We start from the raw sequence: 140646 nt of genomic DNA on the forward strand, positions 1-140646 counted from the left end.
ATCGATACACAAGTCTCTCTCTCTCTCTCTCTCTCTCTCTATATATATATATATATATACACACACACACACACACATATATATGTATATATATATGTCTTCCTCAGGTACCTGGCTTCAAAAGCTCGGGGGGTCGGGGGGGGTCTCCTGCGGGGCAGGGGGTACTTGCCCCACTCTAGTGCTTCAGAAAATACCTGTCTCCATCCTAACCTCAAAAGGGCCTGAATATACATATATATGTATATATATGTATATATATACACATATATATGTATATATATACATATATGTATATATGTATATATATACACATATATATGTATATATATACATATATGTATATATGTATATATACACACATATATATGTATATATGTGTATATATATGTGTGTGTATATATACATATATGTATATATATACATATATGTGTATATATATACATATATATGTGTGTGTATATATATATATTATATATATATATTTTTTGTTTGTTTTTGAGACAGAGTCTAGCTCTATTGCCAGGCTGCAGTGCAGTGGCACGATCTCGGCTCACTGCAAACTCCGCCTCCCAGGTTCAAGCAATTCTCCTGCCTCAGCCTCCGGACTAGCTGAGATTACAGGCATGCACTGCCACATCCAGATAATTTTTGTATTTTTAGTAGAGACGGGGTTTCACCATGTTGGCCAGGATAGTTTCATTCTCCTGACCTCGTGATCTGCCCACCTTGGCCTCCCAAGGTGCTGGGATTACAGGTGTGAGCCACCGTGCCTGACCACAAGTCTATAGTTTAATGGTGAAGTCCAGACTGGAGATAGAAATTTGGGAGTAATCAGTGACACTGGATGAGATCCCCTAAGGAGTGAAATCTGATAGAAAGTGAAGGTGGCCAGGCGCGGTGGCTCACGCCTGTAATCCCAGCACTTTGGGAGGCTGAAGTGGGAGGATCACTTGAGCCCAGGACTTTGAGACCAGTCTGTGCAACAGTGAGACCCCTGTCTCTACAAAAAATAAAAAGCTGAGTGTAATGGCACGCACCTGTAGTCCCAGCTACTCAGGAGGCTGAGGTGGGAGGATTGCTTGTGCCTGGGAGGTTGAGGCTGCAGTGAACCATGATTGTGTCACTGCACACCAGCCTGAGTGACAGAGTGAGATTGTCTCACAAAAAAAACAAAAAACAAAAAAAGCTGTGGAGGTACAAAAAAAAAAAAATGCTGAGACATCTCAGGGAGGAGGATTTAGGGAAGAGGTGCGGGGCTCTTGGCTTAATCATTCTTTTTCATTCCCAGCTGCCCTGGTGGCCAGGCCCTGATTGGCCCATATCTAGATGGTCCCAGTCCACTCTCTGGGCCACTGCTTCATTCTCCCTCCAAACACCACATAACAGCCACACTGACCACCTCATGCCACGCTTGCTCAAGAACCTACAGGGACTCCTGAAGCTCAGCACTGTGGTCCCAGAGCCAAGGAAAGAGAGCCGCAGCTAGATGGGACCTGAAACTGTTAGTTCACCTTTACTGCTTTGCCACTAGGGAAACTGGCGCGATCTCGCCGGACCGCAACCTCCGCCTCCCGGGTTCAAGGGATTCTCCTGCCCCAGCCTCCTGAGTAGCTGGGATTACAGGCATGCACCACCATGCTCGGCTAATTTTGTATTTTTAGTAGAGACAGGGTTTCTCCATGTTGGTCAGGCTGGTCTCGAACTCCCAACCCCAGGTTATCTGCCTGCCTTGGCCTCCCAGAGTGCTGGGATTACAGGCATGAGCCATTGTGCCCAGCCCAACAGTGAGCTTCTCTAATGTCACCCTGCCATTAGGTGGCCAGGGCTCCTAAACATAGCTGAGTGCTGTTTATACCAGCCCACCCTGCCTTTTGAATCACTTCTCAACAAGCCACAGATGTACTATTACCTGATTTTACCGAGTACCTGATTTTACTCACAGCATGCAGAATAGCAGTGGAGGACTCTAAGGTGCCCAGTGGAAACAGAAGATGCAATTTTTGCCCTCAAAAAACTTGAACTAAGGATTCTTGAATGATTTTCTCATCATTTTCCTCTATCTCTGCTTTCCTATGACTTCCCAATATGGACTCTCCTCTTTCCCATTCTCTGCCCTAGGTTTTTCATTACCCTGCCTCATTCTTCCAGAACCCCTCCCCAGATCACCTTTTTTTTTTTTTTAAGCCTGACCCACTGCTGACAGACAGATCACCTTTTATTGCCCTAACCTACCAAGTAGCTCAGGCCCCAAACCTGAGAGTCAGTATCCTCTTTTCCTCTCTTCCCTATCCCTGATTCATATGCAAGTTCTACTGGCCTTATCATCCAAATATATCCCAACTCTGACACATCATCTCACAATCTCCACTGGTACCGTCCTAGCCATGCACTGTTTATCTTGCCTCTGCTGCTGACCATGACAGCCCCCTAACTGGTCTCCCCTGCGTGTCCCCCTACAGTCCATTCTCCACACAGCAGTCATGTTCCTCTGAAGCCCCCAGCAGTCTCTTGGGCCTGTGTATTTCTTGCTATTCCTGTGTCCTTCAAACCAATCTCTCTGCCTTTTGGGCATTTCCCCCCAGATGTGACCTGTCTTCTCCCTTCTCAGACCCTGGGGTGGGGGGTGCTCCCCTCTCATGGGAGGCAATCTGACTGGGAGTTGGGGTGGGGGCCGTTGTGCTAGCCTAGAGGAAGTCAGTGAGCTGAGCATGGTTGAGTATACTTCTGAAATGGCAGGAAGTATTTTTGGGGACTGTCTTAAACTCACTTTTTCTCATTTCCATCATCCCTGGTTCCTTCTGTTCAGCATTCTTCCTTGCTCTCACTGTTCCTTCCCTTCTGTCTCTCACTGACTGATTCTCTGTCTTTGGATTGGGGAGAGGAAAGCATCCCTCATCAGCTTCGGGGTCTTGAGAGATTCTTCAGTCAAATGTACCCCTGTTCCCAACTCAAGCCTCCCCCCAACTCTGGGAGGTGGGCTGAAACAGGCCAGGTGGGAAACATTCATCTCGTCCTCTGCAGTCTGCACACCTAATCTGAGCATTCACCATTTTATCCCCAATGCCTAGCACAACTCTGTGCACCCAGTAGATGCTTATTAAGTATTTATTAAATGGGTAAATGAATGAATGAATGTCTTAGGCATTCAGTTTCCCTGTTGGACCCCTGGTCTGGCATTTCTGGTACTTTATTGCTTTCAAACTTTAATGTGGATAAAAATCACCTGGGGATCTTGCTAAACTGGAGAGTTGGATTGAATAGGTCTGAGCTGAGGCCCAAGAATGCATTGGTAACACGCTTCCAGGGATGCTGATGCTGCTGGCTCCTAAGTCACATTTTGAGGAGCAAGATTCCAAGAGGAGGGGTCTCTCAGGCAGATGGTATCCTCAGCCTAAATCTGAAAAAGAGAATGATGAAGATTGAGGGAGACTCAGAAATAGGGAGAGAGGAACCAAAGAAAGAAGAGGTCCGAGGTCACTAGTTTAAAGGCCTTTAAAGCCCCTGAGAGGTACCCAGGTCAGTGGTCTCAGGAAGCCTAGAAGCACCTGCAGCATCTCTCACAACAGCATCTCTCTCAAAGACCTCACCCCTGACTTGGGGAGGTGGGGCTCTGGAGATAACTGCCATCTCCATGTCCCTGATTGGCCTCCTTACTCCTGGTGAACCCCATGGGTCACAGAAAAGAAAACTTGGCAGAGAACAGGTTTGGAGTTTTCATTCAATTCCATGAACATTATCCAGACTACTTGTCAGCACACAGGTGAACAGGAGGCCTGTCTAGTGCAGGCAGGCATCTTGCATGAATAAAAGAAGTTGGGATTTAAATCTGGCTTTGGAGGAGGATGGAGAGAGCTTTGATAAGCATATGGGGGCCTTAGAAAGTGGTTGAGAGGTCATTCCAGGCAAAATGGGCTGGAAGCAGGATAGGTCAGGGCATATTCCTTGAAAAGGGACCAGTAGCTGGGGTGAGGAGGAAGGATGTAGGAGGAAAAGCTGTAGGAGCTCAGTGTGGTTCTGCATTAAGGAGGGCTTTGCACGCCTATTTGAGGAATCAGTACTTTGGTGTGAACGCAGTTTGTTCTGAATGCATTACGGCGCCATGGACGGGAGTTCCATGAGGAGAGACGTGTATCTGGGAGAGGTTCTTCTGGGGAAGGCTTTGCCATCTACTGATTTACCTGCTTATCGGGTGGGACCCTTCTTGTCCGTCTGTCTGTACTCTCTGGAGGCTTGGTCAGGCTTTGAAATTGAAAGAGTGGTCCCTGGGTTGTGGGGGAGCTGTAGTGAGGTTTTCCTGTTTGTTTGTTTTTTTGTTTTCCCTCTGGGAAAGAGCTAGAGTAATTTTGTTCAGTGGAGAATTTTATGAGCTTCTGCCCTAACTCCAGGGTTTTCTTTTGTTTTGTTTTAGCCTAGAAGCCCCTGATAACAAACTATGCCTCAGGCAAGGGAGAGGAAGGGGAAAATAAGGAGGCCATTTTTCATGGTGGGTGGGCTAGTAACATCATCACTGGTCCATGCTGGTGAACACTGGGACCCACCTGCCCAGGAATGTCCTTCAGTCTGATTTCCACCAACCACTCAATCCCCCACCCTCCAGCCAATTCCAGTGTCTCCTGACCTTGCAGCAGGGGCCCTAGGACATATTGCCAATGCCAGATGCTTGGAGGCTTTTCCTGCTTAGATATCTCCAGCGCTTGCCAGACTGGGTGTCAGCCTTCCTAAGAACTAACTTAAGTTTAATACCTATGCGTTTCACACACAGGCATGTGAGGGTGGAGACTATTTTTTGGCTGGCTGCTGGGAAGGGGCAGCATTTTGTGATTATTTGTGAGAGGAGCCTGGCTTGCAAGTCTGGGGTTTTCCCTGACAAGGATCCATCTCTTTCCTCCCTGTGTGTCTCCTGTCCCCTGTGCCTGAGGTCACTCTCTTGTACTCATTCCTCCAGCAGGCCAGAAATTGTGTCAACAGAGAGGGCAGATTTTGTTTCTGTGGGAGAGTGTGGGAGATTATTTTCATTTGATTTATTACAGTGCCTGATGATCCTCATGCTGATGTGCTAACGAGCAGGAGAAGCCAGGAGCAGCCCTCACAGCATCACATGGAGGGCTAGACTGAGACTGGCTGGCAGGGACTTAGTATCAAATCGCAATTTAGGAGTGGGAAGGGGGCTGAAAGGGCTTGGGGGCAGGGCTATCACTGACACCTCAGACTCAGTTTCTCAGTCCTCTTCTGGGAGGGGGACTAGCATTGGGACAATTTTGTGTGGGCCGTTCTTCTTCCTGGGTCCTATGGCCTCTGACATTATTTATTTATTTATGCGACAGAGTCTCGCTCTGTTGCACAGGCTGGAGTGCAATGGCGTGATCTAGGCTCACTGCAACCTCTGCCTCCCAGGTTCAAGCAATTCTCCTGCCTCAGCCTCCCGAGTAGCTGGGATCACAGGCTCCCGCCACCACGTCCAGATAATTTTTGTATTTTTAGTATAGACGGAGTTTCACCATGTTGGCCAGGCTGGTCTTGAACTCCTGACCTCGTGATCCACCCACCTCAGCCTCCCAAAGGGCTGGGATTACAGGCATGAGCCACTGCGCTCCACTGGGCTCCAACTTTTATATTCCTCACTGCTCTTAAGCTCTTTTAGCCCAGAGTCCTTTCAAATGTTCTGTGGCAAATGTGACCAGGACATTTCAGGCAAAATCTTCTCACACTTGTAGAGTGAATAGAAAATTCCAGATCCTGTGTTGATCACGTCTTTGATGCATGACTAATAGTAGGTGCTCAGTTTACTTCTGGTGTAGGTGAGGAGGCTTTTAAGCTACTATCTGGTTTCATTTAGGAAGCTGAGGGCTAAGTTTTGGGTTCCTCTGCAGTAACTGTCCATTCTTGGGTTTCTTTTCCCAGGACATTTTAAAATCCTCACTTCTTTATCTGTTCTTGTTCTTTCATGGGCGTTTCGATGGTTCTGTTATATCTGTCTTTTTAATTTTATTTATTTATTTATTTACAGACAGTGTCTCACTCTGTTGCCCAGGCTACAGTGTAGTGGCATGATCATAGCTCATTGCAGCCTCAAACTCCTGGGTTCAAGGGGTCTTCCCACTTTAGTTTCCCTAGTAGCTATGATTACAGTCCCGTGTCAGTATGCCTGGCTAATTTTTAAACTTTTTGTAAAGATGGTGTCTCACTATATTGCCTAGGCTGTTCTGGAACTCCTGGGCTGAAGCTATCCTCTTGCCTTGGCCTCCCAAAATGTTGGAATTACAGGTATGGGCCACTACACCTGGCGATCTGTATCTTATATGGTAGGCCATCTCAGATCTTTTTGGAAGGAATGTGGGTAAAAGCGCTCTGAAGACATTGTTGTATTTCACTTCAGCTGCCGTATGAATTTTTCGGGGGTTACTACCTGACAACTGGCCCCAAAACAAAGGGTCTGCTGATCATGTGCAGTCACACCAGGTCCTGCCGGTGGTTGGAGGGTTTGCCATGAGAGTGAACAGAAAGCCAACTTGAAGTTTAGTGAAGTAGCATGATTGGAAGGGGAATTAACGGAGGACATGAGAAGATGAGAGAATAGAAAGAGCTTGACAAGGGAAGACAGGAGGAGAGATCAGAGGAGCAAAGAGGGAGGGGTGTAGGATGGAAGGTACTTACCATTCTAGGCCTCAGCTTGTCATCTGTAAAATGGGAATAATAGGGTTGTTGTCAGGAGTAAGACAGTTAATACATGTGACATTGTTAGCAGAATGGTATAATTGTTTGATAATAATAAATAGGGTAATACCGCCTCCGTCACAAGGGTTGTTATGACACTGGGGCATGTAAAACACTTTGCAGGCTGCAAAATGCTCATGTTTTCACTGCTACTATTATTATTCCACTCTTGCACTTCTTTCAGCCACTGTCCTGTCTTCATGCAGATGAAGGGGGAGCTGCCAGAAGGAGGTGTGGACCCCTGGGTTCTGTTCTGCTTTGGGGACTGTTTCCTTCCTCCCCTCCTCACCCCCTGGTGAACAGAGTCCAAGCCCCTCACCCTCCCCGCTGGCTTGTATGCCCTCAGGCTCAGTGGAGAGAAAGTAGAGGCTGGCAGGAGGGGCGCAGGAGGGAGGCTGGGGGGAAGCCAAGCTGAAAATGAAAGCTGGGGAGGGGGCAGCGGAGCGCGCCTGGAATCATGTTTGCATAACGAGCTGTGCTGGCTCTGGCTTGCTGTTTTTCCAGACAGGGCTCTCCCTCCTTTGTCTCTCAGCTGGTGCTCCAGTCTCTTTCCTTCTTTTTTGTCTCCTGGCCACTGCCCCTCATTTCCTTTGCCCCTCAGTACTCCCTGCAGCCACCTGGACTCCAGTCTTCCCCTTCCATTTCCTTGACTTCTGCTCTGAGGCTCTGCTCATTTATACGTTTGTTCACCCATCCCCATCTCCCTCGTGTGCCCACCTTCTCTGTCATCCATTTCTGCCCCAGTGGGTTCCCCTCTGTCTCTCTCCCCAGTTCTCCCATCTCCATCTCTGTGCCATCCCCTTTACTCTCTTTCTGGCTGGAAATCCCCCATCTTTTCTCTTCCTGCCTGCTTCTGTCTTGCTCTTGCATTCCTGGGTCTCTTTCTTCTTACTAACCCCTTCTGCCTCCCGGGTCAGGCTTCACCTCCTGCCTTCCTCCCCTTCTCTTGCCTTCCCTCTCTGGCAATAGCACTTTCCTGTCAGTTATACTGCTTGGATTCAGGGCACTTAGCACCTAGATTCAGGGCCCACTGTGAAGCCCTCCTTTGTTCACTTGAAATAATTGCAGTAACAAGACTAAAATTTAATGAGCACTTACTAAACGCCTTATCTGTGTATGATCTCATGTAATTCTCTCAATAATGCTACTATGAGATGAATATTATTATCCCCATTTTACAGATGAGGAAAGTTGAGAGATTAAATAACTTGCCAAAGGTCTCACATTTAATCAGAATTGGGGCTTGAATGCAGGCCTGCTTGCCTAAGGAGCCTGTGCTCTTAACCACAGGGGTCAATTCCAGCCCTGGAAGAAGCTGGTCTCACTTTCTCTCCCAGTGAGACTAACATAGCCTTCCTCCTTTCTTTAAACATCATCTTGGCGCCCCCAGCTTCCTCCAACAGTCATTTGGTCCCTTCTCTTTTCTCTGCACAATTCCAGATTCAACCTAGCCTCAAGACCTTATTTTATATGACAGTGCTACTAACGATACATTGCCTGGCACTGATCTAAGCACTTTATGCATATTATTTTATTTAATCACCTTAGTAACTGTGGGAAGTAGCTACCATTCTCACCCCCATTTTACAGACGAAGAAACTGAGGCATAGGGAAGTCAAATAACGTGTCAGTGGTCACATAGTTAATAAGTGGCAGAGCCAGGATTGAGCCCAGGCACTTTGGCTTCAGGGAACCTGGCCTAACAGCCACACCGCTTCACACAGTTCCTGGGAAAACAGGTTTTGGTCCCTCACCTCTTGTTACTAGTCCAGGTGCTTTGAGAAGTTCTTGTGGTCCATCCTCAAGCCCATTTCTGTGGGCACTGCCTGCTGCGGTGTAAAGTCTGCCACCAGCACTGACAGCCCTCAAGATCTGGTAGGCCACTCGCCCTAATTGGTGCCTGAGGGGATTTATTCGTGGCTGCCCCCAGGGAGCGGGGACAAGTGTTTTCCTCTCCAGCTCTGCTGTGCAGCCTCCTAGCCCGACAGCTCCCTCGTTCCGGCCCATCGCAGCAGCTGATTTACCTCTATGGCTGGGGGATTTAGCTGCTGGCCTGGCTCCTACTATAAATCCCTGGGCAAATAACCGAGCTCTGCATCAAAGCTGCCAACAGGGGAGTGAGCAGGAGCAGATGGTCACTTTGGCCATGGGGTGGGGAGGGCAGGGGCAGTGGTTCCAGGGCTTTCTTGTCCACCCCTGTCCACAGAGCCAGGCTGCACCTTGTTCATGCCCATGGGGTTGCCATTCAACTTTCAGAGGATTTGACAGCCCCATCCTGGCATCTCCCAATGCTGAGTGCCGGCAGGTTCTGGTTGATGTTCTGTCTTATCCCTGCTACTCCATTTGAAGTCTCTTTGCCTGACATCACTAGAGAAGGAGAGAACTGACTACCATACTGGGTTTTATCACCCTTCCAAGAGCCGAGCTTTGGGTGGTTTTCTGGGAACCCGTCCCACACATGTGGGATGTAGGTAGGTTCTGTCCTCCTGAGAGAGGTTCAGACTGAAGCAGGAATTAAGAACTTCTCAGTGGAAAGGAACGAAAGACCTAGAATGTAGGTGACCTAGAGTGGAGGCTGAGTGAAACCTCCAAAAAGTAGGACAAAGTCAGGGTGGAAGAACCCTGAAGGATAAAGGTACTCCCTAAGAGTGAGATGTGTGGAAGCTGTGGTTGGAACCCTCAAACTTTCCATGTGTGGCCGTGGCTCAGGAATATGATGTGACTGCGGGGGTCCACACTGGATCTGGGGGTGCAGTGGGACTGGAGGGGTCATTGTTCTATCAGTGTTCCTTGCTTCTCTGGCTTCCTCCCCTCTTTCTCTAACTCCTTTAGTGGCTTCTCCCCGCCACTCCCTGCCTGTCCCCTGCTCCCTTCTCTTTGCCATGTTCTCCCCTGTGGTACTCTCGCTTGCTGGTAGCCAGAAAGCACTTCCTGCACTCAACTGACCAGCCTGCGGTGGTGGGATTGGGCTGTAGCTCAGGGCTCTGGTTCTGCTCCCCAGAACCTTGCTCAGCCTGGAACCTGTCCCCAGTGTCTGTGCCATTTTGTTCTTACGCTCCTCATTTATCTTTCCTGTCCCCCTCCCCCTACCACTGCCACCTCTGCCTGGGAGATTACAGTCACTGAATCAGCAGCCAGCTCCAGAGTTCTGCTGACGGGGGACTTTCTGCCTCTGAGGGCTCCTTGGTGGGAACAGGGTCCCTCCTGAGGCCCAGGGATTTGGGATAGGGGAAAAGAAGGGCTGGAAAGAAGAACAGGTAGATGTAGAGGGACAGATGAAGGCAAAAGGTAAAGGAGAGAGGCGGGAATATGGAGAGAGAAAGGGAGAGATGAACAGAATTAGAAGAAAATATAGGCAAAGATGGAAGAACAGTGGGAGAAGTGGAGAGAGAAGCAGAGGCTGGGGAGATGGGAAAGAGTACAAGAGGAGGGGTGTGGGAATTAGGTGGGGCAAGCTCTGTTTACCAGCCTGCAAGTCCAGGCCCAGCCCTGCCCTCTCTCCTCCCCTGGTGCCTGGGGAAGGCCCCTTGGAGGCCCAAGTTCACTGGGACCCAGCTGAGGGGTGCAGGCTGGGGCCTGCTGGCCCTGGGTCTAGGGCTCTGCCTTGCACCTCCCTCTTTCCTCCTCACGTGGTGGTTTGTACTTCATCTTGTTTGCAGGGCGGCTGGGCCTGCTCTCGGGGTTTAATGATCTGTGCCATTATTTATAGCTTTGCGCGCCGAGAAACATACTGAATTTATCGCTTGCTTCTATAAATAACCCTGGCAAACGGGTGCCCAGGGAGGAGGGCGGGACGGGGAGGGAGAAGTGAAGAAAGGAGAGGTTGGGGGTAGGGCAGGGGAGGACTCTGTGGACTGTGTCCCCAAAATGGGGTGGCGATGTGCACAAGGATAATGGAGGCTGGGGGACTATTTCAGCGTGGGTGTGTGTCTAAGGACACGTTAATATAACAGGACAGTGTGTGCCCTGTGAGGGGAGAGGGAGTGTTTGCATGTTTCTGAGGGCGTGCATGAGTTGACTGTGTGTTACTGTTTGTGTTTGTCTCTGGTGCCATGCTGGTGGCGGTGAGGTTGAAAAAGCACAAGGCAGCCTCCAGCGATGGCTGGTCTCGAAATGGATGTCCAGAAGGCTGAGAGCAAGGGTTGCGGGTGGGGCTTGACTAGAGTTGGGATTCTTTCTCTAAGGTTGAGGTAACAGAAAAGGTCACAGTGAGACTACTTTTCTGGGTGTTCGATGGCAGAGATGATAAAAGGAAGAAATGAGGCCTGAGGGGGCAGGGGCCAGGGCCACCTATTCCAGGATACAGAGAGAACTTCACTTTTGGGCTTTGTGGAGGGAGAGGTGGTGGATGGAGAGAGGGGTGGGGTGTGTGGTTGGCCGCAGCACTCCTCCTAGGACCCTCCTGGCAAGTCCTGTCCCAGAATGGGAGTGGGGGCTCCATGCAGGCCAGCCTGCCCAGGCAGAGCCAAGGGCCTGGTGCTGTGGCCTGCAGATTGCACCATGCCTGCCTATAGCAGGCCTTACCCCTGGCCAGGGCTCTTCCCTACCCCTCCTCAGGACTGCCCAGGGTAGGCAGGTCTTGAGGAATGGAAACCCTGGCACGGCCCAGCCACAGGGCTGTGGTCCTGCCTCCTCTCTCTCCCTTAGCCCACCACACAGAACCCGCTGCAGCAGCACCGATTAGCTCTGGGAAGTGCTGTGCATCTCTAATGAGGGCATTTGCATATATAACGAAGAACCTTCACAGGTGTTGGCAGAGCCACCCCTCCTCTTTTCCCTTTCTTCTTTCCTGCCAGCTGCCATCTTTGACCTGTGGCTCTTGGGGTGGGGGGTCCCTGCCCATTCAGCTGGGAGATGTGCTGTGCTGAAGGATCCCAGGCACAGGTGAGTTTCAGGGGCTCCCCTCTCTGGGTCAGAAACAGTCAAGGTAAAAGCCCGTTGTGTCAGTGTGCATGGACAGGCCCAGCAACCTGTGTACACGTGGGAACATGAGCTTTTGCACACACAAAGAAGGCACAAGGTCAACACGCCCATCTGTGCCCAAGTACACTGCAGCGTGGTAATGTACCCTGGTCAGTGCAAGTATGCAAAACACGTCCCAGGCTGCGCCCTGGCTGATGCTCCGATGCGCAGTGCACACGGCTGCCAGCACATGCTCCTTCACACTCACATCCTGGCACTAGTGCAGACAATTAGACAAAAATGCACCTGCACCGACACTTCCTCCATCCACACAGGGCCCCCTCCCTCCCTCCTTTCCTTTCTCCCTCATGGAGTCATCAGCCCTTATTCAGGCCAGGAAACTGCTTCCCCCATCCCATTTAGACCTATGAAGTACACAAGAGACCATTTTCCTTTTAAAAAAAGAATATGAGGGGCCCTTACACCTAGATAAATGACACTGAAGGGGAAGAGAAAATGCCAGGGCCAGGGTGGCAGGTAGGACCTCAGGTTGGGAACTGGGGGCAGGTGGAGAGATTTCTGGGGAGGAGAAGCGCCAGGGGTGCTGAAGTCCCCACAAGGTCATTCTCAGGTTATCCCCGACAGCCCTGACTCTCCTGCTGCAGACTAGCCAATCCCTGGCCCGAAACCTCCTCACACTCTCCTGTTGGTCCGGCCGAGCCACGTGACCCTCCCGCTCTGTGGCAGCTGCCTGGATGATGGATGCAGCTGCTCAGCTCTACCTGTTGGGGGACAGGGACTGCACAGCTCCTAATTACCTCCTTCTTCAGTGAGGGCTGAGGGCTGGGGGCTCGACGCCGGGCTGTATGAGACCCCCTCTCCTCCGCTGGGGCTGGGGCTGGGGCTGGGCTGACAATCTGAACTACAGCCAGGCCTGGAGGCAGGCAGGCAGGCATTCCCTGAACTGCCCTAGGGTGAGGAGGGTGTGGGGGCACTAACCTGGGGTGTGGAGTGCGGGGAGTGCTTCTGGAAGGTCGACAGAGGGGAGAAAGTGCATCGTAAGTGACATGGGAAGCTGGGGTAGGATATTAAATGAATGACCTTTCTCCAAGGCCATCCCACAGAGGGCAAGATTCAGGTTAAATATCAAGGCAAACTTCCTGGCAGTCAGGGATAAGTGCACTTGAGCAAAAGACAGAAAGGTGGAGATAGAGGTTTGGAAAGCTTTTTAGAAGATGAATCAGATCATCATTTTCCTGTCTGGTGGATGGCTTGTGGCAAATAGCCGCAGAAGTAGGCTGGAGTTAGAGTAGGAGGGCTGGAGGTAGAACTCAGAATGATTTGTTGGAGCGGTGGGTTGGGTGACACTGAACCGGATGCTTGAGGAAGTTGTGACACATCAGTGTGGGAGGCTCCAGCTCTGGCCTGGCTTGGGGAAGGATGAGGAAGACCGCAGGATTGTAAAGATGATGGAACTCCTCCAGACTTCTCCCCGGGGGCACCGAAGTCTTAGGGGGCAGAGGCATGTATTCAACAACACCCCAGTGCAGTGGGATGCCTGGTGGGTGTGAGTGCCCCTGGCTGGAGGCAGGCAAACAGGTGGTTTGGGAATGGGACCACTACAAGATTTCTTCTGATTGTGAGATCCTAGGAATCCCAAAATTAGGATTCTGCAGGTTTCAAGAAGGGAAAGTGGGGAAGGGTTGGGCACAGAGCTGGTGAGTAGCACCAGGCATCTTGGCTGCCAGTCCCCTTCTCCTGGTGGTAGTGGCTATGATGATGTAGCTATGATAATTGCTATCCTTATTAAATGATATTGCAACTCACAGTAATGACAACTCCACCAGGATTCATTGCTCATAGTCCTCCCATTTTGGGGGGTCTCTTGGCTGAGGAAGAGGGGGAAGGGGAACTTGAGTCCCTTTGCAACCCCGGTCCCAAAAGAAGGACAAAATAAACCAGTTGTCCAGGTAAGCAGACCTTGAGGTCAGTCAGTGTGGATAGCGAGGAAGGGAGTTGGGGGGAAGGCAGCAGGTAGGCTCCTCATGTTCCAGTGAGTCCTTTTTTTTTTTTTTTGAGATGGACTCTCACTCTGTTGCTCAGGCTGGAGTGCAGTGGCCCAATCTTGGCTCCCTGCAGCTTCTGCCTCCTGGGTTCAAGTGATTCTCCTGCCTCAGCTTCCTGAGTAGCTGAGATTACAGCCCGCCACCACGTCCGGCTAATTTTCTTATTTTTAGTAGAGTCAGGATTTCACCATGTTGGCCAGGACGGTCTCGAACTCCCGACCTCAGGTGATCCGCTCACCTCAGCCTCCCAAAGTACTGGGATTACAGGCGTGAGCCACTGCACCCAGCCCCAGTAAGTCTTTTTCTGAATAGTCCCCTGCCAATCTTTATTTGTCTCCCAGGGCATTTTTCCCAATCACCCCCACCCCTGGGTTTACGTGGATTGCAAATGGTTGGGCTGTCCTCAGCAGCAGTGCACACCGCATTCCCCCCCCCACCTGACTCCTCACTGTCCTCCTAAGCTCATCAGGCTGTGGGGTGGACCCTCCCTTGCCCTTGTCCTTTATAGTGTCCTGGGTGCCCTTCTCTATTGGCATGAGTCTTGAGGGAAAAGTTTAGGTAGGAGGTTGCTCACAGTGTTCCCTGGTGTGTGTGCACATGTCTCTGCTTCTAGGACAGTTTCTTCATGTGTGCGCTGGGGTGCAGGGTACACAGACTGTCTGGGGAGGCAGCTATGCTCTTGCCCATTCAGGGTGGTTATGAAAGGGAGACAGAAGGGGTGGGGATCTGGTGATCCATCATCTCCCCACCAGGGCAGACTGGAGCAGTTTTGTGAAACCAGGCTTTCCTGGTCTTAGCACCACACTTGTGTGTGTGCATACACACACACACACACACTCTCACACCACAGTCACCCCAAGAGACAATGCACAGACGCATCAACATGCTTGATACCTCAGGTTTTTTCCCAGGAAGTCTCCCCTGTAAGCTGCTCCCTAATTTATTAGAGTAAATTTCCTAGTAAGTCCCTTTGCATGGATCCCCCCTGTCACCCCAGAGAGAAACCTTCCATAACTCCCCATTGCCCATGGAGTGAAGCTCAGACCCTCTAGCCAGCACTCAGGTTCTTCTCTGGTGTGTTCCCAACCTGCCTTTCTAGCCTTGTCTCCCATAATCCTCCAACAGGAGTGTCTTCCCCAAGAGGACAATTCCTGTGCACTCACATTTCCTCCCGCCTGGATCGCCAGAGCGAGTGCCCTCCTCCCACTCACACCTCTAATCGTTTTTTAGGCCCACCCCCTCCAGGTGGTCTTTTTGACTTCCCCAGCTTGGAGCAACTTCTTTCTTAGCATGTGGTCCTTGGCATTTGGAGGATGTCTTTCTACAGGTTGGGTTAGGGGAGCCCTGTCTCCTCACTTCTGAGCCTGTCAAGGCAGGGCCTGTACTCATTCATCTTTATTTCCCTGGTGCCTAATATGGTGTCTGGCATCTGTGTATGTAAATAGTTGAGAACCTGGCTCCAGGAAAGAGCAGCCTTCTGAATTGGATTAAGTCTGTGCCCTGATTCTTCTGGCTCTGTGACCCTAAGCAAGCAGCTTCCCTTCTCTGGGCATCAGTTCCCTAATTGCACCATGGGGAGGTCGTACCTCCTTACTCTGAGATTCTGTTTTTGTGGTGGTGAGAATGGAGACAAACAGCCAGATATAAATAGATGCATAGGTAGCCCCGTACAACACAGCAGGTGAGGAGACTGGGGGTTGGTAACTAGATAAATGGCCAGGCAGATCCATGTGATCTGGGCTACTTCCTTTGCCTCTTGCACCCTCTGTTTATTTATATGAAAAATGGGATTGATGTTACAAGATTCCTTTGGACTTTAGGTGGGCAGAAGCTTAATTCACACACAGTACACAGAAGGACTTATTTGGAGAATTGTGTCTAGGGCCCCTCTCCCTTCTCATTTCTTCCCTAATGGTCTCTGCTGTTTCTTTTCCTCTTGATAATTGCCTGGGAGAACCTGTACTCACCTCCCTTCACATCAGCCCCAATGGCTTGGTATCAGGCCTGAGTGCAGTCCCTGACTGGCAGCCTGTGAGGGCGTCTGGGCTGCAGAATGCCTCAGTGAGCCTCCAGGAAGCTCCTCTGGTGGAGTCTCCTTTGCAAATGTTGTTGCTGCTGCAGGAACCACAGGATTTCTCACCAGCCCAGATTCCCGTATTCCCAACTCCTCTGCCTCCCACACATCCTGCCTTCTATCTGACCCTGACCTCGGGGGTCTCTCCCAGACTGAGAAATGTCCCACTTGCCTCGTTACCCTTCTCTGGGAATACTGAGGTTGGAATTGTCCGTGGAGGCCAGGAAAGTTCCTCAGAAATGTGAGGAAAGGGGTGGGGTCTTGAGTGAGGGGAGACCCCTATTCTACATTATGACCTCTGGCTCACCCCCACTTCCCAAGTCACCCTTGGGAGAGCATTGGGTACAGGCCCCAGAGTGTACCCCCAAACCCATGTCCCAGTCTCCATAAGGCCTTAGAGGCGGAAAACTTTCTTTGCAGGGAGCCGAAGGGGAACTGGTGTATGTTCAAGGTGCCCCGGGGTCCCAGCTTCCAGCCCCTGCCCACCGTGTGATCTCCAAGGACCTTGGGTGCATCCAGCCTCAGAAAAGCCGCTCTGTTTACAGTGTGAGAGGTTTGTTCCCACTGATGCCGCTCAGCCTAGAGCTCTGGAGGGAAGAGGGGAAGGACTGTGGGAAAATTGAGGGGGGAAACCAAGTGAACTTTGGAAGGCGGTGGAGTTGGTGACTTTTCCCCTCCTTGGAGCAGCTGGGAGGTCTAGCAAAATTTAGCCCTTTCTCCTAGGGAAGAAGGACCCCAGGAAACAAGTGAAGAAACCAAGTGGGGGAAATCGAGGGCAGGGAAGTGTCAGCAGTTTGCTGGGGGCGGTAGTTGGCGGGAGGGAAGAGCTAGAGAGATCCAAACCAGAGAGTACAATTGTTCATGCGTGTCCGTATGAAGAGACTACCAAACAGGCTTTGTGTGAGCAATAAAGCTTTAATCACCTGGGTGCAGGCGGGCTGAGTCCGAAAAGAGAGTCAGCAAAGGGTGGTGGATTATCATTAGTTCTTATAGGTTTTGGGATAGGCGGTGGAGTTAGGAGCAATGTTTTGGGGGGCAGGGGGTGGATCTCTCAAAGTACATTCTCAAGGGTAGGGATAATTACAAAGAACCTTCTTAAGGGTGGGGGAGATTACAAAGTACATTGATCAGTTAGGGTGGGGCAGGAACAAATCACAATGGTGGAATGTCATCAGTTAAGGCTATTTTTACTTCTTTTGTGGATCTTCAGTTACTTCAGGCCATCTGGATGTATACGTGCAAGTCACAGGGGATGGGATGGCTTGGCTTGGGCTCAGGGGCCTGACACAAGTCAAGACTCATTGAGTGTGATTTGGCTGCAAATACACAGCATCTGGGTCATTGCAAGGGTGAGGGCCCTAGAGGCTGGGGCTGAGTCACATGTTTCGTTTTTACCACTGAGACTGGTCTTTGCTTGTAGGAGGCCCAGAGAGGGAAAATATTTGGGCGAGGTCACACAGCACTTGCCTCAATCAGAGGCCGGCCTGGCTTTTCTCTTGCTTTTATTTTCTCAGCCACTCTTGATCTGACCTAAAAAATACATATATTCTCCAGTCTGTACAATCTCCCATGCTCCCTCTTCCCCCTAAATAGTTATGTGTGAACTTTGACCTGGGAATTCGCTTCGAGGGGAGCACTTTGGGAAAACATGATAAAGCCTCGTAAAGAACTCCAACAGCTTGCAAATAGCCTGTGCTAAATTGCCCCTTCAAGTGAAAATTAAAGCAAATGTCTGTTTTATGGCCATGTTTTCTTGGGCTGCAACTATGGCGGGAGTGCAGGCAGCTCAGAACTGGGAAGCAGAGAGAAGGTGGAGGCACATCAGGTGTGGGATCCCTGGACAGGTAGAACAAGCTGCTCTGCAGAGGCCTTCCAGACCGTTCTTCTCATTCCTGCCTCTTCCACCCCTTTTCTGTATAGAGAGGGTGTCAAGATAATCCTGTCCCCAGGAAGCCCTTCTTAAGCCCTCTCCTCTTCTCCCAGTGTGGCTTTGGAAAGTTCTTGGTCTTCTGGGGGCACCAGCCTCCTAGAGTGCCAGTGGTGGAAGCCGTGACATCACCCCGGCCAAGGTCTTGACCTGGGGTCTGTGACCTCCCAGGGTTTCTCTGACAGGCCTCTGAGGTTGTTGCTGGGGTAGAGGGGCTCTAGACCACCCCACCCTCTGCTCTTGCAGTTTTCTTCAGATCTAGTCCACTTTTGCATAGTGGGATTCTAGGTGAGGATTGTTTGAAAAGAGGTTCTAAGGCAATAATAATAATACAATAATAATAGTAATAATAATAACAGTAATAATAATGATGATGACAAAAAAGGAAACTCCTGATCTACGCTAATCCCTTCACTGCACAGGTGAAGAAACTAAGGCCCAGAGAGGACCTCCTGGGGGAAGACCGTTGGTTGGATGAAAGGAAGGCTGGGAAAAGAAGCTCTGATTCTGACCCAAGTCACTTCCCTTCCCTGGTCCTCGGTTTCCTCATGCGTAAAACCAGATGAGCAGATTCCCTGAACTTCAAAGGTCCTTGTCAGGCCTCTGAACCCTAAGTCAATAAGTACCTAATAATGACAACAGTAGCCCATGTTTTTTGACCCCAGGGATGTGCCAGGTCCTAAGTGCTACACATTTTCTTTTTTTTTTGAGATGGAGTCTCACTCTGTTGCCCAGGCTGGAATGCAGTGGTGTGATCTCAGCTCACTGCAACCTCGGCCTCCTGGATTCAAGTGATTCTCGTGCCTCAGCCTCCCAAGTAGCAGGGATTACAGGCATGTCCCACCACGCCTGGCTAATTTTTGTATTTTTAGTAGAGACAGGATTTCATCATGTTGGCCAGACTGGTCTCAAACTCCTGGCCTCAAGTGATCCACCCGCCTTGGCCTCCCAAAATTTTGGGATTACAGGCGCCTGGCCACTATACATTTTCCATGGGCCGTCCCATTTAAGACTCAATAACTTTATGAACTATCGTTATTCCCATGAGGAAACTAAGGCACAGAGAGGTTAAATAACTTGGCTGAGGTCCTTAAATGGCAAAGGCAGAATTTGAACCCTGGCAGTCCCTCTCCAGGGCTTGGGCCCTCAGTCACTACACATGTAAGGGGACTGGGACCCAGCCCTGCTGACCTGTGAGCCAGTGCTCCTTCCACTGTACCAGGCCATCTGCCTAGCAAGGGCGGTGCTGGCCTCAGGCTCTCTGGAGGCTGCTGGGGTCTGCTGTACTCAGTGCTGGGAAGCCTAATGCTCAGTGCACACCTTGCAGAAGGGGCTTTGGGCAGAACAGGATTTCTTTTTTTTTTTTTTTCAATGAGTTTCCTGAGCTTCAAAGAACAGGGCTTCTTGAAGGAGGCCTCAAAGACTGAGAAGAGCTTCTGTGGGACTCCAGGAAGCTGTGAAGGTTCCGGGCAGCAGTGATACAATAGTATATAAAATTCCCTCCCTGTCCCTCACCCAATGGCCTGCCCACCTCCAGCCTGCAAAACCTTTCAGTGACAACCCCTCCCCCCCACCACAAACACACACAGTGTCCCTTCTAACCTGGCTATCCCAGCCTCTTCTCTGAAGCTTCACTCCTAGAACTTGAGATCTGGCTTCCTCCTCAGAAGACAATTTATGGCAACATGTCGAAGACTCTGTTTTAATGAAGTTGGAAAAGTAGGTTAATGGGCTGTGGGTGTTTTTCATTCCCCTCCCCCTGCCCCATCTCCACCCCTGGGTGGATGAATGATGCCTCTCCCAGCAAGATGCAAAGTCAGGCTGAGGATCTCGGGCCTGGACTCAAGCTCACATCCCTTCCTTGGCCCTCTGCTCAGCTCCTCAGCACCACTCCTATCTGCCACTGGGAAGGTGCTCTGAATGTCTAGCCCCAATCCCTCCTGCTGTAGCTGTGGTCCAGAAGGTGCTCCAGGGTCTGCTCAGAGGGGAGGAGCATGGCATATTTGAGTGGTGGGTCTGGGGCAAGGACTGAGGCAGGGGTGGGACTCTGAGGAAGAAGTAAAATGCTGGGGAATGGATTTCTTTTGGATTGGAGAGGCAGGGAGGTAGAAGCTCAGCTAGCATGGACCCAGAGAACTCTGAAGCTGGTGCTAGTATTCTGGATGAGGACTGAGTTTCTGGGAGCCTCTCCAGTTGCTGTCCCTGCCTGTGTAATTCATTTCCTGGTACCATGCTGATGTAGAGCTGCTCTCGAGATTGTTTGCTAAGTGAATGATGGATACAAGAGTGAATGACTCTTCTTTCCCTACGCCAAGTCTCTGGGGCTAAACTACCCTCATCCTTCCTCACCTCTGCACCTTCCCTCAGCTGTTGCTACTTGGAACCCTCTCACTTCCCAGACTCTGCCCAATCCTGGCTCTACACTTCTGTCTCTTGGGGAGTTTTTCATGATTAAGCTGCAAGAAGAGTTCTCTATTCACTTGGGTCCAAGATTAGGGTCTGTCATCCCTGTAAGTTCAGGGTCCCCAGGGAGAAGGGTCTATGTCATTTTCCTCCGGATTCTGCGCTGCCTCAGCAACACCCAGGGCAGGGCTCCAAGACTGAGGTGGGAGCTCTGGGCTGTTATTGTTGGGGACATACACCCAGGAGGACCATACTGCTGCCAGGACCAGGCCTGGTCCTTCCTCCCAACAGAAAGCCGGGAGCGTGCACAGCATCTCGCCTGCCATCAATCCAGGGGAGCAAGCGGCCTTCTTCATTCCCAGCCCCTCACTGCCAACAAAGGAGGCTGTTGGCCAGGGTTTGGGACTTGAATACCAAGATGGGGTAGGGCAGAGCCTTGCTGCCCTGCAACTTCAAATTATCCCCACCTCTAGGAAGCTGGGTCACCTCTGTCCTTCCCCCTCCAAACTCCCTAGCTTTTTCTTACAGCCTTATCTCCCTCCCTACCTCTGGGCCAGGTAGTAGCATAGGCCTGTGGCCTTTTGGAGTAACCCTATAAAAACCCCAGAGCAACCCTAGTGTGAAGCCCAGAAAACCCCACCATCATCTCCAGGGCAACTCCACAGTTGTACTCCAAACTCTACAACAGCATCCAAAATCTACAGTAACACCCCAAATCCCTATAGTAACATCCAGAACTACCCAGCCCAGGCAGTGCCACAGAGCCACCCCAAACACGGCACAGGAAGCTCAACACAGGCCCCTTCAGGAGCAGCAAAGCCTTCTAAGCTAATCTTCTAGCTGACCCGGATGGGGAGTCTTCCTGGAGACTCCAAAGCCCTCACTGGATCTTGCTCCCCACTGAGCTTTGATGTGGTAGAGGGACGGGTGGGTGCCCAGGGCATGGACGTGAAGGTTTCCCCTCATCTGAGGTGCTGAGGGAAGAGGTCTGGGGGAGGACAAGCCAGATTGTCCCTGGAGGGCCAGGGAAACCCAGAGGCCATGGTAGTCTAATACCTGAAATGGGAATCCGTGGGGCTTCTGTGGAAGTTTCTGTGGGTGAAAAGGAGACAGGACTCCCGGGTTCCCATGGTCACATGCACATGCTTTACAGATCTGTCTTGGGGGGCGTGGGAGGTGGTGTGGAGACAATGGGTATGGTGGGGGTTAGTAGTTGGCAGTTCGGAGGGAGGAGACACAGGCCCATTCCCCTAGTCTGATGAGAGAGAAGAGAGTCACACCAGGACCTGATTTAGGAATTGCTGGAGGGGCTTGTTGAGTGCAGGGAGAAATCAAGAAAAGGGGAGCCAAGGGTTTCAAATCAGGAGGGCTTCACAGAGGAGAAGAATGGGCAGGAGGTTGGAAAAGAAGGGGCCAGGCGTGGTGGCTCATGCCTGTAATCCCAGCACTTTGGGAGGCTGAGGTGGGCGGATCACCTGAGGTCAGGAGTTCGAGACCAGCCTGACCAACATGGAGAAACCCTAAAATACTTGGAAGGGAGGCTCCCACCCTCTCTGCCCCTGCCCCTGGCAGCCCCACCCCCAATTTGAGCAGGGCTTGGCCCCCAGAGCCTGGGGGTGGGTATATCTACTGAAAATACAAAATTGGCCAGGTGTGGTGGTGCACACCTGTAATCCCAGCTACTCAGGAGGCTGAGGCAGAAGAATCGCTTGAACTCTGGAGGCAGAGATTGCAGTGAGCCAAGATCATGCCATTGCACTCCAGCCTGGGCAACAAGAGTGAAACTCTGTCTCAATAATAATAATAATAGTAATAATAATCATGATAATAAAAAGGGAGGAACAGAGCTGGGAAGGTCCTTGCCGGGGGGGGGGGGGTGTGTGGGGGTGGTGGGGGGCGCTCTGTGGCTTTCGAAGGGTTGAGGGCTGGTTTCAGGCCAGACTGAGTTCAACCTGTGGAGTCACCAGACATTGGCATCTCTGGGTGTAAAATACCGAGAAGGGAAGAGGATGAATGTGGAGTCAGGAGGCCGAGGAACCGCAGGCTCCACCCTTGGCCTTTGACCTTGGGTAATTCCCGCACACTTCTAGTGTCATCATTCTCCAGTCTGTAGAGAGGGAATAACAACGTCCAGCATTCGTGATTTTTTAAAAAGCTTCTCTAGCAGGTGAGAAAACTACTTGGGAGAAAGCTATTTGGCCCACGATTTAGTAGATGTAAACGGTGCCAGCCCCTCTGTGGTGCATGAGACATCAAGTTCTAAGTTCCCAGCTCTGCCATCAGACAGTACTTTTTTCAGGCCTCAGTTTGCCCATCTGTAAAACAAGGGGAGTTGCACTTGTTCATTTCTTGGGGCCCCTCCCCCATCTGGTATCTGTTTAATAATTTTCAAGGTTCTTACAAAGGAGGTAATAAATGCCAACAAGCTTTGTCCAAGTGTAAAGTGTGCTTTTGATGTGAGGGGCTGAAGGGCTCCTCGGATGCAGAGAAAGGTACTTTGAGCTGGGCCATGGCCCACAGTCTATCCTAGGCTTGGACACCTGGAAGGAAAATGCAGAGAGCCCTGCTCAAGTTTATCCCACCCCCTTCCCAGAGCTGTGCCCACGCCAGCAACATTCTGCTCCCCCTTCCCAACCAACCCCTAGGCTCTGGGGACCAAGCCCTGCTCAAATTGGGGGTGGGCCTCCCAGGGGCAGGGGCAGAGGGAGTGGGAGCCTCTCTTCCAAGTGGCTCCGAGCTGGAGCACAGCAATTACGCGGAAGGATTTATGTCCCTTTGCCTTTAATCGGAAACTCCATGTCAAGAAGAAAAATCTGCACTGTCCTCCGGCCCGGCTTCCTGCTTTATCATTATTATTGGAGGAAGGTTGATTTGGAAACTTAAAGAAAAGTGGGGTTGGGGGTGGGAGCCACTGGGGAAGGGGAGGTGTGGGGCACAAGGATGGCCTTCCTACTGTTTGGTTTATCACAAGAAGGGGACAAAGGGTAGGGCAGGGGCCGGGTCCTGGAGGGCAGGTGAGAAGAGACCAGAGGAATGCTAGGGGGAGGTTGGGGCTGCAGGGTCATGAATGGAAGGGGCACCTAGGAGCTGGGGGATGCTTGGAGGGAGGGAAAGAGTGGGCAGACAGAGGGGACAGCTGGGGGTGGAAGGGACCTGGGGAGAGAAGAGAACCAGCAGCCAAGGTGGAGGGAAGGAGCAGCCAGGTGCTGGAGGGACTATGGGTGGGCGAAGGGGTGTGGAACAGCCAGAGAGGCAGCCAGGCTCTTGGGGGATACTGTTGGGGAGGGAGAATTGGGGGTAAGCAGAGGGGATGTGAGGTGGGGGAAGAAGAGGGTGGAGCCTCGTGGAGTGAAGAGGCATCAGGGGCTGGCAGAGGGAGAGGGAGGGTAACCAGATGGGAGAGTCAGGGACTGAGGCTGGTGGGGGGTTGGACCAGGAACTCTGGGACTATCTTGGTCTAAATGGCCTGCTCCCACAAAGGCCTCTCCTCACCTGGCCCACCTGTGTCTCCTGGTGTCCTGATTGGAGGACTCTGGCCTCCTACAAAGCCCCAGGTTTTTGCCTTCCACCTTGGGAGCTGTTTCCTCCGGTGATCAGGTGCAGTGACTGGGAACAGGCTGAGGGGAACCACTCAACTCTCTTAGAGAGACAGGTCTGCACTCTGGGGAGGCGAGACCAGGGACAGAAGGCCTCCTTCAGCCATCTTCCTGCCCTGTTTGGAAGTCCCCCCAGTGTCTTACCTGTTATCCCTCCTGTTGCCAGGATTTCATTCTGATGCTTTGGAGTCAGGCCTGGGTTTGACTTCTATCTCTGGCACTGACTACGTGAGAACACCTCTCTGAACCTCAGGGTTTTTGTCTGCAACATAATGACAGTAATACCTACATGGCAGGTGTTGTCAGGATTAGAGATAAGTAAAGTATCCAGCACATAGTACGCCTTCAAGATGCACTGTGCCCATCTGGAGGTAGCACCTGATATATGCAACCTCTCTACTTTACAAAGCATTGATAAATTATTTGTATGTTTTCTCATTTGATTGTCATGACAACTTAATGAGGGAGCCTGGGTAGGTGTCATTATCCTCATGTTAGTGATGGAAACCATAGTACAGAGTGGCTGAGTGACTTGCCCAAGGCCACACAGCACATGCCTGGAGCACCCAGGTAAGACAGGCCCATAATACATGAGAGGCTTGAAGATCTTCCTCTGGGTCTTCTTCCTCCACCCTTGCCAAGGCCCCACACCCAGCCACTGGTCCCTGGAATCTAGAGTTGAGTTTGGGGTGCTCAGCGGAGTGGCTCAGCTTCCAATCCTCTTGCAGCCTGGGCCATTCCCACCCTCATGCGCCTCCTCCCCAGCTTGACTAAGAGGTTTTATAGCCTTTTATGAGCAATTTCTGTCCATATATCATCGGAGATATATAGCCAGGCAAATATTAGGGACCCAAACGGAGGTTTTAAGAGTGAGTTTTATTGCTGCTGAAAGAAGGTGTGATAGGCAGCATGCGGAGACCCACCTTCCCTCTTGCTTGGCGGCCGGGTGGTGGCAGCAGGGACTGGGCTTCAGCTGAGAAAAGCCATCTGTGAAGCTTGCGTATTATGCCAGCACCCAGGGGTGCGTTGGTGGAGGGTGGTGATGGAAGGGTGGGGCTCTGTTCCTCAGAGAGCCATGCAAGTGGGTGTGGAGGGGTGAAAGGAGGCAAGAAGTTACAGGCTGGTGTGGACAGAACAGCCTCTCCAAACCTGAGTGGGAAGACACTGAGTTCCAGTGGATTCAACACACAGAAGCATGGATTGAAGTGAGACAGACTTGGGAAACAACTTCTCCCCAGGGGCCCCTGGGAGAGACTTTGGCATTGCCTTTTGCTGGAAGTCTCTAAAAACTGGACCTGAACAAGGAGACTCCTGCCCAGAGTTGGTGAGCTGGACAACATGACCCCTACACTCTTGAGCCACGGCCCCTGTTCTGCTGGAGAAAGCCCTGCAGAGGAGGTCATCCGTGGCCTCCTTTCGGGCTCTGTCCCAGGCCCCCAGCCCACGTGTCCCCTGCCCTCTGTGGGCTCCTGGGTATGGGTGAGTGGCAGAGGGGTAAGGAGAGCCTTCTTGGCTTGCAGCATATGGAGAGAAGATGTCCCAGGGAATCCTCGCTCCTGATTTAAGCAGCTCCGACAGCTTTATGGCACCTCCTCGAGTGAGCCCCCAACGTTGGCTGTTTAACTTTTTAGCGTCGTTTAACGCTTAGACTCTGGCGGACAGGCAGGCCCCAAGGCCCCAGAGGCAGCGGCACTAAATCAGGACACTCTGAGGCCCCGATAAATAATTTTTACAGGGCACGCAGCCCATAGATCACCAGTGGGGGTGGGGGGAGAGTGGCTGTGATATTTCAACCAATTGTCATATGTGACTGCCCTGTGCTCCGACTCCAGGTCGCCCACATGGCAGCCAGCTTCATAACCACAGCCTGCTCTGGGGCTCTTCACTTTGGGGCATGGGAGAGGAGTAAGAGATGGGGCCTTTGATAACCCCAGCCAGCAGATGACCTGTTGCCTTCCCGGGAATGATGTTAAGGTCTGCTCAACTCACTGTTGTCCATAGAGCATGGGTGCTCAATCCAAGCCTCCTCTGGCACCGGGAGAAGGGACAGCTGAAGGCACGAGGGCAGGGTGGCAGAGAGGAACACAAATAACTTTCTGTAGCCAAAAAGTCACTTTTCTGACCACCTTCCCTGTTCTGTTGACCACCTCCAAACTTGTGGTCTGCGTGAGAGAACAGTACAGAGGGAGGGAGGCATTAGACCTGACCCCTGGAGAGGAGGGCAGAGCTAAGGCTGAAGTTCAGAGAAACTGGCAGCATCCCTGTACCATTTATACCTCTAGAGAAAGAGACGGAAAGACGTGGCGGAGGAGTGCGGAAGGAGAGAGACAGAAACACAGACAAGGCTAGGTAGTGAGAGGGACAGAAAAATGAAGACGAAAGACAGATGAAGATGTAGACAGAACAAGAGACAGAGGCAAGAGGAGACAGACCAAAACTGACTCAGAAAGGACACTCCAACAGATGGTTTGGTGTGGAGAAAGCGGCCTTTTCCTAAAGCTTGGTACCACGCAAGAGGAATAATGGTATCAACAGACCAAGGCAGGGGCTGCATCTGTGCCAGGCTGACCTGCCCCATGCCCTCTGAGGGTGCCCTTCCCCTGGCTCCAGGACTGTGTTTCCCTGCACCAGCTCCACGCTGCTTCCCCACTCTCTCCCCTCCCCTCAGTGCCCTTGCCCCGTCCCCTCATCTGTAAGATCCTGGGATTTGCGGGGACACTTAATCCATATGGAGCTGATTCATTCCCATCTAAATCATCTCCATGAGCTTCCCTAAGAGCCCTCTGATGTGCCAGCCACCATTCCTCTCCCCTGGGTGATGGCGGGCTGGGGGCTGCCAGTAAACAAACCTCAGCCGCCATCCATCTATCTTGGCCTCGCCCATCAGTCCAGCCAAGACCATTCATCTCTCCAGCACTGCTCCCTGCACCCCTCCATCCCTCCATCCATCTGTCCCTCCTCCTCATGCCCATCTACTGGAAACTTTACCTCTCTGCCTTTTCCTGGGTAGCATCTTGTGTCATCTCAACCATCCCCCTGTCTTCAGACAGGAGCCTTACTTTACTCCTGGCCCAGCAAAGCGTGGGCTCTCCCGGTTCATCACCTTCCAAGAATGAAGCCTTCGAGTCTGATGATTTTACTCTACAGCACTGACAACCTAGGGAAGTTCTTTCTTCTGTCTAGCTTGTGTGCTTGACATTCATATATGACCACACATCTGAATGGGAGTGGGAATAAGATTATAGGATTATACTCAAGCATGAGAGTCTCCAGTATTTTTATTATGTACCTCTCTGGCCTAACATGGTATGTAGAACGCAAGACCAGTGAAATGGGCCTTTCCCCCAGTCTCCCGCAGCAGAGTCTGGCCCAGTGCCAAGCACGCAGTGGGCACTCAGTGTTGATTGCTTACTGGCCATCTTCTTATTTGCCAGTGCCAATGATTCCGGTGGTCTCACATACATCCTGGGGGGTTTTGGTGGGATGACTCTCTGGATCTGATACAGGGCAGATTATGGCACCTCTAGCCTGGCGGGGTTTGCAGTAAACACTAAGGAAATGTCTCTTACTTCTACTCTCCCACCCAAATTTCTTTCTTTCTTTCTTTTTTTTTTTTTTTTTTGAGATGGAGTCTTGATCTGTCGCCCAGGCTGGAGTGCAGTGGTGCGATCTTGACTCACTGCAACCTCCGCCTCCCAGGTTCACTCCATTCTCCTGCCTCAGCCTCCTAAGTAGCTGGGACTACAGGCGCTCACCACAATGCCCGGCTAATTTTTTGTATTTTTGGTAAAGACGGGGTTTCACCATGTTAGCCAGGACAGTCTCAATCTCCTGACCTCGTGATCCGCCCTTCTCGGCCTCCCAAAGTGCTGGGATTACAGGCGTGAGCCACCGCGCCCGGCCTATCCCATCCAAATTTCTTAACGCAGGCCTGGGGTAGAGCTTGCCTCAACAACTTGCTCTTGTTAATTGTGGGGCTGAAGAGAGGGAGGACGAACAGGAGGGGCAGCAGGTGCTGGTGGGGCCTTCCATGGCACAGAAGGAGAACCCTCGCATTTGGGGGAAACCCTTATGTTTACCTGCACTAATCAGGAGAGTGCATGGAGGGTGCCGCTGTCCCCTGCCCCAGCCTTAGCATTATGGCCCTTCCCTTTTCAGCTTCTTCACCTCAGCCTGGGAGGGGTGACTCTGAGAAAGGGGCTTCTGCAAGCCTCTCAGGAGAGAAGACGGGAGCAGGTCTTTGGGTCCCATCTCAGCGTCTCCATGAGCAGCACCACTGGAAGTTGGGGAACAGGTCTGTCTGTCTCTGGAGTAGAGAATGTGGGTCAGGCTCTAGTTATCCTGCAGAGGGATAAAGTGGGTATGGGGGGTGGAGGTGGAGTTACAGGGAGAGATGAGGGCAGTACTTGTGACAGGTGTGTCCTTCCCTGGATCCAGTCATGAAGAGTGGGAGGGAGAGAGGAGAGGGAGGAGAAACATGAACTTTCACGTGCCCTGAGAGAGCTGGTGTCTCACCACTGCCAGCTGCTCCCCGAGACCTGGGATGCCTTGTTGAGCATCTGCCCTGCTCCCAGACCAGACTAGACCAGGCAGGGAATCCCGAAGCCGGATTCTCCCCTGTCCCCACACTAACTCCCACTCCCTTTCCCCTCGTTGCTGGTCCCCTGCATGGAGTCACTGTGAGTGCACAGGATAGGTGAGGCTCTACAGCTGTTATCGAGTTGTGAGGATCCTTGACCTTGTCCCTCTCATTCCCCTACAGGGAGAGGAGGCTCTAATTGTAGTCAGAAAGATAAGAAGGGTGTCGTGGAGAGGAGAGGGGCTGGGGGGGCCGTGGGGAAGCTAACCACTTGCCCCAGTCGTGTGAAGGTAAGTGTGGGAGGGGAGGGGCCTGCAGGTGGCAAGGCCCAACTTAAGAATGATGGAGTGCTTCTTAGTTCTCTGAGCTATAGACATGTGGGGTATGTAAGACCATGCAAAAGGATAAATTATTGCCTAAGAAGGAGAGGACATGGGGGAATAAGAAAAAATTCAAGCCAGGGAGACCCAATGCTACCACGCCTATCACCATCATGACCTGACCCATCTGTGCTGGACTGGATTAAAGTCCACAGGGAGGAGGAGGCCTGAGAACTGGCCCTGAGGTCCTCAGAGGAAAAGCTGATCCCCCAACGTGCATTTGCTTGATGTTACACAGAGCAAGGGGGAGCTGGGAACAGCTGCTCAAATTCTTCAGGTGAGACAGCCACGGGGAGCTCCCCATCCTCCCCCTTCCTTCCTTGCGCCCACCTCTCTCCAACCCCTCCTTCTACCTAGTCCACTGAGGAACAGTGCCCTCTTCTCCCATTGGCCCGCCTCTCGTGGTTGTCGCCAGCCTCTTGGGCTGGGCCCTCCTCACCCACTCAGTGGCTCCTAACCTTTCTTGTCTCCTCTGAAACTCCTCTTCCTGTAAGAAGCATCCCAGGCTGCTTCTCTCCTCCCCCTAAAAAAAGCCCACTTACCCAGACGTGCGGCTGATGAAAATCCTTTAGGATCCACTCGTGGGCTGCTGCCTTGGGTCCTGCAGGGTTTGGAGATTCCTTTGTTTGTCTGTCCTCTATTGCTCAACATCCACGTGTCAAATTTAAGCCGGGATTCCCACAATACAGGTGAGGAGCCAAGTCGTTTTTTTTGAGATGGAGTCTCGCTCTGTTGGCCAGGCAGTGGTGTGATCTCGGCTCACTGCAAGCTCCGCCTCCTGGGTTCGCGCCATTCTCCTGCCTCAGCCTCCCGAGTAGCTGGGACTACAGGCGTCTGCCAGGATGCCCAGTTAATTTTTTGCATTTTTATTAGAGACAGGGTTTCATCGTGTTAGCCAGGATGGTCTCGATCTCCTGCCCTCGTGATCCCCCAAAGTGCTGGGATTACAAGCGTGAGCCACCGCGCCTGGCCGAGCCTGGGGTTTTAAAATCTATTTGACAGCCCTTCTTCTGACATCATGAGGCAGAAGTGTCTTGAGGAATGTCGGGAGGTCTTAGAGGACCAATGAGCGGGACTGGTACACTTTCTTCCAGGGAAGCCACCTCATGCTACAGCAAGTAGTGACTGAGGCTGGACAATGGGAAGAACTGTAATCTCTTAAAATCGAAGAAAAGATTTCCAGGGTTTCAGTGAAGACCTTGAGGAGGAATGACTTTAATCTTTTCAAGCTCTGAGGGAGCAGAGAGGCCTGGGAGTCTGGAAAAGTTTCTGTCCACTCTTGCAGAACTGACTCAAAAGAGGGATAGCCACTTTCTTTTTCAAGAGCCCTGACTCATCCACGTTCAGTCCAATTCCACTTACAATTTCTTAGATAATTGTTTCTTTCTTAGACAGAAATTTGGTTCTGAAATTCCCTCTCCTATTCTTCCCGTGACCTGGGAACCATCTTTGGGAACCAACTTCAGCTTATAGTGCCAGAAGAACAGAGATGTAGAGACATTTTTGGACAGTCACACAGCAAACCATCAAGGAGCTGGGAATGCCCCCTTATGGATCCTCTTCTCTTCTCTGGATGTGAAGGGAAAGGATATGATCCTAGGGGGAAGGGTGGAGTTAGTGAGAGCTGGAAGAGCACCCCCGCCCAGCAGGCCCAGATCCAAATGTGCACATGATGGAAATGTCTTCATAGCCAAGGGCCCCTCCCTCCCAAAGAGAAAATCCCACAATTGGGGAACATCTGGATCAAACCACAGCCATGAAAGCGCAACATCAAACGAGGGTTTCTGAGCGACCCTCCCCACAGGCCCTGGTCCGAGAGAAATTGCAGACCTTCCTGCTTGAAGCTTTTAAGTGTCACAGAACCCCTCAAATTTGAGATTGCCTCCTATTTGCTGGAGACAGATGTCCCCGAGTGTGGTTGGGCCTGATTGCCCCCAGCGGGAGAGAGTGTGTGTGACCTGATCTTACCCCCAGCTGATCCAGGCAGGAAAGCTGTGATGAGGGGCTCCAGCCTTTCAGGCTGGGGGCTGGGGAGAGAGGGGACAGGTGGGCCTTCTGAAATGTGCCTACATCAAAGGTTTGAGTACCCTCCCTTCCAAGCTTTGGCGCCTCCGGGGGGAGGAAAGCAGTGATTTCACCACATAACTGCACGTAGGGCGGATCTCAGTCTGAGAACTTCTGGGGAATGTGGAGAGGGGAGGGACGGTTCTTCCCAGAGGGGAGGAAAGGGCAAGGGGGGTTCTCGCTTCCAAAATAGCCTACCCAGGCCGAGGAAAATGGGGCCATATGCAGCCTCCCTCCTGCTCTGGCCTCTTTGGAGGGAAAGCTGAGGGGAGGGTGCACTCTTCCAAGGGGGGAGGAGGAGCAGCTGTAGCAGGAGGAGGGCAGGAGCCGGATCACAGATGGAGAACGGTGGGGAACAGGGGCATCTTCCACACACAGGGCTGTGAAAGAGGAAGGCTGTAGGGTATGTGAATTCCAGGAGACAGTAGGCGCTCGCCTCCCTGTTCCCCATGCTCTGTCCTGTCTGAGGAATCAGAGAGTGTCTGGTCATGATGCTGGCAGGGTGGGATCGACTGTGGGGCACATGGGTTAGGGAGGCACCCCATATCTGGCTGGAATCCCAGTTCAGATTTGGATCATTTGAGGATGAGTGAGAGTTGGTTGGGGTGTTGACACCCCACTGTAACCTTAGTTTAAGAAGCTAAGGATTTATTGTTGGGGTGGAAGGTCACCTTTAGTTGGGAGGAGTTTGGGGAGAATAAAGGGGCCCCATTTGCATATAATTTTGCTTTTAGTTTCCATACTCCTCCCCTTCAGGGAGACTTCCATGACCCTTTCCTTTCCCTTCCCAGGGAGGTTTAGGTGTGTGCATGGTGCTCCCGTGGTGCCCTGGGTGTACCTATAGTCTTGGTTCTTTTCACCTTGCTTTGTAAAGATCTGTGGTTTCTTTTCCCATCCAGACTGTCAGTGCCTTGATGACATGGACCTCCTTGCTCTTCTCTGTGTTCCTAGTGCCCAGCACAGTGCCTGGCAGAGAGCAGGTGCTTGATGATGCTAGGTGCTGCTGCTGGAGCCCATTCCTCCCATGACCAATGTTCTGGGGGAAACAAAGGACAACCCACATGATGGTTCTTTAGCAGCCTGGAGGCCTCTGATGGGCTCTCAGCCTTTCTAAAACTGCAAGGATAGCTCCTATCTGACCGCCTCTGGGCGTCTCCTGGGAGGACCCTCAGTGACAGCACTTTCTTCTGCCCCTGAAACTTATTGTCCATAAGGCTCACCTTCATGGTCAGATATTTATTTATTAGAGACAGGGTCTTGCTCTGTCGCCCAGGCTGGAGTGCAGTGGTACAATCACAGCTCACTGCAGCCTCTAGTGGGCTCGAGTGATCCTCCTGCCTCAGCCTCCCATAGCTAGGACTACAGGCACTCACCATCACACTCAGCTAATTTTTTTTCTTTTTGTTGAGACTGACTTTTGCTCTGTCGCCCAGGCTGGGGTGCAGTGGCATGGTCTCGGCTCTCTGCAACCTCTGCCTCCCAGGTTCAAGTGATTCTCCTGCCTCAGCCTCCCGAGTAGCTGGGACTAGGATTACAGGTGCCCACCACCATGCCTGGTTAATTTTTGTATTTTTTGTAGAGATGAGGTTTCACCATTTTGGTCAGGCTGGTCTCAAACTCCTGACCTCAAGTGATCCACCCACCTCAGCCTCCCAAAGTGCTGGGATTACATGCATGAGCTACCACACCCCACTAATTTTTAAAATTTCTTTTGTAGAAACAAGGTCTCACCGTGTTGCCAAGGTTAGTCTCAAACTTCTGGCCTCAAGAGATCCTCCTACTTTGGCCTCCCAAAGTACTGGGATTGCAGGTATGAGCCACCAGGCATGGCCCCTATTCTTATTTTTAAATCTGGGATGGATGTGTCTCTTTTTTGTCACATGAGACCAAATGCTGTTTGGGGCCAGATTACTCCTACTGTTTCTATGGCCCACAGTGCCTAGCATGAAGGAAGACTTCAGTAAAGATGGGTTGGCTGTGGACCAGATGACCCTCTCTGTGAGTGCTGGTACCTCAGTCTTCCATGTGGTAGCTTTGTCTGGGGCTCTGAGGGCTGAGCTTCCATGAGCTGTTGAGTCAGGGATGTTCTGACATAAGGGGGTGAATAGGACACATTAGAAGCTCCTGTCCTGGTGACACAGGGCGTGAAGGGCTTTGTCAGCTGAGAGAATCAGTGCTCAAGGGGAATGTTGTGGCGATTACAGCGGTCAGAGGGTTTTATTCAGAGTCTCTGGGAGAGGAAAATAGGAAAGGAGCTGAGAGAAGGGGAAGGAAGGGCTAGGCAGAGGATGAATGAGGATGTGCATGTGGGATAAACTTGACAGAGGGTGAGCAGGCAAAACAGCTTTGCCTGCTAGGGAAGACCCAGGTGTAAGCCTGGCAGGCCTTGTGTCTAGGAGGGACCTGGGCTATGGTAAACAATATAGTATGCTCTGAAGATTGTACCCACCCCTCCAGTCCCCACTCACATCCCTTCCCAAGATAGAGTCTTTGGTCTCACTGTGAGTTCTAGGCCTAGCCTGAGCTGTGCTGGGGTGACACCACCTAACACCAAGCTCAGATCAAACCAGCTTTGCTTCATACCCTTGGGGGCCTCCCTGAGGCTGGAGGGGACTTTGAAGTTGATGGAGAGAAGATTGGTGAGCTGTGTGCTAAGCAGGGATCTCTCAGCAGTCAATGAGGTGGAGAGGATCTCCACTCCCTTTTTTGGGGGGCTGAGATATTGACACCTTAGTTGTCAAAACCTAGGTTTTTCATCCTTGAATGCTGCGTGAGGCTGACTTGATCACCAGGCATCTCTGGGTGGTAGGGTGTGGCAGGATTGCTGAGCTCCAGAGAGCACCATTCACTGCATTCCTGGAGCACAACTCTAGGTGGTGCCATTCACATAGAATTCAATGTGTAAGATGCCCCCCCCACCCCAGGGAGTTGTGCAACTATGGGTCACCATGATGCCCTTTTGGGGTCAGGGTTCTGTTTAGAAGCCCAAGCCGGTCAACATGAGAACTAGCAATATTCAAGTAAGACTTTGCCCAGAGACAGAGAGAGATGGGCAAAACGATTTCCAAAGTTAAGTCCTCATGAAAGTGGCACCAGGAATGGGAGCTGTCTCCTGGAGCAACAGAACCATGGAGCAGTGCGTGGTCTTGGGCTAGATTAGAAACGACAAAAGTCCATCATCAGGGAAGGAAAACAGTCTTAAAATCCCTGGATTGGAAAAGATAACCCATATGTAAGCACCTAGTGGGGCCTGGCATTTAATAGGTAGGCAGTTAATACGAGGTGAGGCAGTAGCTCATGCCTGTAATCCCAATACTTTGGGAGGCTGAGGTGGGAGAATTGCTTGAGGCCAGGAGTTTGAGACCAGCCTCAACAACATAGGGAGACACCATCTCTACAAAAAATAAAAAATAAATTAGCCAGGCATGGTGGTGTGTGCCTGTAGTCCCAGCTACTTGGGAGGCTGAGGTGGAGGATTACTTGAACCCAGGAGGTCAAGGCCGAAGTGAGCCATGATCGTGCCACTGCACTCCAGCCTGGGTGGCAGAGCAAGACCCTGCCTCAAAGAAAACTCCCCCAAACAAACAAACAAAGATAACAACAATGAGGTGAAACAGAAGCAGTCTACACTCCAGTCTCTAGGTCTGCGGATCTTAGAGGCAGAATGGCCCAGCCATGATGGCTACACTTGTGCATGGCAACTTGCTGAAATCAGAAATGGGAACCTGACCTAGATAGAGGTCAGGAATTTGTTTTCTTCTTTTTTCTCCTTCTTAGGGAAAGCTTAGTCCATTGTTTAGGATGAAAAATAACAACCAGATGAACGAAAGAAGGATCATCAGGAGTGATGAGTAATGTGCTCCAGATGTGGCTATGGAGAACTGGTTCTGACGGGCACCGCTGCCTGCAAGTAGTCACCTTGTGGGGAGACCCCCTTATTTCAACAAGGTTGCAGTGACACAAGTTTTTGCAGCCTTCTTTTGGAATTGTCTTCAGGGTGTGTGACTCAGTTTTTTGATCGTCCTTATTGGTGGTAAATCTTTATGCTTTGCTTTTTTGGAATCAGTCAGCCCCTGCCCCCACCCAAAAAAATCAGTTAATAATGATTGCCTTGAATTCTTTGTAAACTGGCTCTGAAGTCAGTTTTGAAAGGAGACTGCAGGTATGTTTTAATCAATAGAGGCACATAAGGAATGAGTGTATGTTCTCTGCAGGTGACTGTTTTGAAGGGCAACCCTTGTTTGTTCTGCCATGTTTGTTTAAAGAAGCTAATCACAGATATAGAGTTCGTATTGTATTCTGTATAATAAAATAATGTAATATGATGTTGAAGGCAGTATGCTAACTACCTCCTCCCGCTGCTATTGTGAATTAATACCTCTGATGATGTATAATGCATTTGCTTTTGCCAAGAAAGGGAGGGAATAGAGGCATGGAGGCTGTGTCTACACAGGCAGACCCAAGTGAAGAAATGGTTCAGTGATTCAGGGAGAAGGTTTGGGCATCCATCTGCCCGTGAGAGTTGCCTAACTCTGCACTCCTTTCTGGACTAGCTCTGTGTTCATTCTTCCAGAGGATTTGGTCAACTGGGCAGGGTGCACAGCCCTCTTTTAGAGGGCAGATTAATTTCTTAGCTTGGTTCTCTGTCATTCACCTGCAAAAATCAGCACTAAGATCTAAGAGAGGGAATCATAAATCAGTTCATAAGTTATACTTTTCACAAAAGTGGAAGAGCTGAGGTCAAAATGAACCTACATAGCAAACTTGTTCATACAGTTATTAGTTAACCTAAAAGAAGAACTCTGTGGTTGAGGAAGTTTCCAGAACTTTCCTTTCTGGAGGAAAGACCAGGAAGAAATGGATAAGCATCAGATCAGGGAGACTGAGGGTCCCCCTTTTCTCTCCTTTTGGGGAAACCCTGACTGTGGGCTTGTGTGGGATTTTGGGTGTGATGGCCAGGTTGGGGCAGAGAGAGGGTGGAACGACCTCCAGGAGGCCTAGCCAGTGGAACGCTCAGTGCTCCTTTGCTGATAGACCAAGCTGCAAATCAGGAATTTATTAGGAGCTGAGACTCATTTTCCCACCCTTTATAGCCCTGACGACTCAGAGCCAAACTCTGGCAAGGGGCTTCCTCATGGTTTTAATTAGACAATTAATTTTTTATTGCATCGTTTGATTTCCAGAGCCAGTTCCACTCTCCCTCTTGTCCCCCACCTGCCTCCCAGCTGTGAACAGGAAAGGAGAGACAGGGGGATTCAGGAAGGGCGCAGAGAAAAAAAAGCCCTGTCTGCCTTTGAGCTGATTTAGGAGTGGCGGGCAGGGAGCGGGAATCCTCTGCCACCCCAGCTTGTCTAGCACCAGAGACACTGTCCAGAGCCCAGACCTGGGCTTTCAGAGCCTGCACAAAGGCATTCTGAGCTGCTCCTCCCAAGCTTCTCCCTGCTGCTGGGCTAATTAGTAACACAGGGTGGGGGTAGGGGCAGGGAGCAGTGCCCCGAAATACATTAGCGGCATTTCTGTGGTTAATCCTGGCCGTGCTTAGAGGCTGTTTACCCTCTACCCAGGGATTAGGAACCTGTTTGAGTTAGAAGGGCACGGAGAGGCCAGTGCTTGGCTCTGTCCTCCACCTGCTTTCAGGAGCTGGGGCAGGGGCGCTGAGCCAGCGAGGGGTGGGGAAATAGTGAGAGAAACCTGTCTCCAATCTGTCTCCCTTTATTGATCTCCTGCCTTCCAGCAGCTTGGCCTGCTTTTGAATCTTTATCCTTCCCCCAACCACCCGCCCCAAGTTTCACCCCTCGCCACTGCCCTTGTCAAATATCACCCTGGCTTGGAAAGGTGGGGAAGAAGGGAAGAGGGAGGGAATGTAGTGTTTAAGCTGTGGGGATGAGCCTGGCTGTGGAAGGGCCCCCTATATGTCACGTATGTTCTCTTGGAGGAGTAGGGAGCCCCCTCTCAAGATTTCTGACTATGCTCATATTCCGCCCTGAAAGAAGAAGAGAAGGCTAGACTCTAGGAAGAACTTACTTTCAGTAGCAGAAACAGGTAGCTCCTTCTTTAAAGTTTTATGATGTGCCAAGTCCAATATTTCACTGACAACAACATTGTTCGGAGGCCTTAAAATGGAATGGGGAGGGCTGTTTCCTCAGGTGTCCTGTTGGTGGGGACATTGTCACTCATTGTTTCAGCACAAGGGCTCTTTCTGGAAGTGTGTGTTCATGCACACATACACACCCACCCACATACACATCGGGGCACTGGTGCACCTGTGCAGGCATGCGCGCCGCCAGGCACGACCCGTCAGTATGCCAAGACTCCAGGTTATCCATGAAAGGTGTGCACGTGCTCACACACATGCACCCCGACAAAGCCAAACTGAATCCCAGAACCAAGTTGACAAGCATCACAGAAGTGGCTCTGAGGAGCCTCCAGGGCCCTTGCAGGTAAAGCAAGCCCTCCAAAAGAATAGACCGGGATGCCATTCAAGCAGAGGGGCTCTGGCGACCTCCTTGCTCCTCACATTCCCCTCTGGGGTCAACGCAATATCAGCATTGTGAATATGTGCCTCCCACCTGCCATTGTGGGTCTAGAAGGGCATAAATTTCTCATGGGGTCCAGGACTGCAAGAAAAAGTAGGACGTATTTATGCTGGACTGTGAGGGACACAAAGATAAAAGGACCCAAACATCAAAGGGCCCCCCAGAAGCTCAGCGTGCAGACCTCTGGATCTAGGACTTGTTCTGTAAACCGGGTTTCTTCTCCTTCTGGGAAAGCTCACATTGAGCAATCCCTCTGCTGGGGCTTGAGGTGGTTCCATGCTGGGAGTGAGGGATGGGCCTTCTTGAGACGAAGTACTGCCTCAGTGGTCGGGGCGCATCTCTGACAGCCTGGCCACTACCTCCCAAGTTGTGCATAATGGTAGTTAGAAATCCACGGAAGAAAGGGACAGAAAGGTTGTGTGTATGGGGTGTGGGGGCAGGCCCAGTATTATTGATTGACATGTGTGTTTCCATATGGCCCCACAGCAGAGAGACGTGAATTCAGGCCTTCTAGCACTCAGAGCGCTGGGTTAAGGGTGGGGTGTGTATGCATGGGATCCTGAGCTGGCACCTCTGGGACAGTGAGGACAAAGGGGCCAGGAGAGCAGGCAAAACTCCACCAGAGAGGCCATGTGCAGGGCTCAGTGTCTATCAGTGGGCAGAGGAGAGATGAAGAGAAATGGTGAAAGGAATAGGAGAAACAGAAGAAATAAAAATGAGGGCACTGAAACGGAGAGAAAGAGCTAACATCCACACAAAGAGAGGCCGGTAAACACTGGCTGAGCTTGAGGAGTGGGTGGTGGGCAGCGGGAGGCGGGTGAGGGAGAGCCTTGGGAGGCCAGCAACCAAAACAATTGGCTAGGCTTCTGGCTGGAAAGGTGGGCAGGACGGCAGGGAGGGGAAGGGGCTGCAGAGAAAAATCCTGCTCTCTGGGTAGGGGAGAGGCGGCAATGGAACCTGCTCCTTCCAGCTCACAAGCTCACAGCATTTCCCCCGCTCTTCTCTGTGAGCCCAGGGCTGAGACTGACGGGCCTGCAGCTTCTTTGGGTCCTGGGTGGATTTGAATAATTAAGTCATCTGGATTCTTATGATTTACCATTTTCAATGATAAATAGACAGCACCCAAGCCAGCCAGTTGGCAAAACTCTGGCTGCTGGTTATAATTTGTCAAGTTGCCAGCAGATTCATGTTTTATGCTAATGGAGGGGGACTCATTGACTAGGGGGAGGCAGTGACCGGGTCAACTCTTTCCTCAGGCACCCCAGAGGTCGAGAGGTTGGGGGAGAAAGGCCGAGGCTGTTATGGATTTTCTGTAAGGGTCGGTGTAATTTTATAATAATTCAGCGGGTACACACACTCTCACATACACTGAGGTTCATGTATGGAGAGATATGTTCAGATTTGCAGGCACCTCTATCCCCCTCCCCACACACACACTGGCACTTGTGCAGGCATCTGGGCCTGGTGTACACAAGCCTGGCACAGGCACACTTATCTGCCCCCCTTCAGCTCGCTCACACATGCACACCCTTGTGATCACCTTCAGGCACGTGATTACACCAAGGCAAACTCATAGACCTGCTCTGCAACCTGGAGAAACATATCACATCACCCCTACCCTCCTTCACCTCTGACGGAGCAATGTTTTGGAGGGCCCCACCGCTGCCCATCTCAAACCCTTTATTTTAGGACTTTCATGGCGGCTGATCCCAGCGCAGGCCTCTTGCTCCCATTCTAACGTTTTTCCAGTGGGAAAAACAAATGGGCCCCAGGGAAGTCCTGCTTGTCAACCAGCTGGGGCTGGGTAGCTGGAGCTGGGAAGTCAAGGGGTCTGAGACCCAGCACATGGAAAGCTGCAATGAAAATCAGCTGACTCCAGGCCGGGCGCGGTGGCTCACGCTTGTAATCCCAGCACTTTGGGAGGCCGAGGCGGGCGGATCACTAGGTCAGGAGATCGAGACCACGGTGAAACCCCGTCTCTACTAAAAATACAAAAAAAATTAGCCGGGTGTGGTGGCGGGTGCCTGTTGTCCCAGCTACTCGGAGAGGCTGAGGCAGGAGAATGGTGTGAACCCGGGAGGCGGAGCTTGCAGTGAGCCGAGATCGCGCCACTGCACTCCAGCCTGGGTGACAGAGCGAGACTCTGTCTCAAAAAAAAAAAAAAAAAAAAAAGAAAATCAGCTGACTCCCAACCACACTTTCTTTTCCATTGGTTTATTTGTATATTGGTCCACAACACATTGAAGCCTCACAGTTGCAAGAATTTTTTTTTCATATTTGTGGCAAACTGAGGTAGAGACAATGCTTGGCACAGAGTAGGTACTAGATAAATATTAGTGGAATGAACAGCTGAAGCGACTGACTTCTAAATGGAGCAGATTGCTCATTTCGCTTCTGTTCCTCCACCTCAACAAACCTTTACGTCCTCACTGGTTTGTGAGGCCGGAGAACAGGTGTGGCCTTGGTGTGGTAAGAAATGCTAATTTTATCCAAACTGAAGCAATCTGGTCTCAATTTTGAACCCCAAATGCCCTCAAAATGGATCAATGAGCCAGGGAGGCTTGAGGAAGGAGGGAGCATCTGCCCTTCCTCCTGGCCAGAAGAGAATTTGAATTTGCTTTGAGTAGCTTATGGGCAGGGCTGGAAGGTGCAGTTCATGACTGTCAGCAGCTTTGAGGCTGATGGAGGCATGGGGAAGGATTAGGGGCCTGGGAGAAAACATTTTATTTCCCTGTACCCCACCACCCCAACATGGGGGAGAAAAACACAACAGCAAACTGAACAGAGCAGAAGCCGAGGCAGCAAGAACCCAAAGACAGAAGCTGCTTCTAGCATCAGGCTCCAGGATGCAACTGCGTCTCTCAGCTCTGCCGGCTGAGATTGCAGATCCTGTGAAGCAAGTCAGGTTCCTTCCTTCCCTGCCAGGCTGGAGTAAGGAGGCTGTTCTAGGCAGGCAGTCTGCAGCCGCTCACCAAGGTCTGGAACAAGCTGCCTTCCTTCTTTGCCAAGCAGATGTGGATGGCGGTGGGCCTGGCTAATCAGGGGTGTTCTGTGGAAAGATAGCCAAGAGCCAGAATCGCCAGCCTCTCCATTCCAAGGGATAGATGACCCCTAACTGCATCAGGAATAGGGAAATATGCTTTGCTTATTTAAGAGTTTGAGGCTCCGACCTGGCGTCATTGACCTCGCTCTCACTCACCCTGGGAGAGTAACAGCCTCGAGGGCATCAGCAATTCCATTTTCGGGAGCAGGGACAGGCTGACTGTGGCTTGCAGATGGCTGGGAGTGGGGAAGAATTGTCTAGGGGTGAGCTAAGGGGATGTGAAGGTCATAATCATGATTAATACATAAAACTAATTGATTCATCCCACATCTGGTTAGCAAAGTTTACTCCCCATTTTCCCCCTCATCTTTTTTTTTCTTTTTTGAGACAGGGTTTTGCTCTGTCACCCAGGCTGGAGTGCAGTGGCACGATCTCAGCTCACTACAACCTACATCTCCTGGGCTCAAGTCATCCTCCCACCTCAGCCTCCCGAGTAGCTGGGACTACAGGTGCACACCACCATGCCTGGGTAATTTTTGTATGTTTTGTAGAGATGGTTTTGCCATGTTGCCCAAGCTGGTCTTGAACTCCTGGGCTCAAGCTTTCTTTCCACCCTGGCCTCCCAAAGTGCTGGGATTACAGGTGTGAGCCACCGTGCCCAGCTGCTCCCTCCCCATCTTCTAATCCTGCTATTTGCATCCACATAATGAACTCTTGAGGGCAGGGTACATATTAACCGGCCTAAAGGGCTCAGAGCAGAGCCATCTGGAGTACAAAGATAGTACAAGATCCCGAACTTGGACTGGATGAAAAGGGAGACAGAGAAATCAGAAAGGTTGGAAGGAAGAGAGAGAGAAAGATAAATAAAGGGAGGGAGAAGCTAGAGAAAAGAGGGGAGGAAAAGCTTAAAGAGCAATGCTAGGCAGTGCTTGTCAGAGGCCTCCCTGAGAGAGCACTGCAAGGTTTACTGTGAACATGCCTTTCTAGCCAGTGGTTTAGTGGTGCCCCAGCCCATCCTCAAGGTATACACTGCCCTTGGAGGAAGTGGCTGACCTCAGTGACCTGCCCCATCCCACTTTTGGGAGACAAAGGAATTGGCTCTAAGAAACCTTGTGAATCAACCAGAGCACATGAGCAGGGCATGGGAAGTGCAGGCCCAACAGGCTAAAGATACCCAGCAACCTCAAGTTGATCCTCTCTATAGCTGAATCTAAAGTCACCTTACCAATTAATCTCTTTGTGTGTGTGAATTCAGTGAAATCTACTGCAGACCTAAGGTCCACTTGCCCTGGTAGGGAATGTCTTCTTTCCCTTTCATGTATGAGATCCTTTCTCTGGCTTTTCCAGGATTTGCAAACCTCCTCCCAAGCTCTTTGCAGATGAATCCAACCCCTCCTGGCATGGAGAAACTCCTTGACCTGAAAGGTGGTTTTCCGGGGCAGGGTTGGAGATAAGGATAGCAAAGAAGGAAGATTTTTCTTCTCACCAATGGAAGAAAATGAAGATCTCACTCCCAGCCCCCCATCCTCCCAACCCCTACACCCCCACACCCCCCTCCCACCCTTGCAAAGTGGACTAGGTCTTATCTTCATCCCTGTCTCATTTGCACATATTCAGGCAAGCTAACCAAAACTACACAAAAACCCTCCAGTGCAAAGGGCTCATTTAACAAATGATCGCTGAGCACAGCGGCTTACGCCTGTAATCCCAGCACTTTGGGAGGCTGAGGTGGGTGGATCACTTGAGGTCAGGAGTTCGAGACCAATATGGCCAATATGGTGAAACCCCGTCTCTACTTAAAATACAAAAATTAGCTGGGCTTGGTGGCACATGCCTGTAATCCTAGCTACTCAGAAGGCTGAGGCACGAGAATGGCTTGAACCAGCGAGGTAAAGGTTGCAGTGAGCTGAGATCATGCCACTGCATTCCAGCCTGGGCGACAGGATGAGACTCCATCTAAAAACAAACAAACAAACAAACCAACAAACCAACAACCAACAAACAACAACAACAAATGATCAAACAGTCCCAAGGTCACAGAACCAAAGCACCTCTGAGCCCAGAACAAAGCTGCCCAGTCTTCAGACAGCCTCTGCCAGTAGGGTGGGAATGGAGGCGCTTGGGGCTTCGAGTGAGAGGATTGAGCCCGGGAGAGGCGCCGCCAGGGTGGGAATCCACGACCAGTCCCTGCCTCACTGGCCTCTTGTACTTCATGCGCGGCTTTTGGAACCAGATCTGGACCTGCATATCATACAGCCTCAACGGCGTCCAGCTTGGCGTGCTGTGTCGGGGGCAGGTAGGGCTGCAGGAAGAACTCCAGCTCGCTCAGCTGCTTCGAGAAGCCTGCATGCAGGCAGCCAGCCCCTGCCTCTGCCTCCCACGGTTCACAGGCGGCCATCACCCAGGGCTGGGCCCTGGAGACGGCGAAGTGGTGGTGGTCAGGGCCTCCGCAGCCCAAGGTGAAGCGGGGAGTGGCCCCAACTGGCCTTTCTGCTCACCTTCCATCTCCTCTTTCCTCCCTATGCTCCTCAAGAACCGGGATCTCCTTTCTGTTAACTGTTAACCCTAGTTGAGTTCGTGTTTCTCTTTCTCTCTCTCTCTACCCCCCTTCCCCTCACTCCCCTTATTCTTTCTTTATCTCACTGTATCTTCATTTCTCATTTTCCTTCCTTCTTTTGCTTCATTTCTGCTCTACCTTCACTTTCTCTTTTTCTTCCATTCCTTCCCCTGCCCTTGCTTCTTTCCCTTGTCCCTGTCTTTCCTCCTTTTCTACCTATCTTTCTGTCTCCCTTCCATTTCTTTTTTCTCACTTATACCTCCCTTTCTTTCCCTTCCTTTTTCTTTTACTCTCTAGCTCTCTCCTTTGATTTGCTTTCTGTTTCTCTCTCTATTTTTTCTTTTCTCTTCTTTTCTGTCTTTATCTCTAATCTTTTTTCTTCTTTTTTCTATTTTAACAGGCCCCAGACTATCTCTAGTATTAAAAACCCAAACAAACCTAGTCCTGCTTCTTCCTTCTGCTTTTTATCAATATTCCTTTCATGTTATCGCTATCCCAGCCATCCTTCCAGAATACCTTTCTGTCTCCAGCGTTAGGGCCTTTTCATATCTTTTCCTCTCTCCCAGTCTCTTCTCTTTGTTGTTCTGAATTTTTCCAGTCCTTTATGCTGTTTCCCTAGGCCTTCTTCTTATCTTCCTTTGTTTCTAAATTCCCTCTCGGCAGTAGGCACAAGGCATAAAACTGGCCCCTCCCCAGTAGAGGTTTTTGTCCTGTGTAAGCCCAGCCGTCTTTCATGCATTTCTTTCTCAACTCCTCTCAACTTGAGACTCAATCTCAAGGGCCCGGGAATAGAGCTGTTTCCCCCTACTTGAGAAGTCAGGGCTGGGTCCACAGCTCCCTATTACAGGCTTAGGGAAGCCTTGCCAAACTGCTGTCACTCCATCAATCCTAAGAAGAAAGGGGAAGAGGAGCAAGGAAAGAGAAAAAGAGAGATAGTCCCATAGATCTGTGGGATTGGGTTGGGGGTGGGGAGGTGGGGCGAGGGGTAGTATTGGAGAGGCAGGAGAAAAAGGACCACATTCATCAAAGGGGAGTGGGGTAGGCAGAGGACCAGACATCTTCTCTCAGAGCACACAAAGCCCCACCAGCCTGCAAGAAGACGCCCAAGCCGGCTCCCACGTTTGCTTTGGGACTGGGGATGGATGAGGCCTTCCATCCAAATCCTCCGGACCGCAGAGGTGTGAAGGGCCACAAGATGTGAGGAAAGAAAAGGGTTTACATTCGTTTTGAGTATTGGTGGATTTTGTGTCTGCCCCTGGACACGTCCCTCTCAAAGGCCCTTTTTTTGGGGGACCAAGCCAAACTCCCTATTGGCAGTGCCAGCGGAAGCCCTCCTAAACCTCTCAGCTAGGCCAGTCCAACTCCGTCCGGGGCTTGCCAATGAGCAGATGCCGAGCAGGTGCCAGGGCAGCTGCTGGGCTACAGCAGAAAAACTTCAGGAGTAGCGAAAACAAAGGCCTGGGCAGATTTGTGGCTTCTGACCAAGCAGGGCCAAGGGGCCTCTGGAGGTGTCTACCCAGGAAGGGCCAGAACACCACGTGTTCCACGTAGGAATTTTCTCTCCTGGGATCCACATCGCTTCCTGGCCCTTTCCAAGGAGTCCGAATGTGTCCTCTGCCACTTGCCTGGCTCCTCCTGCCGGGGGCTCCCCAGGAGGAGCCCAACCTAAAAACTAAAGGCACAGCGCAGACCCTTGCCGCCTGGCTGGACTTCCCCGCCCAGGAACACCCCGGGCTCCAGGGTACCCCCCAACACCTGCAGCGGCCTCTGCCCTCGTCGACTTCCCGAGGCCACCCCGAAGCTTCTACACCTGCCTGGGCCCATCCTCCCGCCTTGTCCTGGGCCCCAAGTTCAGCTGTGCCCTCTGAACCCACCCTCTGCTCTTGACTGCCCTCTGAAGAGCCTCCCCATTCCTTCCTCCTGGGGCATCTCTTGGGTGGGGGAGGAAATCTCAGCCCTGGGAGGAGAGCAGGGGCCTTTTCCTTGCCCTCACTGGAGAAGAGCGGGAGATTGTGCTGGAGGCGGGAGGGGGCACTCGCTTGGCTCCATCTCAGGGAAATGGGTCTCTGACTCAAACTGGATTCAGAAAAAAAAAAAAAAAAAAAAAAAAGATTTTTGGGAGTTGTTCCTTCTCTCAGATCACTCCTAACTTAGAATCAACGTAAGGTCCCAGGACAGCAGGGTACCTCTCCGTGCGGATCCTCCGCCCCGTCCCGGCAGAGTCGGAAACTCGGGCTGGCATTTCCTTCCCTTTCCGCGGGGCGTGTCTGGGGATCTCCAAGCGCCTCTAAGGGCCTGCTGGGGTGAGCGGGTTTGGGACGCGGCTGGGTTTTTCTAGGCTGGCAATCGGTCCCGACTGGGGAATAAGCACACACATCCTTCCTTCAGTACGGGAAGCGGAGCACCCTCTCTCCCACTTTAGCCCTCGAAACCTCAACTCCGCTCCCTTCTCTATCTCCCCTCAAAAAACTTTTCCGAAGTTCCCCCAAGTTGCGTTTGAGGAAAGAAGTCGTCTCCCTCAGACTCTGGGTTTCTCGGCCCCTAACCCTTCCCTCAATCCCCAGTTTCGGAAGCAACCCTCCCCCTCCCCTGCCAGCTACCACCTTAGTCCCTAAACTCGGGGAGGAAAGCTGCTCTGACCCCATGCATCTGACAGAAGCCCAACCCCAGCCCAAATTTCTCCGGGGGAAGGCAGATTAGTGTCAGCCTGCAGGGGAAACAGGGGTAAGGGGAGAGAGAGACAGGGACGGGGAGAGACAGATTGTTCTCGGGCTGAATCGCACCCCTCCGGGGCCCAGCTTACCTGCTCCGGACGGCTCCTCTAGATTTCCATCCTCTCAAAAGTTTGTCCTCTCAAACGATTCCGGGAGGAGTGCAAACTCGGCCTTTGTGGGCCGGGTACCCTTGAAGGCGCAGGCGCCTGATCTAGAGCAGGCCCCGGGGAAGCAGGACTCGGGGGCACGGTCGCCAAAGTGGGGACCCGAGCAGCGATCCGGAGGGAGAGCGTTCAGGCGCCCGGGCTGGGGGCTACACTGCTGGCGCGGGACGGCCCGGGACAGAGTGGGCGCTATAGCGGGAGTGGCGAGCAGGGCCGGGCGGGCCCGGGCAACTGGAGGGAGAGGTCCCTGGGTGCCTGGCGACGTCTCTCGCTTTCTCCAGTTTCTGCCCTGCCGGTGTGCCCCAGCCCACAACATTCCCTCGACCTCTTCTGGGGCGGCGCTCAGGGCCCCCACATAGCGAAAGGGAGGGTGAAGGGATGAGGCGCCCCTCCCGCCTTAGCCCTTCCTCAGCCCCCACGTCACAGCCCCCGCCTTTCTCCCCAGAGCCAAGGGACAGACAGAGAATTGCGACTAGAAAGTCGATCGATTGGTACGAGGGACCACGTGGCCAGGGGCTGGCCAATGACCAGGCCGCCCGGGATGAGCTAATAATGGAAGCAATTTGTAACTTTCAGTAGCTCTCTAGGCCTGGGTACCGGAGGGAGGGAGGCGGGCAGAGGAGGGGAGATGGGCACCCCCAGTCTTTCCATCCTCCTCATTCGTCTAGGGGCACCCGAATCCTCTATTTCTTATTTCCCCTATCACTCAGGCACTGGCAGTGTCCTTTGCCCACTCCTGTTGGCAGCCGCGGCTTCAAAGCGAGGTAAGCTGGTCCTCTACCCCTCAAACTCTTCACTACCCTCACCCCGTTTACTAGTACCTGCAAACCACAGCCTCCCTTCCTGTCCCATTAGTGAATTTAAATCGGATTTTGTTTTTCCTCTTAGTTGAAAGAAAAAAAATCTTTTTGTATTCTTTTGTGTAACCTATCTCGGATTTGGAGAAAATTTTAATTCAAATTAATACACTTATATTGGGGGGTAAGTGGTACTTTCCTCCTTTTCAATGAATTTGTATACTTGCTACTTTATGGAGAGTTTACTTTTCTTTGGGGATGAGTTACACCTTATGTTTTCACATGTGTTACTTCTTTAATGATAGGTTCAACTCCTTTCTCCATTCCATCCTCCAATTTTGCTATTTATAAATATCACTTAATAGATTTAGAGTTTATTCATTTTTCTCCTCCCTCACTAGTTTTTCAGCTGTTACAGAATCACCAAAATTTATTTTTCTCTGTGTGTGGATGAGGTTTTGTGTTGATTCCTCTTTTTGTTTTGTAAATGAATTTATTGTTTGGGAAACTCTTGGGGGGCGTGTGTGTGTAAAAAAGGTCTTTTGATTAATTCCAACCTCTCCTCTTCTGAAGAACAATTTGCTTGAAATGTTTTGTATATTTTCCCTATTTTTATTATGTTTAAATTTGAGGTATTTTACCTTCTTTAAAACCTGACCTCTTTTGGAAATTTAACCTTTTGCATTTTAAACCATTTTTAAAGTTTTTATTTTATAAAATTCAATGGTTAGTAGATTTACTTGACTTTCCCTGACCTCCTTCACGCGCCTGCCACCTCCATCTAAGAACTCCCATCCCCAGCTTCCACAATTTTCAGCTTCCAACGGACTCATCCTCCCCTCTCCTTCCAGCCAAGGAGGGATGCCTGGGAAGTAGACAGTGTCTTTCTTGGGTCAGAACCTATGCTCTGGTTCTAGTTCAGGACACCTCCAGTCTGACTTCCAAGCCAGCAAAACGAGTGAGAGCAGAATTTCTGTTCAACTTTTTCATTTGGTACTAAGTTCTTTCCACTTGGCTGTATTCTGGAGAACTCTGATACATGAAATTGAATTTTAAATTCTCATTTTTTCCCTAAATTCTAAGAAAAGTGCAGGCAGATTGTTTTTCTTCCTTAAATGTAAGCTGTTAGCTTAGGGGTTAGACTTTTGGGTCTTTTACCTCCTGGGGGAGACTTCTCAGAGAGACACACAGTGTTGATTCTCCTTTTAGTTTTGGTTAAGGTAGAAGGGGCAGGGATTGGGGAAGCCCATATTGATCTCTGGCTCTAGCTCTGAACAAAGAAGGGTAGAGAGCTGGCCTGGGGACTTGTCCCTTTGGTCAGTAAGGTTTGGCTTAGGAGAGAGTTTGGAGTAAATCCCAGCGCTGAGGAAATTCTTCTTTTTAGCATTACTGTGAAAATAAACTATTAAAATGGTGTGACATGGCTTCAAACTATTCAGATTCCTTGAAGTAACAAAAATAAAATTACAAGAGTAATTCGTGTTTCCCAAAGATCCGCCTCCAGTGACTGTCCATTTCTCTCAGGGAAACAGAACCCAACTGGCAGAAGTAAAACTGCCGCCCCTCCCCTTTCAGTTCCCCAGTCACATTGACATTCTGGGCACATTTGGCCCAGCCCCCGTCCCTGCTTCTCCCAAGTATGAATCTAAATTACTATTAATAAGGGGCCGCTCCAAGTTAATTGGCATTAAAAGAATTCATTTCAATTTGTTAATATTAAATGAATGCTCTGCACTTTAGCTCCCTTCTTCGCCCTGGATTCCCAGATGAGTGATGGGAAGAGGGGGCAGGGAAGTAGAATGAGGATTTTATTTCTGGCTCTCTAGCTTAGCCACTGTGGTGCCTCCCCTGGGGGTGTGTGATCAGGCACAGTGGGGGCCTGCTTGGGGAAAGTCTGATGGTCTTTTTTGGTGAAATTCATCTGTTTCAGCAGGAGTTGTGGGGGAGGGTGGGAGGGGAGCAGAGAGAGAGGGATGGAATGGTTTGGGGGACTTTGTGGGGAGCAGAGGGACTAGGGAGACAGTGGGAAGGGAAAGGGATGGAGGTCAACGGGAGTTTTGGAGAACAAGGGTTGTAGGCTGTCGGGGGTAAAGCAGATTTGTGAAGAACTGGTGATAGGAACTAAACAACCCACCTAGAAGGGGAGGGGCTTCGAGCAGGGGTGCGGAGGTGGGATTTGAGGCAAAACAGCTAGGGGTTCTGAAACTATTAATATCTAGCTGTGTTTCTCGGGGCAAGTTGCTTAACTTTTCTCTCTGCCTTAGTTTCTTGACCTGTAAAACAGGGATAATAATAATAGAACTTATCTCAGGGGGTTATTCAGAATTAGAAGAAATACATGTCATGTGTTTTCCACAGTGCTTGGCACATAGAAACTGCCAGTAAATGTTAGCTCTTTTTATGGCAGAGTGGTTAACGGGATGGATTCTGGAGCTAGACAGCCTGGTTTTGAATCTCGGTCATGCCTTATGTGAGTGGTATGACCTAGGCAAGTTACTTAACCCCTTGTGCTTTAGTTTCCTTGTCTGTAGAATGGGGTTAATAATACCTAGCTCAAAGGCTGCTGTCAGGATTAAATGAGTTATATGTATGAAGAGCCTGGAACAATGCCCGTCCCATAGGAAACACTATGTAAGCATTAGTTGTCATTGATATTATTGCTCTTCTGATCTAGGAAGGTCAAAAATAGAGGCACAGGTGAGCTACTACTTACAAGCTAAGATTGGAATCAGATCAACTCTTTCACTCCTATTCCTGAAGCTAGTCCTGCAACTGGGGCTGCATATGAGGGCTTGGGGAGAGATCCTATAACCCTGGAAGCTGGGATATCCAAGTTCTTCATCTGCTCTAGTTCTTGGGTTGGTGGTCCCTCCAAGACCCATAGACTCGAAGTCACTTCTTTTTCCCTGGGCAGGGTTGGGGTGGGGCTGGTAATGGGACAATTACTTTCTTGGTCTAATAACTCCCTTTGGTAGAGAGTTAGTCCTGGGAATGTGAGTTGGGGGAGGTTGGGTAGAGCAGAGGAGACTAAATATCGTTTATGTACCAGCCCACACACACTTGACCTCACCAGAGGGTTGGGAAGACAGGGATTCAAAGAGTGGAAGTGATCTGACAAAGTCCTAAAGCTAGAACTTGGCAGAGCTGGCATCTGAACTCTGATCTGCTTGAGGACAAACTTAAAGCCCTTCCATTGCTGCATGATTTTTTTTTTTTTTTTTTGAGACGGAGTCTCGCTCTGTCGCCCAGGCTGGAGTGCAGTGGCGCAATCTCGGCTCACTGCAAGCTCCGCCTCCTGGGTTCACGCCATTCTCCTGCCTCAGCCTCTCCGAGTAGCTGGGACTACAGGCGACCGCCACCACGCCCAGCTAATTTTTTGTATTTTTAGTAGAGACGGGGTTTCACCGTGGTCTCGATCTCCTGACCTCGTGATCCGCCCGCCTCGGCCTCCCAAAGTGCTGGGATTACAAGCGTGAGCCACCGCTCTGCATGCTTTTTGAAGGGAGGGATGGGACACGTGTAAACTTAGGCCAGGACCATGGGGTAGATGGAAGATGGGCAAAGATAGAGTATTGGAGTGGGAAGTGGCCAAGCAGGAATTTTTCAATCATGGAAGACTTCCTGAGAAAAGAGATTCCAGATCAGGGTTCAGATGGTAGGGGAATGAGAATAGGAAGTAAACAAGAGGGAAGGAGCCATGCATTGACAAGGAAGAAGAAGAAAAAAGAATTTATGCAAAGGCTGGGTCAGAGTAATGGACATGAATTCGATTTGCGTTGGGTTTGCCTTACCATTTATTGAAGGCATACTATGTACTAAGTACATACATGATCACATTTGATGTTCACAACAGCCCTGACAAGTGGGTTTCTTATCCTTATTTCCAAAAGAGTTCATTGAAGTTCTGAGGGCTTAATCCCCGCTTTAGGTTACACAGCAGTAGCTGGATTTCCTGGCATCAGAACCCTCGCCTAGGCTGCCTCTGAGCATGGCTTCTGTGTCCCAGTCTCAACTTCCATGACTGTTTCAGGTCCTCCTGTTCCCCTGCATTTGTAGTCACTCTTGGTGACTAGGAACAAAGGGCTAGAGCGTGAGCTGAAACTGAAGACAGGGAGTGGCAGGCAGTGGGGACAGAAACTTTTCTCACATCCACCCATGTGAAGAAGATGGACAGAAGTGTGGTCTTTCTGGAGGGAGGCTTCCAAGCCACTTTCCCGAGACTGCTGATCTTGGGATGAATGGCAGGGACCTGATTGGGTAGGGGATGGATGGTCACATTGTTTTCTGGGTTGTAGACTTTATTTCCCTTCCTTTGGGAAGAGAAGAGGAAGAGGACAGCTCAGGTGTGGGTTTGAGCCCTGGATTAAGACTGCCCATTGTCCACTAAAATCTCTTCTTTCCTTGCTGCATGAGGGTAGAGAGACACCCAGCTGGACACTCCATTTCCCAGCTGCTCTTGTTGCCAGGTGTAGACACAGGGGAATGTGAGGCGAGCATGTCCTCAAAGCCTGACGACATTGGGTAAATTCTCCTTTGTATTCTGTCTTTCATGAGCTGGGCAGATGTGCCTGAGAAGGTTTGACCAGGCAACTGAAAAGACATCCCTAAGAGAAGACAAAGCAAAGGTATGAAAGGAACACACGTCCCCGCCTGACTAGGAGGAACAGAGCTGCCTGCTGTCTGGAACTGCTTCCTCCCAGACTAAGTGAGAAATAAACTTCTGTTTTCTACACGCTACTGTGTTTTGGGGCCTTTCTGTTATAGCAGTTTTGCTGTCATCCTTTCTAATTCACCTTCTCACACCAGATATTTCAAATTAAAAAGATTATATCAGGCCAGGTGTGATGGCTGGCAGCACTGGGCGGGGCTGAGGCAGGCGGATCACTTGAGGCCAGGAGTTTGAGACCAGTCTGGCCAACATGGTAAAACTCCATCTCTACTAAAAAATACAAAAATTAGCTGGACACGGTGGCACACTCCTGTAATCCCAGCTACTTGGGAGGCTGAGACAGGAGAATTGCTTGAACCCAGGAGGCGGAGGTTTCAGTGAACCGAGATCATGCCACTGTACACCAGTCTGGGCTACAAAATGAGATTCTGTCTCAAAATAAAAAAAATGATTACATCAGATCACGGAATAACTATAATAATATTTATTGGGCCAGATAGAATGCGAAGGACTCTATGCACATTATTTACTGTAATCTATGTGACAATCCTCTGAGATACGTGTTACTATTATTCCAATTTACACACGAGGAAACAGGTTCAAGGAAGGTAAGTTATGTGCTGAGGGACACACAGGAGGGAGTGGAGCTGGATTTCAAGCCCCCTGGGTGTGCAGAACTGAGCCTCTTCACCATGGGGGCAAATCCCTCCTGAGGACAGGGCTGGAAAAGCCATGGAGATCATCTTGTGCTTGGACAAGCCTCTCGCCAGTCACCACAGGGCCCTGAGACTCCCATTCCTACCTTCAAGAAGCTCAGCAGGCTACTACTCGTGTTCATGTTGGGTCACCACGTACGGTTTTATTTGAAGGAAGGACCCCAGAGTTAAAACTCGATTTGAAAACCCCTGATAAATTCAGTCCCCTCCCTCTTTTTACAGGTGACGCCCAGAGAGAAGACATGACTTGCTTAAGGTCACACACTTAGTTTCTCTGTCAATCTTTCTAAATCTAGGACGAGTTCTCTTCCCACTGTATCAGGCTGCCTCAACAAACAGGAAGGTACAAAAATAACCAAATCCAGGAAGGAGGGCAGTGGTCTGTGTCTCCTCCAATAATTTCATGGGACAGACAAGCCCATTTCCTTGACTTCCCTTGTGCCCCTCCTGTCGGATATCTGCTTTGGGACCCATCTCTTTTGGGCTTGCAGAGAGAATGGCTGCACCAGTTCTCTACCCCCCTCATCACCCAGATGGTCAAACATGCAAAGGGAAAGGAGAGCTGGGGCCGGAGCCAGGGCAGGCAGAGGCTCCTCGACCCCTCCAGTCTTTCCACATTCATATTTTTGGAATTTCAGGCTCCCTCCTCCCCCTAGACCTTTCCTAGTAGCCCACCAGGGAGAAGAAGAGGGAAAACTGCCATAAATTTCTCCTATTTATACAAGATGACAGAGTTTCTTGTGCCAGAAAAAACACAGAAAGGGAGCTGTCAGGCGAGAAGGGACCCAGCCTTATACCTTCTGGGGTCAATTTATCTTTCCGAACCGTGGCTTGGGGGCTACCCTAACATTGCCTGTATGAAATGTAGGCTTTAACTTGGGGCAGCCAGGCCAGACAACCCCTGAGCTTTGTTTCTGATCACAGTTTTCCTGCTTCATCTCAACTTCCCCCTACCCCTTACGCTGTCTTTTTAAAAAACAACTTTCTTGAGGTATAAGTCATGTGTCATACAATTCGCCATTTGAAATGCACAATTCAATGGTTTTAGTATATTCACAGGTATGTCAAACCATCACCATAGTTAATTTTAGAACATTTTCATCACCTCAAAAAGAAATCTTGTAACCTTTAGCTATCACCTCCCTATGCCCCCATATTCCTTCTTGCCCTTAACAACACTAATGTACTTTCAGTTTCTGTAGATTTCCCTATTCTGGACTTTCATATGAATGGCATCATATAATAAGAGACCTGTGACTAGCTTCTTTCATTGAGCATAGTATTTTCAAGGTTCATCCACATTGTAGCATTTATCAGTACTTCATTCCTTTTCAGGGCTGAGTAATATTCCACTGTATGGATATATCACATTTTGTTTATCCGTTCATCTATTGATGAACATTTGGGTTGTTTCCACCTTTTGGATATTATGATTCTCTCTTTCCTCCTATTCTCTAGACATCTTGGATAGTATCCGGTGAGGCCTGTGGGCAAGAATGGGTGTCTCTTATATTTGGGAACACCTAATATCCATGAAAGCAGGGTCTTGGCACATGTCTGCTTTCATATTAAGTACATGTACTAGCTGGAATTTTCCTCCCTCTATTGTTACTGAGGTGGGGCTGCTCCCTCCTTTATCAATTCTCCCTTTTTATCAAGATTGCTATGTTGGACACTTGCTGACTCTTCAGATTAGGGGATTCAGATCCTTCTCTTGGGGCTTCAGAGACATGAAGTGGATGAATGAATGTCTTCCCATCAGGGAAGAGTTCCCTGAGTCTGGTCTCAAGTGATTCTCCAGTGCCTCACAGCGGAAGGAAGGTCTGTGAAGACTCCAGGGTCGAGGGAATGTTATGTTCTTGGAGGTATGACTGAGCCCAAAATCCAGGCCTCCAGTTTCCATCTCCTTGCCTGGCCCATTTCAGTCTTCAGACATGCTTTGAGCTCAATCCAGTCACTCACCTAGCAACAGACACTGCCTCTGCCCTCATGGACCTTGCAGTTCTAGTGGTGAGAGTAAGATGAATACAAGTGAACAAAATGATGGCAAGTTGTTCAAGCTTGGGAACACTGTTCAATGAATGAATGAACCAACAAATACTTACTATGTGCTCTGGAAAGAAAATGTGAAAAAAGTCAGAGTTGTAAATCACTTTCTGCTACCACTACCTTTCCTAGTCTGGAAGTCAGCATTACTTCTCCATCCCTTGGAGGGGATAGTGGGCAGATATTACAAAATGTTAGCTAATAACAGCTACCACTTATTGGACCTGACATACACCAAGGGGTTTCTATAGTTCATTAATTTTCACCCTTTGAATTAGGCATCAATATTTCCATTTCGAAGATGAGAAAAACCGAGACTCAGGGTTTAAATAGCTATCTGAAATCACACCCGTAGCAGTAAGTGGCAGAACATTTGCTCTGGACACTGGGATAAGTATGTGTGTATGGTTTTGTTTTTGTTTTTGTTTTCATTTTCTGTTTTTGTTTGTTTGTTTGTTTTTGGGACGGAGTTTTGCTCTTGTTGCCCAGGCTGGAGTGCAATGGCACGATTTCAGCTCACTGCAACCTCCACCTCCTGGGTTCAAGTGATTCTCCTGCCTCAGCCTCCTGAGTAGCTAGGATTACAGATGCCTGCCAGCACGCCTGGCTAATTTTTGTATTTTTAGTAGAGACGGGGTTTCGCCATGTTGGCCAGGCTGGTCCCAAACTCTTGACCTTGTGATCCACCCCCCCCGGCCTCCCAAAGCGCTGGGACCACAGGCGTGAGCCACTGTGCCCGGCCATGTATGTGTTTTTATTCCTAGCACTTCATAACAAATGCCAACATCTCTTCCTGTGGCCCTACCACAGAGGGAGCTGATCAGTTTCCCCTCCTGCCCAAAGGCAAAGCAGCCACAGTGGAAGCGCCAGAGTCCTCCCTCACAGCCTTCTGTCTGGTGGTTATTCCCACTTCAAGGATAAGGAAGGAAAGGACCCATTTTGCTTTCAAAGGCTTTTTCCTTCCAGCCCTTGCTGTGTGGCCCGTTGTGTGTGGGAGGGACCATGAGAGGCCTGGATATTGTTAACAAAAGACTTGAACAAGCCAAAGAGCTGATGATGTTGACAAGAAGGGGACCTTAACAAGGCAGATAATCAAACTTTGATGACTGACAGCCCCTTTTGCATCCCTTCACCCTCTGCTAAATCAGGTGTCTTACATGATCTTGATAACAAATAATAAAAATTAGAAACACATTACAGTTTTCACATGCATTTGTTCACTTCTCACAGCAAACATGAGAGGTATCTAAGGCTGAGCAGCTTATTACAGAAAAAAAGTTTATGGGACTAGAACCTTAATTTTACGTAACAAAATTTATATAGAGCTTACCATGGATCACATACTCTCCTAAATAGTTCAAAACTTTCATTTTTAAAGATATGGGGGTCTTGCAGCCAGGCGCGGTGGCTCACACCTGTAATCCCAGCACTTTGGGAGGCCAAGGTGGACAGATCACCTGAGGTCAGGAGTTCGAGACCAGCCTGACCAACATGGTGAACCCACGTCTCTACTAAAAATACAAAACACAAAAATTAGCTGGGTGTGGTGGTTCATCCCTGGAGTCCAGAGACTGAGGCAAGAGAATCGCTTGAACCCAGGAGGTGGAGGTTGCAGTGAGCTGAGATCATGCCATTGCACTCCAGTCTGGGCAGTAAGAGTAAAACTCCATCTCAAAAAAAAGCGGGGGGAGCGGTCTTGCTATGTTACCCAGGCTGGTCTTGAACTCCCGGGTTCAAGCAATCCTTCCACCTCAGCCTTCTGAGTAGCTAGGACTATGGGCCCATGCCACCAGGCCTGGCTGTATCTCGTAACTATTAACTCATCTACTCTTTTTCACCACCATATGAAGTAGGCATTATTTTTATTCACATTTTTTAAGATGTGGAAACTGAGGCATGGTAATCAAGTATCTTGCCCAAGGTTGTACAGCCAGCAGGTGGTAGAACAGGGATCTTGAGCCCAGACCCAGCGTCTGTGTCTAACCGCTTCGTCAGGTGGGCTTCGCATGGGGACTACACTTGAAACTCTAGTTTGTTAGTCTGGTGCCCCTGCTTCTGCCTGCCTCCCTCAGTCTTTACGGCCCATTGGAAAAAGCAAGCCAGAGCTGTGGCTCCCAGGGTGACGATCCTTCAGCTGCCTCCTTGGCACTGTCATTCTCTCCTCCCATCTCCTGCCAAGGGCTGCAGCTAAGAATACCACAGACGGTTTGCCATGGATCAAGATTTCTCTCGAGAAAGAGCACACAGAAAGGCTCCTGTGAGAAAGGAAGTCACTTGCTACTCCCCTTATTCCTCCATCAGGAGGAGCCAGATGAGGTCACTGCCATTTGAGTGGGTGCTATCAAAGCACAGCCTCTGGCCAGCGTGGAGACAAACGTGGGCTGTGTGGCCCGTGACTGAGTGGCTGAAAGGAAACCTGAGGTGGTAGATGATGGAACTGATTGAAAGAAAACTTCTGTAGGAATGCTGCATGTCATTCATTCAACAGTGCTCCCTGACCAGGGCCCAGGGCTGTGCATAAGAGCTGCAAATGGGTTTCTTCATTCATTTACATATCTATTTGCTTATTTATTCAATAAATTCTGATTATGCCCCTAAGAGGCACTGTGCTAGATGTCAAGGATGAACAAGACAAAATCCCTTCCCCACAGGGGCTCCCGGTCTAGAGAGGGGAGGAGGAAGGAAGATCCACAGTGATTTGTATCATATGCTGAGGAAAGAGAGTCATTTACTATCGCCGTTTGACATCCGCACCCCCAGTGCAGTCCTTCTCTTTGTCTCTCCATGCTGGGAGTGAGCAGTCCCTGCCCTGCTGCCCTTCAGACACAGCCCTCTTCCCTCAAGCTGCCCTCTGCCTGGATCCCACCTTCCTTGTGAGCTGGAGTATTTGTGTTGAAGGAGTCTTGACTCTCCTTCCCTGTCAGTCACTGTTTGGCTGCAGGCAGTGACAGAGGTGGCAATAAAGCAGCAGAGAGAAGGCTTTGGTATAGGGGCAGGGACTCGTGGGTGGGATGGGACGGGGATGGTTTTCTGTTTGCCCCACTGCGTTCTCTGTGCTGCTCTGCCCAGGGAGGCTGACCTCTGCAGACTGTGTCACCTGGGCCCCCTGATCTCTCGGCCAATAGAGGTCCCGGCTGGGAAGGGGGAGAGAGGAGTCAGGGTATTTGTTTCCCCCATTCCCTGTCAGCCCCCTTTTTTGCCTGCCTGAAGCTCTGGTGGTGGTTGTGGTTCCTCCATGGTCACAGCTTTGATGAATGGCCTCTCTCCTGTGTCCCGTGACCCCAGTTGGCATCAGGCTTTGGTAGAGATATTTCTATCCTGGTGCCACACTAGCCCTTATTAGTTTTCTTCATCTGGTCTATGCCTTTAGAAACTGTCACATCACTAAACCCTTCAGTGAAACCCTTTCGAATGTGTCATTTATTTTCTGTTGCCACCCTAACTGGCTCACCTGGGTGCAGAGGAGGTGGGGACAGAGCAGGTTGGGGCTCCAGTTCAGCTTTATTATCCCTCTTTTTCAGGGTTTCCCAGAGGAAGAGAGAGAATTTGGACAAATGAATGAGGGACAACGCTCTCCTGAGGGTTTTCTTTAAGGGGCGAGGATCACTGCCGCTAGCTCCTTTGAAAGCAGAATTAAGAGGCAGTGCAGGAAGGCATAGCAGGAAGGCTCATGGTTAGACCACAGAGAAGGAAGCAGCCACTGCTGGGGACCTACCCTGTGCTGGTCACTGACAAGCTGTCTCATTAAACCTTCCTAGACCCTCAACCCCTCCTTGTATCTTATCCTCATTTTACAGATGAGAAGACTGCGGCCCAGGGAGGTAAAGATCTGGGGAGCAGGATGGGAGCTTCACTCTGTCTCAGTTGCTCTGGCAAAGAGAAGCCTCACCTTGTGATTAAGGAATTGGGAGGGTGACAGATAAATCTTGGCTTAAGTGTCAGCATAGCACTGGGAATCTGGAGCTAGGCAGCACTGGCTTGACTCCTTGGATCTGCCTCTTACTAGCTGTGTGATACTGGGCATGCCTCTGTTTCCCCATCTATAAAAATGGGGCTAATGACAATAACACCTGCCTTACAGCTTGTGTAGAAGGTTGAATTTGTAGTTATGAGGTGCCCAGGAACAGTGCTGGCACACAGTGAGCGCCATACACAAGTGTTGAAGAATGGAGCCTCCTGCTCTCTCCTTATTTTCCACCCCCTGCCCTCTTCTCATTCCCCTCCTCCCCTGCCTTCTCCTCACCATCCTGAAAAAGAGTGAACAGCCACCCAGGGGCCCCTGGACAGGCATGTTGGTCCCAGGCCCTTTGTGAGCATGCTTTTACCTGCCCTGCCCTCTGTCATCACCATTCTGGACGGAGCAGCAAGGACGGAGACACTTAGTTGGGCTATCCAGTCCAGGTCCAGTGCCAGTGGGATCAGCTTCGATGGGATGTGCACAGACTGGCCTCTTCTCCCCAGCCCCCTCAACTTCCCAGAGTTGCAGGGGGCCTGGGAGTTCTTGGTAACAGCACATTAAACCTCTGTTTGTGGGAACTTTAATTTAAACACAAATTAGAGACGGCAAATGACTCTGGCAGCCAGATAAGCCATCCCGGGAGAACAAGGAGAAAGCCAAGAGAATCAGCCCAGATAAGGCCTGAATTTAAACTACTGGTGATACCCAGAAGCCTGGGACAGATGAAATCTAGGGGTCCTGAATGAAGAACCCCAGAAGCTCCACACCCCAGTTGCCCTTGCTCTGGGCTCTATGCCAGCTCCCTCTCCTGTGTTCTCTATATTTCTTTTTGCAAAATTCTCTTTTTTTTTTTTTTGAGATGGAGTCTCGCTCTGTCGCCCAGGCTGAAGTGCAGTGGCGCGATCTCGGCTCACTGCAAGCTCCGCCTCCCGGGTTCCTGCCATTCTCCTGCCTCAGCCTCCCGAGTAGCTGGGACAACAGGCGCCCGCCACCACGCCCGGCTAATTTTTTGTATTTTTAGTAGAGACGGGGTTTCACCGTGTTAGCCAGGATGGTCTCGATCTCCTGACCTCGTGATCCACCCGCCTCGGCCTCCCAAAGTGCTGGAATTACAGGCATGAGCCACCGCGCCTGGCTCTTTTTGCAAAATTCTAACCTGATTCTTTGGCTCCATCCCTCTCACCCCCACCCGACTGTTTTAGAGAATGCACTTTCTTTACCTTGCTTCTCAAAGCAAATAAATAGTGACCTACTATTCTGAGAAAGTTCTACTTGTTATCTAACCTCCATCTATGCTACTACCTTTAGAGTCTAATACATCCTGCTTAGTGGTAGCTCTGGGAGTTTCTGTTCAGGTGGCAAATGTGGCGTAGTAAAAACAACCTGAAAAAGACCTGGGTGAACTTCTCTGCATCTCAGTTTCCTCATCTGTATGGTGAGTGTGTGAGAAAGAATCTCTAAGGACTTGTAAACTCTGCCTTCTCACAGAGAATCTGAGGACAAGGACATCCCAGGAAATCTCTATTGTTCTGGAACCCGTGAATTTTCCACTCTTCTACTGTTTGGGAGTGAGCGTGGGGAGAGAAGTCAAGCCTGTTGATTCCTTTCTGGGAGGGGTCTACAGGCTTTGCTTCCACCCCTCCACCCACAACCCAGGCTCAGGCCAGGCCCAGGCCCAGGCCCAGGAGACAGGCTGCCTTTCCAGTTCTGTCAAGGCCTGCTGAGCCCAGCTCTGTGGGGCTGGGGCTGCTAAGATGTTGTCTCTGTCCTCTGGGGTAGGAGCAACATATGTTCCCTCTGTCACAGCACCTGTGAGGGTGGCAGAGGGCTGGCAACCCCCAAGAGGGCAGAGTTCCATCTCTCCAGCTGACCTTGAAGAATCTTTTTATCCTGTTTTTCTGGGAGGCTTAAAGTGAAGGCAGAGGGAGATATCACACAGTCCCAAAGACCCCACTAAATGAGGAGCTACTGCCTTTCATCTTTCATGCAGGGTAAAAGAAGACACCTTGGCTACAGCAAGAGGAAAGAAGGTCAAACCACAGGCAGAACTTTCAGGTTGAATGTTAGAGCAGACTGTGATCCCAAGAGGTCATCCAAGACCCTTGGTCTCAGAGGATGCCTATGAGGCCCTGGTCCCTGGCTGGGATGGGGACAATAATCCCAACAGCCCCATGCCAGACCGACTTGGGAGTCAGAAGTTCCCTGGGACTAGAATAGAAGGACTTTGGCATTTTCCCTGGCCTAGGGCCCTTAGACAGAGGTGGGCAGCTGCCATCAGGAGCCTGGGGCCCAGCTGTGTCCTCACCTTGCCCGCCTCCCCCCTCCTGAGTGCCTGGCTGCCCCTGGAGCCCCAGGCTTGCCCGCCATCTGGGCAGCTCAGAGGAGAGCCCACTGCCAAGGGAGTGCCAGCATTGATTTATAGCCCACAACCTTGGCAGGCTCAGGCTGTGTGCCCGAACCGCCTTTGCTCAGGAAAGAGATGCTCCTCTTAAAGGGACAGTGCAGAGGAATGCAGGAATGTCCAGGACGAAAGCTTGGCAGGGGGCTGGCAAGGAAGACCTCCACCCATCAGCACTCTGGGTGACTGTCAGTCCCTAGGGAAACTTCTCCCTAGAGAACCACCCATCATGCCTGTTATCATACCCCATCCTTTGTAGACTTGGCCCAACTGTAACATATTAATATGTTTACTGTCAGTCTCTCCCACTGGACTGTAATCTCTAGGAGGGTAGGAACCAGACCCATTGTGCTCATTGCTGAATATTCAGCACCCAACACAGTACCTGGCGCCTAATAAGATCTCAGTAAGAATTTGTCAAGTGTAGGAAAGAATGAATAAATGAAGGTCCTTGTCCATGAGGTGGAGGGAAGCCCATGTGTCTTCTTAGTGCCTGCCATGGTTTCCAAGACCCTGCAGCATCTGCTGCTACCCCCAGGATCTCTCCCTCCAGGACCGTTCCTCACCCCTGTCATATCAACCCAGGACCAATGGGGCCAATCTTATCTGGATACCCTTGCCTCCCCACTTTCCTTGAGTCACCTTTCTTAAGTCCTTCACACAATGTTCTTTTCCTCCCATTTTCCTTCCTCCAAGATACTTTCTCAGATTACCTACAGCCTCAGTCCTTGGTTCAGATATTCTTTCAGATAATCTTTTATTTTTATTTATTTATTTATTTTTATTTTTCTTGAGACAGAGGCTCCCTCTGTTACCCAGGTGGGAGTGCAGTGGCAGTCTTGGCTCACTGCAACCTCTGTCTCCTGGGTTCAAGTGATTCTCCTGCCTCAGCCTCCAGAGTAGCTGGGATTACAGGCTTATGCCACCATGCCCAGCTAATTTTTGTATTTTTAGTAGAGACGAGGTTTCACCACGTTGGCCAGGCTGGTCTTGAACTCCTGACCTCAAATGATCTGCCCGCCTCAGCCTCCCAAAGTGCTGGGATCACAGGCATGAACCACTGTGACTGGCCTATCCAGCAATATTTACTGAGTATCTACTATGTGCTAGGCACCGGTTGCCAAGAATTCATGAATAAATGAGACAGGCATAATCCCTGAACTCAAGGACCATACATTTCAGAGAGTGAAACAGACAAAAAAATAAGTAAGCAAGTTAGCAAATACATACATGCAATTGTGAGACCTGTTGTGAAGTGGGTAATCACAGACAGGGTGGATCAGGGACCCTTTAAACTGGGTGGTCAGCTAGGCATGGTGGTTCATGACTGTAATCCCAGAACTTTGGGAGGCTGCGGCAGGCGGATCACCTGAAGTCAGGAGTTCGAGACCAGCCTCACCAACATGGAGAAACCCTGTCTCTACTAAAAACACAAAAATTAGCCAGACAGGGTGGCGCATGCCTATAATCCCAACTACTTGGGAAGCTGAGGCAGAATTGCTTGAACCTGGGAGGCGGAGGTTGCCGTGAGCTGAGATCGTGCCATTGCACTCCAGCCTGGGCAATAAGAGCAAAACTCTGTCTCAAAAAAATAAAATAAAATAAAATAAATTGGGTGGTCAGAGAAAGTTTCTTTGAGGAAGTGACACTTGGGCTGAGGTTTGAAGAATGAGAGGCAGCCATGTAAAGAGTGAGGAAACAGCATTCTAGAGACAGTTCAGTCACCTGGGTGTGCACAGCAGCATTTGGGGGATGGGAGTGGGAGAGGAGCTTTCCCAAACTGCACATTCCTATCTCTTTTACATTTTGAAAGCCCCTACCCTTCCAATGTGGGAGGACCATTGCTTAAAATCTTTGGAGAAGCAGCCCTGGCCTTACCTGGAAGCTGGTTAGAAAACAGAGCTCAGGTGCCACCCCAGATCTACTGAGTCAGAATCTGTATTTTAACCAGGTCCCAGGTCATTTGTATGCACAGTGGTGTTTGAGAAGCAGTGTTTCAGGAAACACCTCACAGGGGGAATGGAGTGTGAGGACCTCAGAGGATGTGAGGTGGGTGGGGTTGGGGGGTTGGTTGCTGAAGAGTGGATTTGAATCAGAGAAGGGGGTCTGAGTGTGTATATGTGCCTCTGTGTGTGTGTTCCTCCAGCCCTAATGACTGTGGGCTCTCTGAGGATGTGCATCTCCAAGCGCTTTTCCTTCTATGGGTGTGGAGTACCAGGGAATACTGTACATCTTTATCCCACTGTGACAATGCCCCCACTTCCACATACACCTGTGAGTCAAACAGAATCTGCCAACCTCTGGGTGGTGGGAGCATCTCGGAAGCAAGGCAAGGCAAGGAGATCCTTTGTTCCTGACCTCCGGCAATCCATTTATTTGACCTGAGTCTCATAAAGGCGTCCTGATGAGCCCAATCGCTTGCTAATGGTTATGAGCTGAGACCTGGGGATTTATGGCTGAGGCCTCCGTAGCCACGAACAGGAGTAGGGCTGCGCACAGGAGACCAGGCTGTGCATGGCTTCCGTTGATGGAGGCTTGTACGCAGAACCACGGCGGGGACTACCACACCCCCACCTCCAAATCTGGAGCAAAGAACATTGCCCTGGGTGGGGGAAGGTGGGCTAAGGAGAAAAAGGACCTCTGGCTGGAGATGTCCAGGGATGAAGGGTGAGTGTCTGGGAAACTGGCCTGATTTGGCTGGGTGGGGTACAGGGGGAGATACTGGAGAAGTGAGTGGAAAGGGCACTGGAATTGGAGCCAGTCAAACTGGGGTTCAAATCCTGGATCTGTTTTCCACCCGTGTATGACACTGGACAAATCATGGCTCTCCCTGAGCCTCATTTTTCTCATTTGTAGATGAGAATTGTGACGCCATCTCATAGGTTTGTGAGAATTAAATGAGGCCAGGTACAGTGGCTCATGCCTGTAATCTTAGCACTCTGGGAGGCCAAGGTAGGAGGATTTCTTGTGCCCAGGAGTTCAAGGCCAGCCTGGGCAACATGCCGAAACCCTGTCTCTACAAAAATACAAAAATTAGCCAGGTGTGGTGGCGCATGCCTGCAGCCCCAGCTGCTCAGGAGGCTGATGTGGGAGCATTGCTTGAGCCTAGGAGCTTGAGACCGCAGGGGGCCATGATCATGTCACTGAACTCCAGCCTGGGTGACAGAGTGAGATCCTATCAAGAGAGAATTAAATGAGATAATGTTTGTGAAAAGCACTTCGAATACCAATTGTATATATTTAAGTGGGTCAAGAGATTGGGATTCTAATTCCAGCTCCACCACTAACTTGCTGGGATTCTAGCACTGGTTTTGTTACCAATGGCTTTTTTTTTTTTTTTCCTGAGACAGGGTCGCACTCTGTTGCCCAGACTGGAGTGCAGTGGTATGATCTCAGCTCGCTGCAACCTCTGCCTCCCAGGCTCAAGCAATTCCCCTGCCTCAGCCTCCTGAGTAGCTGAGATTACAGGCATGCTCCACTACTGCCCGCTAATTTTTGTATTTTTAGTAGAGACAGGATTTCGCCATGTTGGCCAGGCTGGTCTCGAACTCCTGACCTCAAATGATCCACCTGCCTTGGCCTCCCAAAGTGCTGGGATTTCAAGTGTGAGCCACCCTGCCCGCCCAGTTACCAATGGCTTTGTGACCTGGGGCACATCACAGACCCTTTCTAGGTCTTAGTTGCCCCATAGATACCAAGAAGGGACACAGTGCTCTTTTGGTTGCCTCCAGCTCTGATGTTTTGTGGTTCTAATGAGGAGTCCTTGTTTGAAAATGGAACTTTGGAATGGTTTGGATCTCATTCTGGCCATAGAGAGGGCATCATTGCAACTGTGGCTTCAGGGCCAATGTGCGGTTAGGGGGGCTGAGTCAGAACAGCCCCCTCTTCCTCGATAGTGCCATCCTGTGAATACAACCCCTGTATGGGTGTGGAACACAGTGTTGGGGAAGACTGGGCAACAGGGGTAAATAGGAAAGGCCCTGCGGTAGGGAGTTAGCTGGGCATCCACGGAAATGCCTGAACTACTCATGCCTTTTGCACAAGTAGGTCTTCAAATAATCTCTTCTGCTTCCCTCTTCCTCACTCTTTCCCTGTCTAAGGTGTGTGGTGGTGGGGTGTGTGTGTGTGTGTGTGTGTGTCTGACATGATTGGGAGAGTAAGCCAAATGGAGTGGAGTGGAGAAACGTCCCCAAAAGTCCCAGGAAGAGACCTAAGGATTCCTAAATCACAGTGCAGAATAGGGTCCCCCACCCTTTTCCCGTTCTGGGAACATCCTGAAGCCAGTCACTGTGGGAGACAGACATGACCCCCAACCCAGCCTCACAGACCCCACCCCTCTTCCATGCTTTGCCCTACCCTCCTTCCTTGTGCTTGTATCCTAACCTTAAGCCCTAGAGACCTCTAGGTCCCCAGAGAGCAGCCTATTCAGTGACGTTTATTTTACTGAGTGCATGTTATGTGCCTTGCACTGGGCCTGGAGCAAGCGCTAAGGAGTGAAATTAGACCTGATCCCTGCCCTGAAGATGTCACAGCTGAGTAGGCAAAAGACTTTAAACAGATAATGGCAACACGATGTGCTAAGGAACATCAATGTACAAGATAACAGGTAGTCTGTATTTATGGGAGAGGGAGGCGTAAAAGAAGATGCTTCAGCTGCTTTCTAAACATGTTTGTTGTTGTGGAACATTAAAAACGTACGAAAACAGAGCAGTGTAGTGTCCTCATCATGCGGCTGCAACAATGGTCACACCAGGATCTTGGTGTGTCTATACTCCCACCCACGTTCCATACCCCACTGCACCATTACTTGGGGTGGAACTGGGTTGGTTTTGAAGGAGGAACAGCAATTCCCCAAGTAGAAAGTGCTGGAGGGAAAAGCTTGCAGGCAGAGGGGATGCCCTGCTCAGAAGCTTGAGCAGTGCCTGATGCTGGTGCACCAAACCGAAGCTGAAGGAGTGGGACAAGATGCTTTGGCCCCTGTGCATACAGGCCCTAATCCATCTGTCACACAGCGTGCCCTGTGTCTCCTTTTGGAACTCGGGTCTCCAGGCAAGTCTTCGGCAGAGCCAGGTTAGCGCAGAGCCAGCGCTTTGAGTGCAGGGAGTGAGGAGGCACCGCTAAGACGGAGGGCCTTGGCTGGGCGTCGGCGGGAGCCTTGGTGGGCCTAGAGCGCTAGGGACTGGCACGCACCGGCACTGACGGGCAAAGCGGGCGCAGTCGGGCCCTCCACCCCGCGTCGGCACGCGGTCTTAAATACTACCCCGGAGTTTTCAATTATCTCTCTTTAATGGATTTGCAGGGGCTCTTTCATCAAGCGCGGGGTGGCTGGGTGTGGGGGTGCGGGGAGCGCGCGGCGAGGGCTGGAGCTGGGAAAATGGCCCATATTTCAATATTAAAGCCCTTTACGATCGTCAGCAACATGAAAGATGCTGCAAATAAAACGGAGCCGCCCGCGCCAGCCTCTCCATCTCGCAAGTTTTAATTAACGCTGAGTGGGAGGCGGCTGACGGGCGGGTCGGAGCCGGGCCAGGGGCGGATCTGGGAGCCTGCGGATCCCAGATTCCGAACTGGAGCGGCAGGGATCTCGCGGGCCGGGCCAGGCGGAGGCGGAGGGTGGTGGGCTCCGAGTCCCGGGCGAGGGCGCGGAAGATGCCCGTGGAGATGGGCAAGGCTGAGGGATGGGGGACAGGTTGGAAGGTCTCTGAGCATCTGACCGGGAAACAAAACTCTGCAACTGAATGCAGGAAGCTTTATTCTTAAAGGTGAGGGGCTTGTGGCCAAATCATCGAGCTCTTCATCCCCAGGCTCCTTCAACCCGCGTCCTTATGCCTCTCTTCTTTCGGCCAACAATTCCCCCAAACGCTGCCCCGCATTGATTCATGGTCCCCTCCCACCTCATCCTGTGGCCCCTTGTTTCGGGAGGCAGGCGTGCTTCTGTGACCCCGCGGCTCCTGTTCTGGGACGTCTGCTTTCTCCATCACTCCCTGGCTTCCCGGGCGGGCCCCATCCTCCGGAGCGGAGCGGAGCGGAGCAGGGCGCACAGAAGCGCCACTGTTCTGCCTTGGCAGGGCCTGGCCCGACAGCTTGTGCCTGCGCAGCAGACCCATCCGTCAGGCGGGAAGGATGGAGCGACGTCCGGCTGCCCGCTCTGAGGACTCCCCAGGGAGACACCTCTGGCCTTGGCTCAGACTCCTCTCTTCCCTTCTCTCCACCCGCCAACCCTTCCCCCAACTACCAGCTCAGTATATGCTTCTGTCTCTCCTCCTTTCCTTGCTTCTCCTCCTCCCTCCCATACATATGCAGCCTGGGGCCTGGGGCCCAGGAGAGCCACTCCTCTCATGGGTCACACTGAGAAGTCCTCCCTCCACCTGCATCCACATGGCAGGGCATAACTCTAAAGCTTAAAACGATCCAGCAATCTGGCCGGGCGCGGTGGCTCAAGCCTGTAATCCCAGCACTTTGGGAGGCCGAGGCGGGCGGATCACGAGGTCAGGAGATCGAGACCATGGTGAAACCCCGTCTCTACTAAAAATACAAAAAATTAGCCGGGCGTGGTGGCGGGCGCCTGTAGTCTCAACTACTCGGGAGGCTGAGGCAGGAGAATGGGGTGAACCCGGGAGGCGGAGCTTGCAGTGAGCCGAGATCGCGCCACTGCACTCCAGCCTGGGGGACAGAGAAAGACTCGGTCTCAAAAAAATAAAAAATAAAAAAAGATCCAGCGATCTCAGTGGACCACAATCCAAAGCTAAGTCAGCCAACCAACACTCAAGGGCTTAAATCAAGGACTTTGGGCAAACCCTATAGAGTGGAGGAATTAGAAAAATAATACAAATAAAAGACATGGTCATTATTCCTGGGTATTTACAGATACTTTGTGCTTCCTGAAATGTTTTGCAGAAATCACATTCTCCTCTCATTGTGCTACACAGCTTGTAAGCACCAAGACAAGAAATTCTACGATAAAGCTAAAAGAAAAGAAAAGAAAAAATCCTCTTCTACTTTCATCTTGGTGTGTATTTTTTCTTGTCAATTTCTGATAATCTATCAAGCCTACTTAAAATAGTGCCTGCTTATGCAGTATGGTTAGGATGACAAACACACACTTAAACAGAATAGGGAATAAGTACAAACTACAAGGGCTGTGGGGATGCAGAGTAATAGGACAAGTGGTGAAAATTAAAACATTTTTGGCTTAATCAAGGAGTACTTCCTGGAGGAGGGGAGACCTGATTTGGAAGGAGAGGTGATATAAACTTGAAAAGAAAGTTCCAGATGTGGAAACACTGGCTTTATTCTTTATTTTTATTTTGAGACAGGATCTTACTCTGTCACCCAGGTTGGAGTGCAGTGGCACAATCTTGGCTCACTGCAACCTCCACTTCCCGGGTTCAAATGATCCTCTGCCTCAGCCTCCTGAGTAGCTGGGACTACAGGCGTGTGCCACCGTGCCCAGCTAATTTTTTTGCTTTTTTTGTAGAGACGGGGTTTTGCCATATTGCTCCAGCTGGTCTTGAACTCCTGGACTCAGGCGATCCCCCTGTAGCCTTGGCCTCCTAAAATGCTGGGATTATAGGCGTGAGCCACCACACCTGGCTAACACTGGTTCTGAAATTAGGCAGAATCTATATTTTACTTCAGGTTGAGGAGCAGATAATCTTGGCTATATTTTCCCTGACAGTACAGTAAGATGAAAGAAGCCTTGTGCAATAGCAGGAAGAATTCAGGGTAGACAGTGGGATCTTGGCTAATGCTGGAGACTAAAGTGAGTGGAGAGAGACCCTGAAGCACCCTTCTCCCATACTTGGCTATGGGCTATGGGAGGGATGCCTGGACTCTGAGACTTGGCCACCATGTTGTGTTTTGCCATTAGAAGCTTTGGACGTGAAGTTGAATAAGGCAGGAACGACCTCACAGCATCAACCACAACCCCTAATGTGGTTGGAGAAGGAGGCAGAGAGGGCAAAGAATATCTTCCTCTTACTCAGATTGTAAGTGGAGAAACTGAAGTCCATTCACTCAAATTGGTAAGTGTCTACTGAGCAGCTCCTATGTGGCAAGCACTATATAGGCCCTAAGGATACAGAGATGATCAGGGCATGGTCCCTATCAACACGGTGCTCACAGTCTAGTGGGAAATAGAGTTCACTCGTCATTCTATCATTTAATCAAAAACAAAAAGTACTGAGCACTTACTCTGAGCCAGGCAGAGTTGCAGGTGCTGGAGATGCAACTGTGAACAAGACAGACCCAATCCCTGCCCCATCAGAGAGTACTGCCTGGTGCAGAAGACACATACATAAACAGGCAGCTATAATTCAGGGTGATGTATGCTACGAAGGGGAAAGGACAGTTGCCATGGGGTGGTGTATCCATAGATATGCCATAGATCCATAGGTTCCCATGAGGGGAATCTCTCCGAGTTTGTGAAAGGGGATGTGAGGATGATGTGGAAGAAGCAACACCAAATCCGATCTGCTCACAAGGTGCGCAGAAGTCAGGTGTGGGATGGCATGGGAGGGTGTCCTGGGCCTAGAGTTTGTGTTCCTTTTCAGCATCTTACTAGGAGCTTGTGGCCAAATCAGGCCCAGACAGAGCTTCTTCCCTCTAGTCACGGGATAGCAGTGGCCTGCACCAACACAGCTCTTCCAACACCAGCAGGGGAAACCAGATGATAATCCTAACAGAGCCAGACCAAGGAATGAGGTTATCAGTTTTCCTTTTTCTGCTGGGAAGTTTCTGCCTTGGGGCTAAGCTATGTGGGGGTAGGCTGGGAGGTGGGAGGCACTGTGGAGGATCTGACTCTTTCCACCCTTCGCTCACTGATCCTAGTTTTGAACAAGAAACAGGTGATCTGTTTTTCTAGTTGCAGATGAATAGAAACCAGAACAAGAAAGTATTATTGTCCTCCCCAGACATGTTTTGGTCTCCTGGGTCCTAACCAGCTGCCTACTTGAGCCATCTGACTTCCATCCACAGGGCCTCCCAGGAGCTGAATCCAGAAGGGCAAGAACAAAGTAGCAAAGCAGGAAAGGGCATTCAGAAGAGAACAGCACGGGCAAAGGCCCCAAGGCCAGAGCACTTGGAAACTGCAAGTCCCTCAGTGTAGAGATGAGTTTGTAGAGGAGGTTGACACAAGCTTGTGAAAGACCCAGTATGCCAGGCTAAGGGGGTGGGAACAGTGAGGGACACTGAGGGTTTTATGGCTTAAATTTTGACAAGTGTATCTACAATATAGACAACTAATGTAACACTTCTTTTTTTTTTTTTTTTTTTGAGATGGAGTCTCACTCTGTCGCCCAGGCTAGAGTGCAGTGGTGAGATCTTGGCTCACTGCAACCTGCGCTTCCTGGGTTCAAGTGATTCTCCTGCCTCAGCCTCCTGAGTAGCTGGGACTACAGACTGATCCCACCACATCTGGCTAATTTTTTGTATTTTTGGTAGAGACAGGGTTTCGCCATGTTGGCCAGGCTGGTCTCAAACTCCTGAGCTCAAGTGATCCACCTGCCTCAGCCTCCCAAAGTGCTGGGATTACAGGTGACACTTTAAAAAAAATTTTTTTTGAGACAGAGTCTTGCTTCATCATCCAGGTTGGAGTGAAGTGGCTCAGTCATAGCTCACTGCAGCCTTAACCTCCCGTACTCAAGAAATCCTTCTGCCTCAGCCTCCTGAGTTGCTGTTAATTTTTTTTTTGTAGAGACAGGGTCTCACTATGCTGCCCAGGCTAGTCTCAAACTTCAAGAGACCAAGGCGAGAGGATGGCTGGGCTCAAGAGATCCTCCTGCCTTGGCTTCTCAAAGTGCTGGGATTATAGGCATGAGTCACTGCCTGTCTGTATAATGTAACACTCTTGAACCCACTATCCAGACTTGAGGTTTTGTTAAGTTGCTGTTAAAATTTTGTCAATTTTGCTCTTGAGTTTTCAAAATAAACAGGTCATTACAGATAAAGTTGAAGTTCCCTTTGTCCCTTCGCCAGTACCATTCCCCTCCCTTTCAGAGGCACCACCATCATATATTTTCTATTTTTACCATAGATATATATCCATGAATAATATTATAAGGCTTCAGTGCATTTTAAAAAGAGGTCCAATTATTATGATATAATTTATAACTTTATTTTTCCATCGCATATTTTTTAAAAAGTCTTTATTTGAGGTTTTTGGCAAAGTGCTGACAAGGGTAAAACTAGGGTTATAAGATCATGCTGGTTACCAAGTGGAGTATTCCAGGTGACAGAGAAGGACCAAGGATGGTGACAGTGGGAAGGAGGAGACGGAGGTGAAAGGAGAATCCACACCACAGGTCACTGGTGATCGCCCTGTGAGGGCAGGTTTGTTTTATACATGCTGTTCTTCAGCACCATGAACAGGGCCTGGCTGTTGAAGATGCCCAAGAGAAAGGTTGACAGGGGCAGGCGGATCCAGGATGACTCCCAAATTCCTGGCCCAGTGCAACAGCCTGGATGATGGTCCTAGTCTCCAGTATGAGGGCCCCAGGAGGAGAAGTTGGATTGTAGGGAAAGATGAATCCAGAAGCCATCTCTCTGATCTAGAGGAAACAAGGCTGTGCCTTGTGGAAGGGATTAATGTTAGGAAGCAGACCAAACTTCTGTTCTTAGGACAGAAAAAAATCTTGTAGCAGGTAGTTCAAGGCTATAAAATATCTGAAGGGACCCAGAGATGGTAAGAGTGGAAGGGTTCAGTCCTGGTCAGGGCAAAGGGATAGTTGAAAAACAAGCCAAAAACAATAATCACTTTCCTCAGAAGGCCAGGAGGGCAGGGTCCAGCTTCTCCATCAGCCACAATGAATGTCTTATAGCCCTCTGTGCGGTGGGTACCCACAGCCCATTGGTCAAGGCAGAGGAGGAGCAAGAAGGTATAGTAAGTGCGTCTAGGATCATAAAGATCTTGTCAGATGCCCACACTCAACTTTGCTCCCACTCTATATACATCAACAAGATGGACAGGTGGGGTGCTCACAACTGCTTCTTAGGACTTATTCTTGACCACATTCAATTTCTCTATTCAGGGAAGGATGTGAAATATAACCTGCTTTCCAACTCTTAAGACCCAGAGCTCTGGCTCTTCACCTCAAAAGGCTGCCCTCTGCAAGAGCTCCCTCAAAGGCACTGCCACCCCCACCTCCTCACCCCACCACCCCTGCCCCAGGCACAGCCACCACCCACCCTCTGCTGCTAATTCACCTATAAACACTCTCCTGCCTTGCATCTCCACTCAGTTTTGTTCTTTCTCTAACACGTTCCACTCCCCTGAAAGCCCACCCGATCCTTCCTGTTACCCTAGCACTGACTTCCTATATGAAATCTGGTGGCTCACATTTCTGTCCTTCTCTGTTTTTGTCACTCTTTCCAGCCCCTCACCTGAGCCTTTGGTAGCTTGGTCTCACAATTCTTTGGGTCCTGGCTATGGTTAAGTGGCATTTCTCTACTTCATCCCCGGGTTCGGGGGCAGAAATGCTTTTACCATCCCCAGTGCTCCTCTCTAGGGGAGCAGAGAGGTCACTTTAGTTTTGTTTGGTCTGGTGGAGAAAGGCATGCCCTTCTCTCAGAGAGGGAGCTGTCATGGATCTAAGCCAGTCCCTGTCCTAGGAGTACTTGCAATTTAGACTTGCTCTTTAGTCAAGGAATTTTAAATATTATAAAGCAATGTCGTAGCTGGAGGGGGAGAATCTTGGAATCCCCTTTCTATGAGCCTGCTATTTGAAGGTGTGGTGGGATCCCTTGGAAGTGTGGGCCCCTTGTACTCTGGATCTAATCCCTAGAGTCACCAAAGGGCCAACATAATGATTCTCAAACCAATCTGTGATCAGTCCCCTCATACCTTGAACTTGGGCAGGCTGCCAATTTTTATCAGAGCAATACATCCTGTAGATACCACCTCCCTGAACTCTAAACTGAGCAGAGCTCTAAACCATCAAAGAATCAGGCTATGTAGACTTCCACCTTAAATGGGTGTAGATTCAACACGATTCCCAAAGTCACGTGACTTGCCCCGCTAACCAGCGTTCTTCCTCAGTGGGGAAACTACTGGGGCCTTTTTTCCTTCTCCTTTTCACCTACCTGAATTATTACATTTATTTATAATTAACATATATTGCATGTACTATTAAAAAGAAAATAAAACTTAGACTTGGTGGTGGGTGCTGCTGAATTAGGTATCAGAGCCCCAGTTAGGTGGGTGTCCTGTGGAGTTTCTGATGAATCAAAATCATTGCTGGGCACTTTAAAAACATGGACGCCTTGAGCCCTGGGCAGCCCCAAGGCTGTGCCTACCGAGGGCACCCACAGAGGATTAGAACTGGGGCACTGGAACGAGAGGACCATCAGAAGCAAGGCCTGGATGCTCAAATTCCCACCACAGTCATAAAACTTAAGAGCATCTAAGTCACAAGCAGCCTTTAGGTTCTTTCTTAAGAATCCAACTAATCTTGTGTTCCACCTTGTAGCCTTCTATAAAGTGTGACCATTCACTTGGTTGATGATTAATGATTCAGCTAGTAATTATTAAACAGAAAGGAATCAGAAATAAGAATCATAAATTTAAACAAAACATTTCATGTTCTTAATGCTAAACTTGAAGGTAAAACAGTAGGAAGGTAGAAAAAACAGTGTTGTTATTTGTTTTGTTCTTTTAAAGAATGAAGAAGTCAGATTTCCTGGTCCTTGTGTAGGCTCTGTCCCTGACAGGGTTTCTCAAACTTTTCTGCCAAAGTCCCTTTGATATTAGAGGCAGGAGGGTAAACTTGGACCCCAGCAGTCTGGGGGCTTGCCCTGAAGGGCCATTAGCAAGGACCAATTATTTCCTTTTTTTTTTTAAAGACATGTTTAATTAAATAATAGGTTACTTCGTTATTTGCATTATATAAAAATAGGATTTTTTATTAATAAGAAAATAGCAGATTCTTTTGTGGCCTTAAGTTTTGGCTCTAAAATGATGCAAACTTTGCATTTTATAACATAGTATATTTATACATCTTAATATAAAAATGTTTTAAACCATTTGCCATCAAAAAACCTCTGTGGCCCTCAGAGAGGCTTCTTTTTTTTTTTTTTTTTTATTAATTTTTGCATACAAAAACAATAAACATTTTCTAAAAATACATACAAACAAAAAGATGCGTATCAAACATATTAGGAAGGTTGCACATGGGAAGTCGGGGAATAGAAATGGGGGGTGGGAGTTAAAATAAATGAGAGAGGGACTTTATATGGATCAGTGATAATAACTCAATCCTCTATTTGACAAAGAAGAGGGAGAAGGAAGAGGAAGAAAAAGAAAGTGGGATAAAGGATCAGAAAGGGAAGAAAATAGAAAAAATTAGAGTATGACTCCAGGGTAGACCTGTTTTGTTGTCACTGAGTTGGTTGGTTGGTTTGCCTGTTGTATTCTTCATGTTTCGCCAAGTTGGCCAGACTGGTCTCGAACTCCTAGCCCGAAGTGATCAACCCGCCTCGCCCCCCAGAGTGCCAGGACCACAGGCGTGAGCCACCACGTCCAGCCCCCACATTGCTTCTGGCCTCCGTGGTAGACCTCCCAGACGGAGCGGCCAGGCAGAGGAGCTCCTCACTTCTACCCAGACACAGGGCGGCCGGGCAGAGGAGCTCCTCACTTCCCAGACGGAGCGGCCGGGCAGAGGAGCTCCTCACTTCTTCCCAGACAATAGGTGGCCGGGCAGAGGCGCTCCTCACTTCCCAGACGATGGGTGGCCGGGCAGAGGCGCTCCTCACTTCCCAGACGATGGGTGGCCGGGCAGAGGCGCTCCTCACCTCCCAGACGATGGGTGGCCGGGCAGACGCACTCCTCACTTCCCAGATGGGGCAGCCGGGTAGAGGCGCTCCTCACTTCCCAGACGATGGGAGGCCGGGCTGAGGCGCTCCTCACCTCCCAGACGATGGGTGGCCGGGCAGAGGCGCTCCTCACCTCCCAGACGATGGGTGTCCGGGCAGAGGCGCTCCTCACTTCTTCCCGGACGGGGCGGCCGGGCAGAGGCGCTCCTCACTTCTTCCCGGACGGGGCGCCCGGGCAGAGGCGCTCCTCACTTCTTTCTGGACGGGGCGGCCGGGCAGAGGAGCTCCTCACTTCTTCCCGGACGGGGCGGCCGGGCAGAGGCGCTCCTCACTTCTTTCCGGACGGGGCGGCCGGGCAGAGGCGCTCCTCACTTCTTCCCGGACGGGGCGGCCGGGCAGAGACGCTCCTCACTTCCCAGACGGGGCGGCCGGGCAGAGGCGCTCCTCACTTCTTCCCGGACGGGGCGGCCGGGCAGAGGCGCTCCTCACTTCTTCCCGGACGGGGTGGCCGGGCAGAGGCGCTCCTCACTTCTTCCTGGACGGGGCGGCCGGGCAGAGACGCTCCTCACTTCCCAGACGGTGGGTGGCCGGGCAGAGGCGCTCCTCACTTCTTCCTGGACGGGGCGGCCGGGCAGAGGCGCTCCTCACTTCTTCCTGGACGGGGCGGCCGGGCAGAGACGCTCCTCACTTCTTCCCGGACGGGGCGGCCGGGCAGAGACGCTCCTCACTTCTTCCCAGACGGGGCGGCCGGGCAGAGGCGCTCCTCACCTCCCAGACGATGGGTGGCCGGGCAGAGGCGCTGCTCACTTCCTAGACGATGGGTGGCCGGGCAGAGGCACTCCTCACTTCCCAGACGGGGCGGCCGGGCAGAGGCGCTCCTCACTTCCCAGATGGTGGGTGGCCGGGCAGAGGCGCTCCTCACTTCTTCCCGGAAGGGCACCCGGGCAGAGGCGCTCCTCACTTCTTCCCAGACGGGGCGGCCGGGCAGAGGCGCTCCTCACCTCCCAGACGATGGGTGGCCGGGCAGAGGCGCTGCTCACTTCCTAGACGATGGGTGGCCGGGCAGAGGCACTCCTCACTTCCCAGACGGGGCGGCCAGGCAGAGGCGCTCCTCACTTCCCAGATGGTGGGTGGCCGGGCAGAGGCGCTCCTCACCTCCCAGATGGGGCGGCCGGGCAGAGGCGCTCCTCACTTCTTCCCGGACAGGGTGGCCGGGCAGAGGCGCTCCTCACTTCTTCCCGGACGGGGCGCCCGGGCAGAGGCGCTCCTCATTTCTTCCCGGACGGGGCGGCCGGGCAGAGGCGCTCCTCACTTCCCAGACGGGGCAGCCGGGCAGAGGCGCTCCTCACTTCTTCCCGGACGGGGCGGCCGGGCAGAGGCGCTCCTCACTTCCTCCCGGACGGGGCGGCCGGGCAGAGGCGCTCCTCACCTCCCAGACGATGGGAGGCCGGGCAGAGGCGCTCCTCACTTCCCAGACGATGGGTGGCCGGGCAGAGGCGCTCCTCACCTCCCAGACGGGGCGGCCGGGCAGAGGCGCTCCTCACTTCCCAGACGGGGTGGCCGGGCAGAGGCGCTCCTCACTTCCCAGACGATGGGTGGCCCGGCAGAGGCGCTCCTCACTTCCCAGACGATGGGTGGCCGGGCAGAGGCGCTCCTCACTTCCCAGACGGGGCGGCCGGGCAGAGGCGCTCCTCACTTCCCAGACGGTGGGTGGCTGGGCAGAGGCGCTCCTCACTTCCCAGACGGTGGGTGGCCGGGCAGAGGCGCTCCTCACTTCCCAGACGGTGGGTGGCCGGGCAGAGGCGCTCCTCACTTCTTCCCGGACGGGGCGGCCGGGCAGAGGCGCTCCTCACTTCTTCCCGGACGGGGCGCCCGGGCAGAGGCGCTCCTCACTTCTTCCCGGACGGGGCGGCCGGGCAGAGGCGCTCCTCACTTCTTCCCGGACGGGGCGCCCGGGCAGAGGCGCTCCTCATTTCTTCCCGGACGGGGCGGCCGGGCAGAGGCGCTCCTCATTTCCCAGACGGGGCAGCCGGGCAGAGGCGCTCCTCACTTCTTCCCGGACGGGGCGGCCGGGCAGAGGCGCTCCTCACTTCCCAGACGGGGTGGCCGGGCAGAGGCGCTCCTCACTTCCCAGACGATGGGTGGCCGGGCAGAGGCGCTCCTCACTTCCCAGACGGGGCGGCCGGGCAGAGGCGCTCCTCACTTCCCAGATGATGGGTGGCCGGGCAGAGGCGCTCCTCACTTCCCAGACGGTGGGTGGCCGGGCAGAGGCGCTCCTCACTTCCCAGACGGTGGGTGGCCGGGCAGAGGCGCTCCTCACTTCCCAGACGGTGGGTGGCCGGGCAGAGGCGCTCCTCACTTCCCAGACGGTGGGTGGCCGGGCAGAGGCGCTCCTCACTTCCCAGACGGTGGGTGGCCGGGCAGAGGCGCTCCTCACTTCCCAGACGGTGGGTGGCCGGGCAGAGGCGCTCCTCACTTCCCAGACGGGGCGGCCGGGCAGAGGCGCTCCCCACCTCTCAGATGGGGCGGCGGCCGGGCAGGGGCTGCAATCCCAGCACCCTGGTAGGCCAAGGCAGGCGGCTGGGGGGCAGAGGCTGCCGCGAGGCCAGACCACGCCACCGCACTCCAGCCCGGGCAACACCGAGCACTGGGTGAGCGAGACTCCGTCTGTAGTTCCAGTAGCTCGGGAGGCTGAGGCGGGCAGAGCACTCGGCGTGAGGAGCTGGCGACCAGCGTGGCCAAGATGGCGAACGCGTGCCTGCAGCGAAGGGAGAAAAGGCAGGCAGCGGTGGCGCGCGCCGGCAGTCCCAGGCAGTCCGCGGCGCGGGCAGCAGCAAGCCGAGTAGATTGCAGCCTGGGCCAGAGAGGGAAAAGAAGAAAGAAGGAAGAAAGAAAGGAAGGAAGGAAGGAAGGAAGGAAGGAAGGAAGGAAGGAAGGAAGGAAGGAAGGGAGCGAGCGAGCGAGCAAGCAATCAAGCAAGCAGAGAGGCTTCTTATATATCCTGGGACACCCTCAGCGTGCAGCTACTGCAGTGCGGCCTAGGGCACTTGCACCCAGGTGAGAGGTGTTACAGAGTGTGGTGGTTTGTTAAACTAGCTGCCACTGTCCCAGGTTATATCTTTAATGACTAACATTTAGTGAGCACTACTATGTGCCAGACTCTATGCCAAATGCTTTTATATGCTTATGCCATTTAAATTCTCACAACCACCTGCCTAAGGCCACACAGCTGTAAGGTGGCAGAGTGAGGATTCAAACACCTGTCTGCTTGGTTCTAAAGCCAACTGTGGCCTCCTGCTGACTCTTAGAGGCTAAGGCTGAAGCCCCTGGCTGAGTGAGTGGTGGCAACCTGGGGAAAGGACTGTTGTGGTACATCTGGAAAGAGCATGGGGGCTGGTCCGAAGGTAGTGCCTTATCTCAATTGATTGTTCACAGTCAGTTACAGATCAAACTCCTTGTTCTGCTCCTTCCCCCTTCTCACTAATGCACTTGACCAGTCTTTAAAAAAAAAAAAAAAATACATACAATGCAGGTCTAATACGAGAAGTGTCAGAAAGGCTAGGCTTAGATCTAACTCTGCCTTTGATTAGCTATAGGTTCTTTAGGGAGGCCCTCAGCCCCATCTATAAATGGGACTATAAAGGTCTGTGAAAGGGACAATGGAAAAAAGATGAATGTTGAGCCACATCCCAGGCTCCTTTCTTGCTCCACTGCTTATCAGCTGTGTCATCTTAGGCACATCACTACAACTCTAAGCCTGTTTCCTCACTTCTAAAATGTGAAGAACAATACCCACCTCACAGGGCTGCTGTGGGGATGAAAAATAATACACATGAACCACCTGGAACAGAGTTTACATATAGTAGTTGCTCAATAAATGCTTCCCAATAGTAGTTATCCTTGTAATAGTAGTATTAGCAATACTACTAAAGTATTATTATATAAAGTAGTATTAGTAATGCTACTAAAGTATTCATATTTTAAAATTGTGATTATTAAAGTGAGAAAAATGTATGAAAGGAATACTACAAATTAAGGTAATCCCTTAAAAATAAGGAGCTGGAGGCCAGGCATGGTGGCTCACGCCTGTAATCCCAGCACTTTGGGAGGCTGAGGCGGGCAGATCACCTGAGGTCAGGAGTTCGAGACCAGCCTGAACCAACATGGAGAAACCCCGTCTCTACTAAAAACACAAAAAATTAGCCAGGTGTGGTGGCAGGCGCCTGTAGTCCCAGCTACTCGGGAGGTCGAGGCAGGAGAATGGCCTGAACCCGGGCGGCGGAGCTTGCAGTGAGCAGAGATTGTGTCACTGCACTCCAGCCTGGGCGACAGAGCAAGGCTCCATCTGAAAAAAAAAAAAAAAAAAAAAAAAAAAGGAGCTGGAGAAGGCCCACCTTAATGGGCCAAATATAGTTCTGCTGATTGAAGGCCTGGAGTTCCCTGCAATGGGTGGGGAAGGGGATTAGCCTGGGGAAATAATGCCTGGGGCAAGTCGAAGCAGAGTTAGGGAAGATCCAGGTCCCTCTGCTGAGCCAGTTTGGAGGACAGAGCCTGACCCTCCATGAAGAGAGACTCTCAAGGTCTCTTTTAGCTTTAACATTGGCTAAGTGTGATTCTATGACTCAACCAGTCTGCCCTAATTCCTCAGTGTGGGCAGGACATGAAAGACCACCCACCAGTATCTCAGTGAGTTTGTGTGGCCCCTACCTTGGCAGCCACACACAGACACTTCCCAGAGTCTCAGTGATGACGATTCTCTCTAAAGGGAACCCAAGCCTTAACCAAAGACCACCTCTCCATCTTCCTGCTGGGGCCTTGCAGGTCAGCCTAGAGGGAGTTTTCCAGAGCAGATGGCTTCCTGAGTGGCCAAGATCATGTGGGCAGGATAGGTTCTCTTCTTGCTGGGCCTTTCCCCCCTAAGCTGGTGTCCCAGGCACCTCTCAGTTTGGAAATCAGATTATTTATGGTTTATTTTTGACACCAGATCATTGCTGCCCAAGTTTCATCAATTTGTCACTGTTTTTATTGTCAGCAATTGCCCATAACTGGAGCACATTTAAAATGTCATTGATCTTGGTATTACAGTGTCATAATCTGACAGTAATAGGTGTAGCCAGCACAGGAAGCCCAGGCCCTGAGATTGATGGCGTTCAGCACACCAATTATATTCTGTCCATCTAAGTGATAAAAGAGTACGTAGGAGGCATTCAATAGATAAATTAGATATCGCTCCCAATTATGTCCCTTTATTTTATGGAGTCATATGCTCCCCTTAGAAATTTTCTTCTTCATTTGGCTTGTAAAGGGGAATTACTTGACCCCCCTAAAGACTGGGACTGCCTCCCCTGCCTGTCCCAACTTGGGTTCTACCCTGATCCCTTCCGACTGGCTCATAGTCTCTCACCTGGGCTTTCTCTGGAACTCACCTAGGAGTTCCCCAGTGTGGTAGGCCCACAGGTGTAGAGGGAAGGAGGCAGAGGTTCTTCACCATTTGGCAAGGAGTTGGGTCAGGCCTTTGGGAAGGACTAGGAAGTCTGGCAATGCCTTTAATGTGACACCGCCCAAATAAATGAGACCGGGAGAGGGGCTGGAAAATGGGTAAAAATCCTCCAGTCCAGACAACAGAGACTTCAAATTAGGACAACGAGTAATTGGCTATGTCTGGGGAGGAAGAGGATGGTAAAAAGGTTTTCAGTCCTTAAGAAGTGAATTCATCCATCCCTCTACCTCCACTCCAGACTGGGTGGGGCCAATTCAAGCCCTTCCTCGGAAGAACTCCCGGAATCTTCCACATCCCCATTCTGATCCATATCAGATGACTTCCTCAGCTCAAGTCCTAGCTCTGCCACTGTGGTAGGGACATAATGCCAGCTTTCCTGGGGGAGGCAGAGGGCTCCTGTTTGAGAAAAAGCCCCAAGAATGGTTCATTTCCAAGAAGAGAGCTCACCTGAGGCAGGGAAATGCCTGGCCAAGGAATAGAGGTACAGTGAAGGCATAACTTTATTGGAGGCCTGGCTTATAAGCATCTTAAACTCTGAGGACAGCCTTGACCTGGTCCAGACCCCTGTTTCCCCATCCCCCAAAGCCAGCAGGAAACACGGCAGAGGCCAAGACACCAAGTAGTAAACAGTGATCTAGGTCCATTGATCGAGCTTTCAAAGAGAAAGTGTCCATGGGCTGGGCTGCTCCCCATTGCCCCGTTGCCATCTCAATGTTATAAATAATTCTGGCACTAAGTGCCCTGTTACACCAAGGGGAAGTAGTTCTTACAGCGTGAAATCTGAGAATACGGGTCATGGGAGGAGGGGTGACTGGGGGCAGGGGTAGAGATGGGGAGCGATCACCCCAAGGCTCCTCAACTACACCCCTAGGCTGGTGATAGATGAATTTCTGGAGCAGAGGATGGCATTTCAAGTGAAATGTTTATAGGAAATGAGTGTGATTTAAACAATGTCTTGGCTGATAAGCACCAGCCAGCTGTGGGGAGATGGCAGGCTAGGAGTGGAGGAATCAAAAGCCCAGAGGCCTCCAGTGTTAAGTAGCTGTCTGAAGCTCTGCTCAAACACACACACCAGCTTTGGTCTTAACATGTTTTTAAGAGCTGGTTATGATTTCCTCGAGGGCGGCTCACATTAAGACTAGAGTGGAGCCCCCAGCTGAGCACCCTCAATAACTGTCCATCACATCCTCTTTAGAAACAGCAGCCTCTTCCCCTTGGCTCAGGGACCCTGTAACTGAGGAGGGCTGTGAAGCTGTGTGGCTTGTCAGCCTGTTCCCAGGCAGCACGGGGCCTGTCTGCCCTTTGCCTGGGGTCCTGCCCCGGATCCCAGGAACAGAGATTGAGCCCCACCCACAGAGAGCTCTCAGTCTTCAAGAAGAGAGAAAACATACAACCTAGAAAAGAAGAGAGGAAGTAAAGAGAGCAAAAGGATGGAAGCCAAGGAAAAGGAAACTGTCACCAAATCCAGAATGTGGGCCTTTCTCACCACATGCACTGCTGCCATCCTGGTCCAAGCCACACATTTCTCACTTGGATTAGTGCAATGACCTTTCAACAAGTCTCCCTGCATCTTCCCTTGGCCCCCTGTGATCTATTCTCAACACAAAAGACAAAAAGACTATTTAAAAACTGAAGTCCAGGCTGGGTGCAGTGGCTCACGACTGTAATCCCAGCACTTTGGGAGGCCAAGGTGGGTGGATCACGAGGTCAGGAGTTCAAGACCAGCCTGGCCAAGATGGTGAAACCCTGTCTCTACTAAAACTACAAAAATTAGATGGGCACGGTGGCAGGTGCCTGTAATCCCAGCTACTTGGGAGGCTGAGGCATAAGAATCACTTGAACCGGGGTGGCAGAAGTTGCAGTGAGTCGAGATTATGCCACTGCACTCTAGCTTGGGTGACAGAGTGAGACTCTCTCTCAAGACAAAACAAAACAAAACCCTGAAGTCCAATCATGTCTTTCCTCTCTACTTCACTCAGAGTAAAAAGCAAAGTCCTTAAGTTGACTTACGAGGCCAAACGTCATCTGTTCCCTCCTTACCTCTCTGATGCCATCTCCTCCCACTCTTCCTCACTCCCACAGACTCGCCAGCCATCTTCCTGCCTCAGGGCCTTAGCACCAGCCATTCCCTCTCCTTGGAATACTCTTGCCAAGATGTCTGTGGGGCTTACTTCCTCTCTCACCTCTAAGTCTTTGTTCAAATACCATATTCTCAGTGATCTCTCCTTGACAACCATATTGAAAACCTCAGATTTCCCCTCCATGCTGATCCCTCTGTACTTGATCTATTCCTTTTCTGTAACGATTATCATTTTCTAATATATGATATAATTTACTTATTTGGTAAGAATATTGTTCATTATCTGTCTCTCTCTGCTAGAATGTAAACTCCACACAGGCGGGGGTCTTTCTCTGTTTTGATCACCAATGTATTCTAAGAACTTGGAATACTGCTCAATAGTAATTGCCTAGTGAGTAAATGCAAAGCATGAGGTTCACCAGGGGATGGTTTGGAGAAGAGAACAGAGGGGAGGCCATCCCAGCTTGGGGTGAACTTGTGCCTTATTTCACAACAGGCCATGTGTGAGGATCTGAGAGTCAGAGTGTTGGGCACAAGTTCAAGAGTCAGGCTAGGGCATCACCCAAAATGGAGAGATTCAGTTAACAAAGAGACTAGGCTGGATTTACCTCCGGAATCTGGTGGAGGACTTGGCTTTAGGTTGGGATTTTACCGTCTTCATGACCAAAGCATACTTGGGGATCATACCAAAGGGATGTGCAGGGCAAGAATGAGGTGGTTGGGAGTGGAGGCAGACTGGGAATTCAGGTGGGGGAGGGTAGCTGAAAGAACAGGCGTGTGTCTTCTAAGTCTGGAAAAAAGACTGAGGTGGAATTAGAGGGCCTGAAGGAAAATTGTGTATGCAAGTGGGAGGAAGAGCCTGGGTCACTGGAAGCTATCATCTCCAAGAGCATGTTCCATCTCCACTGAGGGCAGAATCAAAAGCCATAGGCTGCACCTAAAGTCGAAGGAACTAGAGTGAGACATCAAGAAAGGCCTCCCAACAATGTGACAGGTGGTGGAGGGGAAGCACTGGGCCTTGTTCTCTGGAAAACTTGAGCAGGACCTAACTGGGTGCACACCTGAGCCAGGCTAACCCAGAGGGCACTGTGAGGCTCTGGAATGGGAGTGTGGTACTAGAGCCCCAGAGAGGGTTCCTGCCTCTGCCTGCCTCCCAACTCCATTCTCTCACCTGCGAGGCTTCTGAGCTTCTAAGCATGCAGATATGTCCTCTCTCCTGACCTCACGTTTCTGCATCTTCTCAGAGTGGAAACTGAGAGTATTTAGTATTCCAAGGCCCCACCAGTCCAGGGGCCAAAACATGTGTACCACCTCTCCTCAGAATATCAGTGCTCAACTCAGCTTTGTGGTGGCCTCAGGGTACAAGCCACAAGAAGCAGAAAATACCTTTGGAGGTTATACAATTCAGTCGTTACTGCAGTTATAATGGAGTGAGGACATAGGTGGCCTGGGAGTTCTGAGGTTCCAGGGAGACTTACTTGTCACTATATAACTTTTGGTGCCTTTTGAGTTTTGAAGCGTGTACATGTATTTCCTATTCAAAAAAATATAAAACAATTAAAATCAGATGAAAGCAACAACAATAATAACAACAAAGAATAGGTCTAGGGAAGTGGGAACTTGATGCCTCCAATTGCTACCCTGAAGGCAATGACCTGCCTCTTCTTGCCCATGTGTACCCTCCTCCTCATCTGGCATCTCCATTCTCCAGAGGCTCAGAGAGGGGTGTGGCTGGCCTGATGTCACCCAGCATTTAAGACTAGCAAAATTCTGGGGCTTAGGTGTCCAGACTCTCAGTGTTGTCTTTCTTTTCTGATCCTCAATGGCCCCATCTACTCATTGACCTCTCCATGTTTTTGGCAGAACTTTGCATATGCTACAAATCAACCTTCAATGGGTTATTTTTAAAACCGTATGGTCTTAAATACCATCTTTCCCAGGAAGTAATCTCTTTTCGTAAAGAGAAAGAGATGACAGCTTTCCTCTCCCCCTGGTGTGGTGTCTGATGGCTCATTCCCTCCCTTCCTGCCTCCCTCCTCCCTCCCACCCTCTACCACTAAAGTGGCTCTCCACTGAAATTTGGCCCTGTCTCTGATGAGATATGTGACCTTGAGCAAGTCATTTAACCTTTCTGTGCGTCTCTTTCTTCATCTATAATTGAGGATCCTGACCTTCCTCCCATGGCTCTTCACTTATCCATTTGTACAGCAAGCATGTATGCTGTGCCTGGTGCTGAACCTGGCACTGAGGATCACACAAGACAATGTATGTGAAGTTAATACAGAGACATAGAGAGTTACTGCCAAGGCCTCCTTCCTTAGATGCTGTTCTGGGCTGGGTGCTCCAACCCCCTCATCTGGCATGCCCTTGGAGGAACTGCTGCACAGTCTACTCCAAACCTCTCAACTTCTAGCATTGCTCCTGGGCTGAAGCTGATATCCTGCTCTGCATGAAGGGTCAGGGGGTGCAGAAATAGCCTATTTCCCAGGCTTTTTCATTTGGTTAGATCCCTAGGCACCACTTTGCCTACACGAAGGAATAATGCTGAAATCTGTCTGTAGGGTTGTTGTTGGTCTTTAGTCTGGAATTTTCACAATGTCCACCTCTGTTGCCCTGTGTGGGCCTTCCCCTGGGAGTTAGGCTGGAACAAGGGGTAGGAAATGGAATCTATTCATGTCCTCACTGTGCTCATTTCTCTCCTTTCCTGAATCCCATGCATCCATGGATATTGGTACAGTGGATAAGATTCTGGGATTGGAAACTCACATTTGTCTCCCTCCAAATGTAAGCTGGGCTGTGGAGGAAAGATGGTCCCTTCTTTAAAATGAACACCATCATCTCAGAGTATACAGGAGCTTGCTTCAGGCAGAGGAGGCAGAGCTGCCTTCCAGAGCTCTTGGCAGGAAGCTGTCCCCACTCCCTGCCTGACCACCGAGGATTGGGTGAGCATCACAGGGAGGGAGGGGTGTTTGTAGAAAAAACGTGCTGCTTCAGCCCTGGTCATTGCTGATGGACCATGGCAGCAAGGAAGGTCAAGTCCAGACTAAGGAGGTACTTCTGGCTGTCAAGGACTGGGTTTAAGGTGGGAGGTTAGTTGGAACTACTCAGACATGGTCTTCCCAGAGCAAGGAGGAAGGATGAGATGATCTGGGAGTTGTGAAGGACTCAGGGATTCCACGATGTTGCAGAGCTGGCAGTGACTGGGAGGACGCCAGGGAGATGTCAGTTCACCCATGTCTAGAGCAGAAACCCCATGGTCAGAGACCAGGTATCTGGAACGCCAACATTCCCAGCATAATGCCTCGCACAAGGCTAACTGGAGACTGAGGAGGACAAGTCCTTCCCTGGAAGACGGTGCCAACACTGTGCTCACGGAAGGACAGCTACTCTAAAGCCCCAGCAAGAAAATGGTCCCAGACTGTGGGACCTGGAAGTACTTCTTCATGTCCAGCCTCAATCCTCCTTACCACAGCTCAATTGGATCTCAGAGCAACCTGTGGGATTTGTCCATGCCCAGAAGAGAAACCCAGCAAGGAATATGGGCTTTGCTTTTAGGCCTACCCTGTTGGCTGTGGGAGGTAGAACAAGTTGGCCAAACTGTCAAGTACCTGTCTCCATGCCTGGGGAGTCCCCAGGAAAGTGGAGAGGGACGATCTTCCAGGGAACTACCACCCTCCATGAGGAGATAAGCAGAACAGCAGAGGGCAAGGAAGGTTCAGTGGCCAGGAGAGGTGGGGCTCAGGGAGTCCCTCCTGGCTGGGGGTGAGGGAGCTTCCTGGATGCTCAGTCCCTCCAACCCCCTGAGGAAAGACTGTAGCTTCTGGAGGGCAGGAGCTGATCCTGCATCATCTCGGCAGATCAGTGCCCAGCACACAGCAGATGCTCAAAACACATGGGTTGAATGAATGAGCCTGGGGTCAAGAGCCTGCCCAGCCAGCAGGTGGGGTGGGTCTTTGGAGAAGGGATTCCCCTCTCTGGGCCTCCATTTCTTCATTTGTAGAATGAGGGGCTGCCGTAGATTGTCTCTAAGGTTTTGTCAGGCCCTGACGATCTGTGGTTTCCTATTTCCCTGCTCTCTCGTCAATTCCTTTCCAATTCTCTTTCCCTCTACAGCTTCTCTTTTCCTTTCCGTTTAAGTCTTCTTCTTCCACTAACCCCCAATTTCTGCACCCCGTTTTCAGTCTCTCCCCTCCCCAGACAATTTCTCTGGCTTTCCCCTTTACAGGTATTTCTTCCTCTCTGCTTCTGGTAGCTGCCCCCATCACTACTCTTCCCTGATGCCTTCTGTGTTCTGCGCCCCCCTGCCCCCCAAAAGCCACCCATTCTAGTGCCCCTTTCATCCACCTTAGATCCCAGAGGCGGGAGATTGGAAGAAAAGGAGGAGGGTCCTAAAGCAGCCTCTCCCCTGCCCCTGCAGTGGCCCCACCGCGATGTCCTCGTCCCCCCCTCCCCCTCCCCGCCACGCCTCTCCCTCAGCAGCCGCAGCCGGTGCCGCACTGCGCCCTCGCCCCACGCTAATGCGATCTGGAGAGACCCGGGCGGGCGGCGGGCAGTCTGGCCCAGCGTCCCGGGCGGCGCTGATGGATGGTCCCCTGACAGTAATCGCAGAATGAGGACGCGCTGGCGACGCTCTTGCCCGAGGCCCCGCTGTTTGGCTAGCCCGGGAGTCCCTCCCTCCGCAGCGTCTGCCTTCTGGGCGCTCTCAACTCACTCGGCTCTGCGGGAGGCTCAAAGCCTCAGGTTAGGGCAGAGGTGGGGACTTCCTCTGCTCTCTCTCTCCCAAGACACCGGTTTCTGTTTGGGAACAGATCCCTCCTTGGATCCACGCTGCTTCTGTGATTCTGAACAAGCCACCCATCTCCTGGAGTCTCAGTTCTCCCTTCTGTATAATGGCCTTTAAAGCCTGGTGGAGTGTTGGGGGCACGGGAGATAATACTGAGGAAAATGACGCTGTCTCTTAAATAGAAACCGAATTTCACTTTTAGTTTACAATGCTCAGAATAATCTGGGCTAAATGTGCGAAGCTGAGTGGCTACTCACACACAGAATATACGTTTATACACATACACACAATGTTTTTAGCATACCAGTACTGCTTAGACGTCTTTAAAGAGAACACTACCCCAGGTACTTCTCCAGGGAGGCGACTGTCTCCAGCAGGACTTTTTCTCCCCTCTTCTGAGGCCACCTACCTGTCTTAAGCCCCCAGACCCCATCCGTTCTGGGGTTCCCCTGCAATCCAGGGCCAGGCTGAGGTGGTATGTGGGAAGATCTCCCTTTGGAAAATGTTTCTGGATAATTTCCCAACTCCTTGACCATGTTCTCCCCACCTCACCCACATTCAGATAACACAGGGTTCTAAGGCTCCTTCACTTCTCCACCCCTGGGGGAAACTCCTTGAGCCTGGCCCTGTGGAGGGGCTCAGAAGTGGGATCCAGAACCAATTACAATTCTGAACGCACACCCAGCTGCCTCCTCACTCCCTTTTAACCTTTCCCTCTCGTCAGAAGCCAAATTGAGTTAGTCTTGAGTTTTGATTTAATTCCCGAAATGGAGTCATAATCTGCTTAGTGTCCTTTTTCCCAAGTCCTAGATACTGAAGTGTGTATGTCTGTCAGGAGGAGTTAAAAGAGCAGCTCTGTGACCTTTGGAGGACCGTCATACTCACTCACCTCCCAAACACCACCAAAGAGCAGGAGACGCCATGGCCCTGAGTTGCTGGTAGTATGATGATGGTACTGACAACTCACATTTACTAGGCACTTACCACGTGCCAGGACTGAGACAGGCACTATACACACATTTCTCACTTAATTCTCACAACTACCTTCCAGGTAGGTACCATTCATATCCCCAATTTACAGATGAAGAAACTGAGGCTTAGCGAGGTTAAGTAGTTTATGTTCCATCCTGCAGTGATTACAGACGGTCCTCCACTTATGATGGTTTGACTTACAATTTCTCAGGTTTATGATGATGCTGAAGTGATATGCATTCATTAGATACTGTACTTCTAATACTCATACAACCATTCTGTTTTTCACTTTCCATATAGTATATTATAACATGTCGAATCTCATGTTGAATACATGAGATGAATAAATATCTCATGTTGAATACATGAGATGTTCAACACTTTATTATAAAATAGGGCGCGGTGGCTCACGCTTGTAATCCCAGCACTGTGGGAGGCCGAGGCGGGCGGATCACGAGGTCAGGAGATCGAGACCACGGTGGAAACCCCATCTCTACTAAAAATACAAAAAAAATTAGCCGGGCGTGGTGGCGGGCGCCTGTAGTCCCAGCTACTCGGAGAGGCTGAGGCAGGAGAATGGCGTGAACCCCGGGGGACAGAGCCTGCAGTGAGCCAAGATCGCGCCACTGCACTCCAGCCTGGGTGAAAGAGCGAGACTCCTTCTCAAAAAAAAAAAAAAAAAAAAAAAAAAAATAGGCTTTGTGCTAGATGATCTTGCCCAACTGTAGGCTGATGAAAGTGTCCTTTAAGGTAAGCAAGGCTGAGCTATGATGTTTGGTGGGTTAGGTGTATGAAATGCATATCCACCTTACAATATTTTCAACTGACTACAGCTTTATCGGGACACAGCCTCATCGTAAGTCAAGGAGAGTCTATTATTAAGTGGAAGAGCCCAAATTTGAAACTACACAGTCAGACTGCAGAGCCTGTGCTCTTAACCACTTAGTTGTGTGACACCTGGCAAGGTATTTAACTTATACACACCCTGTTCCCTCATTTGCAAAACACCGATAAGTAGGGATAATAAGATATTCCCTTCAAAGAATTATGTTGATTAATTGAGCTAAGGCACTCACCATACTCACAGTAAGCATTCAGTAGTTTAGGTGCCCTATACATTGGGGCAGGGTTGAGGAAGGGAAACGGTACAATCCAATGGGCTATTAATTATTCATTGTTACTGTTGATAATAATAGTTATCATGCATTGAGAGACAACTGAGCATAGGCCACCCTACAAGGTAAAAATTATGTCTGTTTTACAGATGAAGAAACTGAGTTTCACATAAATTAGGTAAATTACCTAAAGCCATCCAGTTAATAAGTGACAGAACAGAGCTCGTGTTCAAACACTGGGCCCTTGGCTCCAAAGCCTGGAGCTCCCAGCATCCGCAGGGTCACCAAAAACTGGCCTCTCCTGGGGGAGGTCAGGGCTGAGGCCAACAAGCCCAAGTCACACCCTTTACCACCTGGGACCTGATTTTCTCCAGGTGAGCAATGTTTTCTTAAAAGAACAGAAGGACAGTAAATAATTAACTAAGACAGTTTCTCCCTCCCTGAAGCCAAGGTAGAACCTCCTCCTTACAGCCAGCCCCCACTCTCCTCACTCCTGTTTCCTCTGTGCTCAAGTCTGTGGATATTAAATAGAAGAGGAGAAAGTTTGAATCAGGCATGAAATATTTATCAGTTAATTACAATATGCAGATTCTCTTCCTAGGGGTGATTTATCTTTTTGGAAATATAGGAAAAGATCCTGGAAACTTGTATCCTAATTGCTTGGCCTATTATTGTAGCAACCAGGTAGAAACTCCATTTACTATGTAACTACAAATTTTCCCACTACTGGCGGTATCTGCCTCTGCTTCTATCACTGGTGGTCTGGGGACCATATGCTTTTCTGATATGAGCTTCCTAGAAGTCAATTTGTCGATTCCTCTGTCTCCTCTTGGGGTGGCCCCTTTCTAAATTCTAATAGCTATAGGAAATGAAAAGGGTGAGAGCCTCTGAAGTTCTGGGATCTCAAGAGAAGCTAATTCTAAGTGAAAACCTCCCCAACTGAAGCAGTGCCACTGGTGAGGGGATGTCCAAGGTTGAGAAGCAGCTCTCAGCTGAGTATCCCTCCCCTCCCTTGCTCTGGCAGAAGTGTCAGCCCTCCCTTATCTCTTGTATCATTTCCTAGGGCCTGCATCTCAACCTCTGGCTACACATTAGCAACCTGGGGAGTTTTAAAATTCCAGATGCCCAGGCCCTACTACAGGCCAACCAAATTGGATTCTCTAGAGGTGGGACCCAGGCATCAGTATTTTAAAAAACCTGTGGCCGGGCATGGTGGCTCACACCTGTAATCCCAGCACATTGGGAGGCCGAGGCGGGCGGATCACCTGAGGTAAGGAGTTCGAGACCAGCCTGGCAAACATGGTGAAACCCCGTCTCTATTAAAAATACAAAAATTAGCCGGGCATGGTGGCAAGCACCTGTAATCCCAGCTACTCGGGAGGCTGAGGCAGGGATAATTGCTTGAATCCAGGAGGCAGAGGTTGTAGTGAGCCGAGATGTGCCACCGCACTCCAGCCTTGGTGACAAGAGCAAGACGCCATCTCAAAAACAAAAACGAACAAAGAAACTCGCCAGGGGGTTCCAATGTGCAGGAAAATTGAGACCCTCTAGAGCTAATGGAAGAGTGTCACTGCCAGGTAAATGGGCCCTGCTTATCTGCAAGACCGGGTAATTTTTATCCCTCCCTCTCTGGTGCTGGAGGAGGCAATTCCTTCACTTTTTAGAATCTGAAGAACATCTCTCTTTCTTCACAAGAAGCTTGTAACACAATAACTACCATTTATCAAGCCCCTGCTGAATGCTTGGATCTATGCAAATAAAATTTAATCTGATCTACAGAACAACTCTATAAGGTCAGTGAGTATGTCTATTTTATGGATGGCTCAGAGAGGTTAAGTAATTTGCCCAAGTTTGTACAACTAGCAAGTGTCAGATCAGGGACTTGAATCACAAACTCATGCTTTTAACCACTGTGGTACACTGCCTCTCAGTTTCTCAAGGCCAGAAGGGAAGGGCTTCAGGTCCGCCATATGAAGTGCCTACGGAATGTCTTGGGGAGGGAAAGAAGAGAGAAGCAAGGAGAAGTATAGGGAAGCAGACAGGGGCTACACATGCATAGGGCATGGAGGGCAGAATGGTGACTGGGAAAGACTGAAGAGGGTTTGTTGGGCTAAGAGGAGGTACCTGAAGGAGGGTGTGGTAAGCTGACACGTGCATGGGAAGGGGGCAGTGGCTATGGAGATAGCTGGGGAGTGGGGAAACAGGGTCCAGGAATGGGCACTGGCAGTTGGAACATCCGGAACAGTGAGCAGTGCCCATCGTGGACTGGGTGGTTGGGGAGTGGGAGGGACCTCGTGTCAGAGGAGGGGTCTTTGTGAGCGTGCAGCAGTGAGGAATGCTCCGCCATGAATACTAAGGGCAAGAAGAGAAAGAGCCAGAGGGGGCTGGGTGATGTTTAGCTGCTGGGGTGATTAATGGGGGTGAACGGAGGGTGAAACTCAAGCCCTTCCAACGAAGATGGTGGAGAATGGTTGTCCAAGAACAACAGTGCACTGTTTCATGGAGAAAGCCAATGTCCAGGGGAGGGTTGGCTGAAAAGGATGCCAGGCACAGTTGCTTCTTCCCTTTTTTCCCAAGTTATCTTTATTTACCACCAAACAGTAAATTAAACTATATTAGCCAGTTCCAGGGGACCCTCTGGATGGGCTTCCTGCCTGCCTCCTGGCTTGGGAGAGACCAAGGAATGTTGGCGTGGCTTGGGGAAAGAGTGAGTGAGGTCTGGGCTGAAAGTTGAGATGACTCCATGGACCACTCCCTGGTGGGGCACAAAATGGTGATATGCTGGCAAGAGCCACTGGCTCCCTCTGGACCAGACAGGCACTGAGAGACACATGGGGGCTGGGACCTCAGGTGTCCTGTAGAAAGTGGTAGTGTTCTTAGAGCAGTTTTTAGAGCAGCCCCTTGGCCTCAGGGAGAGACACAGGGCTCCTTTTCTGTGAGAGAGAGAGAGTTGGGGGAAAAAGGAGAGAGGGCTTCCCATGGCCCTGGTTTCAGGGTGTTGACCTGGGTTTGAAGAATGGAGATAAAACTTGTGGGAAATAACAGGTTTAAGCCACTCTCCCCTCATTTCCTACTTCTCTCCCTTCCTCTAGGTACAGCTGTTGGGAGCTGCCTCTCCTGCCTTCAATCTCCCTGCCTGTAGTTCCAGAGGGAAGAAGAGGGGAAAAAGAGGATGAAGAGAATTGTTTCAGTGCTGGGGGAGGTGAGCTTATAGCAGGGATTTAGATGGCAATTACCTCATGGGATAGGAGCAATTTTCTCCCTCTCCAGGCCTCTCACAGATGTGAAACAACTGGCAGATCTGACTTTCCCACCGCTAACCATCTGAGGGGATGATGTATCTTGAAACCCGTGCCTCTCGATTGAGAGGCTGGTGGGGGAAAGAGAGGTCAGGAAAAGGGGCCAGATGTTCGTTCAGTGGTCCCCAGAGAGTTGAGGGAGGCTAGCATCTCCTTAGGGTAAGGAAGGCAAAATGCCCATTCCTGATCCCAGATTGCTTAGGTACTGTGCCTGGGAGTCCTCCCACCTGGCCTTAATTCCTGTCTCCACACACAGCTTGGCCAAGTTTCTTCCCCTGTTGGAGTCTCACTCCCAATCCCCTACTCTATCTCTCCAGGAGCCTATAAAGCACTTTGAAATCTGAAGTTTGTGGGAGGTGGCTGTATCGCACAAATACTCTGAGGTGCAACATGATTTGACTGGTAATGAGGCAACCATCCCACCTAGGGCAGAGTTCAAGGACTGCCTTCAAGAGGGGCTGGCCTCAGTTTGCCTGTTACAGAAGCCAAGGGCTAACAGAGGCTGCCCTCTGCCTCACAAAGAAGCAGATAAATGGGTCCACTGGAAAGCAATGGTCACAATTAAGTCTTAATGATGAATTAATAATTCATAATTACCCCAGACTTGCAGATAAGCACAAGCCCACTGGAATTATTTCCCAGGGAGGAACACAGTCAGAAAGGGTGGGAAGGGGACTTCAGTACAGACATTACTTCCAGAGGCCATTAAGTTCACTCCTCTGCTTCCCAACCAGAACCTGGAAGAGATTCATTAGCTTCCTTGGCTGATTCCTCCTAACAGCTACCACCCCCTGAGCTTCTAAACAGTGCCATATTGCCCCTCTGTTCTTCCTAAAGCCAGAGGACCATTCCCGCCAAAGTGACCTCAGAGCCTGGACTCTGGATTTCTGGGGTCTCTCTGTTCTTTGCTCCCCATTCTGCTATTTACATACGAGGTCCCCTGTAGGAGGGCCTGGTGCTAAGTGTCCTGGCGAGATGTGGACATCTTTCTGGCTCTTCTCCTTCTCTTATCTAACTCCTCACATGGTGGGAAAACACCTCTCTAACTCTATGTGGAAAGGAAGCAGGGAATGCCCCTTCTAGCTTGGATGCCTTTGGTTCCCAGATCTGGATTTGAGGGGCGGCTCTATCTCTTAAGAAGAAATTTACCTAGCATCGATAATGGAGATGGGGCCTAAATAGGGCTAGGGAGGCACACTCAACTCCAGACCCAGCTCTCTGCTGTTCCCCTTCCCAGTGCACACAATCCCAAATTCCCATTCCAGAAAAAATTTTAAAAACATATCTTAAAAAAAACCTCAAAGAGCCAAGCAGACCCTCAGCTTCAAGGTATCTCCTCATTCTCTCTCTCTCTCTCTCTCTCTCTCCGAATCTACAAAGAAAGAGTGAGTTTTGTCTCTCCAATTACTCAGAGCCTTAGATCAAAAAGGGGCCTTAGATCCTGGTCTTTAGGAGGTCTTTGACCACCATCTCTGCTGTGGCACGACCTTTTTCAAAATGCTAGAAAGAAGAGAGACTGGCTCTTAGACCAAGGGGATTTGGGATTCAAAAGGACTTCCAATTCCAGTTCTATAGATTTCCTTCCCATTAGCCTCTTCATGTGCCTCAAATGTAAATGGCAGGCTAAACCTACAGGATGAAGAGAGTTGTAAGACTGGGGCCTAAAAATACCCTTGTCCAGATCTATGGGTGCAGAAGCACATTGAAAAGCAGCTACCCAGCCTGGCAGTGTGGCACATGCCTGCAGTCTCACATACTTAAGAGGCTAAGGTGGGAGGACTACTTGAGCCCAGGAGTTTGAGGCTTCAGTGAACTATGATGGTGCCACAACACTCCAGCCTGGGAAACAGAGCTGGACTCCATTTCCAAAAAAAAAAGTAGTTACCCAGGTAAGGTGGATGATCAAGTACACCCAGTGAGAAGCACACAAACCTTACCCTTTATCCAAACTCTCTCCTTTACCTGGCCCATTTCTGGTCTCTAGAGGAGGATCAGTTAGGGGGTGTGACCTAAGTTACCCAGATAATTAACTGTGGAAGCACGAGTTGTTTTTTTTTTTCCACTCGTTTGGCCTCTAAATATGAGATATCTTTACATCTCTTCCCTAGCTCCCTCTTATTCTCTACCCTCTCCCCAACACGCACGCAAATCCTAGCAACAAAAAATCCTAAATATAGGAAGACAAACCTTCCTGACCTACCATTTTGGCCCACCTGCAACCCCTGTCCGCCGCCCCCACTCCCAATTTTTTTCTCTCCTGAGCCTCTGCTCTTCGCTTCTAAAATAAAAAAAAAAAGGAGAAGAAGAAGAAGGAATTTTCAATAGTCCCACTTGTCAAGCGAAGACCATCTTTTAACCTTCAACAGCAGCGAAAGCCGTGTGAACTCTCGGTGAACCAAGATTGAAGTCATAAATCACGCGTACAAAGGCGGCTGCGGAGGCTGGCGCGGGCTGCTGCACCTTTAACGCTTTCTGGGGCTGACAGGCGGCGGCCCAGCTAAAGTTCACAGCGCCCGGGGAGGGCCCGCCTCCGCCTCCCCTCCTGCCCCCGCCTCCCCTCCCCCAGCCCGGCCCCGGCCCCGGCCCCGGCCCCGGCCCCCGGCCCCGGACCGGCCGGCCGAGCGGCCGCCTGCGCTGCGAGCTGAGGAGGCCCCTTGGCTGTTCCCGCAAAGGGCGGGGGTCGCATTTTCTCTCCTGCCAGCCCGCTCCATCCTGGTCGTTTATTCCCGGCCTTCTCTCACCCCCCGCCCCCACAGCCTGCTGTATGTAAATAGGCAAATAGATCTACACGGACACAATAATTTAGCTTGTTTTGTCTTTGGCATTTTCTACAAGACCCCAAGAGATGGACTTTCCTCTCGCCTTCCTCCTTTTAGAAATAGCATCCTTCATCTCTGTCTACGCAGGCCCAATTATCCAGATCCTCGTAGCTCCAATAGGGTCTGAGTCATTGGAACCAGGAACACCTGGCTGAAACATGCCACATAATTAGATTTTCTTTTTCTTTACCTTTTCTTTCTTTGTTTTAATAAGAGGGCCAGAATTAGCCTCTTCGACTGGGGCGGAGTAGCTGGGGTGGGGGAAAGGAACACTTTCATACAACTTCCAGCTTTCAGCCCCTTGGAGATATCTCCAAGTTCCCCCGAGCCGCCAGGACTTCCTTTCCTCGATCTCTCGGCCGCCTCCTCCTCCTTCTGCGATCGTTTTTTTTTTTTTTTTTCCCTCCCCCCACTGTCTTCTCTACGGTTTAATTAAAGTTCAGCGACTCCACTTGCCTCTCCTCTCATTTCTTTCGGAAAGCGGAAACCAGACGACCCAGCAGCCACGGGCCGAGCCGCCCCAACTCAACCCCAGCAGGACGCTGGAGGGGCCTCCCTCGCCCTCCTCTCTTCGCCGGCGCTGGCCTCCCGCACCCGGGTCTGCAGTCCCTCCGCCATCTCGCAGGTGTGCCGCCGCTAGGCCTAGGGGATCCGAATGACTGGGGCTGGATAGGAATGCCTTCGTGTTTCCCAAGACCCCCGGGCCTGCTCCACAAAGTTTGAAGGGTGGGTACACCCCGACCCAGGCAAGTTGCTCCCCCAAACCCATGACTGACTAATCTGATATGACAAAAGCCCATGATGGATTTGGTATATGTTAATTCACAATGCCCTCTCCTCCAGAATTTAACTATAAGTTAATACACACCGGAAACCACGCGCATACACGCTCCTTAATGGGCTTAGGTATTAGCGAGTCCTAACGATGCATACAAATGTGCTCTGCGCTCTGTAGGCCCCTCAAGATTTATGGGCCTTGAGCTCTCTGAAGCTGTAAACAAGGAGAAAAAAAAAGAGAAAGCGAAAGCGACTGGGGGGAAGAGACAGAGGCCTGACTCGCCCCTCCAGGTTGTGGGAGAGAAGGGATTCTTTACGTATTTTCCTTTCCTTGCAAGCTCGGTGCGTGTGGGTATTGGCGTTGGTCTGGGGGTGGTGTTCTGCCTGAATGCTGGTGTGCGTGGGCAGTGTGTTGTTTGCTTGCTGGGGTAGGATGTCTGCCTCGTCGGATTGCTGTGCAGGGGCCTGAACACAGCAGGCATTTGTGAGCATATATGCGTGAGTGTGTGCACTGTGTTAGGGTGTGTGTGTGTATGTGTGTGTGTGTGTGTGTGACAGCGAGAGAGACAGAGAGAGAGAGAGAGAGAGAGAGAGGCAGGCTTCCCCCTGGGCCAGGCTGCTGTCCCCTGAACGGTGGTAAACAAATCTCTAACAACAATCATAATAACAATAAATAATGAATAATAATAATAAAACAGTAGTTAACAGTCCCTCCATAACAGGATAACAATAAAATGCAAGAGGAAATATTTTGAGGTGGAGACAGAGGAAGGAGTCAGGATCACAGCATCTGAGGGGGAGATAGGAAAGGAAGGGAGGAAGAAAGCTTCTTAATATGCTCTTGGCGGGGCTGGGGTTGGGAACCCCTTTCCCAGACAAGGGACAGAAGAGGGGAAGGAGAGCCAGGAGGCCACTCTTTATTGCTTTTTTTTCTCAGGCTTCTGCTTTGTGTGATCAGGGAAGGGATCCCACATATGGGGATGGTTAATGGCTTTTGGGACTCTCTAGGAGCCCCTGTTTTAAGAAGGAGGCCAAATGTGCAGGCTCAGGCCAAGGGGCAGAGATGAATGAGGCGATGACCACAGCCTTGATCCGGCAGGAGCTCAGAGATGCCGGGGAAGACCGGGGACCCGAACGGAAGCAGAAAAACACTTATGGCCGCCGGGGAGTGGGGAGAGCCAGGCTGGGGCTCCGGCAGGCCCAAGGAAAGTTCCCTTTCTAGGCTCTTTATTAAAAAATTTAAAAGGAGGAGTTGAGGCGCCTTGAATTTTCCTTCGCGAGTTTGGAGACTAGCCGATTTTTCGTGAAGCAAGCAAAGACCGCGGTCCCGGATCCTGCAACATCCACCTTATTCTCTCCAGGTACAGTTTTCTGGTCATTTAATTAGTTTGTTTTCTTGGGGGAGATGGGAATCACAGACGTAGAGATAATAAGTTTGCTAGAGAGGAAGCCGCCCCACAGTTTCGGGTATAACGAAATCCTTCCTTTAAAAACGATTGTACCCCCAATAAAAATAAAATTAAAGAGGAATATAGAAACACAAATTAGCCAACTTGTTTAAAAGAGAAAAAAGAAGAGAAAATCATCGTAAAAAATGAGCGTGAGAACTTCTAAAAGATTTGTCACAAACTCTTTCAGAGGTCTGGATTCTTTTTCAGTAGCCGGAGACCCATTTGGTCTGAAAAGAGAAATACACTATCCACTGAGTCACTTATTTAAAGCCAGCGCACACACACACACACACACACGCATTCAGAAAGCCCTGGGTGCCCTCGCATTTGAAAACAACACCGGGTGGAGGACGCTGCGATACCTAATAGGACAAAACAGCAATAAAATAAGACCGGTGGAAGCGCTGAGCGCAGGGCGCAGGGCGCAGGGCTAGGGCCTAGGTTTTGTGTTCCAGGCCGCCGGCGGGCGAGGCAGCGGCCCCAGGCGATGGGGCGCCGGGCGGTCAGGCGCCGGCTGGCGACTCCGCTCGGCCTCCGCAGCCCGGCCTGCAGCCCCTTTCTCCCAGCCTCTGCGCCTCGTGGGCTCTCTCCGCTCTGATGCCTGGTCGGGGCTTCTCTGTTGAGAGGGTTTTAGGCCGGACTCAAGCCAGACTCTGCTTTTTCATTTTTCTCCCTTAGGCCTCTCCACTTGCCCGAGCTCTCAGCCACCAGGAGACAGACGGAAGGGGCTTCTGGGCTGTGTTGGGAGCGGGCACTGTCCCCCACCCACTCCTGCTCGGTTTCCCAAAGTCCAGCGACCTCCGACCCTCCTTGGGGGGAAAAATACCAGTACCCAGACACCTCTGCACCCTGTTATATGACTGGGCTTGCTTCGGTAATATCTTACAAAGAAGAAGAAGAAGAAAGAACGGCTTGGAGTCATGTTTACATCTAGTTCTACTGATCCGTTCACATCTGGAGAGTTTATTTATAACTCCCTCTATAATTCTCTGTTTGGAGGCACTGGTGGCTCTATTGACAGACTGATGTCTAGGAAATATTGCTCTACGTCTAACCGTACCTAAATGTGCTGTGGTTGTATTTACAGATTTATGTTTGAGGGAAATATAATTATTTCCATTGTATTTGTGCATATACTGTAGTTATAGGAGCAGATTTATATATGGGAAAATATACGACTCTCTTACAACCATCCGGCTTTATGTACATTTGATATCCTGACAGATTTATATCTCTGAACAGCTATATAGATAAAAATGTATATTGTTAGAATTATGTATCAGGAGATATATACTTATTGATTGTGAAATAGAGTAGTTAGAGCATTCACTTAGAGCCATATATGGCTATGGAGATATTTCTATATTATTATCGCTATATATAGGCATATCTATTTATAACTACATAGTTATAAAAATAGACATAAATAATTATAGTCCTATATGTGCATGCTGCAATCACTCTCTAGAGTTACAGACACTTTCAAATATAACTCTATAGAGAGATCTGTATGTATATAAGGTTTAATTATCTTGTGATATGTGTACCTTGGGATTTAGGCCCGTCTATCTCAGAACAGACATATTTATATGTAGGGGCTAGGAGAGACTTGTTCACAGATATCTGCAGAGGGCCAACTGGAAACACTGTATCTGCCCTCTAGGAAACCAGCTAGGAGAGTTGTGTACTTATGGAGGGATGGAGTTACAAAAGGGTAAATAGAGCTCAGGGAGCCTTAAGGAGGGGAGGTGAATGGAGGGTGGGTGGGCTAGGTTTGAACAGATAGTGGGAGGAAAGGAGTAAACACCAGCACCCACCAGAAGGCGAGAACCAGTTTTGTGAGGGGCTGGCGCAGACGGCTGTGGACAACGAGCTTGTAAAAGGGGAAGCGGCGAACAGTCCTGCTACCTCACCCTGAGACACTCTCCACGGAGGAAGCAGCCTTCAGTTTGGCTTTTAGTGCACTGTAGGATAGGGACTGTCGTGTCCCTCCTGTAGTCCTAGCGCGTTTCTGTTGAACCCTAATTTTTAGGTCTCAAAGAGTGGGCTTCAGAGATAAAGAGGTTTAGGCAGGGACAGGGCAAGGAGCGTGGGGTGTACTTTCGCTTTCCGATAAGTGAGGTAATCCGGGAAAGTGAGTTAATTTGGCCAAATAAAGTTTGTTTTTATCTGGGCCTCCTGTGCCCTGGTGGGAATGTAGGATGGGACCAGAATCTGGTGGACTGAGGAGTGAATTTGCAAGTATTGGGCCTGCTCTGATGCGGGCTTGGGGAGGTTGTCCTCACCACCCACCCTCCTTCGCTGAGGCCTGAGTGGCCTAATTCCCGCTGGGCACAGAGGGACTCCTTCGGCTCCCTAACAGTGCTGCCCTGGGTCTTTTCAGGGAGAATTTGACTTTAGGAACAGGGAACATGGACTTACCCCACTAGATCTCACTTCTCCCACTCACAGCTACACCACTCTTACGTCAGCCTCCTTCCAGGCACCACTGGGCCAGGGGTTCACAATTCTTCCCGTGCTACCAACCAGCCCAGTGGGGAAATACCTCCCACCACTGCCGGTTTTTTTGTTTGTTTGTTTTTTTTAACCAGGGAGTTACAGATAACTTCGTTGAATGTGTGAAGGAATTGTCCTGAACTCAGTCTCCGCGGCCAACCTGGCCTCCAGGATCTCTAGGATGCTAGGAAGGGAGTGGAGACCCTTGGACAAGGCTAACCACCATGTGCCACCCTCCACACACCCCTGCCCACAGGACTAGGAATTCCTGCAGTGCAGGGACTCTGTCTGCTGCCTGGCACAGAATGGTTGCCCAAACATACTTGTTGAGGTAAACGGAAGGGCAGTCAATATAAAAACTCACCCTCACTCTGCACACCACCATAGCCACTGCTGGCTAGCAGGAACCCTAGCCAGGCTGGGAGATAACATGGCGGCTGGCAGCAGCTTGGGCTTTGACCGGACCAGTGGTTAGTAGGGTGGGAGAGCATCCTGAGCCTAAGATGGGGCAGGGACTGGAGCGAGGCACCTGGAATCCAGAAATTTGGGGGTAAGCCAAGGCAGACCCACCGCCCCAGTGCACTTCTGCTTTCTATCTCTAGTCTCCTGGCTTCCTGGACCCCCAAGTTATGAAAACTAAACCAGAGCTGAGACCTGGGCTAGGAAGGAATTGCCTGTTAACCCGGGGGTGCAAAGAGGAACCACCACAGGGGCCATTAAGAAATCCACAAATAAAACAAAAATAAATTAGTGCGAGACAGAACCCAGCTGAAGGAAAGGTTTCTCTCTATGCCTCAGCCCTGCTCCAGGGCTACCAAACAGATCAGGCTTAATATTTAAAATGTTTCATAGTTAAAATTTTTTAACAATTTAACTTTAAAAAGGTCACACATTTTCTGATACAGTAATGCCCCAATCAGATTGTTTCATTTTTTTTATTATTATCACTAGTGTCCCCTTTTGGTCCCTGTAAAATAGTTCCTTTCGGGAGTTTGGAGCCAGGCCAGGCACCGTCGGTGCATGGGATGAGATGGGCAGGTTTGGAGCTCCTCTGTCTAGTGAGGATCCCGGTCTGCAGAGGAGGGTTGGCCTCCCCCTCTCCCATCAAGGCTTAAAGAAAGGAGGAACCTCCCGAATTTTGTTCCTTTTCCCCTAAGTATCCTTAGAGGCAACCCACCCTGTGACTAGGTGACTAGGTGAAGGACTGAGGTCCATAAAGGAGCTATCTTAAACCTGGAATCCCATTTCCTGGTCTGCAGCCTTTGGCAGTTTCCCTCTCAGACAACTAGCCCTCTCCTTCCTCCCCATGAATACCTATGGCTTACAGGGATGGTTGTTGCTTTCCCTAAAGAAATTCAGGGAGGGAGAACTGAGGGTCCTACATTTACATATATTTGCCTAAGAAGGGCTCAAGGCAGGTGCCTGGGCTCTGGCTAGAAGTAGGGGGCTTGGGGGTGTTGTTGACAGTTGCTGTAAACAGCAGATTACAATAGTGGCCAGTGTCTATTGGTGTGTCCTTAGCCAAAAGGCAGGAAACCAATAGACACTGGCCACTATTATTAACCCCAAAGAGTCCTGGGTCCCTTTTACCTGGGCTGGAATGGCTCTTAGCTGTTTCTGGGTCCCCAGACCCCTTTGAGAAGCTGACAAAAACAATTGGCTCGCTTCCTAGCAAAATTCTGGAAGTGCCCTTGATAGTTGCAGGAGTCCTAGAAGCCTATGATCTCTAGACTGAGTATCCCTAATTTGTGTATTTCCCCTTTGTTTCTGTGACCCACCCCCTCCCTAAATGCCTGCCTCAGTTTTTGCCCTCCCTGAGTTCTCTTGCTTGGAAATCAAGAAGTTATTCCCTAAGTATAACCCCCACGATTCTCAGCAAGGTTCTTTTTCTTCTTTTCTTTCCTAGAACAGGTACCTGGCAGAGGCCTTGCTGCTTATGTTGAGCTCCTGTTTGGTTCTCCTGCAGAAACCAGAAGAACGGCTGTTAACTGAAGCCTAGTCTATATTGCCCAATTACTCAACTGATTCCTGGGGAGGCGGGGGCTGGGGGTTATTGACAGCTGTGGAGGCCTGGCAGTAAGGGGGTCAGTTCCCATCTTTAGTGGAAATTCGAGCAGGAAGCAAGTTACAATTGCTATTATAGTCATAATAATAACAATAATAATTTATTTAGCATATCATTAGATGTGTATTTACTGTCTTCCCTCTGGTTTTTTACAAGTGTCTCCTAAGGAATTCTCACAACACCCAGGGGAAACAATAATAAGCTAATTACGGCCCTTTAGTTCCTTCTCCTCCTCCCATCCACAAAGCCCCCCTCTCAGATATGGAGCGTTTACAGAACCCCTTCCTATGTTTTACACCTGCTTAACACATTCTCCCCCATTCCCAATTATCCTCTCTCATTCCCTGTTCTTCCAACTTTCTTTTTTTTGAGACGGAGTCTCGCTCTGTCACCCAGGCTGGAGTGCAGTGGCATGATCTCGGCTCACTGCAAGCTCCACCTCCCGGATTCACGCCATTCTTCTGCCTCAGCCTCCTGAGTACCTGGGACTACAGGCGCGCCTGCCACCACGCCTGGCTAATTTTTTGTATTTTTAGTAAAGACGGGGTTTCATCGTGTTAGCCAGGATGGTCTCGATCTCCTGACCTCGTGATCTGCCCGCCTCGGCCTCCCAAAGTGCTGGGATTACAGGCGTGAGCCACCGCGCCCGGCCTTCCAACCTTCTTAAGGAGGTTTCCTCATAATTCAGAGGAGGAAAGTTTGGGGAGGGGAGTAGTTTAGGCCCTACAACTTGGTTGTAGTTGTTGTAAGTATTAATATTATTTCCCTGATATCACAGCAATATTTAGGGTAATGTAGGAGGAAGCAAGTTCTCACTTATTGGGCTGCTCTTTTTACGGCAGAAACTGCCTATACAGGGTTTAGGTGCAGACTGGATTAGAGAGAGGATGTGTGCTGCCATGATGCCAAAACATCTGAGTTGAAAAACATTGGTAGGAAAGCAGCCAGTCCTGCAGATGTAACATCCACTCTGGTGGCCTTCAGGCTGTTCTGGTCAGATCGCAGAGATGCCAGTTGTCGCATATCTTATTTGCCTCTTTTGGCAATGGAAAGAAAGGAAGGAAGGAAAGGAGGGAGGGAGGGAAGAATGTGTGTGTGTGTGTGTGTGTGTACACACATACATATTCCATATTCACACACACATTTTGTTCCTTAGGAAATAAACATGACAATAGTTATACTTTTTCAAATATTCGTTTCTTTGCTCTTTCATATATATATTTATATTTCCTAAGAGATTACAATTAAAACACAAACCAGGCCAGGCGTGGTGGCTCACGCCTGTAATCCCAGCACTTCGGGAGGCTGAGGCAGGTGGATCATGATGTCAGGAGTTCGACACCAGCCTGACCAAGATGGTGAAACCTCATCTCTGCTAAAAATACAAAAATTAGCTGGGTGAGGTGGCAGGTGCCTGTAATCCCAGCTACTCAGGAGGCTGAGGCAGGAGAATTGCTTGAACCTGGGAGGCAGAGGTTGCAGTGAGGCGAGATTGCGCCACTGCACTCTAGCCTGGGTGCCAGAGCAAGACTCTATATCAAAAACAAAACAAAACAAAAAACAAAACACAAACCAGTCACGAGTATTTGGATGATGGATTCTGGGTGGACATTTGGACTAACCGAAAGACCCTCTAGAGTCCCAGTGATCTGCAGAGCACACTCTTAGTTACTCATTTCCTTGACCCCAACCCAGAGTGGAGACCTTTAGCTGCTGTCATGATAGTGTTGGTCAGAGAAAGAGCTGCTTGGTCTCAGTCACTGAGATCCTGGATGTCGCTGCTCAGACTACCCAGACACTAGTATCGCCTCTCTACCTCTTGCCCAAGTACATCATTGCTCTTGGGAGGATGCAAGTCTGCGCTGGAAGGTACAAGAGCTAGGTAGAGTCAATATCAAGGTGAACTGAAAGTTAGAATTGTCTCAATGTTTCAGCTCCCTAAATCACAGATGGCCCAGTCGACATTCTTAGTAGGTCCCATGCCCATTTGGTGTCTTTCTGTTGCCCATACATTCTGCTGTGTGCCTCCTGAAAGGAAGAGGCCTGTGCTCTGGCCCTTTAAGAACCCCAGTCCTATCAAAATTTACTTGTCCTGAGTTCCAGACCATTCATCTTTATTGAAGAAGAAGCTAGATTGCACGTTAGGAAACTTTCACCAATGTATTGACATGCACATTCTCCCAGGCAACTGTGTGTTTTTGGTAGGGGTCTTCAGAAGCCACTGCCCAGATGGAGGGAAATATCTATAATAATGGAATTTTAGATCCATGTGGCAGGTGGCATAATACAGATTTGGGTGAGGGTGGTTTATGATTTTTCTTAAATCCTGTCATGAAGGCAGCCACCCATCCTGTCTGTGGGTAAGGCCAACCTTGGCCCAAACCTAAAATTTCCAGGCTGCGTGGAGGGGTACAGGACTCTTTCTGCTTCCTTTATTGGCAGATCCTGAAAGATAAGATTAAGTTGGGAAGAAACAAGATTCACCCAGGTAAGAAAAAGATTATGCGCCAGGCGCGGTGGCTCACACCTGTAATCCCAGCACTTTGGGAGGCCGAGGCGGGCGGATCACGAAGTCAGGAGATCGAGACCATCCTGGCTAACACGGTGAAACCCCGTCTCTACTAAAAGTACAAAAAATTCGCTGGGCGTGGTGGCGGGCATCTGTAGTCCCAGGTACTCAGGAGACTGAGGCAGGAGAATGGTGTGAACCCAGGAGGCAGAGCTTGCAGTGAGCCGAGATCATGCCACTGCACTCCAGCCTGGGCGACAGAGCAAGACTCCGTCTCAAAAAAAAAAGAAAGAAAAAAGAAAAAGGAAAAGATTATGCATGGATTTATCAGGGTCTGGATCTCTGATTTGCTCTGACCATGGTGACCATTCATTCCATGGCTTAGTGCCAATTCATGAATGGTGTCCTGAAGCTCCCTCGGTACTCATAACTATAATAGTTTCCATTTCTAGGAGATTACTATATGCCAGTTGCTTTATACTGAATTTGATGAGGAAATCTATTCTCAGAAAGGTTAAGTCACCTGCTCAAGGTCACATCACTAGATTTGAACCCTGGCTGTGTGTTTCCCTATCTGCTAGGTTTTAATACTTTCAAATCATGCCTTATGGGTTAGATACACAGTAGATAATCATAGAAATGGAATGGATTTTTCCCCTTCTGGAATAGTTTTATATCCTCTGGACATACAGGGGGCCCCATGAAGTACTTCTACACTGGTTTCTATAGTGGCTGACCCAAATGCACGTATATTATCAGAATTTCCATCCCCCTGATTTAAGTTTTACTGGCAGCCTCTGTGATTTTTCAGCGTGATAACTACCCTCACCACTTAGAGTCCACCCATATCCCAGGACTAGAAATATACTCATAATTGTAGGCATCTGGTTTCTAGGGGAGTCCTTGAGTTCCCACTTCCTCAGGCAGAATCTAGCTTTCCCACAAGGATCAGGCAATGTGAAACTGAGAAGTATCTAGAGATTAATCTTCAGGGCCCCTCATCTCCCTGAGCATCCCCCCTAAGCACTACTTTTCTGGTTCTATCCTTGTTTGATGAAGTATCCCAGTGGTGCTTTTGTATTTTAAAGGATGTGATCTGCAGAGGACTGTACTTAACACCATGTGCTTTAATGGTGGAACTTAAGGCATTTCTGTGGCAGGATAATTGGGGAAGGGGAAACAGATCCTTCCCAGGGGCTTTAAACTGAATCACTGCAAAAGGCTGATCCTGCATCTCATTATCCATTACATCAGATGAAAGCTACAAAATTGGATCCCTTTATTCTATTTGAAACTAAGCAGATAGTGGGCTAATTTCTCTGTTTTCACCTGGCAATTGGCATCATGCAGACGCCCTTTCCAACTTCCTGCCCCAACTTGTTTCTGCCTCTCTTCCCTCAGGGGCAGGGTCCTTAAGGGAAACAGCTCCCCATGGTGTGTCTGCAGGGGCTCTGTGGAAAAGGTTGAGTTGTCAAATAAGGAGACACCACAGCTAACATCCCCTACTCCCCCACCCCCCACCAACTCTGGAATGAAGATGGAGAGTTTTCTGTGCCTGGTTTGGTTCACAGAGACACATAGTCCATCATTTGATTTGCTACAAAGAGTATTCCTTCTCCCTGCCCCCCAGCATCCTTCAGTTTTTGCTTAGAGTCTCAGAGCTGGAAGGATCTTAGTGATAACCTAATCAAACCACTTCATTCTGAAGGAAGAGAAACTGAGGCTCAGACAGAGATCAGAACCCAGGTGTTCTGATCCCTGAACCAGTACTCTTCCCAGCACCATGCTGACTCTGGCTCTGTGTGTTTCAGCTGGATATTTTTGGAGTTGCTCCCTCCAAACCCCAGAATCCAAGCTTGCTCTCCATGGCAGGGAGAGTCACCAACCATCATAATAAGATGGACCCTTCTTCCTGGTTGTGGCCACTTTTTGGCACAAGCCTCATCATACGCCATGCCCCATAATCCCGCTGGAGCCGTCTGTGATCTCTGCGCTATTAGAGGGCCTCTCCCCTCTCCCTGCTTCTGTACCACATTACATAGAAACTCACCCTAATCCATTTTCTAGAGCTGGCCAGGGCCCAGATAAGGGGCTGAAGGTCTTAGGACAGGCAACAACAGGGTAAGGGAAGTTTTTGCCTCTAAATACCCCACCCCCAGCCTCAGATGAGGAGAGAAAGAGGCTCTCTTGAATAAAAAAATTTCCTTAAGATCTTGTCAAGCCTTCTTCAAGCTTCAAGGGAGAAAACCTCTCTTATTGGATGAGTTTTATCTTACTGTCCAACTCTGAGGACTGGAGGCAGGGGACAGGGGTTTGAGCTTGGCCTGAAGAATCTGAATACACATAAGAAAGAATGTATCAGTGATGAGAACTCTCAGACACTTGTGTTCTCTGAACATACCAGGTAAGTTCTCCGGGCCGGGCGCAGTGGCTCACGCTTGTAATCCCAGCACTTTGGGAGGCCGAGGCGGGTGGATCACGAGGTCAGGAGATCGAGACTATGGTGAAACCCCGTCTCTACTAAAAATACAAAAAAAAAAATTAGCCGGGTGTGGTGGCGGGCGCCTGTAGTCCCAGCTACTTGGAGAGGCTGAGGCAGGAGAATGGCGTGAACCCAGGAGGCAGAGCTTGCAGTGAGCCGAGATCGCGCCGCTGCACTCCAGCCTGGGCGACAGAGCGAGACTCCGTCTCAAAAAAAAAAAAAAAAAGTTCTCCTTCATCTGAGATGGCAAAGTTAACCTCACTGAGTTCTTTCCAGTTCCAAGATTCTGGTTAGAAACTTCCGTTTCCCAGTGTTTGGTGGTCAGCCTTATCCCGGATTCCCCAGCCCATGCTCACTCAGTTTCCCAATGGGCCTTGGCCCCAGGAAACGGTTTTCAATCTCACATTGGCTCTAAACAGCCTCCCCATCCCTAAGAAACAAAACAAAATTGAGCCAACTTAAGAATAGGATCCACCAGATGACTTAGTCTGACATGGGCATAATGGCAGCGGACTAGGAATCCAGAGTCATGGTGTCAGTTAAGGGCTGAATTGTGTCTCCGCAAATTCCATTTCTTGAAGTCCTAACCCTCAGTAACTCAGAATGTGACTGTATTTGGAGACTGTCCCTTTAAAGAGGTAATTAAGTTAAAACAAGTTTATATGGGTAGGCTCTAATTAAATAGAACTGGCATCCTTATAAGAAGAGCTCAGCGGGCCAGGTGCGGTGGCTCATGCCTGTAATCCCGACATTTTGGGAGGCCGAGGTGGGCGGATCACCTGAGGTCAGGAGTTCGAGACCAGCCTGACTAACATGGTGAAACCCTGTCTCTACTAAAAATACAAAAATTAGCCAGGCGTGGTGGCATGCACCTGTAATCTCAGCTACTTGGGAGGCTGAGGCAGGAGAATCACTTGAACCTGGGAGGTGGAGGTTGCAGTGAGCTGAGATCATGCCATTGCACTCCAGCCAGGGCAACAAGAGTGAAAATCCATCTCAAAAAAAAAAAAGAGATTAGGACACAGACAAAGCAGAGGGAGACGGCAGCCATCTACAAGCCAAGGAGGGAGGCCTCAGAAGAAACCAACACTGCTAACACCTTGATCCTGGACTTCTAGCCTCCAGAACTACGAGAAAATAAATTTCTGTTGTTTAAACTGTCCATGCTGTGGTACTTGTTATGGCAGGTCCAAGCAAACTAACTTGGTGTCTCAATGTGTCTCAGCCATTTACTCGCTGCGTGACCTTGGACAAGTCATTTAAAACTCTCCAAGCCTCAGTTTCCACATGAACTCTAAGGTCCCTTCAATATCTAACATTCTGTGATTCTATATAAAGAAAAAGCCTCAATTCACTATACAACTTTTACTTTCTTGCCAATGATAATAGTTTTAAGTTCCTGATACATACATTTTATCCTTCCAAATCTACAGTCATTTACACAACCCTTCCCTTACCCTAAACGCCAGCTTTCAATGCAAACACACTTGGGTTGCTTGACTCTCGGATGCTGTTGCTTCTGCTGCATCTCACAGAAATTGGTTGAAATGAGAACAGTTTAGTCAATTGACTGGTTTTCCTGAGCACAGTGCTAAATAGCCCCACTGGTTTATCTCCATCTATTGATGGATGTTGTTTTAAAACTGTCAGATTCTGCCCATCCTTTCTGACTCAGTATCACTCCATGGCCATGTAATGCCTAGCCAACAACCTGATCCAGCCAGTTCCATCACCTTTATTCTTTTAATTGATTGGTAAGTTCACTCAGAAGAATCAACCCCAGACAATTGGCACAGCCTCTCTTGGGCCCAGAGAAAGCACCCCCAGGTCATGTCTAGAAGATGCCAAAACACCCATGTGGGTCAATCGATTTGGGGAAAAATCAGTTCAACCTACAGCTGTAGCACAGGGTAAGCAAAGCAATGTTCCCTCATCAGCCTGCGGTGACTTGAGGTCTGTGCATGGCTAGTGTTCTTTCCCCTTTTCAACAAGTTGACTTGGCAGAATGAAGAAATGTGTCTTCATATGGACACATGCACACACATACACGGCACCACACCACACCACTCTTATTCCTGCCTTTTGGGGAGACAGAGCACTAATGATAGAGAACTTGTGCTGACAAGGGCAGGGGAAAGGCCTTGGGATGACTTATCCCAGGTACACATTTTTGTGAATGTGACTCAGGTTGGAGTTTGGTCAATATTTGGCCTATTTAATGGTATGTGAGAGAAAGAGCCAGACTTGGAGCTTGGCCGTGTTAACTGGTCAGTAGTAAAACTGTCTCAAAATGTATTTTCACACTTCTGGGCTTTTCTATTTGGTTCCAGAACCTGCATGTTTTTATCCCTGCATGTTTATATACGTTTGAGTGTTTGGGTTTGTATCTCTGTTTTCCTGCATGCCTGAGTTTGCTGATTTGTATGTGTATATTTGCATCTGCCTCTGAGTGTTTGCATGTTTGTACATAGCTGGTATATGGGCAGGTGGGTTTACTTGTGTCTCTGTGCAATCTCCTTTTGGGTTTCTAGATGCTACTACATGTATCTGCATGTCTTCGGAGATCAGTAACTCCAAAGAGACTTCAGACATCTTTCAAATGCCTGGCGAGCCGAGGAAGAAATCTGATGCTGGAGAATGGCTTGGCAGGCCCTCAGCTCAGATTCCTTCTGGTTCACTCTGATTTTCATCCAAGATGAGGTCTGCAGTGTCTTCCGAGGATGCCTTCTGGCTGCCTCCACCACATTAGACCTCCAGGGTCCCCTCTCAGCCCATTCGTAATGGACCTAATAAGTAGAGGGGAGGAGCTGGGGGTGGCCTAGGATTTTAAGATAAAAATAAAAAAGGAAAGTTCATCCTCTTCTCCCCATTCTCATTTTCTATTATTGACATTCATCAGCCCTGAGCATGAGACAGAGCGGAGTTAGCCACTTAACATTTCTTTTTTCTTTTCTTTTCTTTTTTTTTTTTTTTGAGACGGAGTCTCGCTCTGTCGCCCAGGCTGGACTGCAGTGCTGAGATCTTGGCTCACTGCAAGCTCCGCCTCCTGGGTTCACGCCATTCTCCTGTCTCAGCCTCCCGAGTAGCTGGGACTACAGGCACCCGCCACCATGGCCGGCTAATTTTTTTGTATTTTTAGTAGAGACAGGGTTTCACCGTGTTAGCCAGGATGGTCTCGATCTCCTGACCTCGTGATCCATGATCCGCCTGCCTCGGCCTCCCAAAGTGCTAGAATTACAGGCATGAGCCACCGCGCCCGGCCTCCGCTTAACATTTCTTAGATCTTTTTTTACTTTTAAAAAAGTAGGGAGGCTGAGGCAGGAGAATAGCTTGAACCCGGGGGGTGGAGGTTTCAGTGAGCCAAGATTGCGCCACGGCACTCCAGTATGGGCGACAGAGTGAGACTCTGTCTCAAAAAAAAAAAAAAAAAAAAGATCTAAAGAGTTTTGCTAAGAAATTTTAGGTAGGTATTATATTCATATTGTGGTTATGTTATTAATAAACTTTAACTTTTAAAGGTATTCACTGAAATGTTTACTACGTAAAAAATTTTATGTCTGGAATTTGCTCCAAAATGTAAGAGGTACTGTTGAGTAGGGAATAGATGAAATTAGACTGGCTGTGGACTGATCATTGTTGAAGTGAAATGATGATTATATTACTAGTGTTTGATTATATTATTCTCTCTACTATTTTATTTGGACTTTTCCATACAAGAAAAGAATCCTAAAGCTGGGCATAGTGCCTGTAGTCTCAGCTACTCAGGAGACTGAGGTGAAAAGATTGCTTGAGCCCAGGAGTTTAAGGCCAGCCTGGGCAATATAGTGAGACTCCACTCCCAAAGCTAAAAAAAACAGAAAGAAGGAAAGAAAAAAGAAAGAAAAAGAAAGAAAGAAAGAAAGAAAGAAAGAAAGAAAGAAAGAAAGAAAGAAAAGAGAGAAAGAAAAGAAAGAAAAAGAATCATACTCAGACATCTCCTACTATTTCCCCACCAGACTCCTCATCCTGAGATGTAGCTGAGACTATCATTATATCCCCCCATTATGTGGATGAGGAAGTGGAGGCTCTCACTGTGTAAATGATTTGCTTGAGGCAGCTAGGAGCAGAAAGCTTGGCTAGAATTCAGACAGACTGACTTCCCACTGAGGCTTCTTCTCATAGGATCCTGCATAAACATGAGCCTCATACAGCCATAAAATATAGAATTTGTGAATAAATACCTATCAGATTAATGAAAGAATTGAGACCCCAGTTGCTCATACATTTACACGGGGCTTACCTAGACAGGTATATGGGCACCCAAGGTTCTACATTTGCATCTGCAGAGACACATCTACACCTCAGCTCATACAACGATGCTTTCCTTGGTTGTACACTTGTAGACCACTAATTTTTGAAAAGGTATGTTAGAAATGATGTATAGGGGCCGGGCGCGGTGGCTCACACTTGTAATCCCAGCACTTTGGGAGGCCGAGGCGGGCGGATCACGAGGTCAGGAGATCGAGACCACGGTGAAACCCTGTCTCTACTAAAAATACAAAAAAATTAGCCGGACATGGTGGCGGGCACCTGTAGTCCCAGCTACTCGGAGAGGCTGAGGCAGGAGAACGGCGTGAACCCGGGAGGCGGAGCTTGCAGTGAGCCAAGATGGCGCCACTGCACTCCAGCCTGGGCGACAGAGGGAGACTCCGCCTCAAAAAAAAAAAAAAAAAAAAAAAAGAAATGATGTATAGGAAAAAGAAAAAGAAGGGGACGAGACTGCTACCCTCAGGTGTGCCTGTTCTGTGTGCTCATGTGACAAGCTGGGCTATCTACCTGCTCTCAGTGGGAATGTACCAGCAGGAGACCTGGAAGGAAAGAGCATCCCTAACAGTGGATATATCCAGCCCAGAACTACAGACACGTGGATAATTTGATGAGGAAGGAGAAACAGTGGCAGACTGATGCCTTGTACAAAGCAAAGCTGTAACTTTGCATGCAGGAATACAAGACATTTTTTCTCTCAGATATAAATATGTTCAGATAAATACAAACATTATATATACTTCATAAATGGTTTGTGCCTGGCACACATCCACCCTCCACAGGCATGTTTTGCAGCCATGTCTGTATAGAGAGGGATTCTGAGAGGGTGAGCATAGGTCTAGGAGTCAAAGGACAGGAGTTCTGGCCTACTGCCCACCAGTTGCTGATTGTGTCATCCTCAGCAAGTCACATCAACCCTCTTTGACTCAGTTTCCCCTTCTGAAAAAAAAAGATTGATATTAATAGTCAAGCTGCCCACCTCAAACAATGCTAAACATGTGAAAGCTATTTTATCTATAAATTTATGTTTTACTCTATATACTCAAGCTAAACAATAATGAATAATGCACCTATGACACACATAGCAAGTCTATCTATATCTATCTATCTTCAATCTATCTATGAGATAGAAAAATTGAGTAACTTACCTAAGATAACACAATTCAAATACAGCATGAAATAGTGAAATGATGATGGGTTTTGTAGTCAGAAGCACCACTAAAGAGCTAAAAGGGTGTCCAGTAATATTATTATAGTGGCTTCTGCTGGTTATCATAGTTGGTTAGCTCAGTGGTTCTTAAACTGTAGTCTAAGGATCCCTGGGGGTCCCAGAGACCCTTTGAGGAGCTCTGCAGGTCCTTCCTGCCTTGGTTATATGTCTGCATATGAGGCTATGTACTTCAGATACTTCAACCAAAACAGCATATCAAAATAAATTGAATGCAGAAACAGATATGAGAATCTGTCTTCTATTAAGCTAAACATTAAAGAGATGCAAAAATGTGAAATAATGACATTCTTCACACTAAATTGTTTTGTTTGGGAAAATATAGTTTTGTCATAAAAGTTATTTTAACATATAATATTTATTACTTTTTAAACAATTTAAAAATGCTTTTAGTTTTAATTTTTAGTAAGGTAGATATTGATAGGTGTAACCCATAGAAATAAACAAAAGCTCCTCGAAACTCTAATAATTTTTTTTTTTTTGAGACGGAGTTTCACTCTTTTTGCCCAGGCTGGAGTGCAGTGGCGTGCTCTCGGCTCACTGCAACCTCCGCCTCCCGGGTTCAAGCGATTCTCCTGCCTTAGCGTCCCGAGTAGCTGGGATTACAGTTGCCTGCCACCACGCCTAGTTAATTTTTTGTATTTTTAGTAGAGACAGGGTTTCATCATGTTGGCCAGGATGGTCTCGATCTCTTGACCTCGTGATCCACCCACTTCGGCCTCCCAAAATGCTGGGATTACAGGCATGAGCCACCACGCCTGGCCTGAAACTCCAATAATTTTTAAGAGTGTAAAGGGGTCCTGAGACCAAAAAGTTTGAGAACCACTGGGTTGGAGCCTGGTGTTGATGAGAACAAGAATCTGCCTAGGTGAGACCAAGCCAGGTAGCAAAGCCCAAGCTAATCTAGGTCCTGCTTGCCCTCTGCTGACACGACCCCCATACTCTCACCAGTGCTCCTTGCCTATCATGAACAAAGAATTGGAGTGGTTCAGAACACCCACTCTGGGGCTAGGCTAATCTGACTGGAGTCTGGGCTCTGCCAGTGGAGCACATCCTTATCCTCCCGAGGCTCACTCAGCTTCCTTTTGTGTCAAATAGGAATATAATAACTTCCTTACAGTGCTATTATAAGGCTTGAATGAGACAATGAATCTAGTCCAGTGCCTGGTATATAGCAAGCACTTAAGAAAATGCCTGATGATGTTACTAATAATAACAGATTGCACTCACCGAAAGCTTATTCTATTCCAAGCAAGAATCTAAGTGCTTGTCATGCATTAATCCATTGAATCCTCTAATACCACTGTAAGGCAGTTAACAACCCTAGGAGATAGTTATTTGGCAGTTGCTGCTATTGTGGAGTGGTTGTTTTCTAGGTCCTACCTATGGGCAAAATAGGATAGATTGGAGTGTTAAATAAATGTTCGTGGTTTTGATTAACCTTGACACAGAAGTGAGAGGATTAAGTGAGAGCTCTGATCTACTAGAGATTAAGCGAGAGATCTGATCTTCTAGAGAGTCTTCTGACTCCTGCCTCTTTAGCCACCCCAGGCCTAAGGAGCCAAATTATGGGATCAAGAGTGAGACCTTAGGCCACATGGTCTCAGCAAAGAAGCAGGCCTTTTAGAGCAGTTTAAGGGCAAAAGGGGCGAGCAAAAACCTCTAGCACCAGTGACATCAGTGGTAAGTCAAAGAACTCACTTCATAGATGCGCTGGTTGGGATGTCATTCTCTGTCATTCATTACCTCTACACACACACACACACACTCTCTCTCTCTCTCTCTCTCTCTCACCATCACCTTCAGCAAAGTCACCTACCCATGCACATGTGAACAGAAAAAATAAAAAATAAGTATGTTAAGGTCCTTGAATGTATGTGTCACATATGTTTTGAGGATATGCCTCTAGGTAAATGTGTACAGAAAGGTCTGTGTGAAATTATAGACTGGAGAGAGGGATTCAATCCAATCTTCTCTCCTGACTAATTAGCAAAGATGCTATCACAAAATTCAGGCTCCTACCTCCTGTATCCTCCTTAGGTAAGGTTCCCCCAGACAAGAACAACATCCTGGGCTGGTCCAGGTCTGCCGCAACCAGAGTGTGTGTGTGTGTGTGTGTGTGTGTATGTGTGTGTGTGTGAGAGAGAGAGAGAGTAGGGAGTGGTAAGTAGGTAGTTTGCCTCTCAACATCATGGAAACTGGGTGGCAAAGCCACTGGGAGCATGAATCTGGGGCTCTTGGCCAACTGCTGCTCTTCCACGATAGAAGAGGAGGCAGGATCCCAGGCACTGGCTGGATCTCAGGATGGAGCTGGAGGGAAGGGAATGAGGAAGGTTTACTCTTTTCTACCAGTTTTCAACTGTGGGCACCAGGACAAGGACCTTGGGATTATTCCAGTCTGGTGCCCTGGAGATACAAAGCGGGTTTTTGCTAGAGACAGGTCTACCAAGCAGAGTTCAAAGGCCTTGGGCCTGAATTATCTGAACTTGGACCCAAGTGGATTGACTAAAAAGGGGAAAAGACAGGCTACTGTCTACCTCGATTGGGTTTACAACACTCTCTATATATTCTACGGGTATGAGTGGATGGAAGGAGGATGTGTGGGAGTAATTTTTTTGTTTCTTTTTTATTTTTTGAAAAACAGAGAAAAGAGGCCCTCCAATGTGCACAGTACGGAAACTGCCTTGATCTTCCTAGTTTAGATCAGTGAATTCTGGGAGAGATTGGAGGGGCTTTCTTATTGCTCAGAAAATGACTTTGCAATTAAGGGAAGGGTCAGAAAGGGGTGATAAAAGAAATGGCCAGGTAGAGGTTAGAAAAGGACATCTGTCTATGGTCAGAATATGGATATGTTCAAAATCTAGAGCCCCCAAAAGCCCAACAGAGGACTGGGGTAGTTATCTAAATAGTTCATCACCAAACCCTTCAACCTTGGACTCCTTGCTTTTACCTGAAAAATGGATAATTGTCCCAGGCAGAGAAGAGACTGGTCCCTAGGGACCAAGACTCAACTCATTCAATTCCAGGACCCTCTCCAGCTGGTAGAATGAAAGAAAAGTAACTGGGGAGGGGCCTAAAGGTTTGGCCTCAAAGGTATCTGGACGTTGGTGTATCAGGATAGGTCAGAGGCCAGAGGCCTTCCCTTTGGGGGCTTTTTGACTGCTTGAGGTGGAGGGAGGGAGAAAGAGGAGGGTGTTGGGGGAGGGTCAGACAGGAACAGATGCTTTCAGATCTAAAGAAACAATTTAGGGGGTGGGCAGGATCAAACAGAGGAAGAGGAGGGGGAAAGGAAAGAGAACAAAGGTATAGTGGAGATGGGAGCCTCTTCAGTGGAAGAGAGATGAAGGGGAATCCGGGGGAGATGGCCGATCCAACATCTGCCCCGGCTGTAAAATTTTGTTCTATTTGCTGCTGGCCCAGGGGGCACTCTGGAGTGGTCAGATCAGCCCCTGAGGTGGCCCGGACTGGAGGCTCAGCCAGGAACTTTTGAAACTCAGCTGTCCCTCCCAGACTGCCACCCACCACCTTTTGGTTCTTCCTCTGCTTTTACGGTTGGAAGGGAGTCCAAGGATTGGAACCAGGGCCAGGACAGGAGGAAATATGGAACTCGGAAAGCAGCAGAAATGCTAGGCAGAGACTCTGAAATGGCCAAGAAAAGACAGACAGAGCTGGAGGCAGTCACATTCCAGAAAGGTTTGAAATTATCAGAGACTGAATCCTTGATGGGAGGTTTCCAGCTGGGAGGCCCACATCTCCCCATCACACCTGAGCTGGGTCAGGTAGGATAGCGATGAGGTGGGGAGGCCCAAGCAAGTGTGTATTATGAATATTCCTTGCCTCCCTCCCCCATTTTTTCCTTTTTCTAAATCGGCTGCCCTTTTGTTCCTCCAGCTAAAACTGAAGCCCCATTCGGTAACCTTATTTTCCAAAAACTATTCCAGCTGAATGGAAAGACTCCACATGTACAAACTTACAAACACAATGGTACCACCCAAAGGGGCAGAGCCTCAAATAAGAGCCAGGCTATCACTGTGGTGGGGTGAGATCGCCTCAACAAGAACAGACTAGTTCGGAGGACTTCTCCCAAATGACACACGCCCAGCTCTGTCCCTGCCCATCGGATTTGAGAAGTGTTTCCCCTTTTACAAAAGCCCTAAGCCTAACCTGACACCAGAGACAAAGGCCAGGGAACCGAAGAGGGCAATTCTCCCTATAAATGGGGGAGAAAGGGACATTCTTGGCTGGAATTCCTCTGATGGAGGGGATTGTTGGTTTGATGGCCTGGGATCCTTCAGGGCCGTCCTGAGTCCCGGGTCGAGAATGCTTCTACTGATAACTAGATTTCCCCTCTCCATCCCCACAAAGATCCTGAGAGGGTCCCATTTCCTGCTCTTATACCTCGGGGAAAACTATCTTTTCATTTCTGAATAAAACGAAATCTCATTATTTGGAGGTGGTAGCGGTAGGGTATCGGTCAAGGAGCGATTGAGGGTCCTCTCAATTTTCCACGAAAAAATGGAAGGTGAGATAGGAGGAAGAAAGGAGAGGCTGGGATCTAAAGGGTGAGACCCTCGGGCCGAGCGGAGTTCACCGCGCAGTGAACCCTCTCAGCCGGCCACGCAGCCCGCGCTCCCGGCCCCGCGCCCTATTGTCCGCCCAAGCCTGGGGTCGTGACCCAGCTGAAGGCGACACTGCGCCCAGGGCGGACGCGGCGTGGAACCCAGAGGAGGAGCCTGGCTGCCGCCGGCCCCTAAAACCTCGTCTTTGCCCCTGCTGGCCCCATTTCGCGATCCTCAAGACCCCGGCCTCTGAGAAGCGGAGCTGGGACACCTCCACCCCGTGAAGACAGTCACATTTCGCCCCATTCTCTCGCGGCCAGGCTTCCCGGCAAGCCAGAGCTCCAGAGTGGAACCTAAGGTTTGGCTATCTGGCAGTGCCTCCTGCACACTCGGTTCCAGGGTTTGTTTCTGCCTGGAAATTAGAATACTGTATACTTTTCTCTCCCGATCTTTGAGGCTGGGAAGAGAGAGAGTCAGAAAGGAGGAGTGAGTAGAGGCCACACTTTTTTGGCTTCACTCATACTCCATCCAGGCAGGCAGAGCTGACCCTAGAGGATGCTGCCTATTCAGGAATCTGAAAATTGTTGATAGGGCCTGGAAATTTAAAATAGTCCCTTCCTCTTTATTAGGCTCTGTAACCGTATTCGCCCGCAAACATACTCTGATATTCCCCACCCGTCCTTGTCTTCCCTTCCTCCTGATTTATCCTCTAGGCCTGGCAGAAAGTGGAAGCAGGAAGATGAGGCTGCAGAGGCCCTTATCCCGGCAGGCCTGGATGTGGGCTCTGCTGGATTGGCCCTGCGTTCAAAGAGCTACAGAACTGACACCAGAGAGAAGAGAAGAAAAACCCGGAGGAGTGGAGGGAGAGCCAGGGGCTCCTGGCCTTGGAGGGCTGATGAGCAAACCTCCAGATCAGCTTTAGTTTCTTTCTGCTCCCCAAGCTCCAAAGGGGTCTGAGCTCCTTGAGCTGCACAGGTTTTAAAATGTTCGAGGGCTCCTCACAGGTCTGTGGCTCAGAGTTCACCGCCCGCATTTTTAATTACCAAGAGGCAGCTAAAACTCCAGCACCTGGAGCAGCCACACGCTGCAGGAGAAAAATCAAAATGGGGCTGGCAATGCCGGGTGCAGAAAAAGCAGGCTGAGAAGGGTGGTCAGCTCTATCAAAAACGTTGGTAAGAGGCAAAGACTTTTTTTTTTTTTTTTTTTTTTTTTTTTTTACCAAATCCCCCAAATGTTTATTTTGGGCTCCTGCCCATCCAGATAAATCAAGCTAACAGATTAGGAAGTTCATAAAATTGTATTCTTAGGTAATGACATCCAGAGAGGTAATAAATATTCCCTCTGCTCTGGTGGCCGCTGGAGTTCTGGTGTTTGGGGATCTTCCATCTCTCCTTCCAAGCCTGAGAGGGGTCTCTTGGAAGTGGAACATTTAAATTAAAATTAGCTCTCCATAGCTGCAGTGCCAGACAGAAGCTGTGGAAAACCCGGAGCGGTGGTTTTATGAGTGCAATAGCTTGCTCCCCCAGGACTGGGCAAAAAGCAGAGAAAAAGATGGTACAGTTGCTCCAGCGCACTGCTCCTCCCCGTCATAGCACCCTTGATCTTAAGGGTCCCTTTCAGAGTCAGTCTCCCCTAATCCTAGAAAAGCAGAGAAGGACACCCTGGCCTCAAGCTCCCAGCAAACATTTTAATTGTTTTCACTTCCCTACCACTCCCCCGAACACACACACACACACACACACACACACACACACACACCCCTAGCTGTGGGAAGCTGTCTCTGGATTTCAGTCTGCCAAGTCCAAGCAGAAAGAAAACTGAAGCACAGATTGCAGAGAAAACTTTGTAGGAAACTTCACACAAACAGCAGCAAGAGACCCTCTGAAAGGCAAAGTGCCCCTGTCCTTTTCCCTCAGTCTCATTTTCTCAGACTCTCTTTTTTGAGTCAAATTTCTTTACTCCCCAGGTACACAGACTCAGCACAGAAACGTCTTTTTCTCCAAGCAGAACTCCCCCACTCACAATTGGATTTCCTGCCTTCCCTGCCTAAGACCGGGAGTTGAGACAAAAATTGAGTGGCAAATACAGTTTAAACTTTTGTGCTCCTCACCCCCAGAGCAGACTGAGTGCTAACTACTTACATGTCAATGGGATCTTTGGCCTGTGGGGATCTCCTGGCGCTTGGAGAGAAGGAACCCTGGAAGACTGGTGTGGCCATTTCACCCGTCTTCTTTTTACTTAGCCATTGAAGAGAGAGGGATACAATGCACTTACAGGCATTCATGCGTCTTGCCTCTCCCATTACTCTGGGCAAGAAATCCCCAGTCCTACAAAAGCAGTGGCATCCTATCTGGAGACCAGGGCTGAGCAAGGGCTGGCTTGGGAGGGTCAGAGATGGGGGTGGGGGAGAGGTCAGAGGCGCTGCCGAATATAAAGGCAATGGGAGAGAAAATGCTGTGTCCTCCCCGTGAACCTGGGCTGTGTCCTCCCCCCAGCCTTCCCCACTGCTCAACCCAACTTAAATAAAAGCCCAGCCCTCAGCTTCCCAGCGAGGCTGTAGCAGCATCAGGCAGAGCAGCAGGGACCAAGACTGCTGGAGCTTGGGGCCCTCGGTCCAGACTGGCCCCCCACATCCCACCCCTGCCCTGCCATTCTGGGTGGCCAAGTCCAAGGCAAAGGAGAGCTTTGGGGAAAGGGTAGAAAATGGAGCCCACTGGAGGGAAGGCCAGAGGCCAAAATCTTCAAACTCAAATGTAAGGGATTTTAGTTTGGGTTCATTTGTCAAGAATTATGGATTTCTGATGTTTCCCCTTTTCAGACCAGAAAGAACAGAAGAAGACACACAGAGAATGACTATGTATGTGAGGGAAGAGGAAGGAGAAGAAAAAGAAGACATAAAGAAGGAGAAATAAAATAAGTGTTCTGACCTTTTATGCTGCCTTTCCTGAACTAGAGTGTCCCTTCTGCAATTTCGGGGAGAAACTTCGGAAATAAAATGTAGTAATTTGCCCCCTCCTCACTCTCATCTCTTCCACTTTTGGGAGGATAGGGATAAACTCCTTGAAAGCCACACGAGCAAACTTAGGAAAGAATCATGGATCTCAATTTACCCCTTCCCTGCTTTCCATCTTAGCTCCTTTACAGGCTTGAAAAGACACTCTGGTGCCCTTAGACCTTCCTTCCCTTTTCCCAAGCACAGCTAGAACCCCCTTTTTCTGTTCCAAGGGCAATCGCCTCAAGACGATAGGGCTACAGTCAGATTTGGCCCCTAATTCACTTGATTACATAAAAAACTCCAGATAATTGTTGGCCTGCCTCCTCACACTGCAGGCAGCATGTTTTGTTGTCTCCAGGGTACCACTGAGGGAGGAAAAGTAGACTAAAGGACTAAGAGACTCCCCCCAACACACACACGTGTGAGGACATGCATACACACACACACACACACACACACACACCAAGTAACATCCAGCAAGTGGTTCAAAAGGAAATAAATTCAAAGCACAGTAATGTGATTTGTACAACTTAGTCCTGCTGTTGCCTTTCACTCCAGAATTTGGAGATAGGGGGAAGGGGTATCCCTGGCTTCCCTGCATACCCTAGATCTCTTCTCCCTCTGTCTTCTACTTCTAATTGCCTTTCTTCCTAAAATATGGATAAATCGTCCGAGAAGAAGGTCACCAACAGCTGTCCTCCCACCTTCTCCTAACAAACAAGCAAAAAATTAAGCAGGCCTTGCTAGGGCCTGGTTCTCAGGACCAGAATTATTTGGGAGACTTTGGCTTGAACGTATTATTCAGGTAATTCAGGCAAGATTTTTTGTTTCTTTGTTAGCCCCAAGGAAACAATTTATTTAATTAATTTATTTCTTTACAGCCAGAGAAGCTTGTTCAGGCTATCCGCATACGCTGCCAGGACCTGGGAGGTTATAGGAAGAGAGGATGGTCCTTGACTCTCCCTAAGTCTCTTCTCAACACCTAGCAGGTCCATAATAAAAGTTAGAGAATAAAAAGGTAAAAGTCTTTTATTATCTCCAGGCATCAGCCTTTGAGGCCTATCCATAACAAGGGTACCTCCCAGGCCTCTGGCCTCCACCTTACCCTTTTTTCCAAGCCTAAACAAACAGAGAAGGCATCCTGACAGGTCACTTTGCTGCTTCAGAATCACCAGCTCAAAACCTTTCTTCTTTTAAGAACTCAAATGTTGAGGGGATGTCTTCCTTAATCCTTCATCCCAAAAGAGCCCTAAAAGATGAAAGAAAACTCTTCTCCTTCCCACTCCCTAAACTTGCCCTCTTGTCTACAAATTAGGCAAGCCTACTCAGCACAGAGGAGGGAGAAGGGAAGACAGAGAACAGACAAAAAGAAGAAACTGTACCTAACTATAGAAAAGTGAGACACCCCCCACCCTCAGCTCCGCTGAAGTGCCCCCAGAGGAGTCTGGTCTCTCTGCAGACTCAGGGGGAAGGAAGCGGACTGGAGAAATCAGCCTTAATCTTCCACATCCCCTCTTCTGAAGATCCCATACCCCAACCCCCTTGCTGCTTCTTCTAAGGACATTGGAAGACTAATGGAGAGCTAAGATTTGTGTGTTTGTTTAAAGTAAACTTAGGCAACTATAGAGAAGATGGGATGTTACCAGGCCAGAGAGAGGAGGGGGATAAAAAGAAACCATCAGACATTGACGTAAAACTAATTCACATCCACTGGTTTATTATTGATCACGGGGCATTTCACATCGACACTAAAATTCTTTATTGCAAGTTTTACAATAATCAAGTAAATTCAGTCCAAAAACACAATAACCACGATGGGGGTGGGGAGAGATTCTACCTATAGACTGCCTCTCTGAACTGAAAGTTCATTTTGATTTTCTTTTGGCTCCTCAAACTGAACAGCTCTGAGAGGCTCTCCAGATGCATTTAGCTTTGTCTGCTGTCTTCGCCCCCTCTCCTCCCGCACCCCCCCCCCAACAATAATACAAAAGAACTTCATAGCTTTGTTCTCCTTAAAATGACTTCCCCTCACTAACCTCCCCTGGTGCATTTTCAATGCAAAAGGCCTAAGGAAAGAGGGGGGAAGGAGGAGGAGGAGAAGGATGAGAATTGGCTTTAAAATTTCTTTCCTTTTTTCTTTTCCTCATTTCTCATTTCCCCTGAAATTCACCCAAACCAGACCATCACACCTTGCAATATATAATTTTTGCAGCTTTTTGTTCTTAAAAAATAAATAACCCCCCAAATGGCCTTTAAAAAAAAAAAAACACCCAGCAGGTACCATGCTAAGACAACATCACATGCTTAAAAGGGTCCTTAACAGTGGAAGGGAGAGGAGGGCAGGGGGCTTGTTTGTTTATCTGTTTTGTCTGTTTGGAACTGACAAGGGACAAGGTGAGAGGAAGAGAGAAAAGAACCTATATATATATATATATATATATATTAAATTCTATAAATAAGAGTCAATTTGTGTGTGAGGGGAGGGTGGGGGCATGGGTGGGGGCAGGGGTGTGAGTTATGTTTTATAACCTGGTAATGTCCTCTGCCCGTTGCTGCTCCGGCGGCGTGGCGCTCTGGGAGTGGTCTTCAGAAGTACCCGGGGTAGCTGCCGAAAGGGTGCTGGGCGCAGCGCCGGCCGGGGGTGCTGACCTGACTTTGGTGTTGGGGAGTCGGTGGTCCTTCTTCCATTTCATGCGACGGTTTTGGAACCAGATTTTGATCTGCCTCTCAGAGAGGCACAGCGAGTGGGCGATCTCGATCCTTCTCCTTCGGGTCAGGTAGCGGTTGTAATGAAACTCTTTCTCTAATTCCAGGACTTGCTGCCGGGTGTAGGCTGTCCTCGAGCGCTTGGGTTCCCCTCCGTTATAATTGGGGTTCACTGGGGGGGAGGGGAAAAGCAAATAGTGGGGTTCAGAGGGAGCAGGCTCCCCGCCCCCCACCCTCACCCCATCCTCAGCTCTGAGGAACAGGAGGAGGGAGTGGTGGAAATAAAGTCATCAAGCTTAAATGGGTTATAAAGAAGTTGAAGGAAGCTGAAGACTTTGTAGTGTAATAAGAGGGGAATCCTCATTGTAACGACACTGAATTATTTATGCGCCCTTAGAAAGCGAGCATAGTTTTCACACATACATAACAGATCGTAGCACATGGCTCGGACTGCCCAGAGTAGCTAAGCCATAAAATTTATGGGGGATGTAATTACCCATTCTCGCTCGTAAATCCAGTTCAATTGTGCTAACCCAGAGTCGCTCCTGGAGAGAGAGGGGGACGGAGAGAAAGGAGGACGGGGGCCAGAGGGGACCGAGGAGGGTGGGGAGCGCTAGGGAAGAAGGGAGGGAGGGGGGGAGCAAAAAGCAAAGTTGCCTACCCGTGCTAACGTGAATTTTTTTCATCCATGGGTAGACTATGGGTTGCTTGCTGGCGGCGCTGGAGGGATGGTCGGGGGCTGGCTGGCTGCAGGCTGGCGGGGCTGGGGACGGGGAGGCGGAGGCGCCTGAGAGAGGCGCGGGCTCGCAGAGCGACTGTGATTTCTCGGGGTGGTGGTGGCCCGCCTGGGCCGGCCCGTGGCCTCGCGAATTGCCCGGCCCCTGGAGACTGGTGCAGCTATACTGGCGCTCAGGGTAGCTAGGGCGCGGAGGCGGTGGTGGGTACAGCTCCTGGTGGTGATGCTGGAATCCCGATTCCCTGGTCCGGCCGTAATATTCCGGACTGTGTTCAGGGATGTAGCTATTTTGCGAATATTCTTCGCATGGAGGAAATTTCGGATCGATGTAGTTAGAGTCCATCAAATACGAGCTCATGATCATTAATTTCTGGAGTGGAAAATAATTTTTCTCGCTTTGTCGTTTTTCTGCTCCATAAAGCCCTCCTACTAGCTAGCGACCCTGTAAAGTTACTTTCACCATGTGACTCCGCCGGCCAATCACACGGAGCAACTCAGTCCCCGGATAAGGAACCGAATCGCTTTATTCAAAATGTATCCAATTTTTTTGTGTGTGTGGTGGTGGTGGTGCTGGGGGGGCGGGGGTGGGTGGTGATGTGGGGTTAGCTGGTAGGGGTTGGGGTGCCCCCAGTGCACATCCCGCCAGACTGACAACCCTCCCCTGCAAAAGGAGATGGGAAGCTCCCGGCTCCCCTCCAAAGCCCGGGCATTGGGGGGCTGTCGGGAGGCAGTGATTCAGCCCCCGCCCAGGGTCTCCCCTCAGGCCTCTGCTGGGCCCCGTGGGCCTCGGCTTCTGAGCTTTTCCAGAGGTCTCCGTTCATGGCGATCGTGTCTCAGTCTGTGTAGGTCACCGGGCAGCGCCCCTCTTTCGCAGGAAGAGGAAGTTGAATGAGGACTGGAGTGGAGGTTGGATGGGGAGGGGCCCAGGCTGAGCCCAGGAGGCTGGAGAGCCTGGAGTGCTCCCCATCCAAGGATACCAGAGTCCAGCCCCTCTTCCCCATACACACTCACCCAACCCTCTGGCCATGGGCCAGGCGAGGCAGGGTCCCAGCTGGACCAGGCAGGTAGAGGCAGCGGGATGCAAATGATTCTGACGTCATTTCTGAAGGTCTGGGGGTTGAGCCCCCGCTGAAGAGAGACAGGAAGCGGTTGGCAAAAGCAGAGTTCAGAAGTCTCGCCTTCCCCTGCTACCCACTGACCCTCCCTGCCCCAGCCCCAGAGCAGAGGATCTCTTCTACTGCTGGCTCCTCTTTCCACTCCCCATTCAGCCAGGCCTGCTATTTTCTAACAATTATCTCCAAGGAGCTGGGGCAAGGAGGAGAGCTTTCTGCCAGGAGTCAGTGCCCTGTGATGGTGCCCAGCCAAGACCCTGAGAGTTCTTTCTCTGTCCCCACAGAGGGCAGACCTAGCTAAGAGGGAGGCCTGTGTGGGTAGAGCCTGCTTGCTTCTGGCTAGGAGCTGTATCCATGTAACACGTGTGTTTACATGTAAACACGAATTCCTAAGGGCCAGCTCCAGGCTGCTTTCCAAAAACGGAAGGCTAAGCTAACCAAGTTGGGGAGGCAGGGCCAGCCTTGGGGGTCTCCAGCCCATTCACACCCCCTGCTCTCTCTCTCTGCCACCCACTCACAGTAATACTCTGATGGAGGGGGGTGGCAGGGACATAGAGGAGGGAAGGGGCCAGGAAAAGCTGCTTCCCTAACCACCCCCCCCCCCCCCAGCTAGGGGTGGTCCTGTCATGCCACCAATTCCAATTAACTGATCGCCCATAACTCAGAGTTGGGGGGGTAGCGGAGGGGAGAGCCCAGGGAGGGAGCCGGGTCCCCTTGTTGTACTTGATAACAATTATAGTTTAAAATCATAGCTTGCCAGGGCTCGGCTATATTTTACTTGATAACAATAAAAGTGACACATAAAGTTAACTGTTTATGTTTTATTTATTAGACTAAATCTGCCAGCGGTGGTAGGAGCGCTTGCCTCGTCGCTACAGCTTTTATAGGGCTGTAAAACGTCATAAATCAGTCTCGCGGAATCGCCCGCACTCTTTGTGTCGGCGGCGGCGCGGGGCTGGCGGCCGCTGGCTGCCTGCTCCCTCCTTTCCACGAAAAGTCGTAATGTGATTTTTTTCCCTCTGATTTTATTATTATGATCGCCGCCGTGATTAGTCAATCTACCTTTAATTCGCCGCCCTACGCTGCCTCCTCCCAGCCCAGCCTGGTTGACACTTGAATAAGTACCTTTTAAAACGGCATAACAACTATTTGAGGGTTTAATTAGAACATCTGCAATTAAGGGAATGAGGAGGGGAAAGGGAAAAAAAATAAAGCCCTTGTGAGAGGTAGACTGAAGGCAAGAGATTCCCATCCTTTTCTCATCACCTTTGGGATGTTGGAGAGGGTCCCCACTTCCAAATTAGGGCTTCCCCAGAGGGCTGGAATGAGAGGGAAGCTGGACCACAGCCGTGCCCAAAGGGTGCCGATTCCCGCCTGGGCCCTCCTTGCCTTCCCTCCAATGCTTAGGCCCCTACCCCCACCCCAGGCTCAGCAGGGCCAGGGCTTAGCTCCCAAGGAGCTGGTGCTTGGGGGTCCCTGAATACTCTCTCTCCAAGAGGACAGTGCCCATGCCCACTGTCACTGGGCCAGGTGAAGGAACAGGAGTTCCCCAGAGGCTGACCACCTCTAATGGAGATTCCCAAATTCTCAGAGTTGGCTGAGAACCCTTGCCCACTCTTGTCCGGAACCCTCTGCATGTGAGGACAGGCTGGTTTCGTTGGAGAGGAACTTGAGACTGTGAGTGAGGGGGTGGAGGAAGGCTACTGCTTGGTTAATAGTGGTTTGGGTTGTGTGAGGGTTGTCTTATTTTAATCATTGGTGGTGGGGGTGGGTTCGTTATAAATTGCTGGAAGAGGGCAAAGGGAAACCAGTGCTGAATCCTAGTACCTAAGTCTGAACTGCAGTCCCAGATGGCTCCACGGGGAAGTCCAAAGCTCAGCAAACTTTGGTACCATGTGGAGAGGGTTGATGAAGAGGGAGGAAACCTTCCCCTTCCCAAGCCCAGTCTCCCTTCTAGGCCTGTACCTGGATACGGCTGCCTCACCTGGAAAGGTGAGCTGTGAGCCTGACTCTCCTCCTCTCAGCCCTCACACTCACCTTTTACCATCCCTGCCCCGACCCTAACCCTGTTTTCTTCAATCTTCACCCTCCTGGACTTGTTAAGGAGTCCTCCCCAATATGTTGCCTGTCACATCCCACCCCCGCCAGGTTTCTGAGCTTCTGCAGGTGGGTCAAGGAGACTGACTTTGGGCCAGTTTAAGTAGTAGACACAGAGGGTTCAGATGCCCCCAACTGAATGTCAAGTCTGTCTTTGGTTATTATGGTTAACATATATGCATGCACACTATTAATATTTATTAATATATTAAATGCCTCTTTATGCAGCTATAAATATGTAGCGTTTTCATTCCAGGTTCGTGCAGCTAATTCAACATGCACATCCAGAAAGTGAAATCTCCAAGATTCCCCCAAATGTGCCCACACTCATCTACATCATTTACAAAACAACAACAGCAACTCCCTTTGGGCTCCTATAGCTTAATAGCAAGGAAGTCGCCTGTCACATGGGTAAAATACCACACACATACAGACAAACATTTTCACCTGGATATTATTACAAGCACAGAAATAAAATCCATTCTAAGGGCTTTTGCACTTAGCAATGGCTTCATTGGGAGGGGGTGGGGGTACTAAAGCAGCTCTCATCTGTGATGAATCCTTGTATCTGGTCCTGTCTTCTTTTGTGTTTCACCCTCCTGCCTCCCGCCTTGCTGGCCCAGGGACTGCACCTCTGGCCTGTCCTCCACCTTACTTTGCCCCAGTTTTATTTATTTTTATTTTTTCTGACTACCTTTTGTCAGCATCCAAATGCTCTCTGAAATTGCCCCTCCACCTCAACTCCTTTCTAAATCTCGATGTGGTTTCTCTTTCGGAAACATGTTTCAGTACAAAGCGCTTCCCTTCTGACATCGCTGAAGAAAAATATGTGTCCATTGTGTGTGAGGCCTTATTGTGCCTGGATTACCATACTGACCGTTGGATAACCCATATTCCTCCCCTCCCCAGTAACAAGCTGCCGGCTGAGAGAGCTCAGCGGCTCCATAGATTCTCTGCTGTATTAAAATTGTATCCCTCTCTGATTTTTCCAAGGGAGAAAAATAAATGAGTAACCAATTCAGGATTTGGAGGGCAAAGGGAAGGAAAATGAGGGTCATTCCTTTCCCCACTCTTTGAAATGCAGGGTTTATGTGTGTGAATGTTGTTGTTGTTTTTGTTGTTTTAGGGATTAAAAATTGCAACATGTCTGTTTCCTTTCACTCATATAAATTGACTTTTAGATGGTATGCAATCAGGCAATTCATTTCACTTTGATTTTTTTTCCTTTGGGCAACTTGAAAACCCCAAACTAAATCGAAGCTCATAGCCCATTTTTTTCGTGTGTGTGTGTGTGTGTGTGTATGTGCGTGTGCGTGTGTGTGTGTGTGTGTGTGTATGTGTTTGTCGCTTTCTAATGCCAGCAGCCAGGGCTAATGTATGCAAAAGAATATGCAAATGCTTAATTGATTTTTTCTTAAATCTCTTGTCAGTAAAAGTAATGAATTGGTCTAAAATGATTTTAATAACCTGGATGTGTCACCAGAAAATACTCAACCTTTTTTCTTCTCCTGGAATCGCTTATAGTCTCAAAAAAAAAAAAAGCAATCATGGAATGTTAATTTGCCCCCCTTTAAAATATTAAAGATGAATTTCTCTTGTTTGTTTGGAGACCATAGGCAAGGTCTTCTCATGGATTTCCCCCGCCTTGCCTTTGCCTTCCTTGGAATTCAATTTTCCTCAAATCTCATTTAAAGTGGCTTTTTAAAAAGTGGCCGCATTTTAATATTGGTTAGACAGAGTGACCTGCATTTCACCTCGGGTGTTTGACTTGTTCCAATAGGTCACTGCCATGGGGTTATTGATGGGGAAACTCCATTGAAATTTGTCTCTTCGCAAATGGCCTTTAGATCTTCCAGCGAGTTCAATAACTAGTTATAATGTGGAAGGGGAAAAATGAAGGCCCTGGGCTAACGAATTTGATGTTTCATTTTTATGCTGGAGAAATTGTTAGTTAGAGGTTGGGTTCTCCACCACCTTCCTCCCTCATCCCAGCCTCATTGGCCCCCACCCCTCTTCAAGACTGCTGGATGATAGCCTTTTTAAAACTTGGTTTGGGGTGTCCCTTGCTAACTTTAATGCAAGCTTTAATTCTTATTATGAAAATTGTTGTTGTTGAAAATTCTGATGTGTGGATACAGGAACCTTGCTGTGCTGCAGGTTTGTGACCTGAATTTCTTGCTAGGGAGGGGGACTTTTATTTTTCAAGGAACCTAAATGTGGCTTGAAAAGATCTAGAAATCAGGCTGGCCTTAGGTTAGTTTATGGAGGGCTCCCTGGCCTGGTACTCCCAGTATTAAAGAGATGACAGGAAGCTAGAAACACTTTTAAGAGTTGATGAGGGTATCTCAAAGTGCCTTAATCTGTTCTTGGCCTCTGATCTGCCAGAGACCCATGAGATTAGGCACCCAAGACCAAAGAAGGCAGAGACTGGGAAAAACTAAGGATAGAGAGAATTCTACAGTAGGCAAGGGAATCCTGGGTCCTCTCCAGGGTCAGCGTGAGAATTCATGGGGACTTGGTCGGGTCACCTCTGTTGCTTCACAAGAAGGGTGCTCCAGAAAAACTCAATTCCCAAAGACCGTGCTTTTTAGTAAACTGGATAGAGCCGAGGAAAAAGAAGTGGGGTGATGGAGATTTTATAAGGTTTCTCTTTTTCTGGAGTTTTTAAGGGAGGGAGAGGAAAAGGCAGAGGAAAGGATTATTTATTTTATTTTCCCCAACCATAGTGAAGTTGAGGAACCCTTGACTCTTCCAGAGAAACCTCTGTGAGAAAGAACTTTGGAGAGCGCGGTCTCCTGGGCTGACCCAGCCATATCAGATCATTACCATGATTAACCTCAATAATAAGAACATCTTCCCCTCACAAAACACAGCTCCCGGTGTGCCTTTTTTTCTCTAGGAAAGGAACTGTTCTTTCTCCTTTCCTGCCCAAAGGGGTCCAGTTTGCTCAGCCCCAAGCTCTCCCTTTAATAACCCGGTCTGCCTCGCACACCCCTTCCAAGCCTCGGCCCATAGATCGGAGTCTTTCCGGGCATGCCTTGAATCCTGGGTTGGAGGAATCAAGGTCGAGAGAGATTTCTAAGTGCCTGAAACTGGAGTGTCACCTCCCTCCATCCCCTCAAACCCAAAGGCAGCATCTTGATGCCATTTGGGTTCGCAAACTTGCCTTGGCAAAATCGTGGCACCAGTGGGATCTGGGGAGCGGCCTTCAACTGCAACTGCGCGTCTCAACCCCACAAAAATGGGAAAGTCGGAGAAGAGGCCGTCGGCGGCTTCAGGGTCTGGCCTGGGAGAGGGCACCAGAGTCTGCTCTTCCTAGCCAAGCGGGAATCAACAGCGATGTGTTATGAACTTCCCCGAAGCCCCTCCGCGCGCTCTGGTCCTGGCGGGCGAGCAACGTCCCTAACTAAGCCGCTCGCCAGCCTCGGCCTGCACCTTGGCCGCCTCCTCCGAATCCGGGACCCCCAGCCTCGGGCCTCGCCCCCTCCCTGTTTTAATTACGTGATTGATTTCCGCTTTGGCCGCCTCGGGACGCCTCTGCCTCCGACTGTTTAAATCTTTTGGCTCCCTTTTTGTATTTCAGAGTCCTCCCGGCGGGCTGTAATTTAGAGGCGGCCCCTCGGCGGCCGGCGCGCCCCTCGCGGCCTGGGTCCGGGGCGGGCTGCGGCCTCTCCCTACATTCCAACGAAATGGTCCTGCCGCGGTGCTCGGGCGACCGGCTCTGCAGTGGCCCCGCGGCGCGGGACTCTCAGGCTGTGGTCCTGCCCATTCATTCGCTTTCTGAATTATTTTGTGCTCCATTATTCTCTGATAGGAAAACATTTCCTGTGTGGGTTATCCCTTCAGGCCTGGCCTCAAAGCTGGGCTCTCCGCGGTCCTGTGCTTTTCTCCTCCCCCGAATGAGGTGTGTGTTGGAAGGTCTGGATTGAGCCCGGAGGAAGGGGGACGCCTGGCTCCAGGCTTGCGGGGAGCTCGAGCCCCTTCGCCCCAAACACCTGGGCCCTGAGCTGGCTGGCGAGAAGCACCAGAAGAGACGCGAATTCGGCCACGACTTTAAGCCAGTCAGCGCGAGAGGGACCACAGGGCTGGCGGTCCCCGCTGCGGCCCCTACCCCGCAGTAGGCGGTGGATCTGACTTTCGCTCCACAGCCCGGAGGCCCCCTCACCCTGGCAGCCCCAGCGGGCACCTGGCAGCAGCCTGGGGTGGCTGCGCGCACCTCCGCCCGGGAACACGCTGTTCAGCCCCTCCACCCGAGGGATTGAAGGTGAGGCGAAGGAAGGGAAAGAGGGGAGAAATTGATGAGAAGAGTAGACTTAGGTTGGGGAGAGAAAGGGGAAGACAAGAAATGAAGAAAAGGAGCCCCTTCTCCCACCGTGGCTGACTTCTTTCTCTTTCTCTTTTTCCTTCCCAAACTGCTGGTTTTCCACTTAATCTCTCATTTATTTACAACAAATAAACATTGCTCTGCTTATTCGCCCACGTTGTGTTCATTCTCTGATCTTTTCTAACGAGGCAGCAATGAGTTACTATTAACAGTGTGTGTGTATATATATATATATATATATATATATATATATATATATATTTCCCTCAAGGAGAGAAGGGGATTGGGAATGTCTTTCTGACTGGGAAGAAGTTCAGTGACACTTGAGTTGGCCACAACCTTTTCCCTGTTCCCTGACCTACGACACCCCGGTACTTGCCCCCCAGACCCTCTTCCCCACAGCAATGTTGCCGGGTAAATAAGAGTCCTCCTGCCTGGCTATTAGGATTCTGGAGACGTTGGCATCTGTAGCAATCATTAGTCAAAGCCGCGGAAGCCAAAGGAGCCGAGGAGTTGGACAGAAAAAATCTTGGAAATGATATACAGGAGCCGCCGAGGCATCAATCCCAGCCGATAAGAGCGGGGCTGCTGGGCGCAAGGTGGCCGCTTAATTGGGCACTGGGCACCGAGAACAACTGGGGAGGAGGAACCTATGGGTTGTGCAGTAACCCTGGCATCATTTGGGCACCCTACAAAGATAGTTGGGAACTTGGTCCCCTTTTCCCCCACATTTCAAAGGCCCAGTTGCGGGTGTAGGGAGACATACAAGCCCCTGTCAGCCTCTTGCCCTGGGGATCCAAGAGGAACTGGGCTGGAGGACTCTCCCCTTTCTTCTCTCCCCCTTCTTTTTAGTGGCTACCTTGAGAGGTAGGGAGCCTCAGCTTGGATCTCAGGTCACAGAGGCAGCCTGGAGGCAGGCTATAACCCCTAGAGTAGGTTTTCGAGGGACAGATAACTTAGTGGGACTAGATTTTGGAGATGGCCTTGGAAATAGAGACAGAATTACTTGCTTTAGTAAGCCAAACATCCAAAATATATTTGTTCCCTACCCCTACTCACCTAATATCTTTGTATATCACAGACACAGAGATAGAGAGGAGACAGAGATGCAGTAAGTTTAAGTCCTTCTAGAAGGGAGATCTATGCCCCTATACACAGATGCATGCATTATGAAACCATCTCTAAATATATGTTCAAACATGTAAGTTTTTAAGCAAAAATGCAAAGACTGTAAAGATCTCTAAATATGTAGCTTCAATATGTAGCTATTTTATGGGTTAGGATCCTTGCATAAACCTAGATAAAATTTTCAAAATAGACATTGAACACACACATAGTTCTTTCCAACCAACAAAAAGTTTCCAAATATTCACCTAGGTGTTTCAAGAGAGCTGTACCAATACATCCTAGCATATACATCCAACCACTATAGAAAGATCGGTGAAGTGCACACAGGAATTCGACCAAGGACTGTTATGTTCACTATGGATCTATAAATCTAAAGATTTATAAATCTGCATTTAAATGTGGAGCAAAAAGGAATATAAAACATACATCCTGAAATAGACATAGAATGATCTACAAATACGTTTTCACATATATAACTATGGGAGCGCTCAGCTGTCTGTGAAGATTATTTGCATGGAGTCCTAGGAATGAAGAGGAATCTCTAGTTCTTGTGGGTTTGGGGTATCCCAGCCCAGGCTTCTCTGAGAAAGAAATGAGGGTGGACTAGAGCCTTCACAAGTACTAAGAGGGCCCAGGAACTCATATAATCTATGACATATTTCCAGCATATGGGGCATTTTGCTGGCAATGAATATAAGCCCTGATGCCTGGGCCTGAAAGCTTCCTGACCTGATCTGGCTTGAACTAAGGCTGAGTTAGAGGGCTCTTTTTTTTTTTTTTTTTTTTGAGACGGAGTCTCGCTCTGTCGCCCAGGCTGGAGTGCAGTGGCGCGATCTCGGCTCACTGCAAGCTCCGCCTCCCGGGTTCACGCCATTCTCCTGCCTCAGCCTCTCCGAGTAGCTGGGACTACAGGCGCCCGCCACCACGCCCGGCTAATTTTTTGTATTTTTAGTAGAGATGGGGTTTCGCCGTGGTCTCGATCTCCTGACCTCGTGATGCGCCCGCTTCGGCCTCCCAAAGTGCTGGGATTACAAGCGTGAGCCACCGCGCCCGGCCGAGGGCTCTTAACTTTGTTTTCCTTCAGCTCCATAGCCCCAGGCACAAGGGAGGGACTTGCCAGCGAGGGAGTGGGGGATCCTTAGGAGGGGAAGACTCATTATCATTAGGAAATGGAGCTATTTAGGTAAAATATATTGTTTGTTTGGTAGATAGAGATGTGAGAGGGCTAGGGGCTTACACACACACACACACACACACCCCTGCACCCATCTTAATTACAAAAAAACCCAGGGACAGACTGCAGAGTTTCCTCCATTCATGCAATACACGATGGGGTTCCCCTATGCTCCCCTCCCATGTCCTTTTTTTCCTAGCTCCCATGAACTCTTTCTCTTATACATCTGAAGTTCTACCTTGTCAAAGGGGGTTTGGGGCTTGGGGAAAGAGTGACAGGGAGGGATCAGCCCCAGAACAGAAGAGTCCTGATATCTACAGCCAGGCTCTGAGGCTATTTACCATCAATGTTAGTTCCTTTGTGACTGAGGGGTTGGGGGACCAGGGACTGCATGGGCAAAAGGAAATGAAACGTTGCATTATTTTTTAGGGGAAAACTTTGAGGGAAAAAAAAATCACCAACTAGCCTTTTAAAAAAGAAATTGGAGGCAGAGGATTTTGAAGACTCCAGATGCTCTGTTATATTTCTCCTTTAGTTTACTGGGGAAGGGAGGCAAAGAGGGGCCTCAGGTGGGCTTGGGGAAGTGCAATCCAATCTACCAAGCCAGCTTTGGGGGAGAGTGATTTACAAAGCAAAACCTCAGATGCTACTTCCTGAGAAGTCACCAGATCAAAACACCCTCCTCTAGGCGTTTATGACCCTGTCTTTACTCCCAACAGGAAAAGCACCCTCAATAAAACCTCAGCCCATGCCCCCATCCTCCACCCAGGGGATGGGGAGAGACACAACATAAAATGAAAGACCTGACCCTTACTACTCCTTACACACACACGCGCGCACACACACACACACACATACACACACCCTGTGTTTTCCAGCCAGAAAGTTGACTTTTAAAAGAAGTATTTACTAGACAAGATTTATCTCTAATGTCTGAGCAAGGGAGCCCTGAGGAGTTTGGAGTTTGAGCTTGGAACAGAAGGAGAGGGGGATTAGATCAGATAAGATTCTGGCCTCCTTAGACCCTCCATGTCTCTTCAACTCCCAACAACTCAATCTGGGCCAACACGACACTGAAGATCACAGAAAGCCTGGCTGCCACCATCCCTGGAGTCAGCTCTAGGGTTTGGGTTTTCCAGAAAGGCAGAAGGAAGGAAACTCAACAGCTGCTCAGGGCTTGAGGGGTGGGGGTGGGGTGGGGAGGACAAATGGTTTCCAAGCTGGGCTGACGGGAAGAATGGAGTGGGAGGGAAGGAGTGGGAAGCTGGTTCCATGCTGGTTACTGCATCCAGCCCAGGCTTCTGATCTCTGCCATACCATCCTTGGGCACATGTATGTATTTCTGTGTGTTCAGGTATTCTCGTTTCAGGGCCAGGGGCTAGGGGAAATGACAATCTTTAGAGGGCAGAACCAAGCCTGAACTGCCTCTCTGAGACCTGTGATGCAGAACTGAAAGGATCCTAGGTGACCAGGCTACACATTTCACCCAGCCCATAAGGGGTTGCAGATCACTGTAGAACTTTCTCTGTACATGTGTACAGGTGTAGAGAAGCAGCCTTCTCCCTGCACTGGCTCCCCAGCATGCCTGGAGCAGTGGACTGGCTCAGGGCCCAGCCCAAGTGTTCAACCTCTTCTCACAGCTGCTAAAATGTGGTCCTTAGAGGCTGAACAAGGTCCTGCATAACGAGTCCAATTTTCCCAAGTCCCACATTGCACACCCAAACCGCTTCCTCTGAGGTATCTCTGTTCCCTTTTTGCCTCTCAGTGAACCTTGGGATTGGGAGAGGGAGATGATTACAAGGGCTGTGTAGGCCTCAAAAATAAAGAGATTTGTATCACCCAAGTTCCTCAGCCCAGACCTTGTCTGGCAGTTCCTTGGGCTCCTGGAGCCCCATCAAAGCAGCTAGCAGAGATATTATCAGAACAGACACATCAATATGGGTCACAAGGAGCCAATAAAAGTGGGGAGGGGTAGGAAAGGATGTGACTTTCTTGGCTCTCAAACAGCATCGTCTTCTGCTTAAATTGAATCCCTCACCCCAAAACCCTAGTTTGGCATCCTGATTCCAGATTTTCTTTCTCCTTCACCTCAAAGGGCTTCAGGTGCCCTATTCCCACTAAAGAAGAGGCTCAGGGTGGTGGTGCTCATCTTCTCAGCAAAAAGGACCTAATTAAATCCTAGAACAATGATGTTTCAGCATTATCCCTCTCAAAAACTCAGTCCAAAGCAGTTACAGACAGAGAACAATAGTCAAAAAGAGAAAGTTTACCTAGATATTAGGAGAGGTCAAGGCACTCATAAAATCTCTTTTCCCAGTGCTTGTGTGGATAGAACCAATCTCCCCCTGTCTTTGTTTCCTAACTCTTCATGAGATCTGGTACCCCAGTGTGAGAAGTCCACATTGAGGGTGAGAGTTGGTCTCCAACAACTTGCCACACCATTCACTGGGGAAGAATAAGTGAGTCCTTTAATTCTAACTCATAAAAGAGGCAAATGGGGCCGGCCATGGTGGCTCACGCCTGTAATCCCAGCACCTTGGGAGGCCAAGGCAGGCGGATCACCTGATGTCCGGAGTTTGAGACCAGCCTGACCAACATGGAGAAACCCTGTCTCTATTAAAAATACAAAATTAGGCCGGGCGTGGTGGCTCACGCTTGTAATCCCAGCACTTTGGGAGGCTGAGGCGGGCGCATCACGAGGTCAGGAGGTCGAGACCACGGCGAAACCCCATCTCTACTAAAAATACAAAAAAAAAAAAAAAAAAATTAGCCGGGCATGGTGGCGGGCACCTGTAGTCCCAGCTGAGGCAGGAGAATGGCGTGAACCCAGGAGGTGGAGCTTGCAGTGAGCCGAGATCGCGCCACTGCACTCCAGCCTGGGCGACAGAGCGAGACTCCATCTCAAAAAAAAAAAAAAAAAAAAAAAAAAAAATTAGCCTGGCATGGTGGTGCATGCCTGTAATCCCAGCTACTCAGGAGGCTGAGGCAGAAGAATCGCTTGAACCCAGGAGGCAGAGGTTGAAGTGAGCCGAAATCCTGCCATTGCACTACAGCCTGGGCAACAAGAGTGAAACTCCGTCTCAAAAAAAAAAAAAAAAAAGAAGAAAAGAAAAGGCAGGGTGCAGTGGTTCACACCTGTAATCCCAGCACTTTGGGAGGATGAGGCGTGTGGATTACCTGAGGTCAGCCTGGGCAACATGATTAAATCTCATCTCTGCCAAAAATACAAAAATTAGCTGGGTGTGGTGGTGGGCACCTGTAATCCCAGCTACTTGGGAGGTTGCGGCAGGAGAATTGCTTGAACCCAGGAGACAGAGTTTGCGATGAGCCAAGATTGTGCCATTGCACTCCAGCCAGGGCGACAAGAGTGAAAGTCTCAAAAGAGGCAGATGGAGCAGTGTGGTTGAAGGTAACTTGCGAAGTGAGGGCTCAATGATTTCTAGAAGAGCTGCTCTTTTTCTGGCTTCTCATCCTTATCCTTCCCACCTGGCCTGTGGCATTGTCCCCAAACCAGCTCCACTCAGAAGACAAACAAGGAGTGGGGTGTTGACAAAGCCCAGCTCAGTCTGGACTATCCTTCCCATTCTTGTACTCTTAATGCCCCCAGGGGGTGCTTAGAGGTCCAGGTGTCACAGTCCATCAGAACTCCTGCCCCTTAGCTCAAACAGGGCAAGAGATCAGGAAGAGAAGGGGAGGAGAACCCAACCAGAAAATTCACTCTGAAACAAAGCTCTAGAGAAGGAGCTGGGGGAGAATGCCTGGGTCTGGACCCAGCAGTGGACTGACTCAGGGCCCAGCCCAAGTGTTCAGGAAACACAAGCATTTCTGTCATAGCTGTGCACTCCCTGTGCCATCAGATGCTCTTACTCAGCAATAGTTTCTCGCCTATTGCTGGTTCTTGGCCTAATCCATGTAGACTCAAACACTGAAATCCACACCTTCAGTAAGCTGTACCTTTTGATGGCTATTGGCCAGGACATAGGATCATCACCTAGTCTATTATTATTATTACTATTATTATATCCTGTTAAAAGAATGGAAAGGGAAGGGGTTTAAACAAATCCATCAATTATTTAATGCGGAGAGTGAGGAAAGTCGGAATTCTCTGTGCTCATTCCTTTCCAGAACCCTTAACTAGCTCAAAGTAATTCGACAAACGAAAGGTACCAAACAGAACTTTCAAAAAATCTCCACTTTTGCTCCCTTCCTTAACCATGCCTGAGGCAGTCTGATAAAGCTAATGGCTATTGGAGCATTTCCAGAAAGATAAATCAAAAGGGCTCTCCTCTCACCCCACCTGCCCTCATGAAAATCAGAAGAGAATGAATACTTATAAGTGTATGGGGAATAATCACAGCCAGAATTTGAATTCAGGGCTGGAGTTCATATCCGCATTTGCTCTATAGTCTAATTTAGAGTCTACACCTACAACACCCAGAAAATTGGGTAGAATCACGCTGGCGAACGTGGGAATAATCCAGAGGATGCCCCCACAACTTCACATCCTTGTGCATTTGAAATTGACTCCCAGATACAACTTTGTAAGCAACTGAGGAGACAAGCCAAAGACTCCTCAGAGCTGGTTCAGGGACTGAGAGAGGAGGCCAGAATATGCTGGGTATCACTCCAGCCTTCCAAATCTGAGATAGAATAAACCCAGGAGCTAAGGCTGTGGTGGGAAGGGAGGGAGGGAGGAAGGAACAGGACCGTATGAGAAGAGCGAGACAGAGACCCAAGTACTTTTTGCTAATTGGTTGGTGGGGACCATGTGACCCTGCTTAGTGCATTTCTGATTGGTTGCTTGACCTCTCCTTGGGTTAAAGACCTAGGAACAAAATTAAAAGCTTCCCGGGTTGGCTGGAAAGCTTGGCACCTGATCGCGTGCCCATCCTCCGCTCCAGAGAGACTCCAAATTAGGGTTTGGGGTAGTGGGTGGGAAAACCAAGAATTTCAGGCCTCCTTTGTGTTTGCCCTGTTTCCAGGTGGAACTAGAAACTGTTTTTACAAAACAGTAAAAAACTGAGGCAAACTATTTGAGGGGAAGGAGAATCAATTATCACAGGAAGAGGGGTGGTATTTAAATGGAACATTTGAGCCTAAAGAACAGAAAAGGGGGTGAAGAAGTCATCAAAGGGCTCAAGGGACGCTGTGTAAATCTTTAAACACCCTCGAATGCCGTCTACACAGAGAGTAAGGGAATGGGACTGAGATTTGGCCGAGAGTCAGGGCGGGTGTCAGGGTGGAGTCTTGCCTGGGTGTGGGACTGCGGCCCTGGCTAAATTCCGGTTAAAGACCACTGCACTTGCTCCCTAGAGCCCTGGGGAGGCTGGAGGGAGGGGAAGATTCAAGTTACAGACCAAGAGAAACTCCCATCTCCCCGCTGCTTGGACAGGAAAGTTTCCAGAAACCCTCAAAATCACAGGCTAGCGGGAAGGAGAGAGCCAAGAAGGACAGGTAATGAGGAAGGGAGAAACTGATAATTAGCTTTTTCCGATGCGTTGCTGGAGAGAATTCCCTGGGATCCTAGGAAAATAAAGGTATCAGGGAGGAGGGTGGGGGAGGCTGAATCTTGGCCGAGACTGAGGCCCCGAGGGATGGCGTCAAGGGAATCCTCCGTGTCGGGTTCCCCAGCTCCTCACGCAAGTGAGAGACCCCTAGACTGAAGAATGGGGCTCAGCTAAGACTCCCCATTTATTTGGGCCTCTGTGCCCGCTTCATTCTCCCAGAGTCTGCCTGCTTCTCGCTTCTTCCTCAGTCCCTTGAGCAGCGGGGACGAGGCTAACAGCATTCCCTTCTCATCCCCCAACAGCACCTCTCCACGAAGCAGATGCCCAGACACCCCTGCTCCCCAGCATGCCCCCCTTCTGGAAGGTGCATATCTGGCTCACTCCCTCTGCTCCCCACCCCTTTCTCCCAGCCTGGAGGAGTTGCGCTTATGGGTCCGCTGGCATTCAGCCCTGCTTCCAAAGCCCTGGCTATTCATGGCTGGCCAGTACAGGAGCCTGAATTCACATGTTGTCACTTTCCTGGCTTAGCTCCCAGTGATGCACAGGGAGGGATAGCACTCGCAGGTGTGGAAGACACGTGCCTCTCATGCCCAACGCTTCTGCTGCTCCTTCCTAGAAACCTGAAGGGCGCCCTAGCCTGAGGATTGACTCCAGGGTGCAGTGCTCAGATTGGGCCCTGCTAGCTTCATCCCCGAGGGGCTACTCTGTCCTTAAGGTTGGGGGACTTACTTTCCCAGCCTAGCAAAAACATCGCCTCTGCTCCCTCACCCATTCAACACACAGTTACACTCCACTCACAGCAGGAACCTCTAGGGCTCTTAGGGCCTACTATTATCTGAGGCAAGAGCTGGGAATGCCAGGAAGACCCAAGCAGCTAGGAGAGGAGGAAGCATGAAACCACACTGGCTTCAGACGGACTAAGATGCCAAACTACGGAGGCTGAGACAGCTGCCCATCCAAACCTGGTGGTGAGGGAGGGAGGGGGCACTCTGGTACCTCTGGGTTCAAACAGCCACCTTGGAGATGCTTTTGCCAGTTCAGGCAGCAGTAGTCTGTGGGCTTAGAAGCCACAAAACCCTCCTTCCCTGCCTTTCTCCCCAGTTTCCCACCTTGGGCCACTGGCCAAGGGCTGAACTCACCCCTCCCTGGAACAGCGGGCCCCAGAGGCATTTTGAGCTTGTGTCTAGAGTTTACATACCCGTACAGACACCAAACACGCTTGTTGCTGCCGCTTGCTTTCTTCTCAACTGAAAGGGTCAGGAAGACCTGGCAAAACTCTAAACAACCAAGGCCTCTCTACCCCAGTTGACTTGCAGTCAGAGAGAATAAGGAGTGGGAAGGGGAGGGCTGCTCCGGGTAGACAAGCTCCTCCATCTTCCTACTTCCCAGCGGCTTTTTCTGCGGCTTCTTCTCTTCTCTCACCCCAGCCTGGGAAGGCCTTTTCCCCCTCCCCCTAATGAGTGGGAGCTGCCTTCTATCAAGTGAGGGGGGTGGTTAGGTAAATGAGAGAAAGGGTCTGAGAGAGAGAAAGAGAGAATTAACTCACAGCGTTCGCCTGGGATTCATTTGCGAAGATGTAACCTCTCTCACCATCGTCCCCAGCGCCGTAATCCCCTCTAACTGCTAGGGCCTCTGTCCTAGCATTAAACCTCACCAGCAGCTGCGTGGCTGGACAGTTAAGATTATATATGATGTAAATATATTGTGGGTTTGTCAGCTCTCCCTACACCATAAAACTTGGTTTAATGATATCACGTGGTCCCCCAAGAGCCACTCACGGGCTTGCCTTCGGGCTATTCACATAAATAACCTCCAAAAGTTTCAAACTCCTAAATTCACATAGAAGCCATGCCTATTTCTCTAATGCTCAGTTACACTAAAAAGCCCTGGTGCTGTTCCTTTGCCCCACCCCTACATCCCCCTTGCAGGGTGGAGAGCGGGGAGAGGGTGGATCCTTATTTATTTATTTACTTACTTATTTCCATAAGGACCTGTCGCCTTTGAGGTCGTGTTGATATTTTTGTCCTCTTATTTTTTCCTCCTCTTTCCTCTAATTGCTCAGAGTGGGCCGTGTCCCCCCTCTTCCCACTCCCCCGGGAAGGTAAGTCATGCTTCTTCCCCTTCTTTCTTGCTGCCAGAGGGGGTGGGTTCTAGGGCCAAGTGGAGAGGCAGGCTCCATGGTCTCCGCTTGCAACCCAGAAGCCCCCTCCATGAACTCCCCCAGAGCAATGCCAGACCCTGTTACCTGGAAATACGTTCTAGGAGGCTGGCTGGTGGGGAAACTACCCCAGGCCCCAAAGCAGAAGCCCCTGTTCAGG

The 140646-nt window shown here is 49.9% G+C and overlaps 2 protein-coding genes and 3 long non-coding RNA genes across 14 annotated transcripts; 2 read left to right on the forward strand and 3 right to left on the reverse strand.

The window, feature by feature from the left end:
- Positions 1–3091: 3091 nt before the first annotated feature.
- LOC134733046 (uncharacterized) lies at positions 3092–8638 on the reverse strand. The gene is made up of 3 exons (XR_010116634.1): positions 8469–8638; positions 6655–6677; positions 3092–3397 (listed from the first exon to the last, which is right to left on the reverse strand). It is a non-coding gene; the product is annotated as an uncharacterized lncRNA (long non-coding RNA).
- Positions 8639–24601: 15963 nt separating this feature from the next.
- Positions 24602–46189, reverse strand: LOC129466372 (uncharacterized). 5 transcript variants are annotated; one of them, XR_010116631.1, is made up of 6 exons: positions 45645–46165; positions 43358–43729; positions 31566–31741; positions 29184–30237; positions 25672–28023; positions 24602–24831 (listed from the first exon to the last, which is right to left on the reverse strand). It is a non-coding gene; the product is annotated as an uncharacterized lncRNA (long non-coding RNA). The 5 variants fall into 5 exon arrangements; XR_008652141.2 differs by having other exon boundaries at positions 24602–24846; XR_010116630.1 differs by lacking the exons at positions 24602–24831; positions 25672–28023; positions 29184–30237; positions 31566–31741; positions 43358–43729 and adding exons at positions 39440–42240; positions 45028–45197 and having other exon boundaries at positions 45645–46189.
- A 102-nt stretch (positions 46190–46291) lies between these two features.
- LOC129465740 (uncharacterized) lies at positions 46292–58483 on the forward strand. Of its 2 annotated transcripts, XR_008652019.2 has the most exons (4): positions 46297–46483; positions 51071–51221; positions 57469–57768; positions 58349–58483. It is a non-coding gene; the product is annotated as an uncharacterized lncRNA (long non-coding RNA). The 2 variants fall into 2 exon arrangements; XR_008652018.2 differs by lacking the exons at positions 57469–57768; positions 58349–58483 and having other exon boundaries at positions 46292–46483; positions 51071–51253.
- A 4347-nt stretch (positions 58484–62830) lies between these two features.
- Positions 62831–98097, forward strand: LOC134733260 (uncharacterized). Its single transcript, XM_063622288.1, has 4 exons — positions 62831–62970; positions 95116–95302; positions 96704–96815; positions 97584–98097. Exons 1-4 carry the CDS (start codon positions 62831–62833, stop codon positions 97763–97765), a joined length of 621 nt encoding a protein of 206 aa, XP_063478358.1. The 3' UTR covers positions 97766–98097.
- Positions 98098–121235: 23138 nt separating this feature from the next.
- On the reverse strand, positions 121236–124487 carry HOXC4 (homeobox C4). 5 transcript variants are annotated; one of them, XM_063621566.1, is made up of 4 exons: positions 124472–124487; positions 123998–124114; positions 122912–123851; positions 121236–122422 (listed from the first exon to the last, which is right to left on the reverse strand). In XM_063621566.1, exons 3-4 carry the CDS (start codon positions 123348–123350, stop codon positions 122067–122069), a joined length of 795 nt encoding a protein of 264 aa, XP_063477636.1. In that variant the 5' UTR covers positions 123351–123851; positions 123998–124114; positions 124472–124487; the 3' UTR covers positions 121236–122066. The 5 variants fall into 5 exon arrangements, with proteins under 5 accessions (XP_063477636.1, XP_063477635.1, XP_063477633.1 ...); XM_063621565.1 differs by lacking the exon at positions 124472–124487 and adding an exon at positions 124392–124406; XM_063621563.1 differs by lacking the exon at positions 124472–124487 and having other exon boundaries at positions 123998–124175.
- Between the last annotated feature and the right edge of the window lie 16159 nt (positions 124488–140646).

Source organism: Symphalangus syndactylus, chromosome 17 (genome assembly GCF_028878055.3).
Source record: "Symphalangus syndactylus isolate Jambi chromosome 17, NHGRI_mSymSyn1-v2.1_pri, whole genome shotgun sequence".
Taxonomy (NCBI): domain Eukaryota; kingdom Metazoa; phylum Chordata; class Mammalia; order Primates; family Hylobatidae; genus Symphalangus; species Symphalangus syndactylus.

Excerpts from the sequence above, each read along its gene's own strand:
- LOC134733260 (XM_063622288.1), top strand. The coding sequence starts at position 62,831 with ATGGAGGCTTGTACGCAGAACCACGGCGGGGACTACCACACCCCCACC. Across the intron at positions 62,971-95,115 it reads GAGATGTCCAGGGATGAAGG|TTCAGCGACTCCACTTGCCT; the intron begins GTGAGTGTCTGG and ends GTTTAATTAAAG. Across the intron at positions 95,303-96,703 it reads GTCCCTCCGCCATCTCGCAG|GAGTTGAGGCGCCTTGAATT; the intron begins GTGTGCCGCCGC and ends ATTTAAAAGGAG.
- HOXC4 (XM_063621566.1), bottom strand. The coding sequence starts at position 123,350 with ATGATCATGAGCTCGTATTTGATGGACTCTAACTACATCGATCCGAAA. Across the intron at positions 122,423-122,911 it reads AAAAATTCACGTTAGCACGG|TGAACCCCAATTATAACGGA; the intron begins GTAGGCAACTTT and ends CCTCCCCCCCAG.